At 43.3% G+C, this 144179-nt stretch overlaps 2 protein-coding genes across 4 annotated transcripts; one reads left to right on the forward strand and one right to left on the reverse strand.

Annotated features, from left to right (window-relative positions):
- Window positions 1-24281: 24281 nt before the first annotated feature.
- On the forward strand, window positions 24282-48638 carry ints6 (integrator complex subunit 6). Of its 3 annotated transcripts, none has more exons than XM_060937229.1 (18): window positions 24282-24754; window positions 24832-24909; window positions 31978-32127; window positions 32790-32879; window positions 33250-33433; window positions 35064-35183; window positions 36048-36196; window positions 39277-39429; window positions 39593-39725; window positions 39881-39975; window positions 40079-40189; window positions 40332-40538; window positions 40661-40787; window positions 40885-41027; window positions 45814-45982; window positions 46090-46449; window positions 47424-47517; window positions 47707-48638. In XM_060937229.1, exons 1-18 carry the CDS (start codon window positions 24644-24646, stop codon window positions 47798-47800), a joined length of 2568 nt encoding a protein of 855 aa, XP_060793212.1. In that variant the 5' UTR covers window positions 24282-24643; the 3' UTR covers window positions 47801-48638. The 3 variants fall into 3 exon arrangements, with proteins under 3 accessions (XP_060793212.1, XP_060793213.1, XP_060793214.1); XM_060937230.1 differs by having other exon boundaries at window positions 24670-24754; window positions 24837-24909; XM_060937231.1 differs by lacking the exon at window positions 24282-24754 and adding an exon at window positions 28921-29093 and having other exon boundaries at window positions 24833-24909; window positions 47707-48637.
- A 130-nt stretch (window positions 48639-48768) lies between these two features.
- Window positions 48769-102756, reverse strand: serpine3 (serpin peptidase inhibitor, clade E (nexin, plasminogen activator inhibitor type 1), member 3). Its single transcript, XM_060936716.1, has 9 exons — window positions 102711-102756; window positions 101738-102035; window positions 89090-89317; window positions 82710-82907; window positions 82398-82596; window positions 82211-82311; window positions 79023-79109; window positions 49828-49911; window positions 48769-48864 (listed from the first exon to the last, which is right to left on the reverse strand). The coding sequence occupies exons 2-9, from the start codon at window positions 101991-101993 to the stop codon at window positions 48818-48820; spliced, it is 1200 nt and encodes a 399-aa protein (XP_060792699.1). The 5' UTR covers window positions 101994-102035; window positions 102711-102756; the 3' UTR covers window positions 48769-48817.
- Between the last annotated feature and the right edge of the window lie 41423 nt (window positions 102757-144179).

The raw sequence follows: 144179 nt of genomic DNA on the forward strand, positions 1-144179 counted from the left end.
GAAGATGAGTACATTGTTTCAAATATGCTTATATGAACTTATTGGCTCCTAAGTGCCACCTACACTCTTTCTGTGTAGACAGAATAGCCATTATCCAGCAGTCCCTGCAAAAAAGGTGGCACGGTGGTGTAGTGGTTAGCATGGTCACCTCACAGCAAGAAGGTTCCGGGTTCGAACCCAGCGGCTGGCAAGGGCCTTTCTGTGTGGAGTTTGCATGTTCTCCCCATGTCTGTGTGGGTTTCCTCCAGGTGCTGTGGTTTCCCCCACAATCCAAAGACATGCAGTTAGGTTGATGTGGGGTGGCCTTGAGCAAGGTGCCCGACCCCTGACTGCTCCCCGGGCGCTTTGGTGTGTATGTTTTCACTGCTTCAGATGGGTTAAATGCAGAGGATGAATTTCACTGTGCTTGAAGTATGCATGTGACAAATAAAGGTTTCTTCCTAAAAGGTTAGCAGTTAGGTACTGGGCAGCACACTAGATCCAAGTAAAAGGGCACACATCATTTCTGGAACAGTACCTACCTGATTGTGTTTAAAGTCTGTGTACGAGGTGCTCTATCACTCAGGATTGTTTCTTGAACTGCTATATTACAGTCATTGAACTATTCACCACTCAGATGCCCTTAACTTACAGGCACAGATAGTCTGGGCAGGGATGCCACACCTCTCAGTTCATTTGTTATAATAAGTCCACCCAAGGAGGAAGTTACCATGGTGTCCAAACCAATAGTGACAGTAACCAGGGCCTCAGTGGCCATTTTAGGGCCACAAGTAGCACTCAATTGTTTGTTCAGAGATAGAGACAGGTACCCCATTCACACACACTGAAAAACATTTATTTATTTCTATCATTCTGCAATGGTATTGTGTGGGAATGTCAAAACGTTAATCTAATCCCCTGGCGACCTAGTAACATTAACAGTAATCTTTTGTCACAGCTCTGGTGGGAATCAGACCCACTGGATTAATGTGTTGTGACGGTCATGACGTTGCTAACGGTGGCCACATGTTTCCCACAGGTCTGAAATATACAGTGGTGCTTGAAAGTTTGTGAACCCTTTAGAATTTTCTATATTTCTGCATGAATATGATGAAAACATTATCAGATTTTCGCACAAGTCCTAAAAGTAGATAAAGAGAACCCAGTTAAACAAATGAGACAAAAATATTATGCTTGGTCATTTATTTATTGAGGAAAATGATCCAATATTACATATCTGTGAGTGGCAAAAGTATGTGAACCTTTGCTTTCAGTATCTGGTGTGACCCCCTTGTGCAGCAATAACTGAAACTAAACGTTTCTGGTAACTGTTGATCAGTCCTGCACACCGGCTTGGAGGAATTTTAGCCCGTTCCTCCATACAGAACAGCTTCAACTCTGGGATGTTGGTGGGTTTCCTCACATGAACTGCTCGCTTCAGGTCCTTCCACAAGATTTCAATTGGATTAAGGTCAGGACTTTGACGTGGCCATTCCAAAACATTAACTTTATTCTTCTTTAACCATTCTTTGGTAGAACGACTTGTGTGCTTAGAGTTGTTGTCTTGCTGCATGACCCACCTTCTCTTGAGATTCAGTTCATAGAGAGATGTCCTGACATTTTCCTTTAGGATTTGCTGGTATAATTCAGAATTCATTGTTCCATCAGTGATGGCAAGCCATCCTGGTCCAGATGCAGCAAAATACTTACTTACTTACCGTACTTACTTACTTACTTTTATTCATTCCTTTCATGAAAATGCACAATATACAGTATTGAATTAGAACATAATTCAAGATACATAGATCAAAGTGACTCCTTTCATGATTGGAAAGGAGCAGCAGGAAGAATATAATTCTTATTTTTGTCTGCCCCTTTGTATTACATAAAGAATCTTAGATGGTCTGTAAATTCCAATTACCTACACCGCATATCAGTTACCTACACCTTCAGCTACATATACCAACAACTTAAAGGAAAAAATAACCAATAAAAACAAAAATTTATAAGCTCAAAACAATAAAAATGATCATCTATATTCGATGCCAACAACATAAAACAAAAAAATAACCCATAAAAATAAAATTTTATGAGCTCATAACAAATAAAATGAACATCCAGTTAAATTTCATGTGCATATTGTCTCATTTGTATCTCTTTAGACATTTTTTTAAACTGAAAAATATCTGTACAACACTTTAAATCATTCTGTTGAGAATTCCAAGGTTTTACGCCAACAACAGAAATACACATTTGTTTTAAAGTGGTGTGAGCAACTTGATGCTTAAAATCAAATCTCCTTCTATGATTTTCATCTTCTGAGGTAAACACAAACAACTTCTGCATGTTCTCTTGCAATATTCTGTTTTTGGCTTTAAGCATTACTAATAACGTCTGCAGTTTGATTATCTCTTTAAATTTCAATAACCCTGACTTAATAAACAATATATTGGTATGTTCTCTAAACTCAACTTTGTGAATTATTCGAATTGCTCTTTTCTGCATTAAAACCAATGGCATTATATTGCTTATGTATGTGTTACCCCACACTTCTACACAATAACTAAAATAAGGCAATATAAGTGAAAAGTACAACATTCTCATTGTTTTACAATCCAAAACATACTTGACTTTGTTCAAAATAAAAAATGTTCTTTGACACCTTTTGTTTAACATATGATATATGAGATTTCCATGTCAATTTTTCATCCATTATAACTCCTAGAAACCTAAACTCAGATCCTTTCTCAGTGTTAACTCCATTAATAGATAATGAAACTTCATTACTTTCAGATAATGATTTTAAATTATCTCCAGAACAAAATAAATTTGTGTCATCTGCAAACAAGACAAACTTGAATAAATTTGAGACTTCACAAATGTCATTTATATATAAAATAAAGAGTTTAGTCCCCAAAACATAACCTTGTGGAACTCCACATTCAATTGTCAAACATTCTAAAGTATTAACAGCAAAATGCACATGTTGTCTGTTCCGTAAATAGCTGGTTAACCAGTTAAGGACAACTCCTCTCACACCATATGCATCTCTCATCTCATCTCATTATCTCTAGCCGCTTTATCCTTTTACAGGGTCGCAGGCAAGCTGGAGCCTATCCCAGCTGACTACGGGCGAAAGGCGGGGTACACCCTGGACAAGTCGCCAGGTCATCACAGGGCTGACACATAGACACAGACAACCATTCACACCTACGGTCAATTTAGACTCACCAGTTAACCTAACCTGCATGTCTTTGGACTGTGGGGGAAACCGGAGCACCCGGAGGAAACCCACGCGGACACGGGGAGAACATGCAAACTCCACACAGAAAGGCCCTCGCCGGCCCCGGGGCTCAAACCCAGGACCATCTTGCTGTGAGGCGACAGCGCTAACCACTACACCACCGTGCCGCCCCACCATATGCATTCAACTTTGAAATTAAAATAGAATGATCTATTGTATCGGATGCTTTCTTTAAATCAATGGATACCCCTATTGTATATTTCTTTTTGTCAATAGCTGTTGTGATTTCTTCTATTATATTCATTATTGCTAGAGCTGTAGACCGTTTTGTCCTAAAACCATATTGACTCTCACTCAATAAGTCATTATTTTTGATAAAACTATCTAATTTTTGAACAAACAATTTTTCTAGTACTTTTGAAAATTATGAAAGCAATGATACTGGTCTATAATTATTAAAGTGGTGTTTGTCTCCTGCTTTAAAAAGTGGTATGACCTTTGCCGTTTTCATCCTATCCGGAAAAACACCAGTTTTAAATGAAAGATTGTAAACATAACATAGTGGTTTAACTATACAATCAATGGTCATTTTTACTATTTTCATATCAATTCCATCACTATCAGTAGATGTCTTACTTTTTGATTTAGCTGCCACAGAAATGATTTGATTTTCATTCACTTCACCTAGAAACATTGATTGCATCACTTTATTTTCCCCTTTCCAGACACTTTTTGTTTGTCCACATTTTTTTTGTAATTTCATTTGCCAAACTAGGCCCAACATTCACAAAAAAAATAATTTAATTCATTAACCACTTCATTCATGTTTTTAATCACCTTATTGTCCTTTATAAAATGGTTTGGTAGATCTGTTGATCCCAATTTGTTCCTTATTACATTGTTCAGTATATTCCATGTAACCTTAATGTTGTTTTTATTTACTAGTAAAATTTTATTATAATATTCCTTTTTTGCTTGTCTCAATATGTTGGTTAACTTATTTTTGTACTTCTTGTATTGTTTTGCAGCAGTCTCTGTTCTAGATTTTATGAAGTCTCTATAAAGTTTGTTTTTCTTTTTACATGCATTTTGCAACCCTTTGGTTATCCAGCGCTTTTTATTATAACAATGTTTAGGCATATGTAAAATTTTTGGACAATGTTTATCATAGAGAGCTAAATAACAATTTAATAATGCCTCATATGCAGTATTCATCTCATCTGTATACACGCCATTCCACTCTTGCTTTAAGAGATCATTTCTGAAGGCATTAATTGCCTCATCAGTCCTTACCCTTATGTATCTGTGGCAATTATCTGGTTCCTTTCTCTGTAATGGATAATTAAATGTTACAAATACAGGTAAATGGTCAACTTATATCTCATTCATCTCATCTCATTATCTCTAGCCGCTTTATCCTGTTCTACAGGGTCGCAGGCAAGCGGGAGCCTATCTCAGCTGACTACGGGCGAAAGGCGGGGTACACCCTGGACAAGTTGCCAGGTCATCACAGGGCTGACACATAGACACAGACAACCATTCACACTCACATTCACACGTACGATCAATTTAGAGTCACCAGTTAACCTAACCTGCATGTCTTTGGACTGTGGGGGAAACCGGAGCGCCCGGAGGAAACCCACGTGGACACGGGGAGAACATGCAAAGTCCGCACAGAAAGGCCCTTGCCGGCCACGGGGCTCGAACCCGGACCTTCTTGCTGTGAGGCGACAGTGCTAACCACTACACCACCGTGCCGCCAGTCACTTATATCATTTACAACCCTGATTCCAAAAAAGTTGGGACAAAGTACAAATTGTAAATAAAAACGGAATGCAATGATGTGGAAGTTTCAAAATTCCATATTTTATTTAGAATAGAACATAGATGACATATCAAATGTTTAAACTGAGAAAATGTATCATTTAAAGAGAAAAATTAGGTGATTTTAAATTTCATGACAACAACACATCTCAAAAAAGTTGGGACAAGGCCATGTTTCCCACTGTGAGACATCCCCTTTTCTCTTTACAACAGTCTGTAAACGTCTGGGGACTGAGGAGACAAGTTGCTCAAGTTTAGGGATAGGAATGTTAACCCATTCTTGTCTAATGTAGGATTCTAGTTGCTCAACTGTCTTAGGTCTTTTTTGTCATATCTTCCGTTTTATGATGCGCCAAATGTTTTCTATGGGTGAAAGATCTGGACTGCAGGCTGGCCAGTTCAGTACCCGGACCCTTCTTCTACGCAGCCATGATGCTGTAATTGATGCAGTATGTGGTTTGGTATTGTCATGTTGGAAAATGCAAGGTCTTCCCTGAAAGAGACATCATCTGGATGGGAGCATATGTTGCTCTAGAACCTGGATATACCTTTCAGCATTGATGGTGTATTTCCAGATGTGTAAGCTGCCCATGGCACACGCACTAATGCAACTCCATACCATCAGAGATGCAGGCTTCTGAACTGAGCGCTGATAACAACTCGGGTTGTCCTTCTCCTCTTTAGTCCGAATGACACGGCGTCCCTGATTTCCATAAAGAACTTCAAATTTTGATTCGTCTGACCACAGAACAGTTTTCCACTTTGCCACAGTCCATTTTAAATGAGCCTTGGCCCAGAGAAGACGTCTGCGCTTCTGGATCATGTTTAGATATGGCTTCTTCTTTGAACTATAGAGTTTTAGCTGGCAACGGCGGATGGCACGGTGAATTGTGTTCACAGATAATGTTGTCTGGAAATATTCCTGAGCCCATTTTGTGATTTTCAATACAGAAGCATGCCTGTATGTGATGCAGTGCCGTCTAAGGGCCCGAAGATCACGGGCACCCAGTATGGTTTTCCGGCCTTGACCCTTACGCACAGAGATTCTTCCAGATTCTCTGAATCTTTTGATGATATTATGCACTGTAGATGATGATATGTTCAAACTCTTTGCAATTTTACACTGTCAAACTCCTTTCTGATATTGCTCCACTATTTGTCAGCGCAGGATTAGGGGGATTGGTTATCCTCTTCCCATCTTTACTTCTGAGAGCCACTGCCACTCCAAGATGCTCTTTTTATACCCAGTCATGTTAATGACCTATTGCCAATTGACCTAATGAGTTGCAATTTGGTCCTCCAGCTGTTCCTTTTTTGTACCTTTAACTTTTCCAGCCTCTTATTGCCCCTGTCCCAACTTTTTTGAGATGTGTTGCTGTCATGAAATTTCAAATGAGCCAATATTTGGCATGAAATTTCAAAATGTCTCATTTTTGACATTTGATATGTTGTCTATGTTCTATTGTGAATACAATATCAGTTTTTGAGATTTGTAAATTATTGCATTCTGTTTTTATTTACAATTTGTACTTTGTCCCAACTTTTTTAGAATCGGGGTTGTATTAGTAAACTGCTTCTAATTTTATTCTCTAAAACATTTGTAAAAATATTGTCAGTTAATGTTGCACTGCTTGTTGTTACTCTACTAGGCTTTGTAATCAGTGGGTACAACCCTCTACTATATAATATGCCCAAAAAATCAGAAGTTTGTTTATGCGTAGAGACCTTTAAGAGGTTGATGTTGAAATCACCACAGATTATAAGTGTTTTATTGTCATTTAAACCATTCATTAATTCTTCTAAACTATCCATAAGTTTCCACATTTCACCCTGGTTTCCTGTAAACACATGTAACAACAATATTTCTCATTCTTTCTAATTCAACCTCCACAGCAATACACTCCATTAAATCATCAATTACAGATGTCATGCATTGAACTGGTCGACATTTTAAGTCACTGGCCATATAAAGCCCCCCCCCCCCCCCCCCCCCCCCCCGTTAACTCTACTGGTAACATATAAATCATAGCCATTAATATGCAAATCAATATCTTTCTTTTCATTTGTCCAGGTCTCAGATAAAGCTATCAACTTAAATTTACTTTTAAATGTGTCCAAATATTCAGTAATTTTAGTAAAGTTTTTAGGTAAACTTCTACAGTTAAAATGTATCAACAAAAATGTCTTATCAAGTTCAACACTATCATTAATTTGCTCATCAGTATAATATGCACAAGAGTCATTGATGTGGTTAAAAACATAATTCTCTGAATCCACATCATTTTCAAAATCACAGACTCAATGTTCTGTATATTCAGATCTTGAAAAAAACCTGGCTCTTAAATGAATCAGCCATTAAATTTTATTTATTTATTTTTTGCAAAACAGTGTTTAACTCCATATCACAGTTTGTCTTAATTGTTTTCATTCTCACAACTCTCATCACCATATTCCCAGGAAAAAATCAAATATATTCTTTAACAACCCTTTTGTAAGGGAAAAAATAATTCAAAACATGAACTAAAAACAAAATATATTAACTGAGAATTTCACTGAGTCAATTCATTGTCACTTGTATTTATTCAAGTCTCTCACATTTCTTACCACAACCACCATAGCATGCTCTGGTGGTCCATTTAACCGTATATACACCTTTCCATTTCTTGTCCAAGTTGCCTGGATTTTGCTTTGTTTTCTGAGGATATGACAATTCCAAGCTATTTCTGCATTTTTCATCATCAAATGTTCATTTACATACACCCCAGTACCTTTCGGGTTTTTTTTTTTTTGCCTGTTTCAAACACTTCCACCTCAAACCATGATACTACCACCACCATGTTTCACAGATGGGATAAGGTTCTTATGCTGGAATGCAGTGTTTTCCTTTCTCCAAACATAACGCTTCTCATTTAAACCAAAATGTTTTATTTTGGTCTCATCCATCCACAAAACATTTTTCCAATAGCCTTCTGGCTTGTCCATGTGATCTTTAGCAAACTGCAGATGAGCAGCAATGTTCTTTTTGGAGAGCAATGGCTTTCTCCTTGCAACCCTGCCATGCACACCATTGTTGTTCAGTGTTCTCCTGATGGTGGACTCATGAACATTAACATTAGCCAATGAGAGAGAGATCTTCAGTTAGAAATTACCCTGGGGTTCTTTGTGACCTCGACGACTATTACACGCCTTCCTCTTGGAGTGATCTTTGTAGGTTAACCACTCCTGGGAAGGGTAACAAGGGTCTTGAATTTCTAACATTTGTACACAATCTGTCTGACTATGGATTGGTGGAGTCCAAACTCTTTAGAGATGGTTTTGTAACCTTCTCCAGCCTGATGAGCAGCAACAACGCTTTTTCTGAGGTCCTCAGAAATCTCCTTTGTTCGTGCCATGATATACTTCCACAAACATGTGTTGTGAAGATCAGACTTTGATAGATCCCTGTTCTTTAAATAAAACAGGGTGCCCACTCACACCTGATTGTCATCCCATTGATTAAAAACACCTGACTCTAATTTCACCTTCAAATTAACTGCTAATCCTAGAGGTTCACATACTTTTGCCACTCACAGATATGTAATATTGGATCATTGTCCTCAATAAATAAATGACCAAGTATAATATTTTTGTCTCATTTGTTTAACTTGGTTCTCTTTATCTACTTTTAGGACTTGTGTGAAAATCTGATGATGTTTTAGGTCATATTTATGCAGAAATATAGAAAATTCTAAAGGGTTCACAAACTTTCAAGCACCACTGTAGGCTTGAGACTTTTCTGCATGTTGACCAGGGCCCTGTACTACGAAGCGGGTTTTCTGGCTTACCAGGGTAACTTCGAGAGTAACTTGATCACGTGCAGCGTAACTTCCCGATTAACCCATACTACGAAAGTTGGCTATGTTCAAACTGAGGTATGCTGCCATGGCAATTTACGCTGCATCTCAAACCTGCTCGTCTCAGGTTATGTTCTTGGTTAACCCGAGGTTTCCGATTAACCACACCCTTTTTAAACACCACCTCTCCACCGACATTTCCTCTAGAGACAATGCCAGCGTACCTGGATGACCCGTGCGATATCGGAGCGCAGATTAGAGATGGGATTTATGGCTCTTTGATGGGATCCGCATCTTTGTGATCCGTTCTTTGAAAAGAGCCGTTCAAAAGACTGGCTCATTTGGCTCTTTTTAAATATTTATTCAGTTTTAAGAAGACAGCGTCTAAAGAAGCCAGATCCCTCTGCTTAGACAGTGACATCAGTATTTCTGGACATACCTTTTATATAAAGCAACCTAGACTTACATTATTGTAACCCCTAAACGCTCATAAATAACCATTAAAAAACAATGAGGGCTTCAATGAATGTCCATGCAGAACGGCTTTTCTGTAAAAAAAAAAAAAAAGAACCAACTGAAGAACATAGTTATCAAGAACGCAAGAATATTTTATAGAAAAACACTTGTTTTACAAAAATATTTAAGTCTGAGATATAAAATAGATACAACTACAATAAATATAACAAGAACATTTTAATAGAAAAAAACTTATATTAAAAATATTGAAATTGTAACAAAAATAGATACAACTAAACAGTCAGATAAATAGATAAAGTTATAACAAGAACACAAGATTATTTTAATAGGAAAAAACAATTAATGCAAAAAAATATATTAGAAAAATAGATACAACTAGACAAACAGATAAATAAATAAAATACACAAAAATAGAACAAACAAAATGACGATAGAATAAATTAAATGAACGTCCGTGCAAAGTAGTTTTCCCACAATAATTTCATTAATATCACACAACAACATTATAAACTATACACAAAACAATTTGAACTATTAGGCAAACAGATAAAACTTGAATAAATAAAAGGCAAATGCTGTTTAGCCTACTTCTTGTCCTTGGGCAAAAGCTTTTTCATCTGAAACACAGTACAGAAAAAGAACGACACACACCCCATTATGAATGATGTTTTTATATTTCATTTTCACCTGTTGCCAGGTGCGTTTGGCACTGCTGTTGCCTCTGAAATGTTCACAGGACCGACACCAACTTAGTCAAAGGGACTGAACAGCCAGTCATCCTAATTCATGTGACTCTGTGCACATATCAGCTTAAGTAGGCTACTCCATGAATTTACCATACCAAATTTTATTCAGGATTTTTCGGACATTAAACAAGCTATATATGACTGGGGCCACGTCGAAGGACCATTTTCTGTGACTTGTGATTGATCATGAAGCTTTCTCTCATCCAGAACAGAAGTATAGGATGAGAGAAAGCTTCATCCTCCTTATTGGCAGCCGCTGTGTTAGATTTTGCTCTTAATGTTGTTTTGAACTCCTCGTAGCTTTGCATTATGACAGCGCATTCTTCCCCCGTGAAGTACGGCGACCGTGCCATTGTGAACAGTGGGGATTTGCGCTGATAACCTCTCCTTTAACGTGAACGCGCATTAACCCTGATTAGGTTAAACCAGGTTCAACAAATCAACTTCATAACTGGCGTCGTAGTACCGTTTAACCCCAAACAAGATAACCAGGTTTTGTCAACCCCGGTTTAGCGGGGGAACCCTGGGTTACTTCTGGGTAGGTTAACCTCCGTTCGTAGTACAGGGCCCAGAACTATTCCCACATGTTTGCAATTTGCAGCCTAGTCAGGTCCAGCTTGATGAACTCTACATCACAGTCTTTGGTGCAGGGAGCCTCTGAACTGAAAACTATGTCTCACAGATGGTCAGTAATAAGACAGTAGGCACCACAAGATAATGGGACTGGGTGCATAAGCATAGATCCATGGTGGTTTGGGACAAATATAGCATAGTGGGAGAAGAAGGCAGAAGAAAACAAACAAACAAACAAACAAACAAACAAAAAAATGTCTATCACGGCTTTGGAGGAAGTTCTGTGAGAATAACATTTTTTTTTCCCAGTGCTTTCAACACCATCCAGCCCACACTTTTGGGGGACAAGCTGAAGCACGCAGGAGTAGACCACCACCTCACACCGTGGATTGTGGACTACCTCACTGACCATCCACAATATGTAAGGACACGGGACTGTGTGCCAGACATAGTTGTCTGCAGCACGGGGGCCCTGCAGGGAACGGTTCTGGCCCTGTTCATGTTCACCCTCTACACTGCAGACTTCTCCTATAATTCACCCACCTGTCACCTGCAGAAGTTCTCTGACGACTCTGCTATCATTGGCCTCGTCACATATGGGGACGACAGGGAGTACAGAGGACTGTTGCAGGACTTTGTGGACTGATGCCAGCGAATTCACCTCCAGCTCAACGCGGGGAAAACTAAGGAGCTGGTGGTGGATTTTCACAGGCGCTATCACTCCCCCCCAACACCAGTGAGCATCCAGGGGAAGGACATTGAGCTGGTGACATCTTATAAGTACCTGGGTGTTCACCTGAACAACAAACTGGACTGGACTGATAACACCACAGCACTGTACAGGAAAGGTCAAAGCAGGCTGCATCTGCTGCAGAGACTCAGGTCTTTTGGAGTGCAAGGGGCATCAGCCATCTTTCATGGCGTGGTTTGCTGGGAGAGCAGCATCTCCACAGCTGACAGGAAGAGACTGGACAAACTGATCGGGAGGGCCAGCTCTGTGCTGGGATGCCCCCTGGAGCCAGTGGAGATAGTGGGTGGGAGGAAGGATGATGGCTAAGCTGTCATCTATGATGGAGAATGACTCCCACCCCCTACAGGACTTACTCACTGGACTGCAGAGCTCCTTCAGTGGGAGGTTGCTCCATCCTAAGTGTGTGAAGGAGCATTACCGCAGATCATTCCTTCCTGCAGCTGTTAGACTGTACAACCAGCATTGCCCACAGTGGACTCACATATGTATGTCTGGCAATAGTTGTTGCATTGTTATTTTTCTGTTTTATCTTTTGCAATTACGACGACCACCTGATATGTGCAGTAAGTGTGTTTCATCTACTTCATATATATATATATATATATATATATATATATCCATCTCAGAAACTGGTCTCTCATTTGGGACATCTCATCTCATCTCATTATCTCAAGCTGCTTTATCCTTCTACAGGGTCGCAGGCAAGCTGGAGCCTATCCCAGCTGACTACGGGCGAAAGGCGGGGTACACCCTGGACAAGTCGCCAGGTCATCACAGGGCTGACACATAGACACAGACAACCATTCACACCTACGGTCAATTTAGAGTCACCAGTTAACCTAACCTGCATGTCTTTGGACTGTGGGGGAAACCGGAGCACCCGGAGGAAACCCACGCGGACACGGGGAGAACATGCAAACTCCGCACAGAAAGGCCCTCGCCGGCCCCGGGGCTCGAACCCAGGACCTTCTTGCTGTGAGGCGACAGCGCTAACCACTACACCACCGTGCCGCCCCATTTGGGACATTATAGTCAAAAAATATATTTTCTAATTTTACTATTTTTTTTTTGTATTTACCTGACACTCAATGTTTCTTTTGTCATGTTTAATAAGAATAAAGATAGTATCTTGCTTTATCTGGCCTCCACGGTGGAATTTTTTTTTTTGACATGTCTCATCTCATTATCTCTAGCCGCTTTATCCTTCTACAGGGTCGCAGGCAAGCTGGAGCCTATCCCAGCTGACTATGGGCGAAAGGCGGGGTACACCCTGGACAAGTCGCCAGGTCATCACAGGGCTGACACATAGACACAGACAACCATTCACACTCACGGTCAATTTAGAGTCACCAGTTAACCTAACCTGCATGTCTTTGGACTGTGGGGGAAACCGGAGCACCCGGAGGAAACCCACACGGACACGGGGAGAACGTGCAAACTCCGCACAGAAAGGCCCTCGCCGGCCCCGGGGCTCGAACCCAGGACCTTCTTGCTGTGAGGCGACAGCGCTAACCACTACACCACCGTGCCGCCCCATTTGGGACATTATAGTCAAAAAATATATTTTCTAATTTTACTATTTTTTTTTTGTATTTACCTGACACTCAATGTTTCTTTTGTCATGTTTAATAAGAATAAATATAGTATCTTGCTTTATCTGGCCTCCACGGTGGAATTTTTTTTTTTGACATGTATTTTTATTATTTCAAAAGATATATATGTCACCAGAGGTGGGACAAAGTCACTAATGTGCAAGTCACAAGTAAGTCTCAAGTCCTACCACTCAAGTCCGAGTCAAGTCACAAGTCAAGGCACTTTTGACCAAGTCAAGTCCAAGTCCTACCCAAGCCAAGTCGAGTCCAAGTCCAAGTCTCATTTTTTTCCAAGTCCCTAACAAGTCACCATTTATTCTACAGGCAATCAACACATTTTTGATCACAAATGTATTACCTCTCCACACTGCAGTGTATGTCCTCCTTTGCCAGTCACCTTGGATAAAAATGTCTGCTAAATGTAATGTAATGTCAATGATTCATAGAGTCAGCACAAGTAACTACAGTACACCCATTCTTTTCCATTTTAAAATGTTTTAGAGCTTGTGCCCCAAGACAATCAAAGAATCTCAGAGGAGACAATGATTAGTTAGTTAACGTTAGTAAAGCATCCTAAATTTTCAGTGAGTTTAGTTTGAGTGAGTCAGTGTACATCTGAGGCTAAGGGTGTGAGAATGAGTGAAAGTATGACCATTTCCTTAAATTTTTTATTGGAAAATTAGTGAGAAATTAAAACAAAATTCTAAACAAAACTAGTACTGGTACTGTATAACAAAAATCATTTTCTTTTCATTTCATTCATGTCATTTTTCACATAAAAATGCTTTTCATGTGCATTTTAAGACATGAAACTCAAAGTCCAAGCTAACAGATGATCTGTGTACTTTTAGAATCAAAGAATGGTTTTCCTTCTGAAGTTAGGCACTGTCCCAACATACAACATGACATGGCTTTAACACAATACAACGTGACTTGAGTACGTTTGTGTGTGTGAGAGAGACCAACTAACTGACAAAAAATTCCGGAAATATCTGTTCTCCACTACTGAGAGAGGGATGTTGCATCCAATGACCAAATCTGTTAGTATTGAATTTGTGATGGCTTTTTGTTGTGGGTGGGTAGCATTGTACTGTGTATCTTTTGCAGTAAGGAATCCAGAAATGGACGGCTGCTCTGTCTCACTTGGGATGATCTTGTTCTTCAGATATTCTGCAAATCTAAACAAGAAAAAAAAATGTAAAATTAGTAGGCCTACTTGTTTTCTGTTTTTAATCATGTAGACATTAACATGTTTTTATCATTTTCAATATCAAAGTCTGAGTTCATTTAATCTGAACATATTTGTTTATACACAGTACAATGTTTAATACAAGCCAGCCAGGATGTTCCCTTAAGCAGTTTAGCTAGATCACAATGCATTCACTAAACACTCACTAAAATACCGGTAGCCTCAGTAAACACAGAACGTTGTGACGATGTAGTCAGAATCAGAGTCCTCTAGGGCTCTGGCCAGAATGTGAGAATGAAGCCCTGGCAACATTCTAGAGAGCCGTATAATAAAGTAGAATAAACAGTTGTTGTGAATTTCAGAATGTTCAGCGGAATCCTCCAGATCCAAGTTGCGTGCTTTTGGCGAATTTGGTTTCTCGCCAGAGACTAATAAATGCACTGGTAAAGCCACGCTATGTAGAGGCATTGTGTGCCCTGTCGTTTGGGTAAGACTGTGGGATAATGCTTCGCGTCGGAGTAGGCTACACTCCAATCTGTCGGGATGTACTGCGCTATAAAACGTCAGCTGAGCTTACATTTTACATAGCCCAAATGGCCCATTATTCACATTGCCTACATGACACCAGAGAGAGGAAGAGAATAGAATTGAATGTCTCTGATGACACGTAATCCCAGCACTAATAACACACATCGCACAGCGTCCACGACTTGGTGCAGTACGTAGCAAACAGTTAAACGCCTGGTTTAACTTGCATTGCTAGTCATCTCGTCTCAGTGGTTTAAATGCCTTTCATGACAAGCACTGACTTTCCCATTGCAAAGAGCGAACTTCTGTTTTACATACTTAGTTTGCAGCCTGGGTAACTGTTTATTTGATTCACATTTTATCCTTTGCTGTCCGGTTCTTATCATAAGTCTGTGTCGTTCTGACCAGAGCCTTTATAACAATTTTGTAAACGTTCTCTGCTCTGACCAAATCACCACCTTCTGGCTATGCCTTCCCAATGTGTGTTAACTGGTAGCCTAGCCCACATAATCTAACACTAGACTGAACACAAAAGCAATCCAATAAAAAAATCTACTTCACTATTTTATATTCAGCAAAGCAAAACAAATCCTTGACAGCGTTAATATATTAACACATTCCACTTCTAGCCACCAACTAGCCTGTACAGATTCTTGCTAGCTGTAGCCTAGCTTTGTTACTTACTTTTCCTTATGCAGCCTCAGGTGACGAACGAAGTTTGATGTGGTTGACTGGCTGTCCGAAATTGTGGCTCCACATGTTCTGCACGTAGCAATGCGTTTGCCATCTGTATTGGAGTATTCTTTAAATCCAAAGGAAATTACGCAGGGAATCATGTTTTTATCCATCCGTTCATCATTCAGCGTCATCAATGTTCAGCGTCCTCGTTGCCCATCACCGTTTGGTTTTTCATTTGAACCAGTTGAAGTGCTTGAGTGACACCTAGTGCTAGTGGATTGAGCTGCCGTAGCCTAGGACAAGGAGCTACACCGCATTCAAATAATAACGAGTGTACTTGGATTCAAAATCGAGGGGGGGGGGGAAGAATATTTATACCTGATACGCCAAGTCATTGCAAGCTAAAACTGTCAAGTCCAAGTCAAGTCTCGAGTCAACAGCGTGCAAGTCCGAGTCGAGTTGCAAGTCATTCCTCATCTAGGGATTTCAAGTCTCAAGTCATCAAAATGGTGACTCGAGTCTGACTCGAGTCCAAGTCACATGACTCGAGTCCACATGTCTATATGTCACAGTACAGTATTATATTACACTCTCTCAAAGTCCTTATAACCCATATCCCACCCACAACATTCCTGCCGGGAAAGAAGGAAAACAAAACAAAACAAAACACGCAAACAACAAACAAAAATCACACAAGAGGGGAGGGGAGGGGCTCAGTTGAAAGTGTATAGTTTGCACTACACTACGGGATCAAGCTATGAGGAGGGCAATGTGGTAAGTTCATCAAAGTATGTCAGTAAAGGGTCCCAGGTTTTAGGAATTTTTTTTTATTACAATTCAAATGCTTTTGTAAAATTGCTTTACATATAAAATAACTGCGGGCGGCACGGTGGTGTAGTGGTTAGCGCTGTCGCCTCACAGCAAGAAGGTCCGGGTTCGAGCCCCGTGGCCGGCGAGGGCCTTTCTGTGCGGAGTTTGCATGTTCTCCCCGTGTCCGTGTGGGTTTCCTCCGGGTGCTCCGGTTTCCCCCACAGTCCAAAGACATGCAGGTTAGGTTAACTGGTGACTCTAAATTGAGCGTAGGTGTGAATGTGAGTGTGAATGGTTGTCTGTGTCTATGTGTCAGCCCTGTGATGACCTGGTGACTTGTCCAGGGTGTACCCCGCCTTTCGCCCGTAGTCAGCTGGGATAGGCTCCAGCTTGCCTGTGACCCTGTAGAACAGGATAAAGCGGCTACAGATAATGAGATGAGATAAAATAACTGCATCATAAAGAATTAAAACCTCTCCTTCACAGATGAGTGAAAATATTGAATAAATTTCCTCTTTTTGATTGCTTGGGTTAAAAATGCCAAGCTATGATGACTGAATTGATTATTCACTTAAATATGAATAATATAATACATTTTGGGTATTTGATATGGCAAAATAGGACAACATAATCAATGGATACAATGGAGAAATCAAGAACACACCGGAAAGGTGAGAATAACGGCGGTGTTAAAAGAACAGCTATTGTACCAGCTGAAGGTCGCGCGGGTCTCTGCTGCAGTGCGCGAGCAACGGGACATCGCTACCACACCGGATGGACGATTCTATCAAAGGTTCGATCTAAATTGACCATGGTTGCAAAATATTGCAAAATATTGGCCAAAAATACGCAAACAGTACGAAATATGAAAGTAAGATGAAAAAGAAACATTCTATTGCCTTATACTGCAAGACAAAAACAAAATAAAACTGTCAAAACTCACCTTTTCAGTGATAACATCCAACAGATCACTCATGTAACAGAAAGACCGCAAATGGAAGCACGATCAACTTCTAACTGTTGGAGTGGAAAATTCCATTCTACACATGCAAATTGTTAATGTGTGTCCTTCCCCGCACACAAATAACACGCTACGGTAAAAAATAGACCACAACTCATTTTATAGCTCAGAAATTCATACAAGACCAGCTACCATTGTAACATATTCTGTAAGAAACATATTCTATACCTAACTTTCAGCTTTTGTTTTAAAAAAACAAAATCGCAGATTTATAACTAAATTTTTATATGGCGTAATGATTTTAAGTCACTACTTTTGGTGAGGTAGTGACCTTGACCCTGAGGCTTTTCATTTAGATCAAAACACACGATTGTATTGGCTTTGGGTATGCGGAAAATGGAGTTATAACAGTGATCAAATATTTTGGATGATGTTTTATTATGGTTATGATTATTCTGTGAGCGCACCAATCCTTAGGTGTATAAAGTTACAAGTTAAAATGCAATTAGTGATAACTGTAGACTTTTCAGTGGACTACAACCTTTTTAAGGGAATGTGATGTAGTCAACCATTTATCATGTCCCAGATCAAGCCGCCATTTTTCCACAAATCTGCAGAATTTTTGCCAAATTCTGAATAGAGTATTCACATCAAAGATTTAGTTTTACCTGTATTATTTCTTTCATCATTTTATTTCAAAGTAAAACCAACATCACCATTCAAAACCGTATAGTTTATTGACTGTGAGTATATTTAGTGGGGTACCCCCACAGTACCCGGTTTCTGAGACAGACCCATATATACAGTGGTGCTTGAAAGTTTGTGAACCCTTCTTCTCCCACTATGCTATATTTGTCCCAAACCACCATGGATCTATGTTTATGCACCCAGTCCCATTATCTTGTGGTGCCTACTGTCTTATTACTGACCATCTGTGAGACATAGTTTTCAGTTCAGAGGCTCCCTGCACCAAAGACCGTGATTTAGAGTTCATCAAGCTGGACTTGACTAGGCTGCAAATTGCAAACACCTGGGAATAGTTCTGGTCAACATGCAGAAAAGTCTCAAGCCTACAGTGGTGCTTGAAAGTTTGTGAACCCTTTAGAATTTTCTATATTTCTGCATAAATATGACCTAAAACATCATCAGATTTTCACACAAGTCCTAAAAGTAGATAAAGAGAATCCAGTTAAACAAATGAGACAAAAATATTATACTTGGTCGTTTATTTATTGAGGACAATGATCCAATATTACATATCTGTGAGTGGCAAAAGTATGTGAACATCTCGGATTAGCAGTTAATTTGAAGGTAAAATTAGAGTCAGGTGTTTTTAATCAATGGGATGACAATCAGGTGTGAGTGGGCACCCTGTTTTATTTAAAGAACAGGGATCTATCAAAGTCTGAGCTTCACAACACATTTGTGGAAGTGTATCATGGCACGAACAAAGGAGATTTCTGACGACCTCAGAAAAAGTGTTGTTGATGCTCATCAGGCTGGAAAAGCTTACAAAACCATCTGTAAAGAATTTGGACTCCACGAATCCACAGTCAGGCAGATTGTGTACAAATGGAGGAAATTCAAGGCCATTGTTACCCTCCACAGGAGTGGTCGACCAACAAAGATCACTCCAAGAGCAAGGCATGTAATAGTCGGCGAGGTCACAAAGGACCCCAGGGTAACTTCTAAGCAACCAAAGGCCTCTCTCACATTGGATAATCTTAATTTTCATGAGTCCACTATCAGGAGAACACTGAACAACAATGGTGTGCATGGCAGGGTTGCAAGGAGAAAGCCACTGCTCTCCAAATAGAACATTGCTGCTCGTCTGCACTTTGCTAAAGATCACATGGACAAGCCAGAAGGCTATTGAAAAAATGTTTTGTGGATGGAGGAAACCAAAAGAGAACTTTTTGGTTTCAATGAAAAGTGTTATGTTTGGAGAAAGGAAAACACTGCATTCCAGCATAAGAACCGTATCGCATCTGTGAAATGTGGTGGTGGTAGTATCATGGTTTGGGCCTGTGTTGCTGTATCTGGGCCAGGACGGCTTGCCATCATTGATGGAACAATGAATTCTGAATTATACCAGAGAATTCTAAAGGAAAATGACAGGACATCTGTCCATTAACTGAATCTCAAGAGAAGGTGGGTCATGCAGCAAGACAACGACCCTAAGCACACAAGTTGTTCTACCAAAGAAAGGTTAAATAAGAATAAAGTTAATGTTTTGGAATGGCCAAGCCAAAGTCCTGACCTTAATCCAATCAAAATGTTGTGGAAGGACCTGAAGCGAGCAGTTCATGTGAGGAAACCCACCAACATCCCAGAGTTGAAGCTGTTCTGTATGGAGGAATGGTCTAAAATTCCTCCAAGCTGGTGTGCAGGACTGATCAACAGTTACCGGAAATGTTTAGTTGCAGTTATTGCTGCACAAGGGGTCACACCAGATACTGAAAGCAAAGGTACACATACTTTTGCCACTCACAGACATGCAATATTGGATCATTTTCCTCAATAAATAAATGACCAAGTATAATATTTTTGTCTCATTTGTTTAACTGGGTTCTCTTTATCTACTTTTAGGACTTGTGTGAAAATCTGATAATGTTTTAGGTCATATTTATGCAGAAATATAGAAAATTCTAAAGGGTTTACAAACTTTTATGCACCACTATATATATATATATATATATATATATATATATATATATATATATATATATATATATATATATCTATATATCTATATATATCTATATATATATATATATATATATATATATATATATAATTTTACTTGTGTGGCTTGATAAATCCTTTTCTGCTGCTATCCACTGTGCTGCTGCAAAAAGGAAATTTCCCCATTGTTAGATAATAAAGGTCTTCTTATCTTATCTTATCTTATCTTATCTTATCTTATCTTATCTTATCTTAAAACCTGCTCTAATAGTGGTCACAAACTGCACAGGATAACTCTGAACTCTGCACGTGTTCCCAGCAATGGGCTTCATCAAGTACAGGAACAGAAAAAAGTAACGGGGCATCAGATATTTATAGCACATTCTACATCAGTTATTTTGTGACTTTGTGGCAAGGTTTCACCATTGTGCACATGTGCACAAGAGCAAATCCAGGTGTTAAATGCCACCCTTTGCGGTTAGAAGGGGTGAAACAGAAACACTTATATCACATACTGACAAGACAAAGGGCTTCTTGTAAATTTTCCTCAGAATTCCTAGAGCAAATCGGCTGGTAGGTAATCATGACAGCCTGTATGGACAGCTGAAAATGCCAACATAGTGTACAGAATTATAATAATCCATCCTCTACCTGCTACACCGAACCCACTCGCATCTGGATAAGGGAAATGGCACAGTGAGGATCCTCTTCTTGGACTTCTCGAGTGCCTTCAACACCATCCAGCCCCTACTGCTTCAGAACAAACTGAACAGGATGCGAGTGGACCCCTGCCTGGTCACCTGGATCTCCAGCTACCTCACTGACAGGCTGCAGTATGTCAGGCTGAAGGACATCATGTCTGACACTGTAATTAGCAGCACTGGCGCACCCCAGGGCACGGTGCTGGCCCCTCTTCTCTTCACCCTGTACACCATGGACTTCTGCTACAACTCGGAGCTGTGTCACATTCAGAAGTTTGCCGATGACACAGCCATCATTGGGTGTATCAGTGACGACAGAGAGGAGGAGTATACAGTGGTGCTTGAAAGTTTGTGAACCCTTTAGAATTTTCTATATTTCTGCATAAATATGACCTAAAACAACATCAGATTTTCACACAAATCCTAAAAGTAGATAAAGAGAACCCAGTTAAACAAATGAGACAAAAATATTGTACTTGGTCATTTATTTATTGAGGAAAATTATCCAATATTACAGATCTGTGAGTGGCAAAAGTATGTGAACCTCTAGGATTAGCAGTTAATTTGAAGGTGAAATTAGAGTCAGGTGTTTTCAATCAGTGGGATGACAATCAGGTGTGAGTGGGCACCCTGTTTTATTTAAAGAACAGGGATCTATCAAAGTCTGAGCTTCACAACACATGTTTGTGGAAGTGTATCATGGCACGAACAAAGGAGATTTCTGAGGACCTCAGAAAAAGCGTTGTTGATGCTCATCAGGCTGGAAAAGGTTACAAAACCATCTCTAAAGAGTTTGAACTCCACCAATCCACAATCAGATAGATTGTATACAAATGGAGGAAATTCAAGACCATTGTTACCCTCCACAGGAGTGGTCGACCAACAAAGATCACTCCAAGAGCAAGGCATGTAATAGTCGGCAAGGTCACAAAGGACCCCAGGGTAACTTCTAAGCAACTGAAGGCCTCTCTCACATTGGCTAATGTTAATGTTCATGAGTCCACCATCAGGAGAACACTGAACAACAATAGTGTGCGTGGCAGGGTTGCAAGGAGAAAGCCACTGCTCTCCAAAAAGAACATTGCTGCTCGTCTGCAGTTTGCTAAAGATCACGTGGACAAGCCAGAAGGCTATTGGAAAAATGTCTTGTGTACGGATGAGACCAAAATTGAACTTTTTGGTTTAAATGAGAAGTGTTATGGTTGGAGAAAGGAAAACACTGCATTCCAGCATAAGAACCTTATCCCATCTGTGAAACATGGTGGTGGTAGTATCATGGTTTGGGCCTGTTTTGCTGCATCTGGGCCAGGACGGCTTGCCATCATTGATGGAACAATGAATTCTGAATTATACCAGCGAATTTGAAAGGAAAATGTCAGGACATCTATCCATGAACTGAATCTCAAGAGAAGGTGGGTCACGCAGCAAGACAACGACCCTAAGCACACAAGTTGTTCTACCAAAGAATGGTTAAAGAAGAATAAAGTTAATGTTTTGGAATGGCCAAGTCAAAGTCCTGACCTTAATCCAATCGAAATGTTGTGGAAGGACCTGAAGTGAGCAGTTCATGTGAGGAAACCCACCAACATCCCAGAGTTGAAGCTGTTCTATACAGAGGAATGGGCTAAAATTCCTCCAAGCTGGTGTGCAGGACTGATCAACAGTTACTGGAAACGTTTAGTTGCAGTTATTGCTGCACAAGGGGGTCACACCAGATACTGAAAGCAAAGGTTCATATACTTTTGCCACTCACAGATCTGTAATATTGGATCATTTTCCTCAATAAATAAATGACCAAGTATAATATTTTGTCTCATTTGTTTAACTGGGTTGTCTTTATCTACTTTTAGGACCTGTGTGAAAATCTGATGATGTTTTAGGTCATATTTATGCAGAAATATAGAAAATTCTAAAGGGTTCACAAACTTTTAAGCACCACTGTAGGAGCCTGGTGAGGGACTTTGCTGTGTGGTGCAACAGGAACCATCTGCAGCTCAACACCTCGAAGACCAAGGAGCTGGTCATTGACTTTGGGAGGCCCAGACCAAGGTCACGACCAGTTCTGATCGAGGGAGTCGAAGTGGAGGCTGTGGATTCCTACAAGTACCTCGGGCTGTGGCTGGACAGCAAGCTGGACTGGACTTGCAACACCAATCACTTATACAGGAAGGGACAGAGCAGGCTATACTTCCTTAGGAGGCTGCGGTCCTTTAACATCTGCAGGAAACTCCTGTGGATGTTCTATCAGTCTGTGGTCGCCAGTGTCCTGTTTTACACCATGGTGTGCTGGGGGGGCAGCACATCCAAGAAGGACACATCCAGGCTGGACAAACTGATCAGGCAGGTCGGCTCTGTGGTCGGCATGAAGCTGGACTCTCTGGTGACGGTGGCAGAGAAGAGGTCTATGGACAAACTATTGAACATCATGGATGATGCCAGTCACCCTCTGCACACTGTCATCAGCAACCAGAGGAGCCTGTTCAGTGACAGAATGCTCCTTCCCAAGTGCAGGACGAACAGACTCAAAAACTCCTTTGTCCCTCATGCCATCAGACTGTACAACTCCCTCCCCCTTCCTCTCTTCCTCATATCTTATTCTTTTTTATTTGTATATGCAAATACTTAATTTATTTTAATTTATCTAGAAGTTTTCACTATTTCTTCTCATCTCATCTCATCTCATTATCTCTAGCCGCTTTATCCTTCTACAGGGTCGCAGGCAAGCTGGAGCCTATCCCAGCTGACTACGGGCGAAAGGCGGGGTACACCCTGGACAAGTCGCCAGGTCATCACAGGGCTGACACATAGACACAGACAACCATTCACACTCACGTTCACACCTACGGTCAATTTAGAGTCACCAGTTAACCTAACCTGCATGTCTTTGGACTGTGGGGGAAACCGGAGCACCCGGAGGAAACCCACGCGGACACGGGGAGAACATGCAAACTCCGCACAGAAAGGCCCTCGCCAGCCCCAGGGCTCGAACCCAGGACCTTCTTGCTGTGAGGCGACAGCGCTAACCACTACACCTCCGTGCCGCCACTATTTCTTTTCTCTGTTTATCTTTAATGATGCTGCTGGAATCATAATTTCCCTGAGGGAATCCTCCCAAAGGGATCAATAAAGTTTTATCTAATCTAATCTAATCTAATCTAATCTAAAACTTTGCTTCTTTTGTTTTTACAGTCCATGGGATATATATATATATATATATATATTTTTTTTTTTGCCACTGTTGTGGCAGATTCACATACATCATACACACGTCACACGCATCTCCCATCAGCAGTGGAGCACTTCCTGTGTGTAGGAAGTAGCTGTGTTGTTCACCAATGAATCGGCTCTCAACGTTCACCTAAATGAGCCGACTCATTCACGAACGGCACACATGAGCCGTTTTTTGAGAGGTAAAATAAGATTTATGGGAAAAAATCAGCCATTAAAAGAATAATCACAGGTCAAAATATCATGAACTTTTTTTTAAAGAGCATTTTGGGAATCGGGAGTCATCATGAATGATGAGCTGTGCCAAATGATTTGACTCACACAAAAGAATCAGAATTCTCTTTTGCATGTAATAATAACGTCCCCCCTCCAGAAGGACCAATCAGCGAAGTCGTTTTTTGACATTCAGTGACGTTTAGGCGAAGGGGTGGAGCCTGGCACGAGTCCAGAGGTAAAAAAAAAAAAAAAAAGTGAGGCGGTGAAAGAGGTTTCCAGTCTTTAAGTTTCACCGAAATGAAAGTTAGGTTTATCTTTCCAACTTCCTGCCAAAAGACACCTTTATATATATATATGCACACCCTTGTGTATCACTAATCTTTCCCCACCCAAGGGTTTTTAAGAGCTTTACTCAAGTTTCCAACGCAGCGGGGCAGTTATTTACATTCAGTTAACTGTTTTGTACACTTTGAGGATGTGTAAAGCAGTTAGCATTAGCATGAGTGTTAGCTAGCGGCGTGTTGACAGAAGCGACAGGACGAGAACAAAAGATAGATTTTGGTTCATCTTTTTTCCTTCATTTGGCCGATGAGCAGTGACATGTAGAAGGTATCACTAAAGCAACACGATGCCTGTGATCCTGTTTCTCATAGACACGTCCGCCTCTATGAACCAGCGCTCCCATTTGGGCACTACCTATCTGGACATAGCTAAGGGTGCTGTTGAGACTTTCCTCAAGGTAACTAACATGGCGCAAACCTAAATAATTAGCTTTTTTGAATATTTTTTCCTGATTTATTTCATGTTTCCACGCAGCTCAGGAGTAGGGATCCGGCGAGCAGAGGAGACCGATACATGCTAGTTTCTTTTGAGGAAGCTCCTGCCGGAATAAAGGTAGTGTTTTAGTGTAATTTTCTTTTCACAGACTCAAAAACACAACTTTCTATTCCGTTTGAGTTGTTTACTTTTTGAAACGTCCAGCCACTGTGCCTGTTATGTGGGAAACATTCCGACAAGCAGTGATGTTTCTTTCAAAACATGGCCGACATTTTGTTCTAACGTGAGGAGCAAGGGGAGTACGGTGGGCCGTGAGGGTCAAAACTTTTCCCTGCGATGGAACTATACAGGTTCGAAGGGATGATAATTCGCATGAGGGATGATGAGATTCGCCGAATCCCATCGGTGTACCGATTTAAAAGTTCATGATGCGATTGCTCCGATTTAAAATGTGATACAAATTTGGATGAACTCGCAATGCATCAGTAAAATCCGATTTATTAATACATAATTATTATAGCGTCGGCTACAATTATCGACAGTCCGTAAGGCAGCTGGGCCATAGAAGGTTCACGCTGCATGCTGCACGCTACACGCTACACGTTCACGTGAAGAACCGGACCCTGGGCCATTAAACTTCATGCTTGGATGTTCACGTGTTGCGTCTGTTCTACTTTGACCGCAATATGGACTCTTCGGATGACGATGATTGCCTCATTCTGCTTTTACTGAGACAGAGGAAGAGAAAAAGGAACAGAATTTGGAGAATTCTCACTTCCTTCTGAGAGAAACCCGTGGTGAATTTCACCGAACATTCTATAATCTGCTTGACAATCCCGATGAAGAACTATTTTTCAATTATACCATTCAATTATATTTTTTCTGAAGTTTTCCCCTGAAAGCATAGAGTTATCTCCCTAGACCCGTTCTGATTGGCTGGCGCGGCGGTGACCACATGCATTGACTGGAATTTCCATCTTCACGCCTAGAAAAAAGTGTGCATGTTCATTTCACGCTTCACGCGTGAAGTGTGCAGCGTGCAACATGAACGCCGTTCTATGGCCCAGAGCAAGTCATGCTACGTTTGTCCACTTTTCTTTACACGCGTGTAGCGTGTAGTGTGCAGCGTGCAGCGTGCAGCGTGAACCTTCTATGGCCCAGCTGCCTAATAGCACGGTTCCGCTATCCCAACATTTTAGCTGTATTCAGCAGGTGGCGCTGTGATCAGTCTTCCACTTCCAGGTCGTTCCCAGCCAAAACAATACTCACTGTGACATTGGTTTGTATAACGTTTCGCTGAAATAAGATAGAATTAATACATTTTATTGATGTTTAACTGGACCGTGGCGGCACGGTGGTGTAGTGGTTAGCGCTGTCGCCTCACAGCAAGAAGGTCCGGGTTCAAGCCCTGTGGCCGGCGAGGGCCTTTCTGTGTGGAGTTTGCATGTTCTCCCCGTGTCCGCCTGGGTTTCCTCCGGGTGCCCCGGTTTCCCCCACAGTCCAAAGACATGCAGGTTAGGTTAACTGGTGACTCTAAATTGAGCGTAGGTGTGAATGTGAGTGTGAATGGTTGTCTGTGTCTATGTGTCAGCCCTGTGATGGCCTGGCGACTTGTCCAGGGTGTACCCCGCCTTTCGCCCGTAGTCAGCTGGGATAGGCTCCAGCTTGCTTGCGACCCTGTAGAACAGGATAAAGCGGCTAGAGATAATGAGAGATGAATGAGATCGCCCATACCACATCCATTATTGTGCTTAAGTTAGGGCCTGTGGTCTGGGTAACCGCGTCTACTTCACGCGGCCTGTAAGATATATTTGTGCTTATCATGCTTATTGATGGGCCAGTTATTGTGAAATCATAATGATGTTTGATTTTTTTTATATTAATCACATACTTGAATAATCAAACAAATATTTCCCCAAAAGAATGCATACAGAGCAAACGAATGCATACATTTAAATTTTGATGAGTGCTGATTCTATATTGGTGTATAGTTAATATATTTGGGGATAAGAATTCTGGTAACAGAAATTAACACACATGGCTAAATTGGCTGTTGAACTCATTAATATGACAATAATATGGTTTTTGTGGGCGTTATAGTTATTTGAGGCTCGGCTTGAATGATTTGAAGCCCAAGCGGTAGCGATAATTTATTTATGTTTTATTAGGTGTGATTTAATGTTTGTGTGTTTTAATATTAATCTTTTAATTAACATCCTAGCAGCTGGTAATAATTCTTAGCAATTGGGTTCATAGCCCAATTCCAAAAACCTACCCAATAATAATATCCCTCATATTCCTTGAAAACTTTCAATGTTTTGAGGATGTTTTGAGTTGGGAATGTAAATTATGAGCCTCTTCAGTAAGTATATGTTAAAGCACCAATGCGAACAGAAATGAAATTGGACGTGTCCATTTCCTGCAAATATCACTCTAATCAACTAATGTCAAGGAGTCCAGGGGTTACACTCACAGTGACAAGAATGATCAAATTGACAAATTTAAGATTTAACGGACTATTTTCATCACGAAAAACATTTACTTGATGGCTCCGTATCTTTAAAATTTACAAGATGTTATTAAACTTAAAACAAACCACAATAAACCCTGAATAAACACTTTACTTTTGCTGGTTTGGGCTGTGTGGCCCACCATTGTTGACATTGTTGAACGACCCAGTGACGCGCGCGCTACTTGTTGACTACTCCGCACATATCATAGCGGAACCGTGCCATTTCAGATTTACCAAAAAAAAAAAAAGTTATTTTACAAAGGTGAGTTTCAGTTACAACAGTTATTATTGGCTAATTAATCAACCCGAAGACACCCCCCGGCCCTTTGATCTTGTCATCTGATAACACAGCTCGTTACCTGAGATGGAATTTTTTTTCAGCACGATCAGCAATTTGACGAAAACCCAGACGTCATCGTCGCAGGTTAGCACGGTGGAAAGATCATGGACATGTTTTTACTTATCAAATTGACCGATATTTCATGATATCCTTGTCGGAACCCAGTTTGTTTCTTGCTCTTTCATTTGACAGTCGACATTTTGTATCGAAACGCACGTTTGAGAAGTCAAGTGATGTTTCAATAACAGTGATCACGTTCACCAGTGTCCACCATTATCAACACCCTGTGAAATTAAGTGCGATTTACAACTGTTATGTATCGATCTTTGCATAACATTGTTGAAGTAGATGAAGTACTTTATAAATCACAGCACTTTTATTTTTTAATATTTTTTTTTCTGATTCATAACAGAATGGAATGCTTATAGAGTATTTGGAATCCTACTGCAATAAATAGAATGAGACCGGGATTAAATTCCTAGCATATAAAAAATTACATGCTTGAAATATTCAGATTTTCCTATTCCATTCAGAATGTTTTTTTTTTTTTGCAGTTTGTTGTAAATATCTACCACATATTACAATATCAGTAGACATTTTATATTTTTAGATGTAAATTTAAAATATCAATTAAAAAAAATCGACCTTTGACCTGGATTTTCATGTGGTTACATTGTCAATTGACCGTTGACATTTATTGGTAAACGAAATTAATGCAAACAACAATGAATGATTAACAAAATGTGATCTACGAAAATACTTAGAAAGTGGAACAAAAAGATTTTCGGACACAGGTTAAACATTCAGTTCATCTGTGTACAAACATTAGAGTTATTTCCTCATTTACATAAGCACTGACATTAGTATATTTATATAAAAGATATTTTATACTAGATATAAGTCTATGTAAAACAAATTTTAAATAAAGACTATTTTGTTAACTTAATACCACACACCGATTTATTTTATAAATAATCATCTGGGTGTCGATAATAGTGGAACAGTGCCAATAACTGTGGACAAAGGTGTCAATACTTGTGGAACGGCGTCACGTCAACTCTTTTTTTTTTTTTGTGGAAGTTTGCGTAATTATTCATGCACAATTTACGTATTGAAAGTCTTTTCTACTGTTGCAATGGCCAAAAGTTTAAGGTGTCAATAATTGTAGCCGCCATTCTAGTAGAAGCTCTGTGCCTTTTATTATTTAGAAATGTGACCAATAATTTTATATTTAGATTTATTGATTGATTGATTCCTCCTCTCTAAACTGTTTAAGTGGCTCTCTCATCTCCACTGCTGTCTGTGGCCAAGTCTCGTGCAAGTTGGAGACGTGTCCAAGCGAGTCACAGATTATAACAGCGGAGGAAGAGCTACAAGTTTCACCAAATTGCTATAAATCAAATATTTGGTGACACTTTTGATTTTGCAGTTTGCTGACCTGAAGAGGTGGTATGTAATTGTCTCTTTGTACATTGCGTAAGTAATTGAAACTGAATCTCTGTAGGGAAATAGTGATTACCTTTTACACTTGAATGGACTTTAACAGCTCTAAAAAGTCACACCTTCTTTTATCTGGTTATTCAGTCACACTTCTGTCCATTTTATTTATTCTGTAAGGAATAAAACACTTAGGTGCATAATGTTTTAAGAAAGTAATCCTTGATGTGTGGTGTTATGCAGCCAGATGCTACTCTTATCATCCTGAAGTGGATTATTTTCCTAAAACTATGGGAAAGTCAAAATGTGTTTTATTCCTCTGATACCACAGCCACTGGCCAACATTCCCAGTGTTTGATGTATTAATGAACAAGGTAATACTTTTTAAGTGTTTATAAAATTTCTCAGTTTCAACATTTGATGTGTTGTTTTTGTATTATTTTCAATGAAATATAGGCAGAGATATCCACAAGTGCCAGTGACTGGTGGTTTTCTACGCCTACAGACGGTCTGCACTGGCTACTTGATCCCAGAAAAAAAAAAAAAAGCTTGCTTTTCAATGTTCAAGCGATGTATATCATCTCCGCTGCCCATAATTTGCTGCAAATCCAATTATTTCACCATGAAATTGCCTTATGGCCCTTTTCCACTACCCTTTTTCAGCTCACTTCAGCTCGCTTCAGCTCACTTCAGCCCGACACGGCTCGCGTTTCGACTACCAAAAACCAGCACGACTCAGCTCGCTTCAGCCCTGCTTAGCCCCTAAAACTCGCACCGTTTTGGAGTGGGGCTGAAGCGAGCCAAACCGTGCCGAGTGAGGCTGGGGGCGTGAGCGGACACTCCCCTGTGCACTGATTGGTGAGGAGGAGTGTCCTCACATGCCCACACACGCCCCGCGAGCGCGCTGGGATCTGTAAACACCGTAAACCCAGAAGAAGAAGAATTACGAATTACGAGAATTATTTCTGAAGCCTTATGCGCCTCGCCTCATCTATACGCTCTTGCCAGTATCTGTTGGCGTTGTCGGTGACAACAAGCCACAGCACCAAGACCAGCAACACTAACGACTCCATGTCCTCCATGTTTATTGTTTACTATTCGGGTCGTGAGACTACCGCTTAAAAGCTCACTGATGTCACTGTTTGCGCTGCTTAACGACATCACCTGACGTCCACCCACTTTCGCTAACTCCACCCAATGTGTCCACCCACTTCCAGCCAGCATGGTTCAGCGCGGTTATAGTCGAAATGCAACTCCAACAGCCCCGCTCAGCACGGCACGGCTCAGCCCGACTCAGCCGCGTTTGTAGTGGAAAAGCGGCATTAAATTCAGGTCATGACCAGAAGCAACGGCATATTTGTTGATTGATTCTCATGCTCTGATTGGCTGAGCCGGACCACGTTGTAGCATATGTAAATATGTTACACCATGTAGTTATGTTACAGAGCCAGGCAGCATACTACAGTGGGTAACTAATGCCGCTTTTCCACTACCAACGCGGCTGAGTTGGGCTGAGCCGTGCCGTGCTGAGTTGGGCTGAGTCGAGCTGAGCAGGGCTGTTGGAGTTGCATTTCGACTACAACCACGCTGAACCGTGCTGGCTGGAAGTGGGTGGACACATTGGGTGGAGTTAGCGAAAGTGGGTGGACATCACGTGATGTCGTTAGGCGGCGCAGACAGTGACATCAGTGAGCTTTTAAGCGGTAGTCTCACGACCCGAATAGTAAACAATAAACATGGAGGACATGGAGTCGTTAGTGTTGCTGGTCTTGGTGCTGTGGCTTGTTGTCACCGACAACGCCAACAGATACTGGCAAGAGCGTATAGATGAGGCGAGGCGCATAAGGCTTCAGAAATTCTCGTAATTCGTAATTCTTCTTCTTCCGGGTTTACGGTGTTTACAGATCCCAGCGTGCTTGTGGGGCGTGTGTGGGCATGTGAGGGCACTCCTCCTCACCAATCAGTGCACAGGGGAGTGTCTCCTCACGCCCCTAGCCCCACTCGGCTCGGTTGGGCTCACTTCAGCCCTACTCCAAAACCGTGCGAGTTTTGGGTGCTGAGTAGGGCTGAAGCGAGCTGAGTCGTGCTGCTCTGAGGTAGTCGAAACGCGAGCCGTGTCGGGCTGAAGCGAGCTGAAAAAGGGTAGTGGAAAAGGGCCATGAAAGCCAAGGACACGCATACATCTGGAGGGAAATTTCATACATATTTTGCATGTATTTTACAGGGAAATAGTTTGTAATGTATTAGTTTAGAATGCACCAGAAGGCATGTAAATTTCAACATTTTCTGGGGGTGGGTGGGAGGTGATGCCTCCAGAGCCCCCAGCATTAGCATTAACCACCTACTATCTCTTTTTAGCCAGCTACTTCAGATTTTTTTTGGAGAACCCTGCATAGGGTTTTCCATGATTTGCAACTTATTGCATTCTGTTTTTTATTTACAGTTTACACAGCATCCTAACTTTTTAGGAATTGAGGTTGTAGGATTGACTAGGGTTGGCATGGAGAAGAGTGGGTTTTGTTTCACTTTGGGAAAGTGTGTGTCGGAATCCCTTGTCAACGATTGATGGCAACTGGGAAAGAGCTGTTACTGTCTCTCAACTGGGGTCACTTGCAGAGTTTTTTTTTTTTTAATATAAAATTGCTGCTAGCAGCGATCTGCTCATGCACAGTTTTGTCCTTAATATGTTTCTATCGCCTGCACTGTTGGAAGATGCTGCAGGTCCTCCTCTTGATATTTTCAGGGTGCAGTCCACTTTGTTTTGAGTGGCATTATTAATCGTGAAATGTATCCAGATTGCCAGAACATCAGTATCAGATGAGGAAAACCCATTTGATTACTTTGGGAAGAGTTGGCTTTCTTACTCTCCTCCTCCTCCTCCTCTCTCTCTTCTCAGGCCGGATGGAAAGAGAGTCACGCCATCTTCATGACGGAGCTGAGGAACCTGCAAGCTGTTGGCTTAACGACGTTCGGCCAGTCTTTAAGGACAGCTTTCGATTTGCTCAACCTGAACAGATTAGTTTCGGGGATAGACAACTATGGGCAGGTACGGTATCTGACCAGGGGGATAAGTGGAGATGCTCATGACCACCTGCTTCTGTCTGTGAATTTACTAACCTTCCAGGAGCCTTGTGTAGTGATTTGAGAGACAGCTACTAGAACATGAAGTGTTAGCAATTGATTTCTTTTTTATTCAAGGCCATCTTTGTGCAACACATTTTGTAAATTGCATTAGTGAAGATCATAAAGTACACTTGTTGCTGATTTGATAGCAGTGGATGTCACTCTAAAGACAACATGAAACAGAAATTCAAAGATTTGGAAAACCAGAACTTTTGTCCATCATAATTTGACGGTCTTGTTGAAAAGTGGGCATTCCCAGACACGTATGGATTCAGATCTTGACGCAAACCTGCAGTGAATTGTTTTTCAACCTGCCTGCAGTTCTCTCAGTGACATAGTCCAAAGCTTAGAAGCAGGAAAAAGTTGCTGCACTTCAGCGGAAGATGGATGGACAAAATATTACAGGGAATATCTTTTGGAAGAGTGAAGTACAGCTCTGGAGACATATACAATCTATGCCTTTGGAGCTGTTTTACATCTTGTGCTGACCTATCACCATACCAACACGCTATGCGGGTTTTTTATTCCTTAAAATTGTCAGGGAAAACCAACTGTACCGTATAAGTTCTGCCTGTCTGTCTGCAGGGAAGAAACCCATTTTTCCTGGAGCCTGCCATCATAGTGGCGATTACAGACGGAAGCAAACTGACCAGCACTTCAGGAGTGCAGGATGAGGTATGATGTCATTTATTAGCTTTGATCAATCATACGACACATTTTTTTTTCCCCCCCCACTCACATTACCACCTCTCTCCATTTAGTTCAACATCCAGTCTGACTTGGAAAAATGAATCACCATGGTTTCCTCTTATCCTGTCATACATGCACTCTCATTCAGTGTGTTTACAGACTTTTCAGGAAGTAGCAGGGGTGGTTGGTGTCTCCGATGGACAGTCTGTATTTTAATGTGTGCTATAAAATAAGGCACACTGATATTGGGATATATGATGGAGCCCTTTAATTCTCTTTATAGGTAAACCAAAGTATTAGCACCAATCAGTTTGTTTTAAAAGCTTCTGTTCTTCTTGATGTCCCCTTCAACCAGCTGCATTTACCCTTGATGACCCCATTACCAGGCAGCGAACTGACAAAGGAGCCGTTTCGCTGGGACCAGCGCCTTTTTTCTCTGGTACTCCGCATTTCAGGCCATGCCCCTTTGGAGCCTGAGCCAGTGGGCGGTGTCCCGACTGACCCCTCCCCTGTCACACCCATGTGTGAGGTGACAGGAGGTGAGTCTTCTCTAACTGAGAATTCATATTTAAAGTAATGTTTAGGGTGAATTTATTTATTTATTTATTTATTTATAACAGCTCACGTTACATGCGTTGAATAACGTAACTCTTTGTTTTTATCTGGGTGGAACTTTTAATTTGTAATTAGCATGATTTATCTCTGAAAATAGCCTGTAAACATGTGTACTGGCAGATATTTCTACTGAAGTGTGGCCAAACAATCGCATCTTAAGTTTTGCAGCTGTGCATTTCAAAATGACCTCTGCACTTGAGTACGAGTTAACATTGGCCATGTTTTCATGTCATTATCAGCAGCAAGATTTAAAATGATGTTTTTAATAGGATGAATATTAAGTTTATTAAAGACTACTGTAGAATTATACCAGGTGGGTGGAACACAGAAGCACGGCAGGCCAGAACTGAGTTCTCAATAACTCTTTTTATTTTAGCTTTTCAGCTTTAATATTCACTCAGATATATATATATATATATATATATATATATATATATATATATATATACACACACACACACACACACACACACGTGTTCTGGTCGGGAGAGCTCCCTTCCTCTGCGCTCCCTTCCTCTGTGCTCCCTCTCCTCTTATAGGGCGCGGTCACTGGGGGAGACACACAAACACAGGTTAATTCCCGTCAGGTGCAGTGACTCTGCCACTTACCTTCCCTGACTCCGCCCTCCCTTCACAGACCGACGCTTGACCACACCCCCGCTGCCACAACTACATAGAGTATTTAGTGGTGTTTTCGAGACATTTCTTCAATTTTGTTTCGTTGACAAATCAAATAAAACTGTTGAGTTAATGTAGTTGATTGACCAACCGGCCGACACACACACACCTCTCTCTCTCTCTCTCTCTCTCTCTCTCTCTCTCTCTCTCTCTCTCTTTCTCTCTGAACAAAGAGAGACAGGTCAATTATCTATTGCAAGAAGGTACTGGAATGCTCCCTGTGTGTGTGTGAGAGAGAGAGAGAGAGAGAGAGAGAGCAAAAAGTTGAATGTGTGACTGGGTGAAACAACAGAAATGATTCACTTTTGTCCTTCAGTTTGTTATGTGTTCATATTAATACTAAAAATACAATTATTAATAACTTTTTAAAATGACTACAGTTCAGTTTGTTTTTGCTTTAGTGTTTCTAATGAAGAAGCAAATCTAAAATAGTTTCACAAAAATTATTATTAAAAAAAGTCAAAGTATCACTTCTGTTAAATCAGCGATTCCTCGTTATAATAAATCGTGTTATTAAACTGAATACAGTTAATATCATGCTGCTCTTCATATTTAACCCTTATTCAGGTCATGGCTCTAGTTCCATCAATATCAGCACAACGTGTGACCGATTTCAATGATTTTACATCTAGACTTCTTAAATTATTTTAATTGTAATGTTAAAATTTTTATTGAAATAATATTAGTGGCTACACATTTGAATGATTTCATTTTATTTTTCTTTAATATTAGGTGTTGGGCAATTTGTGTTACCTTCCTTAGAATTCAATATAATTTTTTAAATATTTTTAAGGTATTTTTGTGTAAATATACAAATTACAAATAATTGGTGTATAATTTTCTGTGATTAAAAATGTTGTGCGTGCATGCGTGTAGGCCGCTCGTACAGTGTGTTTTCTCAGCGCATGCTGAACCAGTGCCTGGAGTCTCTGGTGCAGAAAATCCAGAGTGGAGTTGTGATAAACTTTGAGAAGACAGGACCTGACCCTGCTGAAGGTAAAGAAGTGATCGTTAGTGTCTCGATATACACATTACAGCGTGATGAACTTCCTGTACAGTAGTAACAGCTCATTCACAACCACATCGTTGGTTATTTTTCTGCAATAACATGCCCGTGTTGATTTAAACCTTACTTGGCTATATAATTGTCATAATTTGTCATCCTACATAGTTGCATTGTTGCACTCCACAATATCGGTTTTATTTTAGGAGCTATTTAAACCCATTCTCTATTGTGATTGTGGTCGAGAAGAAAGGTTTAAATCGTGTGTGTGAGAGAGAGAGAAAGAGAGTGAGATATATAAAATACACACACAGACAATTCTATCCACATTCACTGGATATGAGCAATCACCCGCTCTAATTGGCTACTGTACTATCAAGCACATTAAGTCAGATATATCACTTTATTAAGTATTTAAAAGAAACAGAATGCACCTTTTAAGTTGGTTTGCCAACTGCCAAAAAAAACCTAATGAAGAAAATAGGAGACCGTGTTACTGAACCAACCTAGGACGAAATAAAAGCTCTACTCAAAAACAGAACTCCAAAAAAAGCAACAAAATATGGAATGAAAGTATTTTATGGCAAGATCATATCTTTTTTTTTTAAATTATTTTACATTCAAAGCAGAAATGATTTTGTTGGATGTTTTGTATAAAGTTTTTATTTATTGAATTTGCTAAAAATAAAAATCTCAATCCAGTGAATGTGGACAGAATAAACCGGTTATTCCACTCAATTTCATCGTACATGACTTGTAGCCAACTCGATGCTACGAGCCTCGTCAGCTATCAGCTCAAATATGACTCGATTTCATGGAATAACTGATATATACTTTTTCCCCATTCATTTCCTCAGATGGTCCATCAGAAGTCAAATCTGGCCCCCAGCCGTGGCACAGCTGCCATAGGCTCATTTACGTGCGACCCAATCCCAAAACGGGGGTTCCTGTTGGCCACTGGCCCATTCCTGAGTCCTTCTGGCCCGACCAGAACTCCCCCACTCTGGTGAGATATGCACACAGACAAAGCAAATATTTTAAGTTTACAAATCTAAAAGGAAATGGCTAGATAGCAAACATAACATTTTTGGATTAAAATAAAATACAAATACATAATGTATAAGTGGGTTTAATGAAGCGTCGCGATGTACGTTGTGGGAATGTCTGACCCAGGTCATGGTAGTCAGCGTTCTGTTAATTATGCATCTAATGCAATTGCACTACACCAGAGGTTCCAATCTGTGCAGAATATATAGAGAGCATGCTGACCAACACACAAGTTATATGGTTATGAGCAAGAACGAAAAACAGCTCTTCAGTAGATTTCAAATGGCACCAGTCCCATACATGTACAACCTACAGTACTCAAGAAAGAGGTCACAGAAACCAGCTATTTTAGTCCATTTTGGTGCTCTGTTTCTGGTTAAAATGACGCGACTACAGAGTTTTAATTGATCAGTATTCCCCCCCCCCCCCCCCCCCCCCCCCCCGAGTCATAGACATGGGGAGAATTTTTAAATCGCTCTGTAGCAATTTTTGATTTAGTTTTATACAGACAAAAATGCACCTTGTTTTGCATTGTATATGATTCACATATAAAAAAGGAATCTTTCCATCATTTTTTTCATTCATATATTCTGAGAATTGAATTGAACCGTGACACCCCTAGTAAAGTTATGTCTCACTCTGAGCCCGTTTTTATATATATATTAGAGTTGAGCCAGATACTCGGCTGAAACGAGCATCTGATACTGATAAAGCACTTTTGCCGAGTACGAGTATTATACGAGTCAATATCTGTGCTCGGACTGAATGAAAATCCCCACACAGCGTCACAGCGCCCCTCCCCTACACACACCGCTCTGCTCACTCACACATACCCCTTTTCCACCAAATCAGTTCCAGTGCTGGTTCGGGGCTGGTGCTGGTTCACAACTCGTTCAACTTGCGAGCCAGCTGAGAACCAGTTTGCTTTTCCATAGCTCGCGGTGCTAAGGGAAGCCATGTCAGTTACGTCGTTGTATACGTCAGTTATGTTGCTGTATACGTCAGTTACGTCGCTACGTTTGCATAATCCTTGGCGCGAATATTGAAGCAAAAACAACACGGAAGAAGCAGCAGCAGCAACAACAACAACAATAATAATAATGGATGACTTCGCATTTGTACAGCTGCTGCTTCTCGGCGCTTAAAAATAGCGATCTTTCGCGGTCTTGTTATTGGTTATTGTTGTTGGTCTTAATAACTCCCCCCCCCCCCCCTCCCCCCCCGCTGACGTAAGCGGTTCTTTCCTCTGGCCCAGCAGAGAGTTGGTGCTAGCCTGGAACCGGTTTTTCTGGCCCCAGAGCCAGTTCTTTGTCAGTGGAAACAGAAAACCCGGTTCCAAACTAAGCACTGGCCCCGAACCAGCCCTGGAACTGCTTTGGTGGAAAAGGGGCAACAGAGAACTTCTCTTTTTTAACCATCGGTTAAAAACATTTTTTTTTACTTCACGCATTGAGTGTCTGACACTTTCTTGCTGTAATTCATGTAAAAATAAAGGTAGTAGTGGTATAAGTATTACAAATTAAGCTACACTCACTCTCTCTGCCGGTCGTCGGAGGTTTTTTTTTTTTTTAACTGTCAGTTGGCTCTAACCAGTTTTATTTTACTTCATGCACTGAGTGTCTGACACTTTCTAGGTAGTAGTGGTATAAATAATATTACAAGTTAAGCTACACCCCCCCCCCATCTCTGTCTCTCTCTCTCACTCACTCACTCACTCACTCACACACGCACTGAGTGTCTGACACTTTCTAGGTAGTAGTGGTATAAATAATATTACAAGTTAAGCTACACACACTCCCCCCCCCCCCATCTCTGTCTCTCTCTCACTCACTCACTCACTCACTCACTGAGTGTCTGACACTTTCTAGGTAGTAGTGGTATAAATAATATTACAAGTTAAGCTACACACACACGCACACACACACACACCTGGTGTGGAAATTAAAAAAAAAAAAAAAACCCAAAAAATAAAAAAGTCACACTGATCATAAAAAAAAATTAAAAGTTAAAAAAAGAAAGTTATGTTGAGTATGAAAACTCTTGTTCATTACATTTCATTTCATAATTGCAACCGCATTGTTGCAAAACTTGTTCTGTAAATAGTTCGTTTGTTATCGTGATCAAAACCATAGATCTGAAGCTCAATGCTGATGCTGTCCTGTAAATAGTTTTCTAATCAGCAATAAATATAACAATTTCTGATCAACTCATATCAATTGCATGCTTAAAATAACATACTGGTTAAAGCCCCGCCTGTTTCAAGACAACCAGACCCACTTCCGGGTTAAATCCCACCCACTTCCGGGTTAGGCCCTGTACTCGCTCGTCCTTATATATAATTTTTTTTTAATAAACACAATTTCATGTTGCGTAAGGTATAGCACTTAAATTTCCTGCTCAATGGGCCTCAGTTTTCAATCTGAATACAAATCAGTTCCCAAGAGCGTTTACACAAGAACTGTGTTCTTCATGAACATCAGTGAGTTCAGAAAAAGGTTTGTCTTCTGTGAGGGCTCCTGAGGTTTATAGATCTTTTCATACGAGGAGACTCTCTGATGTGACTCTTGATCAATCTGCTTTAAATCTTATAATTGGTGATAACTGAGATTTTTATATCTGCTTTCCCTGTCAAGTTTAAATCTTTACTTCCATTAAACACACAAACTCAATGAAAGAAAGCAATCCAAAGAAATCTAAACAATCCATTAAATTAGGTATCAGGTAAAAACAACACAGGATGGATGATAAATTTTTGCTGTCTTCTGTAATGGGTGTGGTGTTTTCCCACCTAACTGTATTTAACGGGATGCTACGGAGCACCAACATAAATAAAACGCATTATTTCAGTTTGCATTAGCACTAAGCTATAGCTGTTTTGATGCCTGCTTCAGTTAGTGTTTTTTCTTCACTTCGTGTGCCATTAGAGTATTATATACTCAATCTTTAGACTGCCTTTTCAAGTGGAGTCTTCTCTGAACCTGTGTGTGTGTGTGTGTGTGTGTGTGTGTGTGTGTGTGTGTGTGTGTTTTGTATACACAGCCACCACGGATGGCACATCCACAGGTGCGGTTTTCCTGCTTGGAGGCGGAGCCTATGGTTGTAGACAAGGTCCCGTTTGATAAGTACGAGCTGGAGCCGTCTCCTTTAACACAGTATATTCTAGAGAGGAAGTCTCCACACACCTGCTGGCAGGTAACACACACACGTGCACATAAACGTACCCTCGTCCCTTTTCCCTTTGTTAGGGACTTTTCCAAATCCCTCATTATCTTCAATATTTAGGTCCCATAAACAGATTATGAACACACTGTGTTGCAAATATAGTGTGTTTTGTTAATTTAAATCTTATGTTCAGGTTTATGTGAACAACAGCGCTAAGTACAGCGAGCTCGGGCAGCCGTTCGGCTACTTGAAGGCGAGTACAGCGCTCAACTGTGTCAACCTCTTCATCATGCCCTACAACTACCCTGTGGTGCTGCCCCTCCTCGGTAAGTGCCTTCATGCACCATGTGCCCTACTTCTGCTCTTGTGCACCTTTTAAAGAATTAGTGTAATAATTAACATAAGGAAATGTCACCATGGCAACACACTTTTTGTACCGTGTGAGTGCTTTGAAGTCACCTCTCAGTTCATCCGCTTCTAGATGACTTGATTCGAGTGCACAAATTTAAGCCCACTCCAAAATGGCGTCAGGCTTTTGAGAGCTACCTGAAGACCATGCCACCATACTACATCACGGTAAGCATCTCTTTCTCTCACACACACACACACACACACACACACACACACACACACACACACACACACACCATGTGTGTAAACTTTGTTCGCCTGTTCTCAGCCCCTAAGGAAGGCTCTGAGGATGATGGGAGCACCAAACCTGCTGGCGGAAAGCATGGAGTACGGCCTGAGCTACAGCGTTGTGTCATACCTGAAGAAACTCAGCCAGCAGGTAATACCTCAATTTTTATTTCCCAGAAAGCCAGTTTAATCACCCTGAATTCAAATCGGTCATTTTAATGTTTTTGTTTCAATAAGACAAAGTGTGTGGTGTGTGTGCGCGCGCGCTATGTGGGGATGTGTTTGTGTTACAGGCAAAAGTGGAGGCAGACCGTGCGTGTGCATCGGTTGGGAAGAAGGCAGGGTCTGATATGGGGATCAAGCTCCGCCTCCGAGGCTCTGCTCTCTCGTTGGCTCACAGAAAGGACTTTGCACAGCTGCTGCAAGGCATCATGGGAGATGGGCCGCTTGATATCAACCACAAAGAGTTCTCAGGGTTCCAACTGGCTGTGCTCAACAAGGTCTCTTACTCACTCTCACACACACAAAATATATATTTAATTGATCAGTAGTTATTAAATACTTCTTCAGCTTGCTATAGTAGGTTGTAATAGTGTGTGTGTGTGTGTGTGTGTGTGTGTAGGCCCTGAAACCACAGGGTCTGCGGAACCCATATGACGTACCCAGGATTCAGCTGCTGGACCAGATGAGCCGCATGAGGAGAAATCTCCTGAACACTAGTGTGTGTGTACTGAAGGGCCAAGACCAAGGTGACACTGACTGAATGTTTCATGAAACGTTTTCCTCTATATTTTGAGCTAGTCCATCTTACCGTGTGTGTGTTTTTTTTTTTTTCCCCTCTTGTAGATCAGCTCCACAGCATTCCCATAGCACAGATGGGCAACTATCAGGACTTCCTGAAACATGGCCCCACCCCCTTGAGAGAGGTGGACCCAGACCAACCCAAGCGACTGCACACCTTTGGAAACCCCTTCAAACTGGACAAGAAGGTACAGTCTGTCGTTCTCTGATGATAGTTTATGGTGATTTAGTGTTGGGTTTTTCTTGTGTGTTGCGTGTAATAGCTTTTGTAGGCAGATGAAGTAGCTCACATTCATTAATCTTGTACCACACTGTAGAGTGTGGTGTGCTAGCTTTCAGCTTTGGTATTGGATAGAAATGTTCTGACCATTTATGACCTACTTTGCCTTAACAATGTTACATGTTGAGTTTCTGACACTTCGCCATCCCTATCATGTGGAAGGCGTGGCTCAGTTGCCTCCCATTCTATAGAGGATGTGCAGTCACGTGACCCGCACGTGTGTACTCCGCCCACTCCGGCATATTGGACGGCATCAGGATAGTTTACCTTTCGCGAGCGTAATGGATCCAGGGAGTAATCCCCAAGAAAATTCGGAAAATACCCCATCTACATCGCGCGATTACTTGTCTGTTTGTTCAGCATCTTGAAGGTGACGTGAGGCAGCGTTACATGGAAAAGTGTTCCAGGTTGGGGATTGCAGATCCGTACAACTTGCCGCAATCCTTGTTCAGGGAAATTTGGAGCTGCGGTGCCGGCGATTTGCCCGATCTGGCCTACCACGACCTTTACAATTTTCTCGTTAATCGTGAATCGTGTTACACTGGCAAAGCCCTCAAAGCTTACAAGAGCCTGGAAGCTTATAAATATTTTGTTGCGGGATGGATATCTCAACTATACCTCTGGAAGTTCCCGAAGAAGAATGTCTACTTGATAACCTCATGGGTAAGTGGCATTAAGACGTTTATCATAAAGAGACTATGCAGGACGTTTTATCGTAAGAATGTTCAAAATTTAAACTCAGTTCCAGATAATGACAGGGTTGTAAATATGTATGTTTTTGTCTGAAAAACAGGAAATCAGAAAGCTGCGCACGTTTGCGCAGCTTCCGCGAAAACGTGGGCAGCTTTCTAATTTACTGTTTTCTCATACTTCCTATTTTTAATGGACTGTAAGGCATTTGCTTATTTAGTAATTTTAATACAGAATTTACTCTGATGAAATTATTCAGACACTCCAACGCCCCCCCCAAAGAAAAAATCGGGTCTGCGCGATTCAGCTATGAAAAAGGCGCATCCGCCGTTTGCATCCCTGTTTAAACTCATAGGTTAACCGACTTTAACCGGCTAATGAGGCTCGGTGGTCGGTCAAGATTTTTTTTAGTTTTCGCCATCCCTACTATAGATTGGCCTTTCAAAGGCATATATGAGCCAAAAAGATAAAACATTGCATAGACTAGGCCAGGGTAGTAGGGCCTAGCCATTTTAAACGTTAGAGACTGTCTAGTTTCTAATGCCGCTTTTCCACTACAAACGCGGCTGAGTCGGGCTGAGCCGTGCCGTGCTGAGTCGGGCTGAGCGGGGCTGTTGGAGTTGCATTTCGACTACAACCGCGCTGAACCGTGCTGGCTGGAAGTGGGTGGACACATTGGGTGGAGTTAGCGAAAGTGGGTGGACGTCACGTGATGTCGTTAAGCAGCGCAAACAGTGACATCAGTGAGCTTTTAAGCGGTAGTCTCACGACCCGAATAGTAAACAATAAACATGGAGGACATGGAGTCGTTAGTGTTGCTGGTCTTGGTTCTGTGGCTTGTTGTCACCGACAACGCCAACAGATACTGGCAAGAGCGTATAGATGAGGCGAGGCGCATAAGGCTCCATAATTCTCGTAATTCTCCTTCTTCCGGGTTTACGGTGTTTACAGATCCCAGCGTGCTTGCGGGGCGTGTGTGGGCATGTGAGGACACTCCTCCTCACCAATCAGTACACAGGGGAGTGTCTGCTCACGCCCCCAGCCTCACTTGGCACGGTTTGGCTTGCTTCAGCCCCACTCCAAAACAGTGCAAGTTTTAGGGGCTAAGCAGGGCTGAAGCGAGCTGAGTCGTGCTGTTTTTTGGTAGTCGAAACGCGAGCCGTGTCGGGCTGAAGTGAGCTGAAGCGAGCTGAAGTGAGCTGAAAAAGGGTAGTGGAAAAGGGCCATATGTATGCAGTTATCATTCAATCCGAAAATCAACTTAACAGATGTACTAGGAGTATTGAATTAGAAGATTGCACCAAATGCTGAACAAGATATAACCATTCTCGAAAGATCTACTCCCACACACTTGATAATTAGAATGGGTTCGTCTAAGTTCTATGCGCGGCCTTGCCGTCCAAAATGGCGGATAATGAATATCACGTGACCTCGTGACGTCACGTGCATGCTCTCTATAGAAATGAAGCCAAAAGTCTTCCTCCTTGTTGTCAAATTTTGAGTCAGAATCTTCGCACAAGAGGCAAGAGTCAATCATGTATACCTACTCATTGGTATGCCCACTCATTGGGCCCGCCCCCAAGATCCAGCATGTTGTAGAACGTCTTCATTGTGGAAATCAATTTTACATGTATCCAGAAAGGTTAAATAGTTTCAGCTGGAGATATTGCATTAATACAGATGCGTCTAGGAAGGAAATTTATCACATGAACTGGAAATTTGTTCATTCCAGTGTGGAATGTTCGGGCAGCGCAGTGTGAGTTAATAACTCGTTATTTGGGACACATGGCTATTCTGAGCATACTGTAAACTAACTAGCCTACTTGTTATTGGTAATCCTAATGTTACTTTGTCTGTTTTCGCTGACAAACAAGTTGCTTTTGTGTACATTTCAATACCTGGCTGACTGGATGATGATAATACTGAGATAATAAAACAGCCATGGTAGCTAGCACAAACCATTTTCTTACTAAACCTCTCAATGCTTCACATGATTTTCACCGAAACGGATAAGTTTGTATTGGTGCATGTGTCAGAGATGCCAACATGCACGATTTGGGCATAGCAGCTACGGATTTGAAGCACAATTACGGTGCTACATGTAGACCTGGATATAATGCATTTTTTTCAACCGGTTTTGCCCATGTACTGATCAAATCAACATATTTTCAGCATTCTGACTGTTCCACGTGTCATTGTTTACACTGATTCGGATAATGCTGGGAATTTCCATATCCTTATGTTAGCTGTGCTGTGATTTGGCTGAGAGGTGACCTAATTCATGCTCTTGGCCAATCACAGCATGTGTTAAATGCAGTGCTCAGAAACGCACAGTAGTGATGCATAGTCGTCTTCGGCGGTCGTGTTCCAGAACTGAAACTTTCGATTTCTCTCACAAATTAGTGTCAGGTGTGAAGTGAAGACAGACCATGGATTGTGAACAATGGAGTCTCCGCCTAAAAAGAGGAGGCTATGTGAACAGCAATTTCTAGCTGAATACGCGGCCAAGTGGCCGTGTATTGTACAGTCGAAACTGGACAATCACCATGCCTACTGTGCTCTGTGTAGATGTAATTTCAGCGTGCGACATGGGGGGAGGAGCGATGTGTAAGGTAACGCTGTCAGTACTATGTATATTCCACTCCAGTGCAGAGTGCAAGCGAGTATTCAGTCTCGTAACCAAAAATAAGATGGAATTCAACCCAAACGTGAAGACCGAGACTGTGAGCAGCCTGGTCACACACAAGCAATTCATGCTTGCCAAAGGTTCAGTATGCTACCACTAGTCATAAAATAGAAGTACACTGAAAAAAGCAAAGTCACCTACATACAACAAATTATCAAAGTAACTTCAACATGTTACATTTAATTAAATGTCGGATGGATATCTTTCAGTATTGACTGACTTTATTAAGTCAAATATTAGACTGGTGCACAGTTCAGGAAGCAAGTACAGTAATTTTGTTGTTATTGAAAGACTTGTACGTAAATCTTTTGTCTTTTACTCTGGCTTTTGTTATTTTTCATGATGAAACTACTGAAACACTGTATTACAGTACAAGCTCGGTTATCTGAACCCCTTTTATCTGAACATCCTCTTAGTTAGCCAGACTTTTTCCCCAGACAGTCTGGATAATTGAGCTTATACTGTACAGTAAATCCTGCATTTATTTTCCTCAAAAAGTAGCTCAAAATGGCCTTGATTACATTTCTGAGCTTCCCTGAAGCAACTGAGCCTAATAGGAAGCCTTTCTTCACTCAGCTTCACCTCATTGTGCTTGGATATGCTACTCTTTTTCATTCGTCAATGTTGGCATCTCTGTGTCCAGAAAAGTTCAGATAAATAGGTGCAGTATATGGTGGAAAATTTTGTGGCGAGGTTAGCTTACTGCAGTCGGTCTCTTCAGGGAAACCTGTCAATCACTTCATTCCCTTATGTAGCCATGCCTTCTCATTTTATAGTAGAATAACATATATTTTAAAATTAACTAATGCGAGAAAATAAATGTGCAAATATGAGCATCGGGGAAAACTGTTTGAATTAGACATGATAGATGGAAAAAGATGTTTTGTCATTAAAACTCATGGGGATGGGTGGAGCTAAAAATTGTACTGCAACCAGCCAACAGGTATGCTAGACATGGTGAGGCTTCACTTTTTAGAGATGCACTGTCCATGTTTTCTACAGTTGATGCCATTACTTAAGCAACTTTAACTGTTAGCCATACACTGCAGCCTTCTCTCGCTCTTCCTGCCTGGTTGTCTGTGAACCTGTCTGTCTGGCCATTTCTCTCTGTCTCGCTGCCTTTCTGTCTCACTCTTCATGTCTGTCTGTGGAAACCCCACTGATGACGTGTATGTTTATAGGAACCCAACACTAACTGATGGATGTTGTGATGTTCAGGATTCACTGTAGTGTGTTCTAGTGATGCGGTCTGTGTCTGTGTTTGAGTTATAATATAAACATGATGATGAAGAATGAGATTTTGTTCCGTCACTGACAGGCAATGATGGTGGATGAAGCAGACGAGTTTGTGACTGGGACTCAGGGAAAAGGCAAGCGACCCATCGATACCAGCATGCCTACTGGAGCTCCAAAAAGGAGGAGGTGCATGTCACCATTATTGCGCCTGGGACGTGCATACACCCTGCCCCATAAGACGCCACCCAGAGGTGAGGGAACACACGCGCACACACACCTTGTTGTTGTGTTCAAAATAATTTGATTTCAGTAAAATTTGTATGATTTATTCTTAATGTTTTCGTCATCACTTTTTTAGCTCCGGATGCTAATCATGTGGACCACCTGGAATCGGAGCAAACACCAGTGCTCAACCACATGGGCCATCTCGATTTGGAACGGGTCCCTGATTCCAACCATGTAAGCCATGTCGAATCGGAACGTCTCCCAGACTCCAATCACGTGGACTGCCTCAATTTGGAACAGTCCCAGGAACTGCCACCCTTGCCCCCTAACCTCCACAGAAATCACCTGGAGGAGGAAGAGGAGGCTGAGCAGGAGAATGGAGGAGGCAGTCCAGAGGAAGAGGAGCTGAAGAAGGCAAGGAGGGAGGAAGGGCGCGAGAGGAACACAGAGCTCCGTGTCCTCATCACCAGGGAGATCAGGAAGCCAGGCCGACGTAAGTGCACTTACTGGAGTCATAGTCAACAAAATGTGGAACACAGAAAGTAAGATACAAGAAAATCTAATTATTAGATGTCCTGATAAAAGTCTTCCTAAAACAAAACAGATGAGTAAAGTATAGGTGTGTGATAAATGTTGACCTCACATTAACTGGTGAACAGTTGATCAGTTTGTGATGTGATGTTTATTTAGTTTCCTCAGTTGTTTCTCAGCTTAAAGGCTTTTCAACTAGTGAGGTCTTGTGTCTGATGTTGAAAATGAAATTATGGTGTAGTGTAATTATCTCTAAATGTCATACTTAATGAGTAACTATACGAAATGGACTCAAGGCAGGACACTACAGGTCAATGGGGCCATTTTTAAAATGATAGATGAGATGATTCGTCTTCACCGGTTAATTGCTCATCATACAGTGCTTTTCTGTATTGGAAAAAGTTTCAAAAATGTATGTTTATCCAAATGAGGCCTCATATTAATTATGAACATGCATAATAAAACCAAAAGAGCCAGTCTTTGGATGATGATAGAATGAAAATATTAATTTCACTGTGACTCGAGGAAAAAAAATTCCAGACCAGAGAAGAAAATACCATTAACTGGTAGATAAATATTTTATGCCAATAATCTTTAGATTAGCAGTATTTTGGGGAAAATTCTGGTGATTTGACCAGAATTGTCATTCCTTTTTTTTTTTTTTTTAGACAAACTAACTTATAAAATAAACCTTTATACATGAAGTATGCTTCATTATATCTGCTCATATTAGTATAAAAATTACCTGTTTAGAATACTTTCCATTTAAAATTTGGAAAGACCAGTCAGGTGGTATAACACTTCTCCATGAAGTACACTTAATTGAGTGTAACTGAGTGTAATTGAGTGTTCTGTGTAATATAACTTGTGTGTGAAGTATAAAGCATGTTATTCTCTCTCCTCTCTCTTCCCCACCTTTGTTCTTTCCTCATGCAGGTTATGAGAGAATCTTCTATCTTCTGAAACAGATCCAGGGCAGTCTGGAAACTAGACTCATTTTCCTGCAGAACATCATTAAGGAGGCAGCGAGGTACACGGCACATGAGGAAACATAGTCTATTAATCAATATTAATGTAGTCATCAAAAAAATGATGACTGAGTCGGTTTAACTGAGATCATTATTTCCTGTTTAATCCCTTTTTAGATCCAGCTGTTGCTCATTTGTACACTGTCCAGTTAGCATGCTAGCTGTGTCATGTCTCTCTCTTTTTTTAAAAGATTTAAAAAGCGAGTGCTGATAGAGCAGCTGGAGAACTTCCTGGAAGAGATCCATTTACGAGCAAACAGCATGAACCATCTGGACGGCTTCTAATCACTGACAATCACACAGGGAGCACATCTGCATAATCACACCTCAGGATAAAGGGTAGAATGCAACACCCCCACCCCTGATTTTCATCCTCCACCTTCCTCTTCCTGTGCTTTCTCCTCATCTCTGTCTCCTGTTTTATGCCAAAGAAGAATGGATTTGTCAAGTGCATTACCTATTTAAAAATTCCCCAGCCTTATTGCAGATAGGTTTGAATGGTCTCAGAATTTAATAAAATTGTCTGTTTTGTGAGGACAGTTTGTGCCATCATGAGAATTGGCTCTAAATTGGACATCTCACCTGGTCTCAAGGAGACACGGAGGTCAAGCAGAGTCTTCACAATTTAATAATTTTCATTAATCACCTTTTCTGTAAGGATTTATTCAAGAACATGAATAGAATTCCTTTAAAACAGTTTAGCAAAATAGCATGCGATAAGGTTTTCTCTTTCATTCCCTTAAAGAAAATGTCTTTTGTCCATGGCATGCTAGGAATGTCTCAATTCCACGATCAACGATTTTTCTCTTCGTTTTGGATCCGTCCTTCATCGTAACTCCTCGGTCTTACTTTCACATGATCTCTCAACTCCTCACAGGGACCAAGCACTCCAGCTCTGCTTATACACAATTTTGTGCAAGTTGTACAAATGTAAATACTAAAATTTAAAGTATTATTTAAAGAACGTTTCAAATGAAAGCCTACCTTTTTTTGGTATAGGGATGAAATAAAATTTCTATTTTATACTGTGAGTAACTATTTGAAATAAACTTTGTTTTTTGTTTGCTGTAAATGGCATTTTAGTTCGTGTAAGTGACCAAGAAAAGAGAATGCATGTTTCTAATAAATGTTTGACGACAAATATTCTGGTGCAAAAAAGTGTTTCACAATTATGTACAAGTCCCTCTTATTTGTCCCCAAATGACTTTTCATCCCAACCACCCATGAGGGAGGAGAGAGATCAGGCTTGTCTCTCACTGGAAGTCTGTGTGCATGTTGTAGACAGTGTGTGCAGTATTTATTCTACTCCTCTGCTGGATTCATCACTCTCCCTATAAACAACACCGAACCTGAAGGAAAGAAAAAAATATAAATTAGTGTTTATCTTATTCATTACAAATGTTAAAATGAACATCTTAAGGAAGTGTGGAGGCTAAATGGTCCTAGAGCTATGGTCCCCTCCAAAAGTATTGGAACAAACCCAGATTATTTTGTTTATGCTGAAAACATTTGGTTTTGAGGTCAAAAGAATAATATGAGACTTGAATTTCAGCTTTTGTTTCCTCATATTTGCCTCCAGATGTGTTAAACAATTTAAAACATGGCACCTTTGATGGCAGACCTAAAACTTTTGATGAGCAAAAGTATTAGAACATAGTTTTAAGTTAACTATTTGATAAGACTTCAAATTTAAGATCTATCCATGGAAACGGGTGTTGATGGGCTCAGTGGGTATTGCTAAGGGGTGGAGAATGAAAGCGCTTGGCCCCCTTAATCAATGCCTGGAGCTTTATTATTATTATTATTATTAATAATAATTCCCGTCCAACAAGACAGAGGGCTTGAGTGGCATAAATCAGAATTGCTCTGATGTTACACAAGACTATCCTGCATCACTGTGCCAAATTTCATAAAATGCATACAAAGCATTCTATGGGCTACCATAGACTTCCACTGTGAAAATGGAACCAAAATAATAAGGAAAAAACCATACAATTCCAACAATAATTACTTAATAATATTGCATCTTTTATACACTTAAAATGCTGTGAAGCAAAAAAAAAAAAAAACAGTAAGAAAAAGGTTAAAAAAAATACTGCAGTAGTGTGCTAGTAAACATAGGGCAAACAATAAACGGTAGTTCAATACTAAAGTGACCATACCTTTTCAGGTTTAAATATGGAATTTGGGGAAAGGAAAAAAAAAAAACCTGTTTAGTATTAGATAATCTTAAGACAACAGCGGGAACACAGTTTCTCAGGTATTCAGAGATGTATGGAGGTGCTAAAGCATTACAAGGGATTTGCCCTTACCTCCATTTACATGCCGTAGGATGAAGAGAAACGGGCGGTCTGCTTTGAAGACGGATGCTCTGGATCTTTTCAACAGCACCATGGCTACAAAGGACGACAGGATGATAAATTTCATAAAAACTAAAGACTTGCTTTATCTAACTCAACTGGCTTAATTTTTTTCCTCATCTAAAAAGCTTGACACAAAACAGCCGTGGGGATTCTGATATTTAATTCACGTCTGCTTTGGTGTGTGCATGCTCCATTTAATGATCATTCTCATAAAATAGAAAGAAAAAGCTGTTGGGGGATTAGCACAGTTAATAATAGGTGTTATGGGATGTGATACAGTGGTGCTTGAAAGTTTGTGAACCCTTTAGAATTTTCTATATTTCTGCATAAATATGACCTAAAACAACAACACATTTTCACACAAGTCCTAAAAGTAAATAAAGAGAACCCAGTTAAACAAATGAGACAAATATTATACTTGGTTATTTATTTATTGAGGAAAATGATCCAATATTGCATATCTGTGAGTGGCAAAAGTATGTGAACCTTTAGGATTAGCAGTTAATTTGAAGGTGAAATTAGAGTCCGGTGTTTTCAATCAATGGGATGACAATCAGGTGTGAGTGGGCACCCTGTTTTATTTAAAGAACAGGGATCTATCAAAGTCTGAGCTTCACAACACGTTTGTGGAAGTGTATCATGGCATGAACAAAGGAGATTTCTGAGGACCTCAGAAAAAGCGTTGATGCTCATCAGGCTGGAAAAGCTTACAAAACCATCTCTAAAGAGTTTGGACTTCACCAATCCACAGTCAGACAGATTGTGTACAAATGGAGGAAATTCAAGGCCATTTTTACCCTCCCCAGGAGTGGTCGACCAACAAAGATCATTCCAAGAGCAAGGCGTGTAATAGCGAGGTCACAAAGGGCCCCAGGGTAACTTCTAAGCAACTGAAGGCCTCTCTCACATTGGCTAATGTTCATGAGTCCACCGCCAAGAGAACACTGAACAACAAGGTGTGCATGGCAGGGTTGCAAGGAGAAAGCCACTGCTCTCCAAATAGAACATTGCTGCTCGTCTGCAGTTTGCTAAAGAGCACGGGGACAAGCCAGAAGGCTATTGGAAAAACGTTTTGTGGACGGATGAGACCAAAATAGAACTTTTTGTTTTAAATGAGAAGTGTTATGTTTGGAGAAAGGAAAATGCTGCATTCCAGCATAAGAACCTTATCCCATCTGTGAAACATGGTGGTGGTAGTAGTATCATGGTTTGGACTTGTTTTGCTGCATCTGGGCCAGGATGGCTTGCCATCATTGATGGAGCAATGAATTCTGAATTATACCAGCGAATTCTAAAGGAAAATGTCAGGACATCTGTCCATGGACTGAATCTCAAGAGAAGGTGGATCATGCAGCAAGACAACAACCCTAAGTACACAAGTCGTTCTACCAAAGAATGGTTAAAGAAGAATGAAGTTAATGTTTTGGAATGGCCAAGTCAAAGTCCTGACCTTACAGTGGGGCAAAAAAGTATTTAGTCAGTCACCAATTGTGCAAGTTCTCCCACTTAAAAAGATGAGAGAGGCCTGTAATTTTCATCATAGGTATCAACTATGAGAGACAAAATGAGGAAAAAAAATCCAGAAAATCACATTGTCTGATTTTTAAAGAATTTATTTGCAAGTTATGGTGGAAAATAAGTATTTGGTCAATAACAAAAGTTAATCTCAATACTTTGTTATATACCCTTTGTTGGCAATGACAGAGGTCAAACATTTTCTGCAAGTCTTCACAAGGTTTTCACACACTGTTGCTGGTATTTTGGCCCATTCCTCCATGCAGATCTCCTCTAGAGCAGTGATGTTTTGGGGCTGTCGCTGGGCAACATGGACTTTCAACTCCCTCCAAAGATTTTCTATGGGGTTGAGATCTGGAGACTGGCTAGGCCACTCCAGGACCTTGAAATGCTTCTTACGAAGCCACTCCTTCGTTGCCCGGGCAGTGTGTTTGGGATCATTGTCATGCTGAAAGACCCAGCCATGTTTCATCTTCAATGCCCTTGCTGATGGCAGGAGGTTTTCACTCAAAATCTCACGATACATGGCCCCATTCATTCTTTCCTTTACATGGATCAGTCGTCCTGGTCCCTTTGCAGAAACCAGCCCCAAAGCATGATGTTTCCACCCCCATGCTTCACAGTAGGTATGGTGTTCTTTGGATGCAACTCAGCATTCTTTCTCCTCCAAACACGACAAGTTGAGTTTTTACCAAAAAGTTCTATTTTGGTTTCATCTGACCATATGACATTCTCCCAATCCTCTTCTGGATCATCCAAATGCTCTCTAGCAAACTTCAGATGGGCTTGGAGATGTACTGGCTTAAACAGGGGGACACATCTGGCACTGCAGGATTTGAGTCCCTGGCGGCTTAGTGTGTTACTGATGGTAGCCTTTGTTACTTTGGTCCCAGCTCTCTGCAGGTCATTCACTAGGTCCCCCCGTGTGGTTCTGGGATTTTTGCTCACCGTTCTTGTGATCATTTTGACCCCACGGGGTGAGATCTTGCATGGAGCCCCAGATCGAGGGAGATTATCAGTGGTCTTGTATGTCCTCCAGTTTCTAATAATTGCTCCCACGGTTGATTCCTTCACACCAAGCTACTTACCTATTGTAGATTCAGTCTTCCCAGCCTGGTGCAGGTCTACAATTTTGTTTCTGGTGTCCTTTGACAGCTCTTTGGTCTTGGCCATAGTGGAGTTTGGAGTGTGACTGTTTGAGGTTGTGGACAGGTGTCTTTAATACTGATAACGAGTTCAAACAGGTACCATTAATACAGGTAATGAGTGGAGGACAGAGGAGCCTCTTAAAGAAGTTGTTACAGGTCTGTGAGAGCCAGAAATCTTGCTTGTTTGTAGGTGACCAAATACTTATTTTACCAAGGAATTTACCAATTAATTCATTAAAAATCCTACAATGTGATTTCCTGGATTCTTTCCCCCCATTCTGTCTCTCATAGTTGAAGTGTACCTATGATGAAAATTACAGGCCTCTCTCATCTTTTTAAGTGGGAGAACTTGCACAATTGGCGAGTGACTAAATACTTTTTTGCCCCACTGTAATCCAATCGAAATGTTGTGGAAGGGCCTGAAGCAAGCAGTTCATGTGAGGAAACCCACCAACATCCCAGAGTTGAAGCTGTTCTGTATGGAGGAATGGGCTAAAATTCCTCCAAACTGGTGTGCAGGACTGATCAACAGTTACCAGAAACATTTAGTTGCAGTTATTGCTGTACAAGGGGGTCAGGCCAGATACTCAAAGCAAAGGTTCACATACTTTTGCCACTCACAGATATGTAATATTGGATCATTTTCCTCAATAGATAAATGACCAAGTATAATATTTTTGTCTCATTTGTTTAACTGGGTTATTTTTATCTACTTTAAGACTTGTGTGAAAATCTGATGATGTTTTAGGTCATATTTATGCAGAAATATAGAAAATTCTAAAGGGTTCACAAACTGTCAAGCACCACTGTAAGTCCAAAAATTATTGAAAATATACTACAATTCAAATACAAGTCTACATCTTTCTTCAACAACTATATCAGGACCAAAGCCTGCAAAATAAACCACCTGACAGTAATTCCCCAATCAAAGAGTGATTCAAAGGCAATCAGCCAAAAGATTCATCAGACGCTGCAATCTTGGCTGCATTAAAATAAGAAGAGAGGCTAATTATTGGTAAAGCTGGCAGTAAGAGAAGCAGTAGAAGGCTTTGTGTAGAATGAAAAACGGTCACTGAAAACCATAGTGGAAACAGCTGATGAGCTAATTGCCAAGCTAGGTCAAGACATTGCCTACCAGGCTGATGTTAGCAAAACATTACAAGCCCAAGTGGATGCCGTGCATGCTGACATGAGTTGTCAAGCAAGATCTGAACAAGTAACACTCAGACATCTCTGATCTCAGTGAGAAGCTAAATGAAACAGAGGACAGATCACACAGGTACAACTTGCATCTGACTGTCTGAGGATGAGAACACGAGCCAATTTCTCCAAACACATCTGCCGATATGGATACTTGTCTCTCAAGGGCCAGATGATTGAGTTCCAGAGGGACCACAGAATCCACTGTTATGAGAACATGTGAACTCCACACAGAAAGGCCTCTTGCTGTGAGACAACAGTGCACTACTAACCACTGAGCGTGTGCATGTGCAAACACACACACAAACACAAACACTCTTTTTCTGTGGCAAAGAGAGGTCTGGCTTGGCATCTCTGCTTGAAATGCTGCCCCCACCACCCAGAACCGAATAAGCAGCAGAAAATGGATGGAGAATGATTGTACAAAATGAATCTTCAATAGAAAAAAAAAATTGGTGTACAAGTTTTAAGTTATTTTGGGTTTTCTGAAATCAGTGCAGGATCAAAAATTTACATACACCCACTTAGATTGTACTTCTACTAACATATGTAGCCACAAAAAATAAGTTTACCTGGTCAATTCCGTTATTTATTATTTACAGGCCCTGGGGCCATATTCTGAATTTCTTTCTGAATTTGCAGATTTCATCTCAGACCTGATTATTTCCTTAGACAAAGCTTTAGTTGTTGGAGATTTTAATATTCACTTTGATAACCCAGAAGACCCTCTGAAAACAGCGTTCTTGTCCATTCTAGATTCAATAGGGGTTAATCAGAACATCATAGGACCTACTCATAATGGTTGGTCACACTCTTGATCTAATACTACTATTTGGGTTAAATATAGAAAAAATAATCACACTTCCATAGTCTGAAGCTACCTCAGATCATTATCTCATCTTATTCAAAATATGTCTGAGCAACAACATATGCACCTTGCCACACTACTGTGTCAAACGTACATTCATGTCAACTACTTCACAATGTTTTATAAATATTCTCCCCTAGTTATCAACTTTGATTGGATTACTGTCAGGCCCCACAGAACTTGATCAGGCAACTGAATGCTTTGAGTCAACATTCCATTATACTTTAGATAATGTAGCTCCACTTAAAAAAAATGATTAGAGAGAAAAAAATAGCACCCTGGTATAGATAGATAGATAGATAGATAGATAGATAGATAGATAGATAGATAGATAGATAGATAGACCTTTATTGTCATTGTAATGCACAAGTACAGTAGTACAACAAAATTGGTTCGCTATCCTTTGCCAGTGCAAATAACAGAAAAGATAAAAGATCAATACTAAGACATACATATTTAAAAAATACACATGTTCAAAAGATATTGCACATTTTAATACAGGTGGCACAGTGGTTAGCACTGTCGCCTCACAGCAAGAAGGTTCTAGATTTGAGCCCAGTGGCCAATGGGGGCCTTTCTGTGTGGAGTGTGCATGTTCTCCCCGTGTCTGTGTGGGTTTCCTTCAGGTGCTCCAGTTTCCCCCACATTCCAAAGACATGCAGTTTAGGCTAATTGGAGGCTCTAAATTGACCGTAGGTGTGAGTGTGAATGGTTGTTTGTCTCCATGTGTCAGCCCTGTGATGATCTGGCGATTTGTCCAGGGTGTACCCTGCCTTTCACCTATAGTCAGCTGGGATTGCCTCCAGCTTGCCCATGATCCTGCACAGGATAAGCGGTTATGGATAATGGATGGATGGACATTGTAATACACACATTCAACAGATATTGCACATTTCAGGTATTCATGCTATTTGAGTGTCCATATTCAATGCCGTTAAGGCTTTGGCATAAAAACTGTTTTTCAGTGTGTTTGTTCATGTTTTTATTGCCCTGAAATGCCTTTCAGAAGGCAACAGTTCGAGTAGGTGGTGTCCAGGATGTAATGGGTCCTTGAGGATGCTGTAAGCCTTTCTGAGGCAGCGTGTTATATAAATTTCCTCCAGGGAGGGTAGAAAGCAGTCAATAATGTTTTTTTCAACTGTGGAGACAACCCTCTGGAGTGCTTTCTTCTGTGCTGCTGAGCAACTGGCGAACCAAGCAAAGATGCAGTAACTCAGTGCACTTTCAACAGAACATTGGTTGAAGGACACCAGCAGTTTGTCAGTCAGGTTGTTTTGTCTGAGTATTCTCAGGAAATGGAGACACTGCTGTGCCTTCTTTGCCAGTACTGTGTTGTTATTCCAGGAAAGGTCATCATCCACATGTATGTCCAGGAACCTGAAGTCCAAAACCCTCTCCATGCGGCCTGCATTGATGTACAGAAGATGTGGATCAGACTTTTTCCTTCTGTAGTCAATGAACAGCTCTTTGGATTTGGAGGTGTTCAGGACCAAGTTGTTCTGTGTGCACCACACTGACAGCCTCTGGACCTCATCTCTGTATGCCGCCTCATTTTCTCCAGAGATGAGCCCCACCACAGTTGTATCATCCGCAAATTTAATAAGGGCATTACTTGGATGTGTGGGGGTGCAGTTGTGTGTGTAGAAAGTATAGAGCAGGGGGCTCAGCACACAACCCTGTGGAGAGCCAGTGCTGAAACTGAGTGCTGTGGAGAGATGGGGTCCTACTCTGAGAGCGATCCATCAGGAAGTCTCTGATCCAGCAGCAGATAGTGTGTGACAGTCCTATGTCCAGTAATTTGTCGACCAGTCTGCTTGTGATGATCGTGTTGAAGGCAGAGCTAAAGTCTATGAAGAGCAGCCTTGCAGCCCTAATGTTCCAGATGGGTCAATACTGTGTGGAGAGCTGTGACAATGGCATCGTCTGTAGATCTGTTAGCTCTGCATGCAAACTGGTATGAGTCCAATGTGGGTGGGAGGCTGGAAATGATATGATGTCTGACCAGTTTCTCAAAACACTTCATGACCACTGGCATTACTGCCACCAGATGGTAGTCATTAAGGCTGCTGATGGTGGTTTTTTTTGGCAACTGGCTTATTGTAGTGGCTTTCAGGCAGAGTGAGATCATGGAGTGAGACAGGCACAGATTGAAGATTTTTGTGAAGACACCAGTGAGTTGGTCTGCACATTCCTTCAGCACCCTCCTTGACACCCCATCAGGTCCAGTAGCTTTCCTTGGGTTGACTGCCCTCAGTATACCTCAGGTTCCTGCACTGAGGATATGGCTACTGTGGGCTGGTGGGTGGAATGTAGCTGCCTCTGGTGCCTTCACCTCAAAGAGGGCAAAGAAATAGTTCAGTACCTCAGCCAGCACAGCATCTCCATCAGCAGCTGTGAGATTACTGGACTTGTAGTTGGTGATGTGTTGAACTCCCTGCCACATGTTATGACTGTCAAAGTGGTCCTCAATCTTCCTTTTATGAGCTGCCTTGGCTGCTTTGATGCCTCCTCTCAAGTTGGCTCTGGCAGCACTATACTGTGCCCCATCACCAGACCTGAAAGCAGTGTTCCTATCCCTCAGCAGGATCTGGACTTCTTTTGTCATCCACGGTTTGTGGTTAAGATACACCCAAACACACTTTTCAACAGAGACAGTATCAGCACAGTTCTTAATGTAGCTGAGCACTCTTCCAGGTCATGATGATCAAAAATGTCCCACTTTGTTCTTTCGAAGCAATCCTGCAAGTGATGTGAGGCACCTTCAGACCATGTTTTAACAGTCCTTATCATGGGTTGAGTTTTCTTCCTGAGGGTGGTGTACGCTGGCATTAACAACAATGGCGTGATCAAAACGTCCCAGGTGTGATAAAGGTGCTGCCCTATAGCTATTTTTGATGTTAGAGTAGGTTTTATCCAATGTTTTACCTCCTCCAGTAGCACATTTATTGTGCTGCTGAAATTTGGGGAGCACTAGCTTTAAATCAGCATGGTTGAAGTCACCCACAATAACATGTACTGCCTCAGGATATGTATTCTGCTGGCTGCTTATTACCTTGTGTAAGTGGCCAAGAGCTGAGTTAGCATTAGCATCAGGTGGAATGTACACAGAGGTGACCAATGCCACAGTAAATTCATGAGGGAGGTAGATGGGTCTGCGTTTAACAATCAAATACTCCAGGTCTGGGGAACAATGGTTGTCGATGGTCTTGGTGTTAGTGCACCAATTGTGATCAACATAGATGCATAACTCTCCTCCTTTCCTCTTACCAGAGTCTCTGTTTCTGTCATGGTGGTGTGCTGTGCAGCCTGCTAGGTCTATAGCTGTATCTGGTATGCATGCCTGAAGTCAAGTCTCCGTGATTAACAGAATGCAACAGTCCTGGATGTGTTTCTATGTTGCAATCTCTAACCCCAGTTCGTCCATTTTGTTCCTGATGGATCTGGTGTTGGATAGAAAAATGCTGGGAAGCAGTAATCTGTATGGGTGCCTCTTTAGCCTTGTAAGTGCGCTGGCTCGGTAGCCCCGATTCTGCCTCCTGATTCTCCACCACCTCCATCACCTGTTTGTATGGATGATAATCCACGGAGAGCCAGCGTCCTGGCTATTTCCTCCAGTATGTCATGGAAGCAGAGAAATTCAGATTTAACAGCTTGTTTACTCCTCAGTCCTATCATCAGGAGATCCTGTTGACTGTAGGTAGCATCAACAAAAATGCATACATGCACAACAAAAACACACACATAACCACAAACAAAAAGCAACAAAAAGGAGAGCTGTAAACTGCTGTGTCTGTGTGCGCCACTGTCTTGCCCGATTACAAATCTTGCCGATAACAATTACACTCGCACTTTAAAACAGAGCACCCAAAAATTAGAACGTAAATGGTATCAAACAAAATTGGTAGTATTCAAAGTAACATGGAAAGAACGCCTCCTGAAGTATAGAAAAGCTCATAGTGCTGCTAGAGCAACGTCTCTCTCCACCAAAATAATACCAACAAAAATCTTAGACTCCTATTTAATATTGTGCCAAAATTAACTAAGAAAAAGACCACTATACACACACGCACACCTGCAATATGTAGTAGCAACGACTTCATGAATTTTTTCAGTGACAAAATTGAAAATATCTGACAAAAAAATTCAAACTAGTAATTTAAGGCCAGTTCAATTTCTCCCCTTAGAGAAATCAAACTAATTTCATTAATTTCCACATCAAAATCTTCAACTTGTGTACTAGATCCCTTACCTACACAAATCTTCAAACAGATAATACCAGAAGCAATTGGACCTCTTCTAAAAATAATCAGTTCTTCCCTTAGAATTGGCTATGTATCCAAATCCTTAAACTAACAGTTATCAAACCCCTGATTAAAAAACCTGACCTTGACCCCTGTCACCTTTCCAATTATAGGCCAATATCAAACCTCCCCTTTATCTTCAAGATCCTAGACAATGCTGTAACACAGCAGTTATGCTCATATCTAGTCTGGCTAACGCAACTTCAAAGCTCTGTGAGCATTGGTCTGGCAAAGATATTAAGCTCAACCGTTTCCCAAAGCGTGTGGTTGACCCACCTCCCTGAAATGCCTCAGTTTGCTACTGGTCGAAGCCAGAAAAGGCTGTGACGAAGCTTAAACCAATCACATCACTCTTTCCTCTGATGTATGTGACGCGACAGAAACTGCTTGAGTAACAGGAAGAAGATAAATACCTCCAGGGCTGCTCTTTGCTCCGTTTTCAATGAGAACTTCCCGTTGAATGCTTTCAATACAGCATCTACCGCTGTGTCAAAGGCTTGCCGCTGCTCCATGTTCGTAATGTTTCTAGTGAATGAAGCGCTTACGGCATAAATTCTGTAAACAATCTATGGCTTCTGGTCGCAGTTCTACTACGTCACTGCCTTGAACACGCCTCTACCCAGGGCCGTTGGAGATGCTCAAAGTTGATTGGCTCCCGATTTTTCGGGAGCTTGGAAGAGCTGGAGATAGCTTGCCTTGCCAGACTAAGCTCACAACAGGCCCCCGTGTTGTGTCACACTTAGGATGGGCGGGCCCAGGCTAGCTCATATCTACATAGAAATAGCATCCATGAAATGTATCAGTCAGGATTTAGACCTCATCATAGCACAGAGACAGCACTGGTTAATGTAGTAAATGACCTACTGTTGTCATCTAATCAGGGCTGTCTCCCTGCATGTATTGCTTGACCTTAGTGCAGCCTTTGACACCATTGATCATTCCATTCTCCTGAATAGACTAGAAAATGTTGTGGGAGTTATGGGAACAGCCCTCTCCTGGCTCAGGTCTTATTTAACTAATTGCTATCAGTTTGTTGATGTAAATGTTGATTTTTCTATACATATTGAGGTAAAGTTTGGTGTTCCACAAGGTTCTGTCTGAGGCCCACTGCTTTTTTTCTTTATATATTACCTCTGGGTGATATTATTTGTAAGCATGGTATTACATAGCTTCCACTGTTATGCTGATGACACACAATTGTATGTTTCTGCAAAGCCAGATGAGAGACACCAGCTTAATAAAATTGAGGAATGTGTAAAGGAGATTAGACACTGGATGCTTATTAACTTCCTTCTGCTTAACACTGACAAGACAGAAGTACTTGTACAAGGACCACATGCAGCTAGAAGTAGGTTTCCTGATTACATAGTAACTCTGGATGGCATTTCTGTTTTTTCATGTGCAGCAGTAAAAGACCTCAGGGAGATCATTGATTCCAGTTTTTTGTTTGAAACTCATATCGAGAACATTACCTGGATAGCTTTTTTAATCTCAGAAATATTGCTCATCTCATCTCATTATCTCGAGCCGCTTTATCCTTCTACAGGGTCGCAGGCAAGCTGGAGCCTATCCCAGCTGACTACGGGCGAAAGGCGGGGTACACCCTGGACAAGTCACCAGGCCATCACAGGGCTGACACATAGACACAGACAACCATTCACACTCACATTCACACCTACGCTCAATTTAGAGTCACCAGTTAACCTAACCTGCATGTCTTTGGACTGTGGGGGAAACCGGAGCACCCGGAGGAAACCCACGCGGACACGGGGAGAACATGCAAACTCCACACAGAAAGGCCCTCGCCGGCCACGGGGCTCGAACCCGGACCTTCTTGCTGTGAGGCGACAGCTCTAACCACTACACCACCGTGCCGCCCAGAAATATTGCTAAGAGAAGAAATATAATGTCACTACATGATGCAAAAAAAATAATTCATGCTTTTGTTACCTCTAAGTTGGATTATTGTAATGCCTTACTATCTGGGTGTTCTAATAAGTGCATTGTTGGTGCTATTGGTCTTACGTTATCAGTCTCATTAAAATCAGTCTCATTGGATCAGTCTCATTGGATCAGTCTCATTAATAATGCCATTAATTTTGGTGTTTAATAATAAATTACCAAACAGCTAGATTATGGTATATTCTAAATTATTATGACCACTACTGATGCAGCAATAATGTATTACTTAGCGTAGTACATAAACACTACAGCCAATAGCACACTGAAGGCAATTTGGAGTTCTTTGAGATTGTGTGACTTCCAGTATATAGTAGCAACACAGACACAGTTTAACAAATTAATTGAATTTATTATAACAATGATGTACATTCAATAATGTCAGCAGATATATATATATATATCATCTCATTATCTCTAGCCGCTTTATCCTTCTACAGGGTCGCAGGCAAGCTGGAGCCTATCCCAGCTGACTACGGGCAAAAGGCGGGGTACACCCTGGACAAGTCGCCAGGTCATCACAGGGCTGACACATAGACACAGACAACCATTCACACCTACGGTCAATTTAGAGTCACCAGTTAACCTAACCTGCATGTCTTTGGACTGTGGGGGAAACCGGAGCACCCGGAGGAAACCCACGCGGACACGGGGAGAACATGCAAACTCCGCACAGAAAGGCCCTTGCCGGCCCCGAGGCTCGAACCCAGGACCTTCTTGCTGTGAGGCGACAGCGCTAACCACTACACCACCGTGCCGCCCATATATATATATATATATATATATATAAAAGCAAGCATAAACGGTGTGTGTGTTATATGTGTGTGTGTGTGTGTGAGAGAGTGATGTGTGAGAGTGATTGGAATCTTATCTGAGGTATGTGTGTGTGTGTGTGTGTGTGAGGGGAGAGAGAGAGAGAGGGAGGGGTGCGAGGCAGAGAGGGGAGGAGAGATTTTCTCCTTACTACTACGCAAGCAACTGAGCTCTTAGGGTGTGTCCCGTGCGCGACTGCGCCGTATGAGAAGGAGGAGACAAAGAGAGTTTGAAGGTGCGCGGTAACTAACTCAGATTTGGAATGTTATCTCAAGTGGGGGAGGGTAGGATCACCTCGTGGTCTAAGGACAAAGGGGATCACCTCGTGGTTTAAGGAGAGAAAGGGATATGTCATGATAACCCACTAGCTTATAACATTACTAAATCCACTGAAATCTTGATGAGGTCAAAATATGTGTAATAATGAAATTAAAGGTGTTAGAAAAGATAGAGAAAGAGCATGCAACACTTATCTTTTAAACAACTGAGAGAACAAAAATAGAACAACAATGATCAACTTAACAGTCTGAGTGTCTACAGTGTGCACAATTAAACCGTTCCTGAGTTTAAATTCACACTACTTCATAAAGCTAATTCCTAAGACTAATTTGCCCAAAATGCCAGTCTTACTTCCAGTATTTTGCCTCTATGTAGGATATGCAGAGGTGTCCTGAAGAGGCTGGAGTTCACAGAAACTCGTGGGTTGCTTCCGTGAAAAGCGCAGAGAATTTTTTGGTCTGAACTTCGTCGTTCGTGAGGAAAAGTCTCTGATCAAACAATGTGCACAGCAATTAAGTCAGAAGGAATCCGGTCGCTTCTAACTTTTAATTAACTGCTCGGGCGGCAGTTGTAACATTATTTATAATGAACAAATAAAAAAAACGGTTGTAACTCAAAATGAGTGAAACGGCGCAACTTTATTCTTTTACCGTGGCCAGAGGTAAATATGAAAGCGCGCTGACTTTCTTTTTCTTGCAAGAAAGACGTCTTTATCTTGGGTGTTCTGATGAGCAGGGTGTCTCTTTGTGTCTGTGCGACACGAATGTCCACCGACGAGAGAGAGATAACAGAAGTGTGGTTGAGCCACTTATGGCTTCAGGGAGGATGTGACGTAGGTAATCCCACCCAGGCGTGACGTAGGTCATTGCCGAAGTTGGTTGATGGGATTTGTAGTTCTAGAAGGGACTGTGACTGTCCCTACATTCCCCCTTTTGGTCTCAGGGGTATGACGGAGTCGTAGCACTGAGAGCACAGTATGGTACAGTCCACATGCCCATAGTCCTTGAGGTAGCTTTTCTCTGTACAGTCCATGGTGTCCTGTGAAAACTGTGTAAACTCATGAGTCCTAGTAAGACAGTTGGAGGCAGAGGCATTTGGGCATATAATCAGGCTGTAAGCATTTGGGCATATAATCACTATCTAACTATGTCAAAATCACATCTATAAAAAAAAAATTAAACATTAAACACTACATAGGTACTTCATTTCCTATGCATAAAACAAGAAAAGAAAAGGGATGAAGGAAAGAAAAGAAGTATTAGTGCTTGGGTTAGTAAGCCTAATCTTCTGGAAAGGTAATAGCAGCGGGTGGTCTGGCCAGAAAGCGTGCGCTACTGCGGCTAAAGCTGTCAGGGATGCAGACCATCTTATCCAGCTTGGCGTGTAGTGTTTTTATGTATTTGTGTAGCATGTATGCGATGCCAGCGGTTAAGACCCAGCCACTGAGGAGAAGTCCCAAAACAATCAGACTTATAGTAGATCCCAGATCAGATGACTCTCTGACCTAGTATCAAGACACCATAGTCGAAATTCCAGTCTGGCCTAAACTAAATTTCACCGTTTTGGTCCCTTCAATCAGTAGTTGCTGTTGGAGGGTGTTATTGATCTCAAGATCATAACCTTGAAATGCGTCTATCATTTCAATCTCAGAATCATACCTGTCAGTACTAAGATGGTGTAGGGTGATATCACCTAAGTGAATGGTGGCTCCCTGTGGTACACTAAGGAACACCGTTTGGTTTGGGATTTTCATTCTGGTGGCTGTGTCATGCTGATCATATGACATCAAGACTTCAGTTTTTGGAGTGTTAACAATGTTAGGGTTTTGCTGGGATTCGAACCTGGTTCGTTGGTGTGATAATCCAGCAAACCCCCACTAGGCCACCAGGGGGATGACTCAAATGCAGAGGCGTGAGGCGGAAGTAGAAAAAGAATCAAAAGGTTTATTTAAACTATATACACTATATACAGGGCAAAACAAAAGACAAAAAAAAAACCAAAGAGTATAATCCAAAAGAAAAGCAAAGTGCAAAAGTCAAAAGCTAAGAAGATCAAAAAACACAGTACAAAGGAAACTGGAGATAAACATAACAGCACAAAGACTCCGTGACAAGAGGACTGAACTCAGGGGTATAAATAGACAAACTAATTAAGGACACAGGTGAAGATAATTAGGCAATTAACACAAACACAAAACACAGGAACAGTGGCGGCCTCTAGAGGCCAAAATAAACACGACATGAAAAGGAAATAACAGCGGCCTCTAGAGGCCAAAACAGTCCTAGTCCTAACAGGACCCCCCCCTCTAGGAGCGTCTCCTGACGTTCCCAGGGCGATCCGGATGGGCCGAATGGAAGTCCCGACATAGTTCTTTATCAAGGACATCCCGAGCAGGAACCCAGCAGCGCTCCTCAGGACCATAGCCCTCCCAGTCCACCAGATATTGCAACCTGCCGCGGACCCGGCGGGAGTCAAGCAGGCGATTCACAGTGAACACAGTCTGCCCCTGGAAGATGCGGGGGGGTGGGGGGTTCCTAGGGGCAGGGGCATACGTAGATGTCAGTACGGGCCGTAACAGGGAAACATGGAAAGTGGGGTTGATCCTCAGAGTCCGGGGCAACTGGAGCCGGTAGGAGACAGGGTTCACCCTGCGCACCACCTTGAAGGGGCCAATGTAGCGAGGAGCAAGCTTGCGGTTCTCCACCCGCAGTGGAAGGTCCTTAGTGGACAGCCAAACACGCTGCCCAGGGCGGAAAGCGTGTGCAGGTCTTCTATGGCGGTTGGCCTGAGTCTGGTTGGTTCTGGAGGTCTGTATGAGGGTCTTCCTGACCTTGCTCCAGGTCTTGCGACACCGTCTCACATATTGGTTGACCGAGGGCACCCCCGCGTCCTCCTCCTGGTCCGGGAACAGAGGTGGCTGGAACCCGAATTGGCACTGGAATGGCGACAGCTTGGTGGCCGATGACTGCAGGGTGTTGTGGGCGTACTCCGCCCATGGCAGCCAGGTGCTCCACGATGTCGGGTTATCCATAGCCAGGCCTCGCAGGGTGGTTTCCAGGTCCTGGTTGAGCCTCTCCGTCTGACCATTGGACTGTGGGTGAAACCCAGAGGAGAGGCTGGCAGTGGCTCCGATGACCTTGCAGAACCCGTGCCACACTCGGGAGGAGAACTGGGGCCCTCGGTCTGAGACGATGTCCTGTGGAAGACCAAAGACTCGGAAGACATGATTAAACAAAAGTTTCGCAGTTTCAAGAGCAGAGGGGAGTTTGCACAGTGGTATGAAGCGGCAGGCCTTGGAGAATCTGTCAACTAAGACCAAAATGACCGTGTTACCTTGTGACTCAGGGAGACCCGTGATAAAGTCGACTGCCACGTGGGACCAGGGACGCCGGGGAATGGTCAGAGGATGCAGGAGACCCTGGGGACGCTGTCGTGGGTTCTTGGTTCTGGTGCAAACCTCACAGGACAGGACAAATGACCTTACTTCCTTCTCCATGTTAGGCCACCAGAAGCGTCTTTTCAGGAAGTCCAGGGTCCTCCGAGCTCCCGGGTGGGCGGTGAGAGGGGAAGAGTGACCCCACTGGAGAACCTTGGCCCGGGCTTGATGTGGGACGTACAAGAGGTGCAGTCGGAACATTGATAGTTTGGGCGAAGTGAATATCCATAAAGTTCCCAGCCGCCCCTGAGTCTAACAAAGCTTGACAAGAGTGGACAGACTCACCCCAGGAGATGGAGACCGGGATGTAGATTCCTTGGCCAGGGAGTCCGGGAGAGAGAGTAGGCCCCGTCACAACCCTCCCTCGGCTGGACGGGGCGGTCCTTTTCCCAAGAGTTCGGGACATGATGCTCGGAAGTGACCAGGCTTGCCACAGTAGATGCAGCACTTGTCTCTCCTTCTGCGCTCCCTCTCAGATGCGGAGAGGCGAGTACGACCCACTTGCATGGGTTCTGGACAGTCACTGAAGGAGGTAGACGGTCTCCAGGTAGAGGTAGGGAGGCTGGGGGGGCTCAAGGCTTGGTGGCATTCTCTCATCCTGTTGTCCAGACGAATAGCATGTGAGATGAGGGTTTCGAGGTCACTTGGGCATCCAATAGAGGCCAGACCGTCCTTGATGGGGTCAGACAGACCATGGTGGAAGGCTGACACCAGGGCAGTCTCGTTCCATCCACTTACTGCTGCGAGTGTTCGGAACGAGATGGCGTAATCTGCGACGCTTCCTCCTTGCCGGATGGACATGAGCTTTCGGGCTGCGTCGGTACTGATGTCTGCCTGATCGAAGACCCGAAGCATCTCTTCAGAAAACAGCTGGAAATCAAAGCACTCAGGTCCCTGTCTTTGCCAGATAGCAGTAGCCCAGGCTCGCGCCTTACCAGCTAATAAGGTGATCACAAAGGCAATCTTGCGGCGATCCGTAGTGTAGGTGGTAGGCTGAAGCTCAAAGGTGAGTTGACACTGGGTAAGGAACTCTCGGCACTCACTGTGCTTGCCGTCATACCTCTGTGGTGCAGGAAGGCTGGGTTCGCGAGGTGAAGAAGGCAGCATTGCAGGAGGCACTGGAGCAGGAATGGGAGCTGGATCAGGAGCAGGAGATGCAGGCAGAGATGTCAGCTGTGCCAGGGTTTTCCCAATTTGCTGAAGCAGTTCCTCGTGGCGAGCGAGGGCCTCACGTTGGCTGGTGAGCGTACGTCCATGAGCGTCCATGGTCGCTCCGAAGCGTGTCAAAGCTGCCATAATTCCCTGAAGGTTGGCCGGGTAGACAGTTGAAGCAGCCTCTGCTGAGTCGGTCATGACGGAGTCTTTCTGTTAGGGTTTTGCTGGGATTCGAACCTGGTTCGTTGGTGTGATAATCCAGCAAACCCCCACTAGGCCACCAGGGGGATGACTCAAATGCAGAGGCGTGAGGCGGAAGTAGAAAAAGAATCAAAAGGTTTATTTAAACTATATACACTATATACAGGGCAAAACAAAAGACAAAAAAAAAACCAAAGAGTATAATCCAAAAGAAAAGCAAAGTGCAAAAGTCAAAAGCTAAGAAGATCAAAAAACACAGTACAAAGGAAACTGGAGATAAACATAACAGCACAAAGACTCCGTGACAAGAGGACTGAACTCAGGGGTATAAATAGACAAACTAATTAAGGACACAGGTGAAGATAATTAGGCAATTAACACAAACACAAAACACAGGAACAGTGGCGGCCTCTAGAGGCCAAAATAAACACGACATGAAAAGGAAATAACAGCGGCCTCTAGAGGCCAAAACAGTCCTAGTCCTAACAAACAACCCACCGATTACCAGCTCTCTCTACTCTAGTTTCCATATCCTCGTCCTTTGCGGACATTTGACCTACACACTTTTGTTCAGGCGCTTTTGCCCTCAAACCACACAGGCGATCTGTAGTGTCTCTAATGAATGGGTTGCTTGGGCAGACCCAGTGGATGTCTTTAGTGGAGGTGCACATCTCTAGGTTGAGAATAAAGTAGACAGAGGGGTTATCATCATGGAATGCTACCATGGGTGGTGTCTGTATGCGTATACGGACATTGTTTTTCCAGAAACCCACGTTGAGGACAGACTTGAGTCTATATATGTTGTTTTTCTCAATAATGGGTAGGTTCAGCATGAATCCTATCTCTAAGTCTTGTGGATTCACAAAAATGAGAATAGCACTGCCAAGACTATAGGCCAGGTGTATTTGCGATGAATACACATTAGTAGTAGTAGCGGATTTTAGTATTTTATCTACCATGCTAAGGGGTATCAGATACGGTGGGATTTTACCACTACTCAGGGTACTGATTGAGCTGCTAACTTCTCTAAGCAGGTCTTGCATCAAATCCCTTACTACCCGGACGTATTTGATCTCGCTCTTGATTATTTCGGCCAACTTGTCTACGGCATGCACAGTGTTATCGTGGTAAATGTGACTGGGAATGTTAATGTATGCTTATGGGTGAGTGAGGCATACAAGCTAGGTGGACAGGATGGGCCTAACTGTCGTCCACCCCCTTTTGGAGTGAGGACTGTTCAAAAGGCTTGATGTGATTGCTAGGGTGTTTGATTAGGCCTGGGTGTCCTAATGCGATACGCGACGGGGGACAGTTTTCCCACGATCGAAAGGTCCTGACCAGTGTGGTAGGAACTTCTTTGAGATTCGGTCGTAGTAGGCCTTTTGTCCTTTTTCGCTCGTTTCGAGATTCTTTTGGGCCCATGCAAAGGTTGACTGTAGGTGGCGTTGTAGGTCGGCAACATATTGATGTGCGGTGTATGCAGTTGTGACGCTCATGTCCTCTGGTCTGTACAGGAGATGCAGTGGGAGAACCATCTCCCGCCCAGTCATCATCTCAAAGGGTGTGACTCCAGTGGTGCGATGAGGGGTGGACCTACTGGCCATTAGCACCAAGGGAAGTTTCACATCCCAATCTTTACCATGGTGGGTGACATACTTCCGCAGCACGCTCACAGTGGTTTGATTGGCTTGTTCAACCTGACCAGAGGATTGAGGGTGGTACGTGATATGGAATTTCGCCTCAACGCCTAACATGTTCCACAGCGCAGCCATTACACCAGCAGTGAAATGGGTGCCTTTGTCTGAGTCGATGGATAGAGGGAGGCTTTCCTGCATGAATACGGGGCAGGAATGGCTTTGACACAGCGTGTCAAACAAAGTCTGGCTGATGGCTGATTTCTCAGACCAAAGCGTCATAGCTGCATTGAGGACTGTGGTCCCATTGACTCGCACTTCACCTGATAGAATAGGGCAGTACATAGCTGAGGTTGAGTTGCTCAAGGAACAAAGGAAAGAGACGTGGTTTTCTAAAGAATTGTGGCCACTAGGGGGAATCGTGATGTCGGGTGTTTCGACACCAGACTCGGTGTACAAAGACATGAACTGAAGTTCATCAGAAATTTGGTCTCCCGTGGCGCTTGGTTGGTCGGTGTCTGCACTAATCTCATCGCAATGAGCTTGTGCATGTTTTGTGGGATCCAACGACGGCGGGGTCATGATTTGGGCCCACAATTGACTGTGACGACAATCAATGAGTGGCACCAACCTGTCGAGTAGGTCTTGGCCAATCAGTAGTTCTTCCGTACCCACAGAGCAGATGTAAGTGGGATGTATGATTGACATGCCTTGGAATGTGAGTTCCAACCATGCCATTTGTGTTACTGGGGCTTTGTTTTGCGTGAAGCTGACCAAGTTTATGTTGCAGGGCTTGGTTGGGATTGGGTCACCTTGTGAGAGCCGTGTCTGAGAGGTGGTGGTGAAGACTTTCGTGCACATGAGAGGTGCGTTTTATGTGTTTGCCTTCACCACCAGGGGGGCCCTACATCCTGACCATCACCTGCTGTTTCACAGGGATCTCCTCCCCCTTTCATGAAATATACTTGTGGTTCCTGGCCTAGTCATGCCAGTGGGTAGCCTTTGCCATCTTTCTTGGGCTCTTTTGTTTTATCTGTTGAGGGGTCTGACCTCTCCTGTAACAGTCCTTTAATCTCAGCCAACTGGGCTTTCAAAGAATCCAGCTCTGAGTGGAACTCACCAGGTTGGTCTGAGTCACTGTGTCGGTCACCTCTACCCCTACATGTAGAGCTACGGTCAGAGCGCTCCTGCCATCTCTGGCCAGAGTGGGGATGACGATCTCGCTGCCAACCGCCTTGTTCCTTATGACCATTTTCATATGATGAGCGGTTGCCATGGTCACTGTGGCCTTGCCATCGGTCCCTCCTGGCCTTACCTTGCCGATTCTTCCACTCACCCTGGTGATGGCTCGGCAAGGGGCGGTTCAGACCGGGATTTTTCCAGGTGGGTCCTCCTTTTGGAGCTTCACCTCCTTCTAAGGCTAGCGGGGGCCTGTCCTCACCCTGGAGACTAAGGACCCTAGGTTCATCATCGTTTCTGTCTGTGGTTTTGACAATGGTCTCCCAGGTCATTTGGGCTAGCTGCCTAATTTCCCTCATCGAGTAGAACCCTTGTCAACATGTCAGTGTGACTTGAGTCCGCACGCTTGGGTGGAGGTTATGTAAGAAGAGGGATTTGAAGCCTCTATCTTCTTCCAAGCCTGGTGCATTACTACCCTGGAAATAGGCAGTACATAGCCATCTATAATATTCACGAGGCGCCTCAGACCGTTTCTGTTTAATCTATATTGCACATAATGTCACGGAGGTTTCATCCGTGTACGGCGCATATTCTTCCCTCATGTAATTGCGAAGTTTCGAATAGCTATCATGAACATCTGGGGGTAGCGTCTCTAAAAAGGCATGAACGCTGCTACTGGAGGTCTTCCAGATCAGTTTAAGTTTTTCTCGCATTGTGGCTTTCGGCAGGTCCATCAGGCATCGGTCAATTTCTCGCAAATAATCATTTACATTTGTTCTTTTATTGTCAGGATCGAATCACTCAACATCTTTGGCAAGTAGGTCAATTTGCCGTATGCGGAGGGCTTGGTGCACATCCTTGTGCGGCTTCCTTTGCTCTCCTGAGTACTCACTATCTGAGCTACTCTGGTATTGCTCCTGTTTCGCACTAGATGCGTAGTCTGATTCATCCGAAGATGGATCAGGGATACTGTAGCGCACTGACCTGGGTGTGCTATGGTTCTGGGCTCGGGATGAGTGCAGTATGGCTCCACCCTGGCTAAACAATGAAGGAGTCGTGTAGCGAGTTGATGGAGTTTGGCGGGATGCCTGGTCCTCAACCAGGTAATCCACAGTGTCCGGTTCGGACGCCTCTTCCCGCTCTGAGCTTCGGTGCATTGCTGGGGGTCTTTCACGCCCCTCGCGCCCTTCTTGGAGGTTCTGCTCCTTGGCAGCCCTCTTGGCAACCTTTTCGGCTTTCTCTGGCCTTTTGGCGCAATCATCAAGGGAGTTCTTCAAAAGCCCACGCTCCCTATATAAATCATTGACATCGGCTGCCAGCTCGGCGTTGCTGGTGGTCAGCCTTTTAACCTCTCCATGGAGGTATCTGATTCCTAGATCAGTATCTTGGAAGTGTAACAGGAATAGCCTACCTAGTGCCTCTTGGACACTAATAGTTATTCTCTTTGGATCTCTCATATGTTTTATTGAGTTATCTGTTATTTTGGCATTCACCCTTACTCATGCTCCTAATGTTTGCTTTTTCGGAGGCAGAGCAGTGAATGAGGTCTGAGATGACATCGAAGAGAGACACGTCTTGAGCGTTGTCTTCAACTTCTAAGACACAAGGGGATGCCATTTTGCTTAGGTTGGATATTAGGCAATTAATTAATCAGTGAGTTAATTTATTAATTAATTATTATTAATTAATATTAACTATGTAGTTAATTAATTAATACAGTTTGTTTTGGTTTGGAAATGCTATCTCTTATCCTAAGTTATCAATAGGTTATTAGTATTTTGTGATATGGTTATCACTCTACTGTTAACCGTTTAACACACCTGGGGATATACCTTGGCAGTTGCTTAATCAAACTGATAATTTATCTGTTGTTGCAACAATATTCAAGAAGTCAACAAACCAATCTCCTCACACGGGGAACCAATAAATATGTTGGTGCTATTGGTCTTACGTGATCAGTCTCATTAAAATCAGTCTCATTAAATCAGTCTCATTGAATCAGTCTCATTAATAATACCATTAATTTTGGTGTTTAATAATAAATTACCAAACAGCTAGATTATGGTATATTCCAAATTATTATGACCACTACTGATGCAGCAATAATGTATTACTTAGCATAGTACATAAACACTACAGCCAATAGCACACTGAAGGCAATTTGGAGTTATTTGAGATTGTGTGACTTCCAGTATATAGTAGCAACACAGACACAGTTTAACAAATTAATTGAATTTATTATAACAATGATGTACATTCAATAAAGTCAGCATATATATATATATATAAAAGCAAGCATAAACGTTGTGTGTGTTATATGTGTGTGTGTGTTATATGTGTGTGTGTGAGAGTGATGTGTGAGAGTGATTGGAATCTTATCTGAGGTATGTGTGTGTGTGTGTGTGTGTGTGTGTGTGAGGGGAGAGAGAGAGAGAGAGAGAGAGAGGGAGGGGTGCAAGGCAGAGAGGGGAGGAGAGATTTTCTCCTTACTACTACGCAAGCAACTGAGCTCTTAGGGTGTGTCCCGTGCGCGACTGCGCCGTATGAGAAGGAGGAGACAAAGAGAGTTTGAAGGTGCGCAGTAACTAACTCAGATTTGGAATGTTATCTCAAGTGGGGGAGGGTAGGATCACCTCGTGGTCTAAGGACAAAGGGGATCACCTCGTGGTTTAAGGAGAGAAAGGGATATGTCATGATAATAGCTAACCCACTAGCTTATAACATTACTAAATCCACTGAAATCTTGATGAGGTCAAAATATGTGTAATAATGAAATTAAAGGTGTTAGAAAAGATAGAGAAAGAGCATGCAACACTTATCTTTTAAACAACTGAGAGAACAAAAATAGAACAACAATGATCAACTTAACACTCTGAGTGTCTACAGTGTGCAGAATTAAACCGTTCCTGAGTTTAAATTCACACTACTTCATAAAGCTAATTCCTAAGACTAATTTGCCCAAAATGCCAGTCTTACTTCCAGTATTTTGCCTCTATGTAGGATATACAGAGGTGTCCTGAAAAGGCTGGAGTTCACAGAAACTCGTGGGTCGCTTCCGTGAAAAGCACAGAGAATTTCTTGGTGTGAACTTCGTCGTTTGTGAGGAAAAGTCTCTGATCAAACAATGTGCAGAGCAATTAAGTCAGAAGGAATCTGGTCGCTTCTAACTTTTAATTAACTGCTCGGGCGGCAGTCGTAATGTTACTTATAATGAACAAATTAAAAAAAACAGTTGTAACTCAAAATGAGTGAAACGGCGCAACTTAAGTATTCTTTTACCGTGGCCAGAGGTAAATATGAAAGCACGCTGACTTTCTTTTTCTTGCAAGAAAGATGTCTTTATCTTGGGTGTTCTGATGAGCAGGGTGTCTCTTTGTGTCTGTGCGACACGAATGTCCACCGACGAGAGAGAGATAACGGAAGTGTGGTTGAGCCACTTATGGTTTCAGGGAGGATGTGACGTAGGTAATCCCACCCAGGCGTGACGTAGGTCATCGCCGAAATTGGTTGATGGGATTTGTAGTTCTAGAAGGGACTGTGACCGTCCCTACAGCATAAATAAGCTCCAGATATTTCAAAATGCAGCAGCAAGAGTCCTTACTAGAACTAGAAGATATGACCACATCACCCCTATCTTTTCCACATTGCACTGACTCCCAATCAAATTTTGCACTGATTATACAATAGTACTATTGACCTTTAAAGCACTGAATGGTCTTGCGCCACAGGACCTGAGCAAACTTCTGGTCCTTAATGACCCGCCACACCTACTTAGATCAAAAGGTGCAGGCTGTCTGCTGGTACCTAATATAGTGAAGGCTACATCAGGGGCAGAGCCTTTCCTTACAAATCCCACAGATATGGAACAGACTTGCAAGTAGTGTTTGGGACTCAGACACAGTCTCAGTGTTTAAGTCTAGACTGAAAACATATCTTTTTAGTCAAGCTTTTTGTTAATAGTTTTTTTATTAGGTAAAGGAGTAGATCTGGAGGCTCCTCAGGCATAGCGTGTTTTGGTAAACTGGGATGTATGGATGCTGTCACCCCCCCACTGTCTCATGCATTCACTCGGGTTTGTTGATGGTGGAATGGCTGGCTGATTTATGTCCCAAGGCTCCCTCATGTCTATGTTACCTTCTGGCTCTCCCTTTTAGTTATGCTGTCATAGTTAGTCTTGCCAGAGTCCCTGCTTGCACTCAGTGAAAAATGTATACTGTTCTTACTCATTAGGTAACATTGGGCATACCTAACAACCTGTGTTCCCCCCCCCCCATCTCTTCCCTCTATCTGTCGAGTTACGTGTTGAACTTGAGACACCAGTGATGCTGAACTCTTCTGCTCCTTGGACCCACCTGATCCATCCTGATGTGCTACATCTGGCTAGAGTCTCATCACATTGGTCCTGTTAGGGTGACCATTTCCATAACACCAAAAAGGAGGACATTATTTGGACAGGGGGTCTGGGGGCCCTCCCCCAGAAAATTTTGTATTTCTTAGATGCAATTTCCTGCATTCTAATCAATTTTAGGGTGAATAATGGCAAATCCCATCTGATTCATAGCCCTCAAATTTTTATGTAAACCACAGTGGCAAGATTGAGAATGGATTATTTTTATGCAAGTCACTCAAGTTTGGTGAAATCAACATCACAATTTTGTAGGGTTAAAGATTATGATTGTGGGGAAAAAAGAGTAAGGTCAAAGCATTCATAGTATTTATTATAATTCATGTATTAGCTCTTAATTGGCTAGAACACACAGTATTTATATTTATTAAAAACGTTGTGGAGTTAACAAACCACTGAAATTAAACTTAAGGTGCTGAGTACCAAAAAGCACAACATTTGTAGATTCTCAAAGAACAAATAGGCAACATAACCAGCAACATTATAAAACGTTTTAAAGCATTCATAGTATTTATTATAATTCATGTATTAGCTCTTAATTGGCTAGAACACCATATTTGTATTTATTAAAAACATTGTGGAGTAACAAACCACTGAAATTAAACTTAAGGTAGATATAGTAGATGTGCATTTGCACTGTCATCCATATCCTAACAAGTTAAGTTGTGAGCAGCTGGTCTACCGGACAGACTCGTGTTTCCAAGTCCCAGCCAGGGCCAGGGGGGCAGGGCACTAGGCACGCGCCAGGAAGATCATCAAAGGATAGAGCGCAACGCGTTCTAGAACGCAACGCCTCGCGGTGCGGAGTTCGCACTGCATGCCAAAAAACATCAAGCCATAGACTCTTTATTGTAGATTACTAGTGTGCAGCACAGATCTGCAGTTTCCCTACAAAACGTTATTCTAGAACTCTGCTCTTCCAGTCTGGCAAGTCGATATTATATAATTCCGCTCATCGTCTCTAAAAGGAGGACAAATGTGCGTCCGGCTTGATGCTGTGCCGGACGCCGGACAAGACATTGAAAAGACGGATGGTCCGGCCTAAAACCGGACGTCTGGCCACCCTAGGTCCTGTGGAGGATGACCCCATATGGCCAGTTGAAAGTCACACTTGGAAGATGGCTCTGGACACTTATGCTGTGTTCACACTTATACTGGTACGAAAGTGGTATAACTGTATCGATACAAAGTATACTGGTACAGTTTAGTGCATCTGTCCACACTAGCGAGAAATGTTTGCGGTTTTCTTTCATGGTAGTTGAAATGCACGTGTGCGAAATGTTTCCGTGGTTACCGAGTAACTTCCTTCCGAGAATATATGGCATCCGTTATTTCGAGATCTTGAGAAAACAAAACAATTATTCCGTTATCTCGAGAAAACAAAACAATTATTTCATGATCTCAGCTGGATCACTGTATCTCTGTCGGTAGAGACGAAGCCGGGCCAGTCTTCTGCGGAGGTGCCGCGGACTAATTTTGAAATTATCCCTTATTAAAAGACTTAATGCAATCTCTCCCTGTGTCAACCCCTGATCAAAATATTGCCTTATTAGGTGATCGATTATTCCAGACATTCTAATGACCAAAGTTGCATCTATACAGAATGAGAAATAGCCCCAAAGTCAGCATATCACAAGCCTCTTGGCGTTCCTGAATGAACCATTTCTCAGCTGTTTACTCGAGATCATGAAATAATTGTTTTGTTTTCTCGAGATCACAGAATAATTGTTTTGTTTTCTCGAGATCTCGAAATAACGGTTTTGTTTTCTTGAGATCTCGAATTTATGGAGCCCCTAAAGGGACATGGAATAACTTAAATTTTTTTTTATTCCATGTCCCTTTTTTACTTAAATTTTTTTATTATTCCATGTCCCTTTAGGGGCTCCGTACAAATTAGTTGTGTTGTTTTCTCGAGATCCTGAATTAATTATGTCTTATGAATTAATTATGAATTACGCATGCACTTTATATTTGTATCAATACAGAGCTGCTTCATCTGTCCACACTACAGCGAAGCGCTACAGTACCGATACTGTACCGGTACAAAACCCACGCATTTGTGGGTTTCATTCCGATACAGTTATACCGCTACAGTACCGGTATAGTTGCTAGTGTGGACAGGTGTTGCGGTACGAAAGTAGTTTCGTATCGGTACAAAATCCCTAGTGTGGACAGGGTATTACAGTTTTGTTATTATGGCTGAGGACTATGGTACAATTGACATGATAACTTTAGGACTGCAGTTGTCATGAACAGCTTTGCACTCAAGTTTTCATCAATGAACAGTTGATAGCTTCAACAAAACAAACTTCATGATAAAACTGTAATGAATTTCCTGGTTACACAGTTGTACTTTGTGACTATACAGGACACAGTTATAGAAGCAAGTTATTTATAATCATGCTATCTGTTATCACCCAAATGAGGATGAGTTCCCTTTTGAGTCTGGATCCTCTCAAAGTTTCTTCCTCATATCGTCTGAGGGAGTTTCCTTGCCACTGTCGCCACAGATTTGCTCATCAGGGATAAATAATTAGGGATAAAATTAGCTCATGTTTAAAACCTTTAATTTTCTATAAAGCTGCTTTGCAACAATGTTGTTTAAAGCACTTTACAAATAAACTTGACTTAGATTATTAACTCAGTGGAGCTCAAAGTTCTAAAATATCTTAACTCTCCAAGGCCTCTTAACTTCCTGTTAGTGATGATGGTTGACTGCAGCTGGTAGCTTCTCTGTGCACAAAATAAAAAGGGTTTCATTAAGGGATTAACCAGCACATAGTACAATGGGAAAGTCCAAGGAGCTCTGTGCAGATATGAGAAAGAGGATCATAGATTTATATTCTCAGGAATGTCTCTTGGAACCATTTCTAAACAACTTCAGATTCCAAGATCACCGGTTCAAATAGCATTGCCACAGACTAAGAGGCTGCTGTCCAAGAAAGAAGCCCCTGCTCCAAAATCCACAATTTCAAGCTTGACTAAAGTTTTCAGCTGACTACATGGACAAAAAAAAAGCCTTCTGGAAGAAAGTTTTATGGTCAGATGAGCAAAAATTGAGCTGTTTGGCCACAATGAACAGAAGCACAGAGGAGCAGTGTCCCAACTGTGGCACTCATTGCTACAGTGGGGAGAACACAGACACACAACCCAGGTCTCAGTGGAACGAATACATGACAATTTAATGAAAATATCAGGTTGGGGAAGTGCAAAGTGAGTGAAAAGTGCAGTTGGTGCAAGTGCCAGAGGGCCCAAGCTGGCCAGAGGCGAGGTCGCAGGTGGAGGCTGGCTGCATCTGGGTCTTTCAGTGATCTTCCAGAGGCACTGAAGGCAGCCACATTCAACAGCGAAAAGTGAGTGGCTCTCAGTTGTCTTCTGCGTCATCCTCGGCATTGGTGAAATGCCCTTGGTGGAGAAGGGCCATAAGAGTCAGTCAACATGCACGGAGTGAGCTTCACTAAGCTCGGTTTGTCACTGTGTCTCTTTATACTCCCCTGGCTGCTTGAGGAAGGTGAATTGAGATGCTGATTATGCCGCTCCAGCTGTGTGTGATCAGTGGGCCCCAGCCTGTGGCCACACTGCTTTTGGTGATCCAGAACAGTGGTGCTGAAGTGCCGCTGTCTTTTCAGCACCATGGGCGTGGTTGTGTCAGGATCAATCCATTGCTTAGGTGGTGGTTTCCTTGGGCCGCTGTCACACAACTGTTAATTCTTTGTACGTTGCACATGGAGTTGGAATAATTAAGAAGAAGGACTACCTCAGAATTCTTCAGCATAACCTCAAACCATCAGAAACTTGGACACAGTTGTGTGTCCCAATAGGACAATGACCCCAAACACACATCAGAGCTGGTTGTAGAGGATAAAGCAGGAGAACCTCAACACTATCAAAAATATGTAGACTGTGCTTAAAAGTCAGGTCTTTTCCAGGTAACACTCAAACTTTTTTGTAGTTTGGTGTTCTGGAAGGTCTCTCTTAGGCCTGCTGCTTTTTCTTTATATACCGTATGCTGCCTCTGGGTAATATTATTCGTAAGCATGATATTAGCTTCCACTGTTACACTGTTGACACAGTTGTATGTTTCAGCAAAGCCAGATGAGACACCAGATTTTATTTCAGTCTTTCATTTGAAGCTCATGTAGATAATATTACTAGAATAGCCTTCTTTCTTCTCAGAAATATTGCTAATATTGCTACAGCTGGAACTCCTTTTAGAGTAGCTGTTATAGAAATTAATCAACCCTTTCTGACAAATCAGATTTAAAAATTCAACAGTGCTGTGATATAAAAATTGATAAAGCTGAACCCACAATCTCAAGGACCCCTCTATACAAATGTTTACAAGATTAAGCAAAGTATTTATACTAAAGTGCAATAAAGGAAACGTGCAGTAAAGACTGGAAAACTAGTCGATATTTTCCCAAGTTCACATGGGAACTAAATTTATTCAAATGTGGAAACCACCTACGGTAGAAGATGTCTGGAAACCTTATTCAAAGTGCTCATCCAAAAGCTCTAGTGGACAGATGAATGATGAACCCTGGTAGATCCCAAGGCTGTTGACCACACATGCCAATTTCTTGTAGAGTGTAGTATTTTAAATAGATATGCAAATCACACTTTATAATGCACTGTTCTTGTGATTAATATAATAAGAATGATTAATAAGCCTGATTAACGTTTGCATAATACATAGGTATTGCCAATACTCAAAGCCTCAAGACTTTTTTTTAAATTAGTTTAGTGAGACAGTTATATTGTGTCCAGCAGCTTATCATCGATTCTGCAATGTAATACAAGAGTATCTTAATACAAGAAGATCTTAACTTTCATTGGTTGAGCTGTTAGTGATGCTCAGGATCGTGTCATCTGCACAAATTGCTCGTAATTGGTTATACTGTTTCAGGATATTAAACTTGGTGATTAATTCTATGCATTTAAATCTACCCAGATATCATCTTCCCACAATGTATTTGCTCCAGCAAGCGTACAGTCTTTACACAGAATGCACTTTTTTGTTGTTGAATTTATTTGTAACACTCTGCACTTACCTGTGGCTGCTGCTGCTGCAGTTCCATCCTCCTTCACGTCTATCATGGCTTTATGGATGGCCTCAGAAACATAGAAGCCTTCTGTATCTTCAAGAGATAAAAAATTTCAGCACATGTATTTTGTGTATTTGTTCATGTAACGTTTGTTTACTCACAATGGAAATGATAGTGAAGGTAGTTTGAAGTATGACAATATTGTGATTAGAGACGCATCGATACCATACATTTTTTTCATACTTGTCAGAACCGATACTGATACCAAGATGAGTAACCTGTTTACATTCTGTTTTCATGTGGAAGATGTTATGACTTTTCATTGGTATCTTTTATAATGCGCATGAGGCTGGCTGACTTGAGTGTGCAGAGGAGTATGATGATTAAAATGAGTACAAGCGCCTGTGACTCAGTGCTCGCTGAACTGAATTGTTCTTACATGCAAGAGTTTCTCTGCTCACCCACTTCACTGATCCAAGCTCCTTTAAAACCTTTGTGCATGTGCAATTCACAGCACCTTGGGCTCATTTTTAATGATCACACTTGCTGATACAACTCTCTATGCTCTGGGCAGCCACCCTTGGCCTCACTGTTAAACATTTTATTTAAAGACCATAAAGATGTTTTATCAGATTACTTGTATTGTAGGAAGATGCTCTAGTTTTGCTGTCATTTCATGTTGTCTGTTCATTAGCTTGTACGCTATATTAAGTTGAATACATCACATGGTATCAGATGTTGGTATCAGAGCATTTTTATGAGTAAATGAGTATTTGATCAACCTGATATCACTTAACTGTGGTATATTGGTTTGCCAGTTGGCACATACCCAAGAGTCCCATGTGTTTTCCTCAAAGATATTTAATTTGCATATATTATGCAATATAGTGGTCCACTTTATTTGCTATGACAATAAATTGTGTAAAGAAATGTGTACTAGTAGCACTAGTCTTAAACAAGAAAGAGCACATTTGGCATTTTTACGCCTATACAGTCAGATCTATTAACATTTGATCATTGACAAAGTTATTGTTATTTTAGCTGTCTAGCATACTGACAGATATCTGTTTGATATGCTTGAAACTGATACAGGCTGGTCTGATTGCTTCTTGTTTTGGCTACTTCTAGTTAAATCCTTGGAATTTATCTTCACTCAGACATCTGCTCTCTAAGGTTATCTTGACCAGTAATGTCCCTCTTTACTTTCATAAGGTTATCCTGACCAGTGATGTAATGCTTAGTCATCCATTGAGGTTACCTTATCAAACATACATAACTTAGCTTCGTTAATGACATCATCCAATCACATAGCTGCAACACACTCTTGAATGTGAATATATACTCATGTTTGTCCTACAATAAACTGAGAAACATCTCTGAGCAGCTGTGTCTGTGTCAGTGACTGTTTGCTCCTGGATCAAACCGTGAGGCAGAATCTCTTAGGTGGCAGAGTTCTATAAATGACTGTCTGAAGTCTGGAACCTAGAAACATCACCAGATGCTGTTTTTCCCCCCTGGTGATGCCTTGCTAGGCCTTCTCTACAGCTGTCTTCAGTTCCTGCTTGTTTTTGTGGTGTTTTACCTTTAGGAAAGAAAATGCAGAACATTCCACTGGGGGGGTCTTGGGTTGCTTTCAAAATATGCTTCAGGTCATCGTCCATCTGCAGTGTTAAGCACTTTCTAATGGGCTTTGAAGCATTTGGCTGAATGTGAAGAGATAATATAACCCTATACACTTCAGAATTCATCCTGCTGCTTTTTTTAACAATCAGGCCTGAGTTTCCCAAAAGCATTGTAGCACAAAGATCATTGTTAAATGGTAGAGCAAGAAGCACAATGAATGCTCTCTCTCCTAGTTAAGATTCTCTTAGTATTAAGAGGCTTTTGGGAAACCCGCCCCAGATCAATAAATACAAGAGACAGGATTCCACTGGCAGCCATATAATGTTCATGCCATAAGATGAGGCAGTAGGCTTCAGATCATGAACAGTTCCTTCCCTTCTCCATACTCTTCTCTTCCCATAATTCTGGTACAACATGATCTTTGTCTCATCTGTCTGTAGGAGGTTGTTCTCAGACTGTATTGTTGTTGTTTGATGTTTTTGGAAAACTGTACTCTGGTCTGTTTTTGAGGCTTTCTAATGGTGTAGATCTTGTGGAAAACCTCTAAATTTACTCAGGTCAAGTCTAGACTTGATTGTTGACACAGATTTGCCTAACTCCTGAAGCGTGTTTGTCATCTGGCCAACTGTTGTGAAAGGTTTTTTTCTTCACCAGGGAAAGAATTCTTTCAGGCCTTATGGTGTTCCTGACATCACCATTTTGCAATTGTCGTTGCTAATATTTTTGTTCTCTCTCTGATGGGTTTGTTTTGATTTTTCAACCTAACAATAGCTTTGCTTCACTGGCAGTGACAGCTCTTTGGACTTCAACTTTGGAATGTTAACAGCAACAGATTTAAAATACAAACACCGCATTGAAATCAACTCTAGACCTGCTGTCTGTCCATCCATTATCTGTAGCCACTTATCCTGTCCTACAGGGTCACAGGCAAGCTGGAGCCTATCCCAGCTGACTATGGGCAAGAGGCAGGGTACACCCTGGACAAGTCACCACAGAGCTGACACATAGACACAGACAACCATTCACACTCAATTTAGAGCCACCAATTAACCTAACCTGCATGCCTTTGGACTGCACAGGAAACCCATGCAGACATGGGGAGAGCATGCAAACTCCACACAGAAAGGCTCTTGTCAGCCACTGGGCTCGAACCCAAGACCTTCTTGCTGTGAGGCGACAGTGTTAACCACTATGCCGCCCCTGCTGTCTGCTTACTTGTAAATGAAATAATGAGGGAATAACACACACCTGGCCCTGGAACAACTGCATCCAATTGTTGATCCCTTAAAAAGGGGGACTACTTATAATACAGTATATTGCATCCTTTCACCTGATTTGGATGTAAATGCCCTTAAAGTAAAGAAGAAAGTCGGCAGCTTTAAGTCTGCAGTTTAAGCTCATATTTGTGATTTAAGTTTTACTCCAATATACTGTGGTAGACAGCTAAAATAACATTGTCAATGTCCAAATATTTATGGACCTGAATATATATGGGTGGCAGACTGAATTTTAATGAAAACTAACTAATGCAAGGAGGTATACCACCTTATCCAAGGTTTCAGAATATCTACCTGATATACCTCTGAAGTCAGCAGTGAGGGGATTGAAAGCATCTGAAATGCCAAGGGACTTGAGAACGGGCTTCAGGTTGAGACGAGAGTGCAACTTATACCTGAAACACAGCCATGATAAGTCTGGTAGATACAATGATTTCACAATTTGTTTTAGGTTGTTGCTGTTCCTGCAGTCCTATGCCACCTGGGGAGGAAGATGTCCATTTTGGTATGACGCAGTCCTGTATCCCAGAATGCTACAGTGCGGCCGGTGAGTTGTGACTGAAAGAATGAGAGTGGAGTCTTCCTTTCACTTGGCATCACCATCAAAAGGCTTAGGGATTGGCCAAAGTAGGGTAGTTCAAGGACGGAGTAGCGCTGATCTGATGGCAAATTAAACTGGCCTGGAAGAAAAGCAGGTGGTATAGGAAGTACAAATGAATTTAGTGTTGTGGCAGATGACTCCTTTCTATAATATAACAAATGAAAAACAGCATAAAAACACAGGCTTACTCACCAAACTTTACTTCGGTCGACTGGTACATCATGGGCACTTTGATGGTACTGCCATTAGCCAAAGAGAAAGGCAGACTTTGTGTCCCTCTGAACAGGAACTGTTTCTGCCAGGTGCCATGGAATTCCACTGAGCTCAGTAATGCCATATGAGGCACAGTGGCCAACCACGAGGCCTCCATTTCTTCTTTTTTTGCCTCATCTGCTTGGAACAAGCCATCTCAATTTAAAAATAATAAATAAATAAATAAATTTACAGCTTCTCAATGAATTCTAATTAGCATTTTCAACCTGTTTTTTGTTGTCAGTTCATCCTCCTAGCTATATACACTATGGCATTTTGCAACAAAAATAATACAAAGGCTATGTTTCCACTATAGGAAAATAATCAACAGTGGGGCGGTGTGATGAAGTGGAGTTTCAGTTACCAATGTGAAGTTGATTAATTTCCTTGAACAGCATGCCACATATTCCAATTGTACCATAGCAATTTGTTAAGGCTAACCATTATTTATTAATAATAACATAATAATTGACATCTCCTTATTGTTATGTTTAATGTTGTGGCATATCCAAGAACTAAGTTAATTCCTGCTGTCATTTACATTATAGCAGCTATTACAGATTGTGGCAGCGGGGGCGTGGTCAAGCATCGGTCTGTGACAGGAGGGCGGAGTCAGGGAAGGTAAGTGGCAGAATCACTACACCTGTCATTAATTAATGTGTTTGTGTGTCTTCCCAGTGACCGTGCCCTATTTAAGGAGAGAAAGCGAGAGCAGAGGGAGCTCTCTCCTCAACCAGATGACTGATGTGTGTGCGTGTGTCTAGGTGTGTGTGAGAGAGTGCATAGGCTGAAAAGCTGAATAAAGCCAGTTTTGTGAACTCAGTTCTGTTCTGCCGTCCTTCTGTGCTCCACCCACCTACACAAACTGTCACAGTGGTGCTGAAACCCGGGAGCCGAGCACAGAAGAGAACAGCCCCATGGAGTCCTCCACCTTCACCAACCTGATCCACGCCCTCACCACGGCCCAACAGAGCCAGCACCAGGCGCTGCTCGCCCTCCTAAAGGAGCAAGAACAACGGTTCGAGGCCCTGGTGCTGGCGCAACAGGAAGATCGTCGGGCGTTCCGGCACCTCCTCGTGTCGGCGGGGTCCACCATCTCCACCGCTGGGGGCCCTTCCCCCCTCACCCTCATGAAGATGGGCCCGCAGGACGACCCCGAGGCATTCATCACGCTCTTTGAGCAGGTAGCGGAGACCTCGGGGTGGCCAGTGGAACAGCGCGCGGTGCGCCTCCTCCCCCTGCTAACGGGAGAGGCACAGCTGGCCGCGCTACAGCTCCCCACCGACCGCCGGCTGGCCTACACGGACCTTCGCAGGGCCGTCCTCCAGCGTGTGGGCTGCACCCCTGAGCAACAACGTCAGCGCTTCCGTGCGTTGTGCTTGGAGGAAGTCGGCCGGCCGTTCGCATTTGGCCAGCAACTCCTGGACGCCTGCTGGTAGTGGTTGAGGGCCGACAACCACGACGCCAAGGGACTCATCGACCAGGTGGTACTGGAGCAGTTCGTCGCGCGCTTACCAGCGGGAACCACAGAGTGGGTCCAGTGCCACCGCCCGGTGTTGCTGGATCAGGCAATCGAGCTGGCGGAGGACCATTTGGCGGCTGTCCCGATGGCAGGACAGCAGACGACTTCTTCTCTCCTCTCTCTCTCTCCTCCTCATGTGTCTCCTCCTCGCCCCATTCCCCCACCGTGGAGGCGGGGGCCAGCGCCACCTCAGCCGGCCCGCCACACCTGCGGTGCCCTCCCGTGTCTTCCCTCTGTGTCTGTCTCTCCCCCCCCTCAGGTGAGTGAGCCCCAGAGCACTAGTGCAGAGAGGAAGCCCGGGCTGGTTTGCTGGCGCTGCGGGGAGCCGGGCCACCTCCAGCAGCAGTGCTCGGTAATGGAGGTGGGCGCGGTGGTTCAGATCCCCGACGCGCCAGGAGCCGCCCTCGATCGGGCCAGAGCGTATCGCATACCGGTGAGTATCCAAGGGGATACATATCAGGCGTTGGTGGATTCTGGCTGTAATCAGACCTCAATCCACCAAAGCCTGGTGCAAGACGAGGCATTGGGGGGTGCACAGGGGGTGAAGGTGTTGTGTGTGCACGGGGATGTTCACAGCTACCCTTTGGTGTCGGTCCACATTTTTTTCAGAGGAGAAAAATTTAGAGTAAAGGCGGCGGTTAATCCTCGCCTCACCCACTTGATAATTTTGGGGACTGATTGGCCGGGATTTTGGGATTTAATGACACATTTAGTGAAGAGTGGGTCCTGCCATTTAACAGGGGGAGGTCCCGGTGTCGCGTTGGCGGGAGCAGCTGTCACAGAGCCATCTACGTCAGCTCCGCGTCAGAGTGAGGAGCCGCCGGCTCCTCCTCTCTCTGTTGGAGAATCCCTCACGGATTTTCCATTAGAGCAGTCGCGAGACGAGACTCTGTGGCATGCGTTTGACCAAGTGAGAGTAATCGATGGTCAAATGCTCCAGCCGAACGCCACCCCGTCCTTCCCTTACTTCGCGATTATGAAGGATAGATTATACCGAGTGACGCAGGACACTCAGACTAAAGAGCAAGTCACACAGCTTTTAATTCCAAAGAGCCGCCGGGAATTGGTATTCCAGGCGGCTCACTTTAATCCCATGACTGGACACTTAGGGCAGGATAAAACACTAGCCTGAATAATGGCCCAGTTCTATTGGCCAGGGATTCGCGGTGATGTCCGTAGGTGGTGTACGGCGTCCCGCGAAAGCCAGTTAGTAAATCCAGCGGCCATTCCAAAAGCGCCTTTGTGCCCTCTACCGTTAATCGAGACCCCGTTCGAAAGAATTGGGATGGATCTTTTCGGGCCATTAGATCGGTCAACACGAGGGTACCGCTTTATATTAGTTCTGGTGGACTATGCAACGCGATACCCGGAAGCAGTGCCTCTTCGCAATATCTCAGCATGCAGTATTGCGGAGGCACTCTTCCGCGTTATCTCCCGAGTTGGAATCCCAAAAGAGATTCTGACTGACCAAGGCACCTCGTTTATGTCACGTACACTGAACGAACTGTATGGGTTGTTGGGTATTAAGCCGATCCGCACCAGTGTGTATCACCCACAAATGGACGGTTTAGTTGAACGGTTCAATTGCACCCTCAAAAACATAATTAAAAAATTTGTAAGTGAGGACGCACGTAATTGGGATAAATGGCTCGAACCCTTGCTCTTTGCAGTGCGAGAGGTCCCCCAAGCCTCCACGGGGTTCTCCCCATTTGAATTGTTATACGGGCGTAAGCCACGTGGCATTCTAGATGTGCTGCGGGAAAATTGGGAGGAGGGACCTTCACCAAGTAAAAACGAAATCCAATACATTATTGACCTGCGTGCAAAACTCCACACACTCACGCACCTTACTCAGGAGAATTTGTGACAGGCCCCAGAACGACAGACCCACCTGTACGACAAGGGTACGCACCTTAGGGAGTTCGCACCGGGAGATAAAGTTCTCGTACTGTTGCCCACATCGAGCTCCAAGTTGGTTGCCAAGTGGCAAGGACCCTTTGAGGTCACACGGCGAGTCGGGGACGTTGACTATGAGGTGAGGCGAACGGATAGGGGTGGGGTGCTACAGATTTACCACCTCAACCTGCTCAAACTCTGGAATGAGGAGGTCCCCGTGGCGTTGGTGTCGGTGGTTCCGGAGAAGGCGGAGCTGGGGCCGGAGGTTCAAAAGGGAACATTGGCATCGCGTACCTCTCCGGTCCCCTGTGGAGACCACCTCTCCCCAACTCAACTCGCGGAGGTTGCCCAGTTGCAGACCGAGTTTTCGGACGTGTTCTCGCCCCTGCCCGGCCGCACCAACCTCATAGAGCACCACATTGAGACGCCCCCAGGGGTGGTAGTGCATAACTGCCCTTACAGATTACCCGAGCACAAGAAAAAGGTGGTTCAGGAAGAACTCGAAGCCATGCTCGAAATGGGCATCGTCGAGGAGTCCCACAGTGACTGGAGCAGCCCGGTGGTCTTGGTACCCAAGGCCAACGGGTCGGTCCGGTTCTGTGTGGATTATAGAAAAGTCAACGCGGTATCTAAATTCAACACATACCCAATGCCTCGTATTGATGAGTTGCTCGATTGGCTAGGCACGGCTCGTTTTTACTCGACACTGGATTTAACAGGGTTATTGGCAGATCCCCTTGACTCCATTATCCCTGGAAAAAAAGGCCTTTTCCACACCGTTCGGCTTACACCAATTCGTCACACTTCCTTTTGGGCTGTTTGGGGCGCCCGCTACGTTTCAGCGGCTGATGGACAGGGTCCTCCGCCCCCACGCCACCTATGCATCCGCATACCTCGATGACATTATTATTTATAGCAATGACTGGCCGAGGCACCTCGAACATCTGAGGGCCGTCCTTAGGTCGCTGAGGCGAGCGGGTCTCACAGCCAACCCAAAGAAGTGTGCGATTGGGTGGGTGGAAGTAAGGTATCTGGGCTTCCACTTGGGCAACGGGCAGGTGCGTCCCCAAATTAACAAGACAGCAGCAATTGCGGCCTGCCCGAGGCCCAAGACCAAAAAGGGGGTGAGACAGTTCCTGGGGCTGGCTGGCTATTATCATAGGTTTATACCTAATTATTAGGACGTCACCAGCCCGCTGACTGATCTGACTAAAAAGGGGGCACCAGATCTGGTCCAGTGGACGGAGCAATGCCAGCGGGCTTTTTCTAAGGTAAAGGCTGCACTGTGTGGGAGGCCACTTTTACACTCCCCTGACTTTTCTCTCCCCTTTATGTTGCAGACGGATGTGTCGGACAGAGGGCTGGGGGCCATTTTGTCCCAGCAGGTGGAGGGGGAGGATCGCCCAGTCTTATACATTAGTTGCAAGCTGTCAGTGCGTGAGGGGCGCTACAGCACCAAGAGTGCCTGGCGATCAAGTGGGCGGTCCTCGCCCTCCGGTACTACCTGCTGGGATGCCCTTTCACCCTCTGTTCGGACCACGTGCCCCTCCAGTGGCTCCACCGCATGAAGGATGCCAACGCGCGGATCACCCGTTGGCATCTGGCACTCCAACCCTTTAACTTCAAGGTGATTTCTGGCCGGGGGCGCAGATGGTCATGGCGGACTTCCTCTCCCGTCGGGGGGGGGAGTCGGCTGCAGGCCGGACGGCTGCCCGGCCTGAGTCGGGCGGTGGGGGTATGTGGCAGCGGGGGCGTGGTCAAGCATCGGTCTGTGACAGGAGGGCGGAGTCAGGGAAGGTAAGTGGCAGAATCACTACACCTGTCATTAATTAATGTGTTTGTGTGTCTTCCCAGTGACCGCGCCCTATTTAAGGAGAGAGAGCGAGAGCAGAGGGAGCTCTCTCCTCAACCAGATGACTGATGTGTGTGTGTGTGTCTGGGTGTGTGTGAGAGAGTGCATAGGCTGAAAAGCTGAATAAAGCCAGTTTTGTGAACTCAGTTCTGTCCTGCCGTCCTTCTGTGCTCCACCCACCTACACAAACTGTCACACAGATGTTTAAAAATCCATTTATTTGCCAAGTCCTTGTGTATAGCAACAATAATGTAATGTAATTAGAATGAGTGCATTATGATTTGCAGGTGCTGTTGGAGCTGCTATTCTACACCTCAAATTCTCAATCAGAATTGAGAATTTAACAGCACGATAGTATAAAGTAGAAATAGTGTTGCAAGAGTGTCAACCAGTGTTAGCAAGACTAATGACAATCAAATGCTAATTCTGCCAGTCAGAATACTACATTATCACCATCTTTTATTCTTTAACATTAACAAATTTGTATCACCTAGATCACACATGGCCACTCACAGCACAAAGCTAAAAGTGGAGGGGTAACCTGAGGATTTTCCTTGGAGATATGAACAGTCATCAGTTAGCAACCTAAAGTAAAAGAGTTATATTAACTTCCCTGTACTGAGGTATAGTTATCTACATAAAGCCCAATTCAAACACAAGAAATCAAAATACAACTGAATCAGACAAATTCAGCCAAGTTAAAAATGTGAAAAGGTTGATGAGGCCATGTTAAAAACAAGAAAGAAGTGTGTCTGACTTTTTCTGGAGTTCCAGGAAGCTTCTGCTTTGTGCTAGATACTTTTTTTTTAATTAATAAAAAGAGGCTCTCGCTACAATAACCAGATTCTAAATGAATGATAATTGAACGGAAGTTGTTGAATAATAGGGAGGAGACCGGGAGGGTGGGTGAGGAACCTTCAGAGAAATCAGAAAAAGGGACAGAGAAAAGGGATGGATAGATAGAAGTTGGAGCTTCTGATGTGGTCTTTCTCCCCAGCTTAAATTCATTCCTAACTCCATTATGACTGATATAGGGATGGTTCAGCTCACCTCTGATTGTCGGTGCTTGCTGGAATCGAACTTGTGTGTGATTGGGAAGGCTGAGGTTCACACTAATTAGGCTGCTATTGCACCATTGCATAGCATTCTGGGTAAATTCTGGCTGAAGCTGGATGCCACTCTGGATGAGTAGAGTGTTACTAAACTGGAGCCAAGCACCCTGGCTAGAATTGTACAGGTTACATCTGGTTTGTGATACAGCCTCCTGGATACTAGGTTCTATGGGCAGAATAGAAAATTATATTATCAAAACTTTATGCTATAGCATTCACTATCTACCTAGTTCTAGGTCCATTTGCTCAAACTATCTGGAAACATGTGCCTCTCCTTTATACTAACCCACAAGTTCCAGACCCTGGCCCTGGAGTACCCCTGTCCTGCTAATTTTAGTGTTTTCACTGACTTCAACACACCCACTTCAACCCAGGAAGCACTGTTAATTAGCTAATTAGTTAAATCCTCTGAATTTCTACTCCACCAATTCTGGTTTGCTGGTAGTGCCCAAGACCAGACCGACATTCATGGGGGGGAAGTTCCTATAGTGCCATACTATGGAATGCCACCCTCAAGGACTTTTATGACTACATTTACTTATCCCATTTTTAAAGCCAATTTAAATTTTCTCCCAAAACCATTACCTTTTTTCTTCTCAATATTCTTTGTTTCCTACTTTTTTAATATACTGAATGTATCTACAGTGACCTCGATTGTAAGAAAGGCACAATATAAATGGAAGGCGATATTATTTATTTTGTTTGAATCAGGTGTGTTAGAACAGGGAAGACACGAAAATGTACAGGGCTGGGTACCTACAGTGTCTTGCAAAAGTATTCATCCCCCTTGTTGTCCTGTTTTGTCACATTACAAGCTGGAATTAAAATGGATTTTTGGGGGGTTAGCACCATTTGATTTACACAACATGCCTACCACTTTAAAGGTGAAAATTGTTGTTTTATTGTGTCACAAACAATAATTAAGATGAAAAGACAGAAATCTGGAGTGTGCATAGGTATTCACCCCCCAAAATCAATACTTTGTAGAGCCCCTTTTGCTACAATTACAGCTGCAGTTCTCTTGGGGTATGTCTCTATTAGCTTTGCACATTGAGCCACTGGGATTTTTGCCCATTCCTCAAGGCAAAACTGCTCCAAATCCTTCAAGTTAGATAGGCTGCATTAGTGTGCAGCAATCTTCAAGGATTCAAGGCTTTATTGTCATACCAGCTCACATTCACATGTTTATGGTACGAAATTAGGACTCAGGTCCCGGGAGCAGTAAATGAACTATAAAATATAAAAATATAAAGTATGAAGTAAAACTAACAGAAAATAAAATAAAAGAATATAAAACTAAACATTTAAATAAGCTAAACAAACTTAAATAAGAAGCCAGTTTTAACATATAGCAGCCTAAGTATGCATGTGCAAGTATGAGGTAATCCAAAAAGTAGTCCTTAGTATTACACTTGTGAGTCCTTAATATTGCAATTGCACTTATAGGATAAAGTGTTTGTAGTGCACGGGAGTGGGGGGTGGGGAGGGGGGGGGGGTCAAGGGTGTGTGTGTGTGTGTGTGTGTATATGGATATAGGGGGTGGGGGGGGGGACTACAGGGCATGGCTGGAGTTCAGCAGTCTGACAGCTTCGGGGAAGAAGCTGTTCCTGAGCCTGGTGGTCTTGCTCCGGATGCTCCTCAGCCGCCTGCCTGAGGGGAGGGGTTGGAAGAGTCCATGTGCTGGATGGGTGGAGTCCTTCATGATGCAGAGGGCCCTCCCCCTGCATTGTGCTGTGTAGAGGTCTGAGATGGTGGGGAGGCAGCCCCCCATGGTTCTCTGTGCAGCCTTTACCACCCTCTGCAGAACCTTCCTCTCAGCAGCGGTGCAGCAATCTTCAAGTTATGCCACAGATTCTCAATTGGATTGAGGTCTGGGCTTTGACTACACTATTCCAAGATATTAAAATGCAGTTAGGTTGACGTGGGGTGGCCTTGGGCTGAGGTGCCCTTGAGCAAGGTACCTAACCCCTGACTGCTCCCCGGGCACTGTGTGTAGCTGCCCACTGCTCTGTGTGTGTGCGCGTGTGTTCACTGCTTCAGATGGGTTAAATGCAGAGGATGAATTTCACTGTGCTTGAAGTGTGCATGTGACAAATAAAGGTTTCTTCTCTTTCTTAAATGTTTCCCTTTAAACCACTCCAGTGTAGCTTTAGCAGTACATTTAGGGTCATTGCCCTGCTGGAATGTGAACCTTCATCCCACACCTCTGGCTGATGCAAACATTTTTTCCTCTAGAATTGTGCTGTAATTTAGTGCCATCCATCTTTCCTTCAATCCTGACCAACTTTCATGTCCCTACAGATGAGAAACTTCCCCATAGCATGATACTGCCACCACTATGCTTCACTGTAGGAATGGTGTTCTCAGGGTGATGGGAAGTGCTGGATTTGCGCCACACATGCCATTTCCCATGATAGCCAAAAAGTTCAATTTTAGTCTCATATGACCAGAGAATCTTCTTCCATGTGCTTGGGGAGTCTGCCATGTGCTTTTGGGCAAACTCCAAATGTGTTTTCTTATTTTGTTCTTTAAGCAGTGGCTTCTCTTGCAATGGCCACTCTTCCATAATGTCATGCTCCGCTCCGGACTTCCACTCCGGAGATTTATTATCTCCCAGTTCAGTGCTAATCCGGATCCGGGACAGGACTTCCATCTTGCCGGCATTCACGTCCTGGTTTACTCTGCTATGTATAAAAAGGCCGTTATCAGAAGGGGACTTTGCCAGAATGTCTCGTTGGTTTTTCATGTCGTCTCTGTGCCATTATTGCTTCGTGGATTTTGCTCTCTGTTTTACCTGTTTCTTGTCACAGTTTTTTTGCACTACATTTTTGTCTTTTTTCATGTTTGTTGTGCTGTTTTTGTCTCAAGTTTTTTGTCTGGACTATTTTTTATGCTAGCATTTTTTTGTTCCTTTTTTTTGTGCCTGCCTCGTTTTTTGTCCCTAGCTTTTTCTGGATTATTTTTGGTTTATTTTTTACTCCTATTAAATCTTTTTTATTGTTGGATTTACTGGTCTGTGTTCTGCTCTTGGATCCTACTGACCACATCTCCCCACCCATAACAGTATGTTCTGGCCAACATGGATCCAGTGGAACTGAACCATCTGAGAATGGCTATGCAGCAGCAAGGAGCCCTCCTTGGGACCCACCAACAGGAACTCAAGCAGATCACCCAGAACCTGGCCACCCTGTCCAACTTACTCAATCTTCTAGCCACACAACTCCAGCACTCCCAATCCGTGCCTACCCCTGCCTAGCCGCCTCCTTCACCTCCCGCCTCTGCCGCTTGCCATGAACCAAGACTTCCTTCGCCTCAGCCCTACAGCGGGGAACCAGGTACCTGCAGATTTTTTTCTGTCTCAGTGTTTATTGATCTTGGAGCTACAACCCATGGCTTTCCCCATGGAATGCTCCCAGGTAACTTATGTCATCACACTCCTCACCAGCAAGGTCAGGGAATGGGGAACCGCGGTCTGGCACGCCGACGCATCCTTTTGTTCCAGCTTCAAGGACTTCTCTGAGGAAATGAGGCGAACATTCGACCACTCTATGTCCAGTTGGGAAGTGGCTAGGGAGCTCATGGAGCTGTGGTAGGGGCCCCGATCTACCTCGGACTATGCCATTGAGTTCTGGACGCTGGCAACATCATGCTACTGGAACGAGAGTGCCCAGGTTGACGCGTTCCTATATGGCTTGTCCTACATCAAGGACGAAATGGTATCTCGAGAACTGCCATCAGACCTCGCCACTCTCATGGACCATGCCTATCATATTGATGCTCGGGTCCTACAATGTAGGTGAGCGAAGAGCCGCCTCCGCTGCAACTTCTCCCCACTTCCCGCCTCGTCCGTCGAACCTGTGCAGGTAGATCGGGTACAGGTGTCAGCAGAGGAACGACTGTGCTGGCGGAACATGGGGGCCTGCTTTTACTGCAGTCAGCAAGGATACATCTGCCAAGTCTGCCTGTTAAAAAGTACGAGCCCACCAGTTAATCAAGGGGCCCTGGTGGGCTATGCTTGGAACCAGTCCCCTGCTGACCAACCATTGCTCCCCATTATCATCACGCACAACAACTGGCATCACTATCTTCAGGCACTCATCGACTTGGGGGCGGACAGGAATCTGATCTGCTCTGCCACCGCCAAGGATCTTGGAATCCTGTTACTCGCCCTCAAGGTCCCCTCTCACTGTCCTGACACTCACTGGCACTGGCTTGACCACCATCACTCACCTCACCACCCCACTCACCCTAAGGACTTCAGGCAATCACTCCAAAATGATACAACTTCATGTCATGAACAACCCTGATGTTCCCGATATTCTTGGACTACCCTGGTTGATGCAGCACAACCCTCACTTAAACTGGACTGATCACACCATCTTAGGCTGGAGTCCTTCCTGCCTGGCCTCCTGCCTGAGCTCCGCTCTGCCTCCCACCAAACCATCACAGCCCTCAGCCAGTGAGTTTCCCGACCTCTTTCACGTGCCTCTGGAATATCTGGACCTCAAGCCAGTTTTTAGTAAAACCCGAGCAGTGTCCCTCTCTCCTCACAGGCCTTACAATTGCGGGATCGACCTCCTGCCTGGGATGGTGCCACCCAAGGGACGTCTCTCACCTGCCGAACGACAGGCCATGGAGAAGTACATCACGGAGTCACTGGCAGCTGGGATCATCCGCCCTTCCTCCTCTCCAACAGGGATGGGGTTCTTCATCAAAAAGGACAAGTCACTCCGTCCCTGCATTGACTATCGAAGTCTCAACACCATCACGGTCAAGAACTGCTACCCACTACTGCTCATGACCACAGCCTTCAAACTACTCCAGGGAGCTAAGGTGTTCACTAAACTGGACTTGTGCAACGCCTATCACCTAGTTAGGATCAGGGAAGGGGACAAGTGGAAGACGGCCTTCAACACCACCACAGGCCACTATGAATACCTCGTAGTCCCTTTCGGCCTGACCAACACGCCTGCGGTATTCCAGGCACTAGTTAATGATGTCTTAAGGGACCTCATTAACACCTTTGTCTTCATATACCTGGATGACATCTTGATTTTCTCTTGCTCCCTGGAGGAACATCAGGGTCACGTCCAGCAGGTCCTCCAATGCCTGCTAGAAAATAAACTTTGTTAAGGCGGAGAAAAGCGAGTTCCACCAAAGCTCCGTCTCATTCCTGGGGTTCATCATCGCTCAGGCGAAGATTCAAATGGACCCCCTCAAGCTGGAGGCAGTTGCTGACTGGCCCAGCCCATCTTCGAGATGAGAGGTTTAGCGCTTCTTAGGATTTGTCTACTTCTACAGGTGCTTCATTCGCAACTTCAGCATGGTGGCTGGACCTCTTTCAGCCCTGACCTTGACCAAGACCCAATTCAAGTGTGTGGGGGGGGAAGCAGAGAAAGCCTTTTCCACACTCAAGCACAGGTTTACCACAGCACCCATTCTCACCATACCTGATCCAACCAAGCAGTTTATTGTCAAGGTCGGTGCTTCCAAGTCAGGGGTCAGAGCTATACTATCCCAGAGGGCCAGTGACAACAAGGTCCACCCATGCTCCTTCTTTTCTCACCGGCTAACCCCAGCCAAACAGAATTATGACATCGGCGACCAAGAACTACTGGCTGTTAAACTAGCCTTGAAGAAGTGGAGGCACTGGCTCGAGGGTTCGGAGCTTCCCTTCCTAGTCTGGACTAACCATAAGAATCTGGAGTACCTCAAGTCCGCCAAACGCCTGAATTACCGTCAAGCCCGTTGGTCTCTCTTCTGGTTCAACTTCATGCTCTCCTACCACCCAGGCTCCATGAATGGCAAACCCGATGCCCTGTCCAGGATGTTCTCTTCCCACCAAGAGGAGTCCAAGCTGCCTGAGACCATCCTTCCTCCACGCTGCCTGGTGGGAGCCGCCATTCTAGAGGTTGAGATGCTTGTGCAGAAGGCCCTGGAGCAGGACCCTGGTAAAGGTAACCCCGACAACAATCCTCTTAACCATCTGTTTGTTCCCTGTCCTGTGCAAACCCAGGTGCTGCAGTGGGGTCATGGCTCCAAGCTGGCCTGTCATCCGGGAGCTGCCCGAACCCTGGCACTCATCCAGCAGCACTTTTGGTGGCCATCCATCAAGGAGGATGTCCAGGAGTTTGTGGCAGCCTGCAACACATGCTCCCAGAACAAGACAGCCAATCGACCCCCTGCCGGCTTGCTAAGACCCCTCCTGACTCCGCATCGACCTTGGTCTCACATCACCCTGGACTTCATCACAGGACTCCCCAACTCAGGTAGCAACACATGTATCCTCACTGTTATTGATTGTTTTTCTAAAACCATCCATTTTATTCCTCTGCCCAAGCTCCCCTCAGCCAAAGAGACCACAGAACTACTTGTCCACCACATTTTCCACCTACATGGTCTGCCTACCAACATTGTTTCTGACCGGGGTCCTCAGTTCACTGCACAGTTCTGGAGAGCCTTCTGCAAACTCATCGGGGCCACCTGTAGTCTCTCCTCAGACTTCCACCCACAGACCAACAGCCAGGCAGAATGGGCGAACCAGGCTTTGGAGGTTGCACTCAGGTGCATGGTGTCCAGGGATGCCAGTTCTTGGAGCAGGTACCTACCCTGGATCGAATATGCACATAACACTCTCCCTTCCTCTGCCACAGGTCTCTCTCTGTTCCAGTGCTCACTAGGTTACCAACCACCACTGTTCCCCAGCCAAGAGGAGGAGGTTGCCATACCCTCAGCCCAGCTCTTTATATGCCTCTGCAGGAGGACATGGGCATTGGCCTAGAGAAGACTCATTCGCTCTGCACCCACATCCAAGAGGCAAGCCGACAAACGTCTCTCCAAGGCACCCACCTACCGAGTAGGTCAACGAGTTATGCTCTCCATGTGCCACCTGCCACTTAGGACCGTCTCTCGCAAGCTAGCACCCAGGTTCCTTGGACCCTTCCTCATCAAGAAGGTAATCAACCCATATTCTGTTAGACTCGCGTTACCACTCACCATGCGACATGTTCACCCTACCTTTCATGTATCTCAGCTTAAACCTCTGGTCTCCAGTCCTTTTTATCTTAATTATTGTTTGTGTCATAATAAAAAAGCACTCTGCACCTTTAAAATGGTAGGCATGTTGTGTAAATCAAATCGTGCTAATCCCCCCCCCCCCATTCATTTTAATTCCAGCTTGTAATGTGACAAAACAGGACAAACACCAAGGGGGATGAATACTTTTGCAAGACACTGTTGGTACCCAGCCCTATACATTTGCATGTCTTCCCTGTTCTAACACACCTGATTCAAACTGTATGTACCAAATTTGCTTTCTTCTCTCCTCCTGCCCTAATTTTCCTTCTCCATATTCCACCCCAAATCAGAAAAGGTTGGGATGGTATGTTGAAATTAAAACTGAAAACAATTTGTAACTAATCTTTGACCTGTATTACACTCGGAACAATGCAACACATTATTTGATGTTTGATTATTTTGAAAAAACAAACACTTCAATTTTGCACCACATTAAAAAAATGTTGGGACAGTAAAGCATTTCCCACTTCATAATATTTCCATTCCTTCTCACAACACTTAAAACACTTCTGTTTCTGATTGAAAGTACACTGTGCGTATTTTGCCTACTGCTTCTCACCAGATCATTTTATTTTTCTTTTTTACCCCTTTGTTTTTCTTTTTGTGATTGTATGATTTGATGTTTGCTCTTTGTTTGAATGATCTTTTGTTTGGGTGTTTTTCTGCTGGTTGTGGTGTAGCTCCAGACCCAGTTTTGGGCATTGGTTTCCTTCAGGCCTTGGTCCGCTATGGGTGATGCTTGTGCTCCTCGCTATGGACTGCAGTGAGCTTGTTGCTCTTTTTAACATCGGGGTTGTCCAGCACTCTGTGGCGGTGCTTTTGTGCTTGACGTGGTGTTCCAAGTGATGTTGCCCGGTGGCATCGTGGTGGCTGTGCAGGCAGTTTGGGACATAACAGCACTTTGTGTGGCAGTGTTTCTGTGCTCACTTTGTGGATCCATGGTGCAATGTTCTGGGTGATGTTGCCTGGTGGTGTTGCGGTGGCTGTGCAGGTGGTGTGAGACATACCTTTGTGCATCCTTTGGTGGGACTGTGGGCAGCTACACCACTGGAATTACACCCTGACCCTCTTTTGGTGGACTTTTTTTTTTTCCCTCTCTAATTGTAAAGCGATCTTGGATGTAAGAAAGGCGCTATATAAATTGAACTTTATATAAAATTATTATTAATAATAAAAAAATAATAGCTTTGGGGCGACACGGTGGTGTAGTGGTTAGCGCTGTCACCTCACAGCAAGAAGGTCTGGGTTCGAGCCCCGTGGCCAGCGAGGGCCTTTCTGTGCGGAGTTTGCATGTTCTCCCCGTGTCCGCGTGGGTTTCCTCCGGGTGCTCCGGTTTCCCCCACAGTCCAAAGACATGCAGGTTAGGTTAACTGGTGACTCTAAATTGACTGAGTGTGAATGGTTGTCTGTGTCAGCCCTGTGATGACCTGGCGACTTGTTCAGGGTGTGCCCCGCCTTTCACCCATAGTCAGCTGGGATAGGCTCCAGCTTGCCTGTGACCCTGTAGAACAGGATAAAGCGGCTAAAGAGAATGAGAATAGTTTAGGAACTGAAAACACCAAGTGATTAAGTGTTTCATGTGTTATTTTGTCCCATTCTTCCTGTAAACCAAGGGCGCAGATAGCACGGGGGACGGGGGGGACATGTCCCCCCCCAGATTTATAGTGACCCCCATCTGTGCCCCCCACCCACCGTCCCTATGTAAGGCGCCACACATAGGTAGAAAAAGTGAGGATTAATGTTCCGTTAGTTAGACTAACTTACATTGCAGCACAAAGTTGAAATGGCAGTAGCCTTGTCAGTGATCAATCCACATTTTCCCCTTCTTAAAGATTTTTTTTTTGGGCTTTTTTCCACCTTTATTATTGGATAGGACAGTGTAGAGACAGGAAATGAGCAGGAGAGAGAGACAGGGAGGGATCAGGAAATGACCTCGGGCCGGAATCAAACCCGGGTCGCCCGGATTTATGGTATGGCACCTTATCCACCTGAGCCACAACTGCAGTTTTTTTACCTTGCACAATACCAGAAAAATTCAGTTGAAATCAAGCCATTTGAGGCGAATTGGTCCGCCTCTGAAAAAACTTTGCATTTTAATTTCCCGGAAAACATTGATTTTCGTGATGTCATCTGCGGTACGCCTCCCTTTGAATCCTACGTCAGTGCTGGTTTGTTTATGAGAAAATGACCTGGTGGTTTTCTGCAAGTTTCTTCAACGTTATCACGTAATTATTAAAATGGTTAACAGATGTATCGTAGGAGGGTGTAGCAACACCAATCTTGATGGGATTAGTACTCATCGTTTTCCAAAAGACCGGACAATGAGAGAAATTGGAGCACTTCATCTACACAGGCTGTGCACTGAAACTGCGCAAGCTCGCGTAGCCTGCTGACACTTCCGCAGATAACATCACGAATCTGGCTCCAGACTCCCTTGAGATTTTTCCAGACCTGTTTATTATTTTTTTTTTCTGCTATAGACAGATGGCCTTGTGCAAAATTACCCTTCTGGATGAGTATGTAAAGGGACATATTTTCATATAAAAAAAACGAAATTGGTCCAGAATATGCCCTTTAAGGTGTGCAACAGTACAGGGTTGTCATTGACATAGTTTTCATTTCTAAATTCTCCACACATTCTCTATTGGGGACAGAGGGGACAGGCACCCTCTTCTACAGCCACGCCTTTATAATGTGTACAGAATGTGGTTTTGCATTGTCTTGTTGAAATATCCCTGGAAAAGATGTCATTTTGAAGGCAGCATATGTTGCTCCAAAGTCTCAGTGTACTTTTCTGCATTAATGCTCCCTCACAGAAGTGTAAGGTACCTTTGTCAAGGGCACTGACACAACCCCATACCATGACACACCCTGGCTTTTGGACTTGTTCCTGGTAACAGTCTGGATGGTCCTTTTCATCTTTGGTCCAGAGCAGACAACATCCATTTCTTACAAAAAAAGACCTGGAATACTGATTCGTCAGATCACAATACACTTTCCACTGTGTGATGGTCCATCCCAGATGCCTCCAAGCCCAGAGAAGTTGACAGCACTTCTGGACACAATTAAAGCTAGACAGCCTTTCGATTTTATAAAATTGGTGAAATTTAGTTCCCTCTGAAATTTGGTCAATGTGATATGTTTATTTCTGTAATATCTCTCAAAATATCAGGCCATTCTGTGGCAGGGAAGTTATTTAATTTGAAGGGACTCCCTGGCAAGTAATGTGCATGAAAACACTTGCTTAGCACAGTCAAGCAGACAGAGGAAGTCTGTGTGCACATGTGCATGTTTACCTTCTTCTTCTTTTGGGTTTTACAGCAGCTGGCATCCAGTGTTTCATTACTGCCATCTACAGGCTTACCTTGACCATGTACTGACAGTTACAACATTCTGTTTAACAAACAGCTGATCACACTGAGGTGCTTGCTGACTGCCAATATTTATTAGTTTGGTCCTACATTTCCTTTCCTTCGCAGCATAACATCTTTTCTTCTTGCTTTCCATTACTGTAGTCGGTCTTTCACGTTTCATTCACACACTCATGTTGTTGAAAATGCCCTAACAAAGACATCAGTACCCTAGAGGGATAATTTTGAGCAGTATTCAGGGAAGGATGGCTACAAGAAGCAGAAGCAGGGAGAGAAGATTGAGCACTGCACAGTACACATTCACAAAATTTGGAAACCACTAGCAGAAGAATATTCAGAAATGGAAAGGAGATTAAAGATTGCAAACAAACTTCTACTGTTTCCTTCATCCTTGATTGGATGCCTGTGGTGGCTGTAATTCGGTATTAAAGAACTTTACAAGTTCAAACCTTTTGGAATACACATCCTCCATTTTTCTCTCCTGTTTCAAATTTGTATCCCACGATGCCTTGTGCGAACAGGGAAAGCCCCCACCATGTGATGCATGATGTAGTATCTTGAATTGGGTCATGTTGAAGCAGGAAAAAATAGCAGAGAATTTAGGGCCACATGGCCCTAAATTCATTAATTGTTATATTAAAAAAAAAACTAAAAATTGGAAGTCTGTGATTCAAATTTGAATAATTGTGTGTCAGGGAAAATTATTTTATGACCTACACTTAAAAAATCTGAAAGGCAATCTACAACATAAGACTTACTTTTTGCACATTAAAGTTTTAACTGGCATTTGTGGATATAGCTCTGTGTTGTAGAGATTGACAAAGGTTTTCCAAAGTAATCCCAAGCCCATGTGATTCTATCAACTATAGATGAATGATGGTTCTTGATTCAGTGCTGTCTGAGGGATCAGAAATCACAAGTGGTCAGCTTTGGCTTGTGCCCTTGCCCTTTACATACCAAAATTCCTTCAATTGTTTAATGATATTATGCACCGTAGAGGGTGAAATATCCAAATCCCTTCCTATCTTTCATTGAGGAACATTGTTTTAAAACATTTGAATACTTTTCTCATGCATTTGTTGACAAACTGAAGATCCTCAGCCCATCTTTACTCCTCAAATTCTAAGCCTTTCCTGGATACAGATGTTATACCAAATCATGATTACAGTCACCTTTTGACATCACCTGCTTCAAATCACATGATTGTTTAATCTTTTTACCAGCCCTAAATTACCCCATCCTAACTTTTTTGGGAATGTATTACAGGCCTGAAACACAGGAATGGATGTATATTAACAAATGAAATTAAGTTAGTATAATGTAAATGTAAAATGCGCTATAAGTAATAAACATCCATCCATTATCTGTAGCTGCTTATCCTGTACAGCAGGGGTGTCCAAACTGATCCATAAAGGGCCGTGTGGCTGCAGGTTTTCATTCCAGCCATGCAGCAGCACACCTGACTTGGCTCATTCAATCAACTGAACTGTCTTCACACAGTCAAATACTTGCAGCCACACCCACGCTTGATTAAAGGGTGGGTGTGTCAGTTGATTGAATAAGCCAAATCAGGTGTGCTGCTGCATGGCTGGAATGAAAACCTGCAGCCACATGGCCCTTTATGGATCAGTTTGGACACCCCTGCTGTACAGGGTCACAAGCAAGCTGGAGCCTATCCCAGCTGACTATAAGCGAGAGGCAGGGTACACCCTGGACAAGTTGCCAGGTCATCGCAGGGCTTATTATTATTATTATTATTATTTACAAAAAAACATTAAATATCATGGGTTCATTCTATCTGCAATGAAATACAAGTCAGTCAATTTAGAAATCACTGCTTTCTTTTTTATATGCATTTTCCATACCGCCCCAACCTTTTCTGATTTGGGGTTGTGCTTAAAGAATGGATGACAATGGATCTAAAACTCATTTTCTTGTCAGAATAGATGTGCTAAATAAAGTCTAAAGAACTAATGGCTTGACTTCTCTGAAACTGGTCATGACTCCATATTAGAACTCATACAAATACCAAAACTGAAGTGATCATATCCTCTCATGAAATCTCAAAAGGCAATGATTTAATGACAAAATCCCTTTAACCCGACAAAAACATGAGGTGCTATAGATTCTTGGCTCACCATTGGTGTCATATCCTGTGGTTCTTTCAAGCTGTGCCAGTGTGTTGCCCCTTGCACCAAGCTGCAACAGTCTCAGGCTCAGAAAGATGCTTGCTGGGGACACAACCAAGTTGGAGCTGTTATCTTTCTCAGTGAGTGCTTGGTAGAGGCTGATGCTGAACTCAGCATCAAAATTAGTAACTGAATTGCCATTGCATGTTTTCAGCTCCACCATCAATAGACAGAAAAAGAAGGTGGTCATGGACAGGCGACACATGGCCACAGTGAACACCTGAAACACTTGACAAGTCAGTGGGCTCTGGAAAAAATAAACAGATATATTTAGCTTAAGATCTTGCCTCCTCTTACAAAGACCTTGAAATATCAAGAGCAACAAATAACTGGAAATAAGCTAAACTACCTTTTCCCCACAAGTTACATCCTGTTGTGACATTGTAACTTTGTTTCCATAGTTACCAGGCACCATTCAGTACAAAGACTATGACTTCAGTTAAAGTTGCTGACTGCAAAGTTATCTGAAATTTTCAAAATTTTTTTTTATTGTGCATGGCATTTTCCGATGTCTCGCAAGAGCAATATCATGTAGATGAGATGTGATCATTTTGATGTGCTGAGGGTCAATTTTCTCCATTTTGGGACCATTTTCCTACCTCTTGAGGTAAACAGTGTGGTCCTATGGAAACAGGCATAACTATGGAACATTGACTCTGCATCGACCTCGGAGAGTTTTGAGTCGCAGGAATGTAATTTGTGGTTGACATTCGTGAATAGATCCATGAAACAAAAGATGAATATATATTTTTCTGTTACTGCTTTTGTGTTATCGTCTCTTTCTCTGTAAGATCAAAACATTAGGTGTATAACTCCATACTCGCTACCGTGGAGTCGAGCCGATGCATTCTAAGGCTAAAATAGCTAAGCACAAGCTAGAATGATTTAGTTATCTGTCCAGAACAATGACATGTCATCTAACCTTGCTCTATCTTGCAGTTGCACTCACTAGGCAGGCTTTCTTTTTCACTGGTTTTCGCTGATGGGAGAGCAGAGTCTGCCATGTTTGCTCATGCCGACTTGTTTTGGTTAAAAGTTGATCAAACACACCCCACGGTGGTCACATGATATTGTTTGCTCACTTGCTTCGGCAATCTCCAGAATCATAAAATACAGGACACGTTTTATCTCAGCAAAACATTTACACATAGGATACATGGTGTGTGCAGCATCGCACCATCTTGAAACTCCAACAGCTATATAAATAGAACATTTTGCCCAGAATTCAACTTTGTAGTCGGAACCTTGAAGGGCCCAGGAAGTTGCAAAGAAATACAGCGGCTGTGAATTACTAACATCTAGCTTCCATATATATGACACAATTGTTTCACCGGGAAATACGCCACTCATATTTTTCAACCAAGCTACATCCGGGACATGGAGAACCAGAATTGTGACCTAAATCTCTATATGTCACTGGTGAGGAAATGAATGAACTGTTTTGGTAAATTTGGGTACTTTTTTTTATTTGTGAATGTCTATATAATAAAAAAGAAAATCACATGTTGGCTTGAAGATATGAAGTTTATCTTCTTGTGTTGAAAACTGACATTTTTCATATGAAATACATCGGGGATCTGAGTGACATGTTTCTCGATATTTCACTCTGATGATGTTGCTCCCAGTGTTTTCCCACTGACTAGATGTATGTTATCAAAATGGCGAACCTGTTCAAAATGAAAATTCTTTTGATTAACTTGCTTTTTTGTGGATATGTCCATATAATATAAAGAACATTACATGGTGGCATGAAGATATGAAGTTTATCTTCTCATGTTGAAAAAATATGATACTGTATATATGAGAGAGAGAGAGCTAGATGTTTATATGGTGTGCAGAAAAGTGCTGCCAAATTGATGATTGGGGAAGCCATAGCCTTAAATTTAGAGAAGCAGCTTTGGGACCAAAAGGCCACTGGTTTGATTCCCTGGACCAGCAGAAATGGCTGAAGTGCCCTTGAGCAAGACACCTAACCCCCAACTGCTCCCCAGGCTGCTCTGAGTATGTTGTATATCACTCTGGATAAGACTGTCTGCTAAATGCCATTAATGTAACGTTGCCTTTTTTTTTTTTTTTAACAGTTCTGGGATTTTTTTTTTTTAGCTTCCTTTATTGACTTTATTTTTTTTTTTAAAAAGGACCTTGTGACATTTATAGCAACTTTTTGAGCAGATGGTCTTGCACTTGATATGGCTCTCCAGCTCACATCATAGCTGCTGGTTAGAAAGATAAGAAAGCGGTGTACAAAGCCTGACTGAGTTGTACTTGGGTGAGCCTGATCAATCTCTGACCACCACTGTTTTCAATGAATCACTGATCACCATTGTGCTCATCGACAAATCAACACTATTTGACCAATTGCTGAACATCATTGTTCTTAACAACTAATTACTGATGAGAGAAAAGTAAGTTATTCCATCTGTTCTCATGTGTATGTTACGCAGGTATTCACTGCCACTGCTTCATTTTATCTGTGTTCTTTAAAGAAAGTATAGAATTTTTAACATGCATAAGTAGGTTTGTGGCACCATGACCAAAATATTTCTTTCTATAAGAAATGTTACAATTTAGGGGGGAAAAAACTATTCTATTCTATTTCCATATTCAGAAAATTTTCCTTCTTCATGTAACATGCTTGCTGGTATACAAATGATCATAATGATTCTGGGAAATTGCAAATTAGTCTATGACATCATATGACCATGTCTGATGACTGTTTTGATTAGCTAAGCAACTGGGTAAAGCATGATGCCACTTTTACACAATTATCTAATGGATAATATATTGAGTTATTCAAGCCTATTATATACTATTTTTTTTTTTTTTTTGCAATTAAATGCCATGATTTGGATATCCACAGACTCAGATACAAGCATCTTACCTGGCTATAGATTTGCGATATTCACAGCACTCATACCAGTAATGATTCCAAAACTGTTTTGTTTCTTCTGAAGTGAACGTAACAACTAACTGAGGAGGGAGGTTCTTGGTCATGAGACCCCATTTAAAGAGTGAGCCGACGACGTCTGTACCACTCAGTCATAATTTCCAGGACTAGTAGGAGACAGGCAGCGGGAGGCATGAACCACTGAGCAGCAAATCCGTGCTCGAGCTGGGGAAAAATGCATACACACATGCTTCTTGGCTCCAGATCTAAAAATGAAGGGAAATTACTTAATTACACAAATGGGATTTTCTGGGCCATTTCAAACTCTGCTGCTTTGCTGTGTCAGCATTTCTGTTCCATGTTTGTTAATTCCATATTTAATCTGGAAATCACACACACACACACACACACACTCTCTCTCTCTCTCTCTCTCTCTCTCTCTCTCTCTCTCTCTCTCTCTCTCCAAATGCTCACGACCAAAGGAATTTCTTCTTTTGGAAAATCACAGAAACCCATTGAACAGTATTTAACATTTTATATTGAGCTCATTCATGTTTTAGCTGAAAGTCATTTACCCACCCTGAAAACCAGAACACCGAATTATGGCTTATTTTTTATGACCAGTGAGCTTTAAAGGAAGCAAAAACACTATTTTCCCATGATGCTTTTTAATAATACTTAATGATTATTTTTTCCCCCTATGGTATATTGTGAACCAGAAGTTTGGAATTTTTTTCTGAATCCATTACCAGGTTATGCTAATTAGTAAAGCTGATTGGGCTTCCATCAATAGGCATTCCAGCCAAGAACATTTTGAATTTTAAGGACTTGATGGAGGAGCATCACAGTGATTTGAGCATGAATAAGCTTCTAAATTACAGTTCAAATAAACAAACAAGCAATAAAAGGCTGGTTACTAAGCATAAAATCATTCTTTGGTTGAATCGATCCATTTTGGCCAGGTTTAGTTCAAGTTAAAATGTAACCTTTACTTGTGGGTGGTAAAAGAGAGCAACTGGACTTGCTTGAAGATTCTTGAAGACATTTCACCTCTCATCTGAAAGGCTTCTTCAGTTCTGTCCGACTGGTAGGGAGCATCAGGTATTTATCCTCTTATGGATGAAAAGCTCATCTAAGGTGTCATTGACTACGTTTACATGCACATCCAAATCAAGCTGCTGTCGGTAATCGAGCTGAAGGTCCCAGCAGGGTGCCAGAGAAATACAATCCTACATGCACACAATGAAATCGGGCTATTGTGTGAGGTGCATTGTGCACCCAAGCCACAGGTGGCGCAACACGCCCCATCGTGTTGGTACACTTCCGGTTGTCGTCATGAAGAAGAGCTATTCAAGAGTGTAAACAAAGTTATCATTTCCGTGTTCTCCATTGCGCGTTTTTCTCCCGTCCATGAATTTTAATATATTCAACTCCTTAAGCTGAATGAGCATGAACTCTGTCTCCTCATTGCTCCAGAAGTGCACGTTTCTGCTTGCCTGTGGCAGTGGGGGCATGGTCAAGCGCCGGTCTGTGACAGGAGGGCGGAGCCAGGGAAGGTGAGTGGCAGAATCACTTCACCTGACGGTAATTAACCTGTGTTTGTGTGTCTTCCCAGTAACCTTGCCCTATTTAAGGAGGCAGAGGGAGAGCAGAGGGGACAGCTCATCCCGGGACTAGAACACAGCGTGCGCGTGTGTGTGTGTGTTTTTCTCTCAAGAATAAAAGTAGGCTGTTAAACTGAAAAGTCTGACAATAAAAAGCCTATTAGTACCAGAAGCTTTGTCCTGCCGTCCTCTGTGCTCCACCCACACTTCAGAGAGCTCTACATCGCCATTTTCTCTTCTTCGTTTGTTCCTCCTGACCTCTCCTGCTGCTCGCTACTACTGTTGTCATGCCAACCGAGGCTGTTGTGTTTCCCGCTTGTGGTCTCGTCACTCGTCACTTCCGGAAGTAGCTCGACAACTAGCTCGATAGGGTATGCATGCACAAAGTAGCTTGGCAGAAATCGCATAAACTAGGTCGTGTAGCTCGATTCCGAGAAATCAAGTTCGGTTCAATTTCAGCCAAATTAAGGTGTATACATGGCATTTCGAACTTCGATTTCAGTCGAGCACCAGCAGAAATTCGATTCTCTCTATGTGCATGTAAACGTAGTGATTGAGTCATCCTGTTGCTGGGGGCTGGTTGTGAATGGCCTCGAGAGTCGTTAGGATGATCAATGGATTGCCCGTTAGGGTGATCAATGGAATGCTGATTCTCTCTGTCCTCCTGTGAATCATTGAAAACAGCTGGGTTTTGGTGTGCATTCAGTTGTCTGGGAAGTGTGCCAAGGACTGCATTGTAGGTGGCTGATAAATGATGTCTTAGACCCCCACCTCTGTTCAGTGATGGCCATTCCAGTGCAGTGAGAAATGCACGGATTCGTATATTGGGAAGACAAAACAACCGCTTCACAGGCACATGGCTCAACACAGGAGAGCCAGTTCCTCAGGCCAGGACTCTGCTGTCTACCTTCATCTTAACAACAAAGGACACTCATTTCAGGATTGCAATGTACGCATTTTAGCCAGAGAGGATCGTTGGTATGAGCGAGGAGTTAAAGAAGCCATTTTTGTCAACCTGGAACGGCCATCACTGAACAGAGGTGGGGTCTAAGACATCATTTATCAGCCACCTACAATGCAGTCCTTGGTACACTTCCCAGACAACTGAATGCACACCAAAACCCAGCTGTTTTCAGTGACTCACAGGAGGACAGAGAGAATCAGCATTCCATTGATCACCCTAACGGGCAATCCATTGATCATCCTAATGACTCTCGAGGTCGTTCACAACCAGCCCCCAGTGACCCACACCAACAGGATGATTCAATGACACCTTAGGTGGTGTTTACATTAGACCGTATCCGTCTCGTTTTCATCGTGGATGCACTGTCCGTGCACATTAAAACGCCGGGAAACGACTCCACAGGCGGAACAACTTGAATCTGCCAGGGCCCACGTATTCAACCCAGTTCGTATCTGATCCGGTGCTGTGCAAACATTGAGGAACGAGGAAACGCAGTGCTGAGCTCTAGCTGACGTCGTCATTGGACAACGTCACTGTGACATCCACCTTCCTGATTCGCTGGCGTTGGGATCACACACACAGCGGCTCAGTTCCGAATCACTGCTCGTGCGCTTCACTCGCGCGCTCTGTGAGCTGCGCAGGGCCGGAGTGCGCACCCTCCAGAGGGCACTCGCTGTTCAGGGCGGAGTGATTTGGAGCGCAGGAGGAAGCGCTGAGCCGCACTGAGGTTTATTTACACATTTCAACTTATTTACCTCCTTCAGGCACTTAAACTCAGTGATAACATGAACATCACAGCCAGGTGTGTTTATCTGCTGGAGAAGGTGTTCGCTTGCCATCCTTCCACTTGCAAGTGGTGAGTGACTTGCGCATGCCCGATATGCACCGGGATCATGTGACGTGCCGTCTAATTAGTCATGTGATTAGCGTATCTGTGTATTGGCGTTGCTGTGTGCACGCGAATCATTTTAAAAACGTTAATCTGATGATCCGCTGATACGGTCTAATGTAAACACCACCTTAGATGAGCTTTTCATCCATGAGAGGATAAATACCTGATGCTCCCTACCAGTCAGACAGAACTGAAGAAGCCTTTCGGATGAGAGGTGAAACGTCTTCAAGAATCTTCAAGCAAGTCCAGTTGCTCTCTTTTACCACCCACAGTTTACCATGACCTGGATGACTGAGAATCTTCAGTCAAAGTAAAAAAAAAAAAACTTTAACGGTATCTTACATTGTTAAAAGGGGAAAAGACATTCTATAATCAAGTTAGATGTGTTTTTTTCCCCCTAATTGTAAAGCGACCTTGAGTGTGAGAAAGGCACTATTATAAATTGAACTGATGATTATTATTATTATTATATAGATTTAGGCACTGCCTAAAAGCGGAGCTCCCATCTGTTTCTGGGTTGTAGAATTTTCTTATATCCTAGCCAGTCTCTATTGTTTTTATTTCTTTACTGGCTAGCACTGGCCACTAGGCGATGTGTCATCTCATCTCATTATCTCTAGCCGCTTTATCCTTCTACAGGGTCGCAGGCAAGCTGGAGCCTATCCCAGCTGACCACGGGCGAAAGGGGGGGTACACCCCGGACAAGTCGCCAGGTCATCACAGGGCTGACACATAGACACAGACAACCATTCACACTCACACCTATGGTCAATTTAGAGTCACCAGTTAACCTAACCTGTATGTCTTTGGACTGTGGGGGAAACCGGAGCACCCGGAGGAAACCCACACGGAGAACATGCAAACTCCGCACAGAAAGGTCCTCGCCGGCCACAGGGCTTGAACCCGGACCTTCTTGCTGTGAGGCGACAGCGCTAACCACTACACTACCGTGCCGCCCTAGGCGATGTGTATGACTGGTAATTACTAACACTGGCCACTAGGCGGTGTGTATGACTGGTAATTACTAACACTGGCCACTAGGCGGTGTGTATGACTGGTAATTACTAACACTGGCCACTAGGCGGTGTGTATGACTGGTAATTACTAACACTGGCCACTAGGCGGTGTGTATGACTGGTAATTACTAACACTGGCCACTAGGCGGTGTGTATGACTGGTAATTACTAACACTGGCCACTAGGCGGTGTGTATGACTGGTAATTACTAACACTGGCCACTAGGCGGTGTGTATGACTGGTGGTACACCTACACGGACAAACCACAAAAAATTGACTTAATGGATTTACCATTTTTTCTTAGGTATGGTGCTCTGCTCAAGAGCTCCGCTATTATTAAACTGTTTTCCTAACAAATAAAATGTTAATTTTGTGGATAAAACCTGCAATAACCTAGTAACACCACATTAAATCTTATGTTCAGATCTTATACAAGTATTCTGGTGAAATTTAAGCTAAATATAAATTTAATCTATATTCAGATGTATGTCTACAAATCTGTACATAATCAGTAAACAATTAAAGAAGGTGGTACCTGAACAGAATCTCTAAATATACAAAAATAACAAAATAATTTCTTATAACATGAGGGGGGCGGCACGGTGGTGTAGTGGTTAGCGCTGTCGCCTCACAGCAAGAAGGTCCGGATTTGAGCCCCGTGGCCGGCGAGGGCCTTTCTGTGTGGAGTTTGCATGTTCTGTCCGTGTGGGTTTCCTCCAGGTGCTCCGGTTTCCCCACAGTCCAAAGACATGCAGGTTAGGTTAACTGGTGACTCTAAATTGACCGTAGGTGTGAATGTGAGTGTGAATGGTTGTCTGTGTCTATGTGTCAGCCCTGTGATGACCTGGCAACTTGTCCTGGGTGTATCCTGCCTTTTGCCCGTAGTCAGCTGGGATAGGCTCCAGCTTGCCTGTGACCCTGTAGAAGGATAAAGCAGCTAGAGATAATGAGATGAGATATAACATCATGAATTACATAGGCTGGAAGAATTATGAAATTCTGTCAGTAAGAAATAAAACACTTCAGGGTGTGACAAAGTAGAGTTCATCTCATCTCATCTCATTTTCTCTAGCCGCTTTATCCTGTTCTACAGGGTCACAGGCAAGCTGGAGCCTATCCCAGCTGACTACGGGCGAAAGGTGGGGTACACCCTGGACAAGTCACCAGGTCATCACAGGGCTGACACATAGACACAGACAACCATTCACACCTACGGTCAATTTAGAGTCACCAGTTAACCTAACCTGCATGTCTTTGGACTGTGGGGGAAACCGGAGCACCCAGAGGAAACCCACACGGACACAGGGAGAACATGCAAACTCCGCACAGAAAGGCTCTCGCCAGCCACGGGCTCAAACCCGGACCTTCTTGCTGTGAGGCGACAGCACTAACCACTACACCACCGTGCCGCCCATAAAGTATAGTTAATGTTGATTATTTTTCTATAATAGTACATCCAGAAGTGTTTTATTCCTCTTACATCACAATGATTGTTATCCCTGAAAGAACAACACATCATACTTTTTATTAATTTGTGGTCAGTATGATATCAAGCAGTAACACTCTCCCGTCATACATCCTTATTTCTGGATCAGTGGAACTGGAGGCCAGCGGAGTCAGAGCCGGTGTCACTGTTGTGATGTGCCAGGTACGCTTATGGGATTAGGAGCAACTGAAACAAAGGCAAAATGTGAGAAGATACACCTGTTCTCTCTCTCTCTTTCTGTGTGTGTAAGTTACAATATGGTTTACATACCATTCATATAATGTGTAAACTCAGATCCTAATCCACCCCAAGGCTTCTTGATTAAACAAACTTCTTATCCCCATAACACTGGTTTGATGTGTTAGTTCTGTTTAGACCTAAGCAACACTGTTATTAACAATTAATAAACAACAGTATAAAAAGTCCTGTTTTACCATTTAATAAACTTCAGAAAAATAGCATGCTGAACAGTAAGACATGAACTTTAATGAACCAAATTCTTTGCCTTTCGCAAAGAACATACACCGATCAGCCATAACATTAAAGCCACTGACAGGTAAAGTCAATTACAGTGATTATGTTATTACAATGGCACGTGTCAAGGGGTGGGATATATTAGGCAACAAGAGAACAGTCAGTTCTTGAAGCTGATGTATTAGAAGCAGAAAAAATAGCCAAGCGTAAGGATCTGAGCAATTTTGACAAGGGCCAAATTGTGATGTCTAGATGGCTGGGTCTGAACATCTCCAAAATGGCACATCTTGTGGGGTGTTCCCAGTATGCAGTGGTTAGTACTGACCAAAAGTGGTCCAAGGAAGGACAACCAGTGAATTGGCAACAGGGTCATGGGTGTTGAAGGCTCACTGATTTGCATGGGGCATGAGGGCTAGCCCATATGGTCCAATCCCACAGAAGAGCTACTGTAACACAAACTGCTGAAAAAGTTAATGCTGATTAAAACAGAAAGGTGTCAGATGTGTTTTTGTTTACTGTTTGAGCATGGTTGCCATATTGTAAACTAACGCGCATATAATACGTGCAATACCCAGGGGGTTCTTTGGATCTTTGTGAATGATTTACCTGCAGAGAAGAGCAGGGAGGATTGAGAATTGAGCAGCTGTGGTCTTTTTACACCCAATACTAAAACTTGTAGCGTCCTAGCAACCACTGCAAAGACGCAAACAAAAAGCGCAGAAATGCCTACTTACCCAGGCATAAACAATACAGGATCTACAGGACTGTGCAAAAGTCTTAGGCACATGTAAAGACATGCTACAGTCAAAAAATGGCTTAAAAAGTCATGAAATAAAATGTTTCACCATTTAAAAAATACTATAAACAGCAGTAAGCCGTAATAAATAAAGTCAATATTTGGTGTCAGATGACCCTTTGCTTTAAAAAAAAGTCTCAGGTACAATTAGTGCAATTTTATAAGGAACTGAGCTGTAGATTTATTCAGTATCTTGCAGAACCACCCACGGTTCTTCTGGATGTTTATCACACTTACTTAATAATTTTGCAGCAAAACCCAGTAGCCTTCATTATGTTTTCTTTTTTAATCTGAAAAGTGGTCTCTTATGTAATATGCTGCTCAGAAACAAACTTTTTTTCCTGTAACATTTAATTTTGTGCTGGAAAGCAAATGTTTGGAACTCTAAAATGTTTTTGCACTGATGCGATAATGTAGAAGTCATAAAATAGAAATCTATACAATAACAAAGTTTGTATGAAAAATTGGAGACCTAAGACTTTTGCACAGTACTGTATCTTGTAGTGTCTTGATCCCCAGATCTTTAACCCAGCCACATATAAAAAATTGTATGCCTTTATGCTCTTCCACGTTTTCATCTGTTTGTCCATGTAGAACGATGTCTGCAGCAACAGGTAGTTTGAGATGTCGGGGAACTCAATGGATGGATAATTTTCCAATTCATAGGAAAAATCCTTCTTTGTTAACATGTAAGGATCTATCCCATTGAGTGGTTTCTATATCCACTTCTTTTGAGTGTACTTTCTGTTTTTTATAATTTGCTTGTTTACTGTACACAAACATGGCAATAAGTTCGTGTTAATCAACCAGATTCCAGTTTTGGATCAGTAATCTCTTTTGACTGAGAATGCCCTGCATGGATGTCTTTATGTTGGCTTCTGGCACATCCATACAGTTTTACATAGAATACTTACAATTAAAAACAGTTTGTTTTTATTGCATTTATTCAATTCCTGGGCTCCCATCTGTAACAGGGAGTGATGCTGCATTCCATTAATGCACACTTTACAATAGATTATTAGATTCTGATAGATGATCCAAAATAATTGGGGATCTTTTTGAATGGGCTCAAAAACTCGTCAAGTCAAGTTTATTTGTATAGCACTTGCAACAACAGACATTGTCGCAAAGCAGCTTTAGAGAAAATTAAATACTTTAAACATGAGCTAATTTGATCCCAAATTCATCCCCAATGAGCAAGTCTGTAGTGATGGTGACAAGGAAAATCTCCCTCAGATGACACGAGGAAGAAACCTTGAGAGGAACCAGACTCAAAAGGGAACCCTTCCTCATTTGCATGACAACAGGTATGGATGCGACAGCATCCATACATCCCAGGTTACCAAAACACTCTATGCCTGAGGACCCTCCAGATCTACTCATCTCGTCTCGTCTCGTCTCGTCTCATCTCATTATCTCTAGCCGCTTTATCCTTCTACAGGGTCACAGGCAAGCTGGAGCCTATCCCAGGTGACTATGGGCGAAAGGTGGGGTACACCCTGGACAAGTTGCCAGGTCATCACAGGGCTCCAGATCTACTCCTTTACCTAATAAAAAAAATATTTACAAAAGGCTTGAGATATGTTTTCAGTCTAGACTTAAACAGTGAGACTGTGTCTGAGTCCCAAACACGACTTGGAAGGCTATTCCATCACTGTGGGGCTTTGCAAGAAAAGGCTCTGCCCCCTGATATAGCCTTCACTATATGAGGTACCAGCAGATAGCCTGCACACCTTTTGATCTAAGTAGGCATAGTCATAAAGGACCAGAAGTTCGCTCAGGTACTGTGGTGCAAAACCATTTGTTGCTTTAAAAGTCAATAGTAGTATTTTATAATCAATATGAAATTTGATTGGGAGCCAATGCACACGGGCGCAGATAGAGGGTGGGATTCGTCCCACCCAGATTTAAATTCACCTTGTTCGGTCCCCCCCACTTATAGGGAGGAAAAAACGTCTATGCTGTCTTTCTTTGCATAAGGCAAACCTCACGGAAAAATCAAAAGACTAATTACCATTCGGTTTATTGAGGTGCACAGCAGTACATACATAGTTGCAACAACTCACATAAAACAAAACAAAGACTGATATTCGGTTGGTTGAGCTGCGCAGACTGCACAGGTTGCGAGCTCGAGCTTGGTTGCTATGGTTACCAACAACAAGTTTGACAGGCATATCGGGGACAGCTCCTAGTTCAGGACCCCAACACGGCATGATGAAGGGTGCCAAACCGAAAAGGCAGAAAACGATTGCATCGTTTTTTCAAAAAACAACGACTGTAAGTAAACTGTGCCTTACTTTATCATATCACCTTGCAATTTTTTGATAGTCTGTTCAAAGTAATGTTGTAGTGAAAGTAAAATCGTATGGAGTAGAGATGCCTTTCTGGTAGCCTCCTTCTTTCGGTGGTAGCCTGTAGATACAGTGCTCAGAAGGCGGTTTTAATGTTTAATCTGGCATTCCCTGCCATAATTTCAGCGAGCATATTGTTTCATAAGGAAACTTTGCGAAGAGTTGTTGACTGACTGCCGCTCACGCAACACACAGGCATAGTTAGAAAGTCAGGATGCACTGGTTTACACTTTACACACACACACATAGGCTACGTGGGGGTGGGGTTGGGGTTGGTTTGCTGGCAGCTTTGTCCCCCCCAGTTCAAAAAACGTATCTGTGCCCCTGCCAACGCAATGTGGATAAGCTGGGGTGATGTGGTCATATCTTCTAGTTCTAGGAAGGAATCTTGCTGATACATTTTGAACTAACTTGTTTATTTACTTATTGGAACATCCAGACAGTAAGGCATTACATTAATCCAACCTAGAGGTAACAAAAGCATGAACTAGTTTTTCTGCATCATGTGATATTGTAACCTCCTGGGAACCAAGAAAAAATGTGTCTCTCAATTTCTCTTTTGTTGTGATTTCCTTACTAGGAACCCTCCTAGTCACATGATACATCATTGGAAAGCCCAGGATGTACTTTTTACAAGACACCAGGATTCAAGCAAATAGCTTGAAAGAGTAAGAGGGTGTGCACGTAAAACAAATGTAAACTACAGAAGACACAAGTCGATGGGTTGGTTCTCAGGAGGATATTCCTTATCTTAGCAATATTTCTGAGATGAGGGGAGGAAGATGACACCTTCACAAGGTCCTCCCTGTCAGTACCAATGCAGTTCGGAAGCTAACATCATCAAGGATTGTGAGCTGACAACTGCATAAGAGGAATCACCATTTCAATGTCTACCTTTCTTCAACCAAGAAGCTGTGTCCATCACCCTCGGGCACCGCCATCTTCCCAGGAGTTTACTTTTGCCACCTGGAATGTACGAGGCTTGACCTCAACAATAAAGAGACAGACACTACAGACTGTGAGCACTATAACATTGACATTGCTTGCATCCAAGAGACAAAGATAACCACTCAATCTGAGGAGCTCCTGCAAACAGGCCATAAACTGATTTTTATGGAGCAGAGGGAAACCACCCACCATAGGCTGGGTTTTGTAATAGGACCAAGGCTACTGAACCATGTTCTCAACTATAGACACATCAGTGACCGGATTGCCACCATGGACCTATCTCTCCCACTGAGAAATGGTCACACCACAAAGTGCCGGATTGTCAATGTTTACGGCCCAACAACAGAAAAAGTTCAAGAAAATCCAACCCTAGTAGAGTCACTTTACAATGAACTGACTAACACCATCAAAGTTCCATCAAGATGGCTATTATTTGTATGTGGTGATTTTAATGCCAAACTTGGGAAGCTCAGCAAAACAGACTATGATGCAGGACTAAACATGTGCATGGGCTCATATGGAACGGGTAAAAGAAACAACAATGGTGAAGCCCTGGCATCCTTTATGTGTGCAAATGGCCTATTTGCCACCAACACTGCCTTTAAACACCTCCTTGTCACCGTACAACCTGGGTTGGACACATTGCTGACCCCAAGGCTAGAGGACATTCTAAAGTCACTATCACCATCTTCAACCAGATAGACTTTGTACTATGTAAGTCAAACAGCAAACCACTGCTCAAAAACTCATGCTTGTATGGAGGTACAGATCTCAACTCGGACCACAAACTAGTGGTCACTCAAGCAAGAATGGAAACCATGTGCCTGGTTCATTAGAAACAAAAGAGATGGAAAGGCCAGGTCAGATACGACCTTGCAAGGCTCACCAATGACCCTACCACTCAGGCACAATACAAGGAAAGCCTGCAACACCAGTTAAACAATATACAGTAGACTGACAGCAACCCAAACAAAGCCTTGGCCACTGTCATTAAATGTATGGAAACATCAGCCACCAGTACCCTAGGAGTACTTAAAAGCAACAAAGGCAAACAGCACACAGAAGATCCACTAGTCATGAGACTATCAGAGAAACAAAAAGCCTTATGAATGTGCATCTACCAAAGTGGCCGAAGTCAAGACAGAAGCAATTTGCAAAACAAGATCCTGAGTAACATAAGCAAATGCTTGAGAGAACTTGCAATAAAAAAGCAGACACTCTTGCCAATGAGATTGCCTCCACAGACGACAGCCGTAAGATGTTTAAGGCAGCCCGTGCCCTCAAAGTTGGAGGCTCCACACCAACGCTCTCAGTATAAAATGCTGCTGGTCACTTCATAGCAACTGATAAGGGAAAGGCAGATGCAATTAGGGAATGGTTTAAAACACAGTTTACTGATCCAGAAAGGGAATGACTAGACCCATTCCAAGGTGACCCCCGGCCTCTTGAAGACCCAATTAAAGATGATGAAGTCAAGAAGGCCATAAAAACCTTGAAAAATGGACGCTCAGCAGGCCTTGATGGAATCAACAATGAACTCTTTAAAAATGGGAAAGATGCTATATTGGCAATTATTACATGCATTGTAAATGATGCCTTTAAACACCACCACCAAATCAAAGCTGTCTGCCAAGGAACCCTCATTGTTCTGCCCAAACCAAAAAAAACACCTGGTCCATCCGCAAACCTGCGCCCCATTGTCCTCCAGAACAGCATCAGGAAGATCCTATCGACCATAGTTTTATACCACATTAGAGACAAAATAGACATTTTCACAGGTCCGTATCAGAGTGGTTTCAAGAGGAAATACAACTGTGCAGACATTGTATGGCTCAACACATGCTTGTCTCTGTAGTCTTGTCCAAACACTGGGACTTCTATAAAATGGGAATAGACATGTCCCAAGCATTCAACACCATCAAAAAGTCAAAAATCCTAGAAGTGCTAGATCAGGTGGGATGCAATAAAGATGAACTGCGACTAGTGAGACTGCTACTGGCTGGAACCAAACTGAAGGTCAGAGTCAAATCAACTTACTCAGCTGCCTTCAAAATGACCATCGACTCCACACAAGGAAACAGCCTCTCCCCAGTGCTGTTCACGTTACCTCACCTCTGCATTGTCATCCATATGGAGGTATTCCACAAGACCCAACCCTCTAATTTCTCTACTAGGCATACCACTAGAAATGGAATATACAGATGACATGGACTTTATTGATGAAGAAAAAGACACACTCGAAAAACTCCTCCCAACAGCTACCAAAAATCTTAAAGACTCAAACTTATTCATGAATGAAGGGAAAACAATTCACCCATGTATTTCTTGCTGACACACTGGAAAAAGATGAGAATGACAAACCTCTCTGGGGTGAAGAGGACTGGAAAAAAAGCAAGATTCTTGTATCCCTCCTCCACAGCTCCTCCGACATAGCAGCACGTTGCATCATGAGCAACATTGCCTTCTGATCCTTCTTGAAAATATGGATCTGGGGAGAGAAAATTCCTCTGACAAAGAAACTGCAGCTATACAATGCCACCTGCATATCAATTATGCAATACAACTGCAATAGCTGGGCAGCCCCAAAGGCAATCATGGACAAACTAGATACTTGCCATCAAAAACACCTCCACAAAATCACAGGACACCCTTGGCCAAACAGTACAATATCAAACAAAAACTTATATAAAATGTGCAATACAACGTACCTCTCTACAAAACTGACCCAACTCAGGTGGTCTATGCTTGGCCATGTGCTAAGAATGCCAGAAGACACACCTGCACAAAAAGGACTAGAATATGCAGTTGTTGGATCCAATAAGTACAAAGGCAGACACTGCACAAACATGTTAAGTTTACTGACAGCAGACCTCAAAGAGAGAGTCCTAAGCACACTAAGAACTGCAAAGAAACTCAGGGAGCTAAGGATACTCACCAGGGACAGGAAACAGTGGAACAACTTGAAGAAAGACTGATTGCAAGTTGTAGGATATTTCAATTACTACAAACACAGAGCCCAGTGTAGGAGGATGATTTCTGAGATGACGAAAGCTATCCGGGTAATGTTAATGTTATCAATATGAGTTTCAAATGAAAGACTGGAATCAATGATCACCCTGAGGTTTTTTACTTCTGCACACAAAGAAACAGAAATGCCATCCATCCAGAATTACTATATAATCAGAAAACCTACTTCTAGCTGCATGTGGTCCTCATACAAGTATTTCTGCCTTGTCAGAGTTAAGCAGAAGGAAGTTAATAAGCATCCAGTGTCTAATCTCCTTTACACATTCCGCAATTTTAGTAAGTTGGTGTCTCTCATCTGGCTTTGCAGAAACATACAACTGTGTGTCATCAGCATAACAGTGGAAGCTAATACCATGCTTACAAATATCACCCAGAGGTAGCATATATAAAGAAAAAAGCTGTTACCTAAGACAGAACCTTGTGGAACACCAAACTTTACCTCAGTGTACAGTGGTGCTTGAAAGTTTGTGAACCCTTTAGAATTTTATATATTTCTGCATAAATATGACCTAAAACATCATCACATTTTCACAAAAGTCCTCATCTCATCATCTCTAGCCGCTTTATACTTCTACAGGGTCGCAGGCAAGCTGGAGCCTATCCCAGCTGACTACGGGCAAAAGGCAGGGTACACCCTGGACAAGTCGCCAGGTCATCACAGGGCTGACACATAGACACAGACAACCATTCACACTCACTTTAGAGTCACCAGTTAACCTAACCTGCATGTCTTTGGACTGTGGGGGAAACCAGAGCACCCAGAGAAAACCCACGCGGACAACATGCAAACTCCACACAGAAAGGCCCTTGCCAGCCCCAGGGCTCGAACCCAGGACCTTCTTGCTGTGAGGCGACAGCGCTAACCACTACACCACCGTGCCACCCGCAAAAGTCCTAAAAGTAAATAAAGAGAACCCAGTTAAACAAATGAGACAAAAATATTATACTTGATCATTTATTTATTGAGGAAAATGATCCAATATTACATATCTGTGAGTGGCAAAAGTATGTGAACCTCTAGGATTAGCAGTAAATTTGAAGTTGAAATTAAAGTCAGGTGTTTTCAATCAATGGGATGACAATCAGGTGTGAGTGGGCACCCTGTTTTATTTAAAGAACAGGGATCTATCATAGTCTGATCTTCACAGCATATGTTTGTGGAAGTGTATCATGGTATGAACAAAGGAGATTTCTGAGGACCTCAGAAAAAGTGTTGTTGATGCTCATCAGGCTGGAAAAGGTTGCAAAACCATCTCTAAAGAGTTTGGACTCCACCAATTCACAGTCAGACAGATTGTGTACAAATGGAGGAATTTCGAGACCATTTTTACCCTTCCCAGGAGTGGTCGACCAACAAAGATCACTCCAAGAGCAAGGCGTGTAATAGTCTGCGAGGTCACAAAGGACCCCAGGGTAACTTCTAAGCAACTGAAGGCCTCTCTCACATTGGCTAATGTTAATGTTCATGAGTCCACCATCAGGAGAACACTGAACAACAATGGTGTGCATGGCAGGGTTGCAAGGAGAAAGCCACTGCTCTCCAAAAATAACATTGCTGCTCATCTGCAGTTTGCTAAAGATCATGTGGACAAGTCAGAAGGCTATTGGAAAAATGTTTTGTTGATGGATGAGACCAAAATAGAACTTTTTGGTTTAAATGAGAAGTGTTATGTTTGGAGAAAGAAAAACACTGCATTCCAGCATAAGAACCTTATCCCATCTGTGAAACATGGTGGTGGTACTGTAGTATCATGGTTTGGGCCTGTTTTGCTGCATCTGGGCCAGAATGGCTTGCTATCATTGATGGAACAATGAATTCTGAATTATACCAGCGAATTCTAAAGGAAAATGTCAGGACATCTGTCCATGAACTGAATCTCAAGAGAAGGTGGATCATGCAGCAAGACAACGACCCTAAGCACACAAGTCGTTCAACCAAAGAATGGTTAAAGAATAAAAAAGTTAATGTTTTGGAATGACCAAGTCAACGTCCTGACCTTAATCCAATCAAAATGTTGTAGAAGGACCTGAAGCGAGCAGTTCATATGAGGAAACCCACCAACATCCCAGAGTTGAAGCTGTTCTGTATAGAGGAATGGACTAAAATTCCTCCAAGCCATTGTGCAGGACTGATCAACAGTTACCGGAAATGTTTAATTGCAGTTATTGCTGCACAAGGGGGTCAGACCAGATACTGAAAGCAAAGGTTCACATACTTTTGCCACTCACAGATATGTAATATTGGATCATTTTCCTTAATAAATAAATGACCAAGTATAATATTTTTGTCTCATTTGTTTAACTAGGTTCTCTTTATCTACTTTTAGGACTTGTGTGAAAATCTGATGATGTTTTAGGTCATATTTATGCCGAAATATAGAAAATTCTAAAGGGTTCACAAACTTTCAATCACTACTGTGTATCGAAAAATCACCAGGAAAGGGCCATTCCCTTAACACCCACATTTTCTAGTCTATCCAGAAAAATGGAATGATCAGTGCCCTGGTGAAAAAGAAATGTGCTAAGTGTACTAAAATTTAGCATACTTTTGTGTACTTGAAGCCACACTAATCATCAATATACTTCAAGTGTGTTTATGATTAGTTAACTTGAGGCATGCTATTTTGGAGCAATTAATTTTGTACTAAATATATTTTAATTGTAATTAAATTGTAGAAAAGTGCAACTTGAAGTGTATTTAGTGTATTTTTATGTGCTAAATTACACATAACTTTCACTTTAAGTATATTTTAGTATAATATATTTCTATAAAGTGTAATATGGTATAATTATTTTAAGGTGTGTTAAAAGTGTTAGCGTGAAAGTGTGATGTTAGTATACTTTTTATATATTTACAAAATATGTGTAAGTACATTTTCAATATCCTATTGAAAATATGAATGTACTTTAAATACAATAAAGTACATTTATTTTTCACCAGGGTGGTGTCAAAGCCTGCACTATGGTCAAGCAATACAAGCAGGGAGACACAGCCCTGATTAGATGCCAACAGTAGGTCATTTACTACTTTAACCAGTGCTGTCTCTGTGCTATGATGAGGCCTAAATCCTGACTGATACATTTCATGGATGTTATTCCTATGTAGATATGAGCATAACTGCTATGCCACAGCTTTTTCTAGGATCTTGAAGATAAAGGGGAGGTTTGATATTGGCTTATAATTGGACAGGTGACAGGGGTCTCGGTCAGGTTTTTTAATCAGATGTTTGATAACTGCTAGTTTAAAGGATTTGGATACATAGCCAATTCTAAAGGAAGAAGTGATTATTTTTAAAAGAGGTCCAATTGCTTCTGGTATTATGTGTTTTGAAGATTCATGTAGGTAAGTGATCTAGTACACAAGTTGAAGATTTTGATGTGAAAATTAATGAAATTGGTTCAGTTTCTCTAAGGGGAGTAAAACATTCCAATTGTTGATCTGATACAATTATATTGGTACAGTAACTACAGGGTTACAGTACTTAAATTGTCTGGCCTTAAATTAGTAGTTTGAATTTTTTTTTAGATATTTTCAATTTTGTAATTGAAAAGATTCTTGAAGCCATTGCTACTACATATTGCAGGTGTGCATGTGTTTATAGTGGTCTTTTTCCTTGTTAATTTTGGTACAGTATTAAATAGGAATTTAGGATTATTTTTGTTATCTTCTATTAGGGTGGAGAGATACGTTGATCTAGCAGCACTAAGAGCTTTTCTGTACTTCAGGAGGCTCTCCTTCCATGCTAATTGGAATACTACATATTTTGTTTAATGTCATTCATCAATGTTTTAAATTGCAAGTGTAATCATTATACCAGGGAACTAATTTTTTTCTCTCTTATTATTTTTCTTTTAAGTGGCACTACATTATCTAAAGTATAGTGGAACGTTGACTCTAAGCATTCAGTTGCCTGATCAAGTTCTGTAGGGGCTGATGGTGAGCCACTCAAAGCTGATAACTCTTGAAGTCTATTTATAAACTTTGTGAAATAAGTTCATGTGAATCTACAGTTAGGTCCATAAATATTTGGACAGAGGCAACAGTTTTCTAATTTTGGTTTTGTACATTACCACAATGAATTGTGAACAAAACAATTCAGATGCAGTTGAAGTTCAGACTTTCAGCTTTAATTCAGTGGGTTGAACAAAATGATTGCATAAAAATGTGAGGAACTAAAGCATTTTTTAAACACAATCTCTTCATTTCAGGGGCTCAAAAGTAATTGGACAAATTAAATAATTGTAAATAAAATGTTCATTTCTAATACTTGGTTGAAAACCCTTTGTTGGTAATGATTGCCTGAAGTCTTGAACATCACCAGATGCTGTGTTTCCTCCTTTTTAATGCTCTGCCAGGCCTTTACTGCAGCGGTTTTCAGTTGCTGTTTGTTTGTGGGCCTTTCTGTCTGAAGTTTAGTCTTTAACAAGTGAAATGCATGCTCAGTTGGGTTGAGATCAGGTGACTGACTTGGCCATTCAAGAATATTCCACTTCTTTGCCTTAATAAACTCCTGGGTTGCTTTGGCTTTATGTTTTGGGTCATTGTCCATCTGTACTATGAAACGCCGACCAATCAGTTTGGCTGGATTTGAGCACACAGTATGTCTCTGAATACCTCAGAATTCATCCGGCTGCTTCTGTCCTGTGTCACATCATCAATAAACACTAGTGACCCAGTGCCACTGGCAGCCATGCATGCCCAAGCCATCACACTGCCTCTGCCGTGTTTTACAGATGATGTGGTATGCTTTGGATCATGAGCTGTACCACGCCTTCACCATACTTTTTTCTTTCCATCATTCTGGTAGAGGTTGATCTTGGTTTCATCTGTCCAAAGAATGTTCTTCCAGAACTGTGCTGGCTTTTTTAGATGTTTTTTAGCAAAGTCCAATCTAGCCTTTTTATTCTTGAGGCTTATGAGTGGCTTGCACCATGCAGTGAACCCTCTGTATTTACTTTCATGCAGTCTTCTCTTTATGGTAGATTTGGATATTGATACGCCTACCTCCTGGAGAGTGTTGTTCACTTGGTTGGCTGTTGTGAAGGGGTTTCTCTTCACCATGGAAATTATTCTGCGATTATCCACTACTGTTGTCTTCTGTGAGTGTCCAGGTCTTTTTGCATTGATGAGTTCACCAGTGCTTTCTTTCTTTCTCAGGATGTACCAAACTGTAGATTTTGCCACTCCTAATATTGTAGCAATTTCTCAGATGGTTTTTTTCTGTTTTCGCAGCTTAAGGATGGCTTGTTTCACCTGCATGGAGAGCTCCTTTGATCGCATATTTTCTTCACAGCAAAATCTTCTAAATGCAAGCACCACACCTCAAATCAACTCCAGGCCTTTTATCTGCTTAATTGAGAATGACATAACGAAGGAATTTCCCACACCTGCCCATGAAATAGCCTTTGAGTCAATTGTCCAATTACTTTTGGTCCCTTTAAAAACAGAGTGGCACATGTTAAGGAGCTGAAACTCCTAAACCCTTCATCCAATTTTAATGTGGATACCCTCAAGTGAAAGCTGAAAGTCTGGACTTTATGTCCATATCCATTATATAACTATAACTTGAATATGTTTCAGTAAACAGGTAAAAAAACAAAATTTGTGTCAGTGTCCAAATATATATGGACCTAACTATATGTTTAACATAGTAGTGTGACATATTTTGAATAAGATGAGATAATGATCTAAGGGAGTGTCAGACTGTGGAAGTGTGACTATGTTTTCTATATTTAATTCAAATGTTAGTATTAGATCAAGAGTGTGACCACCATTATGGGTAGGTCCTAGCACATTCTGATTAACCCCTACTGAATATAGAATGGACACAAATGCTGTTTTCAGAGGGTCTTCTGGGTTATCAAAGTGAATATTAAAATATCCAACAAGTAAAGCTTTGTCTAAGGAAATAACAAGGTCTGAGATGAAAGCTACAAATTCAGAAGGAAACTCAGAATATGGCCCTGGGGGCCTGTAAATAATAAGCAATGGAATTGACTAGGTAGACTTATTTTTCAAGGCTACATAAGTTATATTATTATGAAGAGCTTCATCAAGCATATTGAATTTATAACCATGTTTTTGTGTTACACCTAGATAATCATTATAAATATTTGTGATGCCTCTTCCTCTACCAGTTAGGTGAGGCTGGTGTATATAACTGTAACCAGGAGGACTAGCATCATTTAATGATGTATATTAATTTGGCTTAAACCATGTGTAGCAGTTCGTAGGAAGGGGAGGAGCACAGAAAGACGGCAGGCCAGAATAACGTTCCATAACTCTATTTATTTGTTCTTTTCAGAGACAAATATCCTATCAGTCACAAAGAACACACAAGTTGCTGGTTCCGGAGAGAGCTGCTTTCCTCTGCTCTCTCTCTCTTTATATAGGGCGCAGTCACTGGGAAGACACACAAACACAGGTTAATTGACATCAGGTGTAGTGATTCTGCCACTTACCCTCCCTGACTCCGCCCTCCTGTCACAGACCGGCTCTTGACCATGCCCCCGCTGCCACATACCCCCACCACCCGACTCAGGCCGGGCAGCTGTCCGGCCTGCAGCCGACTCCCCCCCCCCCTTGACGGGAGAGAAAGTCCGCCACAACCATCTGCGCCCCCGGCCTGTGGATCACCTTGAAATTAAAGGGTTGGAGTGCCAGATACCAACGGGTGATCCGCGCATTGGCATCCTTCATGCGGTGGAGCCACTGGAGGGGTGCGTGGTCCGAACAGAGGGTGAAAGGGTGTCCCAGCAGGTAGTAGCGGAGGGTGAGGACCGCCCACTTGATCGCAAGGCACTCCTTTTCTATTGTGCTGTAGCGCCCCTCGCGTACCGACAGCTTTCTGCTGATGTACAGCATGGGACGATCCTCCCCCTCCATCTCCTGGGACAACACGGCCCCCAGCCCTCTGTCCGATGCATCTGTAACATAAAAGGGAGAGAAAAGTCAGGGGAGTGTAATAGTGGCCCCCCGCACAGTGCAGCCTTTATCTCAGAGAAAGCCCGCTGGCATTGCTCCGTCCACTGGACCGGATCTGGTGCCCCCTTTTTAGTGAGATCAGTCAGCGGGCTGGTGATGTCCGAATAATTAGGTATAAACCTACAATAGTAGCCAGCCAGCCCCAGGAACTGTCTCACCCCCTTTTTGGTCTTGGGCCTCGGGCAGGCCGCAATTGCTGCTGTCTTGTTAATTTGGGGACGCACCTGCCCGTTGCCCAAGTGGAAGCCCAGATACCCACCCGCCCAATCGCACACTTCTTTGGGTTGGCTGTGAGACCCGCTCACCTCAGCGACTTAAGGACGGCCCTCAGGTGTTGTAAGTGCCGCTGCCAGTCATTACTATAAATAATGATATCATCGAGGTATGCGGCCGCATAGGTGGCATGGGGGCGGAGGACCCTGTCCATCAGCCGCTGAAACATAGTGGGCGCCACAAACAGCCCAAAAGGAAGTGTGACAAACTGGTGTAAGCCGAACGGTGTGGAAAAGGACGTTTTTTCTCGGGATAATGGAGTCAAGGGGATCTGCCAATAACCCTTTGTCAAATCCAGTGTCGAGTAAAAGTGAGCCATGCCTAGCCAATTGAGCAACTCATCAATACGAGGCATTGGGTACGCGTCAAATTTAGACACCGTGTTGACTTTTCTGTAGTCCACACAGAACCAGACCGACCCATCGGCCTTGGGAACCAAGACCACTGGGCTGCTCCAGTCACTGTGGGACTCCTCGATGATGCCCATCTCGAGCATGGCCTCGAGTTCTTCCCGAACCACTTTTTTCTTGTGTTCGGGCAGCCTGTAAGGGCGGCTACACACTACCACCCCCGGGGGTGTCTCAATGTGGTGCTCTATGAGGTTGGTGCGGCCGGGCAGGGGCGAGAACACGTCCGAAAACTCGGTCTGCAACTGGGCGACCTCCGCGAGTTGGGTCGGGGAGAGGTGGTCTCCACAGGGGACCGGAGAGGTATGCGATGCCAATGCGCCCTTTTGAACCTCCGGCCCCAGCTCCGCCTTCTCCGGAACCACCGACACCAATGCTACGGGGACCTCCTCGTTCCAGAGTTTGAGTAGATTGAGGTGGTAAATCTGTAGCGCCCCACCCCTGTCCATTCGCCTCACCTCATAGTCGACATCCCCGACTTGCCGTGTGATCTCAAAGGGTCCTTGCCACTTGGCGATCAATTTGGAGCTCGATGTGGGCAACAGTACGAGTACTTTATCTCCCGGTGCGAACTCCCTAAGGCGCGTACCCCTGTCGTACAGGTGGGTTTGCCGTTCTTGGGCCTGCCGCAAATTCTCCTGGGTTAGGTGTGTGAGCGTGTGGAGTTTTGCACGCAGGTCAATAATGTATTGAATTTCATTTTTACTTGGTGAAGGTCCCTCCTCCCAATTTTCTCGTAGCACATCTAAAATGTTGCGTGGCTTACGCCCGTATAACAATTCAAACGGGGAGAACCCCGTGGAGGCTTGGGGGACCTCTCGCACTGCAAATAACAAGGGTTTGAGCCATTTATCCCAGTTATGTGCGTCCTCACTTACGAATTTTTAAATTATATTCTTGAGTGTGCGATTGAACCGTTCAACTAAACCGTCCGTTTGTGGGTGATAAACGCTGGTGCGGATCGGCTTAATACTTAATAGCCCATACAGTTTGCTCAGTGTTCGTGACATAAACGAGGTGCCTTGGTCAGTCAGAATCTCTTTCGGGATTCCAACTCGGGAGATGACACGGAAGAGTGCCTCCGCAATACTGCGTGCTGAGATATTGTTAAGAGGCACCGCTTCCGGGTATCGCGTTGCATAGTCCACCAGAACTAATATAAAGCAGTACCCTCGTGTTGACCGATCTAATGGCCCGACGAGATCCATCCCAATTCTTTCGAACGGGGTCTCGATTAATGGTAGGGGGCGCAAAGGCGCTTTTGGAATGGCCGCTGGATTTACAAACTGGCATTTGCGGCACGCTGTACACCACCTACGGACATCGCCGCGAATCCCTGGCCAATAGAATCGGGCCATTATTCGGGCTAGTGTCTTATCCTGCCCCAAGTGTCCAGCCATGGGATTAAAGTGAGCCGCCTGGAATACCAATTCCTGGCGGCTTTTTGGAATCAAAAGCTGGGTGATTTGCTCTTTCGTCTGAGTGTCCTGCGTCACTCAGTATAATTTATCTTTCATAATAGAAAAATAGGGGAAGGCGTTCGGCGGGAGCGTTTGAACATCGATTACTCTCACTTGGTCAAACGCATGCCGCAGAGTCTCGTCTCGCGACTGCTCTAACGGGAAATCCGCAAGGGATTCCCTGAGAGAGGGAAGAGGAGCCTGTGGCTCCTCACTCTGACGTGGAGATGACGTAGACGGCTCTGCGACAGCTGCTCCCGCCAAAGCGGCACCGGGACCTCCCCCTGCTGACGTATGGCAGGACCCACTCTTCACTAGATGACTCATCAACTCCCCGAATCCCGGCCAATCAGTCCCCAAAATTATCGAGTGAGTGAGGCGAGGATTAACTGCCACCTTTCCTCTAAATTTTTCCCCTCGGAACAAAATGTGGACCGACACCAACGGGTAGCTGTGAACATCCCCATGCACACACAACACCTTCACCCCCTGTGCTCCCCCCAATGCCTCATCTTGCACCAGGCTTTGGTGAATTGAGGTCTGATTACAACCAGAATCCACCAACGCCTGATATGTATCCCCTTGGATACTCACCGGTATGCGATACGCTCCGGCCCGATCGAGGGCAGCTCCTGGCGCGTCGGGGATCCGAACCACTGCACCCACTTCCATTGCCGAACATTGCTGCTGGAGGTGGCCCAGCTCCCCGCAGCACCAGCAAACCAGCCCAGGCTTCCTCTCTGCACCGGCGCCCTGGGGCTCACTCACCTGAGGGGGGGAAGAGACAGACACAGAAGGGAAAAACGGGAGGACACCGTGGGTGCGATGGGCCGGTGGGTGCGATGGGCCGGCTGGGGTGGGGCCGGCCCCCGCCTCCGCGGTGGGGGAACGGGGCGGGGACAAGACACAGGAGGAGAGGGGGGAAAGAGAGAGAGGAGAGAAGAGAAGAGGATGTCCGCTGTCCTGCCATCGGAACAGCTGCCAAATGGTCCTCCGCCAACTCGATGGCCTGATCCAGCAATGCTGGGCGGTGGCACTGGACCCACTCCACGGTTCCCTCTGGCAGGCGGCTGATGAACTGCTCCAGCACCACCTGATCGAGGATTCCCTTGGCATCACGGTTGTTGGCCCTCAGCCACCACCAGCAGGCGTCCTGGAGCTGCTGGCCAAATGCGAATGGCCAGCCGACTTCCTCCAGCCGCAGAGCGCGGAAGCGCTGTGGCTGTTGTTCGGGGGTGCGCCCCACCCGCTGGAGGACAGCCCGGCGAAGGTCCGCGTAGGCCAGCCGGCGGTCAGCAGGGAGCTGTAGCATGGCCAGCTGCGCCTCTCCCATTAGCAGGGGGAGGAGTGCCGCGCGCTGCTCCATCGGCCACCCCGAGGTTTCCACGACTTGCTCAAAGAGCGTGATGAATGCCTCGGGGTCGTCCTGTGGGTCCATCTTGGTTAGGGTGAGGGGGGACAGGCCCGTGGTGGGAGTGCTGGTGGACCCTGCCGATGCGAGGAGGTGCCGGAACGCCTGACGATCTTCCTGCTGCGCCAGCACCAGGGCCTCGAACCGGCGCTCTTGCTCCTTCCGGAGGGTGATTAGTGCCTGGTGCTGGCTCTGCTGGGCCGTGGCGAGGGTGTGGACCAGGTCCGCGAAGGTGGAGGACTCCATGGGGTTGTTCTTTTCCTGTGCTCCGTCCCGGGTTTCGGCACCACTGTAGCAGTTCGTAGGAAGGGGAGGAGCACAGAAAGACGGCAGGCCAGAATAACGTTCCATAACTCTATTTATTTGTTCTTTTCAGAGACAAATATCCTATCAGTCACACAGAACACACAAGTTGCTGGTTCCGGAGAGAGCTGCTTTCCTCTGCTCTCTCTCTCTTTATATAGGGCGCGGTCACTGGGAAGACACACAAACACAGGTTAATTGACATCAGGTGTAGTGATTCTGCCACTTACCTTCCCTGACTCCGCCCTCTTGTCACAGACCGGCACTTGACCACGCCCCCGCTGCCACACTATGTTTCTGTTAAACACATTACTGATCAGGGGTTTAATGTACTAAGTTCATTAACAATTTGTGCTTTTGAAGTGAGAGATCTAATATTTAATAGTCATACCTTTAGATCAAAGGTGCTGGCAGAGGCTATACAGTCAGTATGATCTAATTTTATATTAATTAAATTAATAGAACAAACTCTGAGTGTTTCTACTTTTTTGTATAGCTCGGGGAACAGACACAGTCTCAATATAATGGAACCTGAGTGACGACTCTTAGTAACCTCAGACTGACAAAGGCATATATCATTAGCTCCTACAGTTGTGGTAAGAAGTTTACATACAGTGACATGAATGTCATCTTGGATATGAATGTCATGTGTCAGTAATGTGATAGAGAGCGCCACTTCCAGTCAGACTACAAACATGGCCGATCTGAACTACAACACCCAAGAACCACAGTGCCATCTATTGCCTGTCTATTAATTACATCTCTCACTCATTTCCTGGTTAATGAATGAATGAATAAACCCTTTATTATCACTGTTGCCAGTGAAATTGACCATCAACCTGTCCTTACAGAGGGGAAACAGGACAGGAAGACAGGGATAAAAGAAAAGGAAACACAATAATAACATGAGGAGAGATGAGGAAAAAAGAACACCCCCCACTATGCTCCTGTCAGGAGTACAGTGTGGGAACATTTAAAACCTCTGCACATAAGCACACAATAACACAAGTACACTTTAAAACATGGGACTTGAGGGGGGGAAAGGGGGGAAAGGAGGGGGCAATCAGGGGTGGGGGCAATCAGGAGTGGGGATAAGGGGGAAGGGGGTGGGGGGAGGGGAGGAGGTAGAGGTAACCCAGCACAAGCAAGCAGCCGTCCGCTCCTGCAGCCATGAAGGTGCTGGTCATGCACCTGCTTGTCACAGTGGGGGTGAAAATGGTGACCGTGGAAAGTTGGAGAAGGAATGCGAGGAATGCAAGAGCGTCTCCCAGCAGTGACCTTCAGGGGGAAATGTTGTCTCAGCAACAGCCTTAACTGAGGCCGGTGCTGACTCAGGGAGCCAAATGTTGATAAGATATAAATTGTTTGGTCTTTCCAGACGCAGTCTTTGCACGTCCACACCGCTCGCCCATATCTGTCCATTCCATCCATTCTGTTCAAATTGGTCTCAGAAATACTTATTCCTTGCAAAGCCAAAAGCTTCTCCAAGATAACAACCATATCATGGTTAAAGTTCTGAATATCCACAGAGTGGTGACAGCTTTGCCCACCGCTCCAATCATATCGGGCAGCTTTGTGGGGCTTTGAACAGATGTCACCATTGTCTGATTTCGTCGATATACCAGGGCAATGCCTAATCCAATCAGCAAAAATCCTGTAATCATGGTTCTGAATAGGTAGATATCTTCAATGTCCTCCACAGAAAGAATCACCAGGCACACAACTCGCCACCGCTCCCATGCCTCCATCGCGTAACCAGTCGCAAATGTTCCGGTAGGACAGGCGGGTTCCCCTGAACCCAGGCTTCTCGTCGAGAAAACTGTGTCAATTTTGTTAGGAGACCAGTTTATCAATTCCATGCTTTTTTTAGTTTAGAAAGTACAGTGGGGCAAAAAAGTATTTAGTCAGTCACCAATTGTGCAAGTTTTCCCACTTAAAAAGATGAGAGAGGCCTGTAATTTTCATCATAGGTATACCTCAACTATGAGAGACAAAATGAGAAAAAAAAATCCAGAAAATCACATTGTCTGATTTTTAAATAATTTATTTGCAAATTATGGTGGAAAATAAGTATTTGGTCAATAACAAAAGTTCATCTCAATACTTTGTTATATACCCTTTGTTGGCAATGACAGACGTCAAATGTTTTCTGTAAGTCTTCACAAGGTTTTCACACACTGTTGGTGGTATTTTGGCCCATTCCTCCATGTAGATCTCCTCTAGAGCAGTGATGTTTTGGGGCTGTCGCTGGGCAACACGGACTTTCAACTCCCTCCAAAGATTTTCTATGGGGTTGAGATCTGGAGACTGGCTAGGCCACTCCAGGACCTTGAAATGCTTCTTACAAAGCCACTCCTTTGTTGCCCAGGCGGTGTGTTTGGGATCATTGTCATGCTGAAAGACCCAGCCATGTTTCATCTTCAATGCCCTTGCTGATGGAAGGAGGTTTTCACTCAAAATCTCACGATACATGGCCCCATTCATTCTTTCCTTTACATGGATCAGTTGTCCTGGTCCCTCTGCAGAAAAACAGCCCCAAAGCATGATGTTTCCACCCCCATGCTTCACAGTAGGTATGGTGTTCTTTGGATGCAACTCAGCATTCTTTCTCCTCCAAACACGACAAGTTGAGTTTTTACCAAAAAGTTCTCTTTTGGTTTCATCTGACCATATGACATTCTCCCAATCCTCTTCTGGATCATCCAAATGCTCTCTAGCAAACTTCAGATGGGCCTGTTACAGATTCAGTCTTCCCAGCCTGGTGCAGGTTTACAATTTTGTTTCTGGTGTCCTTTGACAGCTCTTTGGTCTTGGCCATAGTGGAGTTTGGAGTGTGACTGTTTGAGGTTGTGGACAGGTGTCTTTTATACTGATAACGAGTTCAAACAGGTGCCATTAATACAGGTAACGAGTCGAGGACAGAGGAGCCTCTGAAAGAAGAAGTTACAGGTCTGTGAGAGCCAGAAATCTTGCTTGTTTGTCAGTGACCAAATACTTATTTTACCGAGGAATTTAACAATTAATTCATTAAAAATCCTACAATGTGATTTCCTGGATTCTTTCCCCCCATTCTGTCTCTCATAGTTGAAGTGTACCTATGATAAAAATTACAGGCCTCTCTCATCTTTTTAAGTGGGAGAGCTTGCACAATTGGTGGCTGAATAAATACTTTTTTGCAGACGAGACAAGGCAAAGAAGCACAAGCAGGGAAAAAAAGGAGGGAGAGGGAGAGCAGAGAGAATGCAACTGCCTTCCGTGGAAGCATGGAGAGAAAAAAAATCAGCCTGTGCTATATAAACACCTCTCCCACACTCTCTTGATGTGAAGTATCTTTCAGTGTCTTACTTGTCATACCAAGCCTTGTTATTCTGCCTGCCTTATCGTGTTCTCGACCCTTGTTATTATCTTGTTCTTGTTACTCTTTAGTCTAGCCCTTATTACTGTGTCTGCCGATCGACCCATGCCTGTTCCTTGACTTCGATTTCGTCTAGCGTTTTGGATTTGTTTGCCAGTCTGCATTCCCTGCTCTCCCCTGCACATACATCCGTAAGTGCCTACATCCTGACATCGTGGCAATATTTGGGTTTTCAGTAATTTCTTTGAATGGTTCTTTTTCTCTGGCAAAATGTACAGCATACGTCTTGAATAAAAAAAACAACAACTAGAATTTGGTGCACAAGTTTTAATTTTCTTTGGGCTTTCTGAAATCAACACCGGGTCAAAAATATACATACAGCACACCTAATATTTGGGTAAAATGTCTCTTCGTAAGATTCACCCTGACCAAACATTTTTGTTTACCATGAACAAGCTTCTGTCAGAACTCTGGTTGGATATTTCACAACTCTTCATAGTAGAATTGGTAGAGTTCAATTAATTTTTTTTCTTGGCATGGACTTAACTTATAAGCATGGTCCATCCCATCTCATCTCATCTCATCTCATCTCATCTCATCTCATCTCATTATCTGTAGCCGCTTTATCCTGTTCTACAGGGTCGCAGGCAAGCTGGAGCCTATCCCAGCTGACTACGGGCAAAAGGTGGGGTACACCCTGGACAAGTCACCAGGTCATCACAGGGCCGACACGTACAACCATTCACACCTACGGTCAATTTAGAGTCACCAGTTAACCTAACCTGCATGTCTTTGGACTGTGGGGGAAACCGGAGCACCCGGAGGAAACCCACATGGACAGAACATGCAAACTCTGCACAGAAAGGCCCTCGCCAGCCAAGGGGCTTAAACCCAGACCTTCTTGCTGTGAGGCGACAGCGGTAACCACTACACCACCGAGCACGGTCCATATATTTTCAAAAGGGTTTAAGTCAATTCCTTATTAAACCCAAACCCCTATTAAGTTTTAAGCTTGACGTTAGCCTGCTTTATCCTCCACAACCAGCTCTGATGCATGTTTGGGTTCATGGTCCTGTTGTAAGTCCCAAGTCATGTTCAAGTTTCTGGTGGTTTATGCTGAAGAATTCTGAGATACAGTAGTCCTCCTTCTTCATTATTCCATCTACTTTGTGCAATGAACCAGTTCCACTGGCAGCAAAACAGCCCCAGAGCATGATGATCCTACCACCACCAGTTGGTACAGTGTCCCTCTGTACATGCTGGTCATTGTGGCCAAACAACTAAATCTTTGTCTCATCTGACCATACAGCTATCCTCCAGAAGGCTTTTTTTCTTTGTCCATGTGGTCAGCTTCAAACATTAGTTAAGCTTGAAGGTGCCAATTTTGGAGCAAGGGGTTATTTCTTGGATAGCATCCTCTTAGTCCATGGTGATTTGAACCATAGACAGTGATTCATTAGCTTCCAGTTCATGGCAGGGCTGTGCCATGGTGGTTCCCAGATTTTTCCTGACCATCAAAACCCATTTCCTTTCAGCTAAGGGTGACAGTTTGGGGTTTCTTGAAGCAAAGTGGCTTGGTAAAGTGACTACACCTCACAATAACTTGCATACAATTGTTTTAACTGATCTTGGAATTTGCAGTTGTTTAGAAATGGCTCCAAGAGACATTCCAGAGTTGTGTACATCTGCGATCCTCTTTGTCAGATCTGCACTGAGGTCCTTGGACTATCCCATTTTACTGTGTGTTGGTCAATCCAATGAGTGCTGTAAACAAACCCTTTTTATGAAGGCACAGAGGAGATACCAGCTGTAGTCAATCATGATCGCTAACAGGAAGTTAAGAGACCTCAGCCTTGGCAAGATAAAAGTCATTTTGGAAGTTTCAGCACCTCTGAATTAATAATCTAAGTGAGCCTATGTAAATTTTTGACCCTGTATGTATAATTTTGACCCCATGTTGATTTCAGAAAACCCAAAGAAAATTAAAACTAGTGCATCAAATTCTAGTGTTTTTTTAATTAAAGATGTATACTGTACAGTCATTCTGCCATAGAAAAAGAACAGTTCAAAGAAATTACTGAAAGCCCAAACGTTGTCATGACATTCATATCCAAGATGACATTCATGCCACTGTATGTAAACTTCTGACCACAACTGTACATGGATAACTATCTTTGAAAACCTGTGCTTTCCTAGGACCCTAAAATTACCTGCTATGTCTGGTGTCCTGACTGCCAGTATACACCTGAATAAAGCTGCCAGTGCCCTTAAAGCAGATACGCAGAACCATGGCCTCACTTTTTGCTTATAAATGCCTTGAGACCTTAAGAATGGCATAGGAATAGTTTTAAGCATTAACAATAAATCTAATATAGTAATTTTTATGATTTATAAATGATTCATATAGGTAGCAGTCTGAGTGAATGACCTTGACATCTGTGACGTCTCTGCAGGAAGGCTATCGGTCTCATCGCCATTTCCACTATACTAAAACACAGAGCTGACCGCAACTTCAAGCTTCCATTTTGAGCTAATTTATCGCCATGCCACGTAGATGTGTTGCTGGTGGGTGCAGCAACACAACAGAAGATGGATTTACGTTGCATTCATGGCCCAAGAATGTTCAAACTGCAAAGATTTTGATGCATTTTGCGAGAAGTTCACGGGCACATTGGGTGCCTACGAAGTGATCTCTCCTCTGCTCTGTACATTTTACTGAAGACTCATATGAAACCTCTGATCTGTTGAGGGGCATTGGCTATAAGCCCATATTGAAAGAGGGTGCAGTACCAACAATTAAAGGAAAAGAAAACTACAAGAAAAGGAAAGTATTTATTTTTCATACCTACTTATTCGGACGTCACCAGCCCACTGACTGATCTCACTGAAAAAGGAGCACCAGATCCGGTCCAGTGGATGGAGCAGTGCCAACAGGCCTTCACTAAGGTAAAAGCTGCACTGTGTGTGGGGGGGCCACTTTTACATTCCTTTGATTTCTCTCTCCCTTTTATTTTACAGACAGACCCTTGGGCATAGGGCTGGGGGCTGTTCTGCCCCAGAAGGTGGAGGGGGAGGAACAGCCGGTGCTGTACATCAGTCACAAGCTCTCAATGCATGAAAGTAAGTACAGCACCATCGAGAAGGAGTGCCTGGCTATCAAGTGGGTGGTCCTCACCCTCTGATACTACCTACTGGGGTGCCCTTTCATCTTCTGTTCAGACCACGTGCCCCTCCAGTGGCTCCACCACATGAAGGATGCCAATGCATGGATCACCCATTGGTATCTCACTCTCCAGTCCTTTAAATTCAAGGTGGTTCACAGGCTAGGGACACAGATAGTGGTGGCAGACTTCCTATCCCATTGGGGGTGGGGGAAGTCTGCTGCAGGCTGGATGGTTCCCTGGCCTCAGTTGGGTGGTGGGAGTATGTGGCAGTGAGGGCATGGCCAAGCATCAGCTTGCAAATGAAGGGTGGGGTCAGGAAAGCTGAGTGGCAAAGTCAGTACACCTGTTGTCAATTAACATTGTGTCTGTGTTTTGCAGTGAGGATGGAAGGTAGAAAAGGAGGGAGAGAGCAACAAGAGAGGCTCTCTCTTGACCAGAACATGTGTGTGTGTGCCTAAGCTTAGTGAAGCTGAAAAGCAGCAAAATCCAAAAAATAAAGTTGTGTGTGTGTGAACATCATCTCCCATCTGCCGCACTTCAGTATTCCACCCACATCAGGGACTTACTACAATGTCATCCGGTATTTTGGCTACCTGGTCTGTTTTCATGCTGATCAAGGGCCAAACTTCAAGGCAGCTGTGGGGAAGCAGCTCTGCGATCTATATGGCTGCAAAAAGTCATATTACACCCTGTGATGACCTGGCGACTTGTCCAGGGTGTACCCTGCCTTTCACCCGTAGTCAGCTGGGATAGGCTCCAGCTTGCCTGCGACCCTGTAGAACAAGATAAAGTGGCTAGAGATAATGAGATGAGAAGTCATACTACCCCTTTCCATCCTGAGGGTAATGGCCTCACAGAATGATTCAGTTGTACTCTTCTGGGCATGCTGGGTACTCTAGTGGACAAAAAGAACAGGTGGGTAGACTATGTACTGGATATGCTCCATGCTTATAAGAAAACTGTGCATAATTCCACAGGTTATACACCTTCATAACTCATGTTCAGAAAGCATGCTCCAGTGGATGTCATGTTGGGTGGCCCATTAGAAGAACAGAACACTGTGGAGGAGTGGGTGAAGAAACATTATGAGTGCCTGTACTATGACTACAAGGGAGCGGGTGAGTTGATTGCAGGGGTAGGGCAGCAACAAAAGAGGCAACACGATGGCCAGGTTCTTTCTGGACCTTTAATGATGGGGGAAAGGGTATTGGTGCATAATGTGGGTCCTAAGGGACAATGTAAACTTTTGGCATGATATACCATATGTAGTGGTTAAACAACCTAATCCTGATATTCCTGTATATGTGATTAAGCCTGAAAAGGGGGAAAGAAAGAAAGAAAGAAAGAAAGAAAGAAAGAAAGGGTGTTGCATAGGAAGTTGCTTTGGCCTTTGCAGGCACCTGTGCAGGAACAGCAGGCTGCAGCAGAGTCTGTGAAACCCAGACCATCAACCCCTTGGATGTTCCTGCCAACCCGGTGGTTGCCCCCTTGGTAAACTGCAACTCCATCCAGGACGCTACCTAGTGAAGAATCTGTGGCTGCATCTGGGGAACTGCAGTGATCTCAGCGCAGCTCCAAGGGCATTCCACCACAGCACTGTGGCAATGTTTGAGCCCAGCTCAAGGATGTGCTGAAGAAAAGTGGAGGGGGTGTAACAAGGTGGACTGATATGGGAATATGGGTGTAATGATGGGACCAGTGCGATTAAGCAGGAAGTGTAGTGGCTATGAGGGGAGAAGAAGAATGCCCTATATAAAGTGTGCCAGTAGAGGCACCAGTAGAGTTTTTGGTCTTGGTCTCCTTTGTGTCTGCAGTGGGTAAGGTGGATGGCATGTAGTTTTTTTTTTTTGTGTGTGTTTTCTTCTGTTGTGTCACATGTGATGTGTTTTGTCTTGTTTGAGGCTACAGTGATTGTGTCAATTGCTGTATTCACAGTTTATCCTTAGTCCTCATCTCATTATCTCTAGCCACTTTATCCTTCTACAGGGTCGCAGGCAAGCTGGAGCCTATCCCAGCTGACTACGGGCGAAAGGTGGGGTACACCCTGGACAAGTCGCCAGGTCATCACAGGGCTGACACATAGACACAGACAACCATTCACACTCACACCTACGGTCAATTTAGAGTCACCAGTTAACCTAACCTGCATGTCTTTGGACTGTGGGGGAAACCGGAGCACCCGGAGGAAACCCACGCGGACACGGGGAGAACATACAAACTCCTCACAGAAAGGCCCTCGCCAGCCATGGGGCTCAAGCCTGGACCTTCTTGCTGTGAGGCGACAGCGCTAACCACTACACCACCGTGCCGCCCATCCTTAGTCCTAATTAATTACAATCAGTAGTCTTGAGTTAACAATTGTTCAGTTTATGTTGTTTACCTGTATTTTGTAGCAGTCAGCCCACAGTTGAAGCCAATTTTTTTTATTTGAGTTTTGTGACTGTTGTGATATTGTTGGTGTGTTTATATTTTGAGTTCTATTTTGTCCCAGTCAGGGTAGCCAACCTGTGCTGAGACTGCATGCCGTCTACTTCCCCCAGGTGGCTCAGTCAGTGGTCAAGGATAAATGTACAGTATTAGCCCTCTGCAATAGTACTGATTTTACCCTGACTTTTCCTAACATCATAGCTTTTTATCAAACAAAGATGTAACAATGCTTTAGCTTGTGGGGCAACAGAAGAACTAGAAGCAGGCTTCAGAACAGGTGAGTGCTCTTTATTTCTACACATTTCAGTAACTTATAGTTATACAGATGCATGATGCACACACACGCATGCACGCACGCACACGCAATGGGATGACACAGCTCTCTCTTGTTCCTGGCTGTGTGAAAGACATACAGTCACACATGTTAATAGATAGCCAGTGATTTGACACAGGTGCACCTCATCACATGTTACCTGCTGGTTCAACTTGCCTCCTCGCCATTCACAGCCAACGCTCGACCACGCCCCCACTGCCACATACCCCCACCACCCGACTCAGGCCAGGGAGCAGTCTGGCCTGCAGCTGACTCCCTTCCCTGGTAGGAGAGGTAATCCGCCACCACCATCTGTGCCCCTGGCCTGTGGACCACCTTGAAGTTAAAGGGCTGAAGGGACAGGTACCATCAAGTGATCCACATGTTGGCATCCTTCATACGGTGGAGCCACTGGAGCAGGGCATGGTTGGAACAGAGGGTGAATGGGCATCCTAGCAGGTAGTACCAGAGAGTGAGAACCACCCACTTGATGGCCAGACACCCTTTTATATTGTGCTGTACTTTGACTCTTGCATGGAGAGCTTGCAGCTGATGTACAGCACTGGATGGTCTTCCCCCTCCACCACCTGGGACAAAACGGTCCCCAGCCCTCTGTCCGACTCGTCAGTCTGTAAAACAAAAGGGAGAGAAAAGTCAGGAGAATGCAACAGTGGGCACCACACAAAACCACCTTGAGCAAAAGCCTGTTCACATGGATCTGTCCACTGGACTGGATCTGGCATCCCTTTTTTAGTGATGTCAGTCAGCAGGCTGGTGACATCCAAAACTTTAGGCATGAACTGTCTAAAAGAACCAGCCCCAGGAACCATCTCACCCCCTTTTTGATCTTAGGTCACGGGCAGGCCACAATTGCTGCAGTCTTATCAATTTTGGGACGCACCTGCCCATGACCCAAGTGGAAGCCTAGATACCGTACTTTCACCCATCCAATTGCACACTTCTTCAGGTTTGCTGTGAGCCCAGCGTGCCTCAGCAACCTCAGAACAGCTCTAAGATGCTGTAAATGCTGCTCCCAATCATTACTATAAATGATTGTCACCACCACATATGCATTGTGTTGACGGAGAATGTGGTCCATGAGATGCTGAAACATTGCTGGAGCCCCAAACAACCTGAAAGGAAGGGTGACAAATTGGTGTAAGTGAAACAGACTGGAAAAGGTCATTTTCTCATGGGATAATGGAGTCAAGGGGATCTGCAATATCCCTTTGTTAAATCTTGTGTTGAGTAAAAGCGAGCCGTGCCTAACCGATTGAGCAGTTCATCAATGCGAGACATTGGATATGCATCAAATTTAGACACCATGTTGACTTTTCTACAGTTATTGATATTGCCTGCCATTTTGGATTGTTTGCCTGTGTGTGTATTTGCTCACTGTAAATAGACTGATACTTCTGCACATACATCCACCTACCTCGTGCACCTGACAGAGGGGTATTCACTCTTCTCATTGAATGGAATGGAATTTTTTTTCGTCTTCTCATTGAATATTCATTGGGTGGCACGGTGGTGTAGTGGTTAACACAGTTGCCTCACAGCAAGAAGGTTCTGGGTTTGAGCCCAGTGGCCGACGGGGGCCTTTCTGTGTGGAGTTTGCATGTTCTCCCCGTGTCTGCATGGGTTTCCTCCGGGTGCTTTGGTTTCCCCCACAGTTAACATAGGATGGCCTTGGGCTGAAGTGCCCAAGAGTGGCAGCATGTACGTATGCAGCGGCTTTGCTCTCCTGTGATGAACTAAATTTCATTGTACATTTGTGCAGTGACAATAAAGGCATTCTATTCTAATACCCCTCCCACTGCCAACCCAAAATAATAAGACAATTTTTTGATGGCCAGTTAATTGTCCAAATCAATGGAGCAGATTTAAGTTTTTGTGCTTGATACATTCCTAAGACTGAATAGAATCACCTCAAGTGATCAAAACTGTTTGCCACAATGGGTAAGGGAATGTTTTTTTTTTCACACATTCCAACACAGTTCTAAAACTGCTTTTTACAACAGCTTAATTTATCTGGTATTTGACTTTATTTTGGTATTTGACTCTTTTCAGTGTCTTGAAATTAACTCTTGTACTATTTTACTTCGTTCAGAGCCACAAACAACTCTGTTACTCTGTTATACAATTACTCTCTAATTTTGCTCCCACTCCAACTTTTACTCTCAACTCAACATGGAGCAAAATTAACTATTTTTAAGACTTTTAACTCTGGAAAAAGTGCTCAGTCCTTTCCTGTGTATACACAACAGCACATGCATATCAACCAATATGCTCATAAGAGATACTTACACTTACTCAAGTTGATCTTCAGTTGGATCGAGTCGAAGTTTAAAAAAAAAAGGCACCACTTATCAGTGTCGCAGTTCTCAAGAGTGAATTGAATCACTGTCCTGAATCATGAACTGAATCATGAATTGATTTGCTGTCCTGAAATTGAATCACTGTCCTGAACTGTGAATTGAATCGCTGTCCTGAATCATTCGAAATGCATAAAATCTGTGTGCCATCTCACAAGTTTTACCTTATAATAGCCTAAACTATGGCTGACAGATTTGATCCTGCTTGTGGTGGGTGTTCCCACCATGAAAGAGAAACCAACTGAAACTGAAGGAGTGAAAATGATTATCATGCCGTTAACATGTGAATAGTCTTTTATGAATGTGTAAGTGGGTATTCAGTGCTCTGTGGTGTGACTGAGTAAGGTGACAAGTTTTATGTTTCATATAATTTAGGTAATTTTAAAAATATATTATTTGGCAGTGGGCACATAGGAAAGTGTAAAGTATCGAGTTTCTGTCTTTGTTTATCATGCTTGTATGATAAAAATTTGCAAAGATATTTATCTAAATACATGACCTACTCATTCTAAACCTGCCAAAATTCGCCGGAGAAACTCTCGACCACAGAGGGTTAAAACCTTAATGAAAAAGATAGTAGTGGGTGGGTCCTGCAGTAGCACATCACGGGGGAATCCCACCGCGGTCCCAGGGTTGTCCATATCAGCGCCACGTCATGATGACACGGAGAGTGGAGAGAGCTCTCCTCCCTGTCTCCTCCCTGTCCCTAAGGGATTTCCCATTGAAGCAGGCATGTGGCAAGTCTCTAAGACATGCTTTTGACCAAGTGGAAGTAACTGATGGCCAAATCCTCCAACATGTTGTGCTTTTCTTCCTGTACTTTTGTATTATAAAAAGTAAAAGACATGCTATATCGAATGAAACAGGACACTCAAACTAAGGAAGAGATAACATAGTTGTTGGTCCCGAAGAACCCTAGGTAACTTTTATTCCATGTAGCTCATCAGAATCCTATGGCTGGGCACTTGGGGCAGGATAAAACACTAAAACCTCTCATGACCCAATTCTATTGGCCAGTGATTTGCATTGATGTCTGCCAGTGGTGTGCAGCTTGTTGTGAATGCCTGCTGGTAAATCTAGTGGCCACACCAAAAGTGCCATTGTGCCCATTACCCTTAATTCAGATCCCCTTCGAAAGAATTGGCATGGATCTTGTCAGGCCATTAGATCGATCTGCATGCAGGTATTGTTTTGTGTTAGTCATAATGGATTATGCAATGCGATATCCGGAACCAATGCCTCTCCACAATATTTCAGCATGCAGTGTTGCAGAGGTACTGTTCGGCATTATCTCCTGAGTAGAGAATCCAAAAGAAATACTGACTCATCAAGGCACTACTTTTATGTCATGCACACTGTGTGAACTGTATGAATTATTGGGGATTAAATAAATTCATACTAGTGTTTATCATCTGCAGACAGATGGGCTGGTTGAATGACTTAAACACTTAAAAATATGATTCATAAGTTCATTTGTGGGGATGCTAACTGGGATAGGTATCTAGACCCAGGGACAGATCCAGACCGCTGCACATGCATTGGTCAGAAACATATGTGCACCACTTGGCATTGGTCACGGGGCATTTGTTTACCACTAGCCAGCTACATGGGCTATAGCCACACTCAACCAACAGACCAATGGTTCAGCATTGGACCACCTGTGGTAAGCAGTGATGCTTACCTGACCTAATTACCTGTATTATTATTATGATGCTTTGCATAGCACGACCTAAGACAAAGAATCTAGGTCAAACCAATAAAATGTTCAAAAAAGAGGTTGAAATTCAGAATTTGCCATGAATAACAGGCTGAGCTGCAGTCATAGCAGGCTGTACCTGGGCTGTTTTGAAAGGTCTCGGGGAGAGGGAGGTGCCTGTAATGTTTGGCAGGACTAGGAATTTCAGTCACCAAGTTATGAATTTTTAAATCATGGTGTACATGCGTGGCTGGAGCCAGGGCTCATATTAAAGTTTTTGACAAGCCACACTTGTACGAGGGTTTGAGGTGAATAGCGGGCCAAGCTGTGATGGTAGCAGGCCATGACTGCCCTCTTTGGAAAGGGCTTGGCATGCTCTACGCCCCTGTGAAAATCCATAGCAATCTGGTGAAATTAGTGAAAAAATTTCTGCAAATGTACATCTGTCATATTCTTGGTCTGGATCCATCCCTGAGACCCTCTGTTGTTTCCAGTGTGTGAGGTCCCACAAGCTTCCACCGGGTTTTTCCCATTTGAATTTCTGTATGGACGCAAGCCCTGTGGTGTCTTAGACATCATTAGAGAAAATTGGGAGGAGAGGCCTTCTAAAACAAAAATGAAATTCAATATGTTCTTAACCTGAGAGCAAAACTCCATGCACTGAGTCACATAACCCCGCAGAACTTGTTACAGGCCCAAGAACATCAAGCTTGCCTGTACAACAGAAGGACATGGCTAAGGGAATTTTCACCAGGAGATAAAGCCTTCGTTTTACTGCCCACTTTAAGCTCAAAATTACACAAGTGGCAAGGGCCCTATGAGGTCATGTGGCGAATTGGGGAGGTCATCCATGAGGTCAAATGTCAAGATACAGGTGACACGTCAAATTTACCACCTCAATCTCTCGAAACCATGGAGAGAGGAGGTTCCTGTGGCTCTGCCAATGGTAGTTCCAGAGAGGGCAGAGCTGGAACTGGAGGTAAGTCTAAAAAATGCGGCCCAATACCCTGTGGAGACCACCTCTCACTATCCCAGAGAGCACAGGCTATTAGGTTGCAGGAGGAATTATGTGATGTGTTCGCACCCCTCCCTGGTTGCACTGACCACATTGAGACTCCCCCAGACATGGTGGTGCATAGACTCCCATAGCAGGTGTTCCTCAAGTGTTACGCCCCGAGTGTTACATTTGGCTTAGGGGAAACCTGAGTGTAGCATAAAAAATGACTTCCCTTTTCCCCACTCTCAAGGATGACCAGTGCCACAGCTGATTGCAGTCCAAAACACAACTGGTTTATTTCAACACAGGTAAATTAGCATCAGGGTGAGAATAGCCCAAAATAACAAACAAAACAATCTATTTTAAATGTCCATTAACTTACCTGGACAATAAAAGAAAACAAAAGAAAATACAGGAATCTTCCCTAATATAAACAGGATAAAAACAGGGTGCCACAAAAAGGGCTTCTCACTCCTACAGTTACCTGGACTGCTTTTCAGAATGTATTTACACTGATTACAACTCAAGTACTTTAATCAGTTGACAACACAAGGCACAATCCTGTTGGGAATCAGGAGAAAGTGAAGCACATCCATCTTCTCCAGCAACCATTTTAAAACAGGTGCAATTAACCATGGTCCAGTCAGCTGCTTTTCCTTAAAGAAAAATCACAGGAACAAATGAAAGGCACCCCCCCTCAGACAAGGAGGGAGAACAGCAACAACAAAAAGAAATCAATAATACACATTATGACCCAGGCTCATAACTTCCCCCCACCTA

This window comes from Neoarius graeffei, chromosome 13 (genome assembly GCF_027579695.1).
Source record: "Neoarius graeffei isolate fNeoGra1 chromosome 13, fNeoGra1.pri, whole genome shotgun sequence".
NCBI lineage: Eukaryota > Metazoa > Chordata > Actinopteri > Siluriformes > Ariidae > Neoarius > Neoarius graeffei.

Bases quoted from the DNA above. Each gene is read 5' to 3' on its own strand.
- serpine3 (XM_060936716.1), bottom strand. From the start codon at position 101,993: ATGTGTCGCCTGTCCATGACCACCTTCTTTTTCTGTCTATTGATGGTG. The intron at 82,908-89,089 runs GTGAGCTGAACC...TGTTCCAAGCAG, and splicing joins GCAAGCACCGACAATCAGAG to ATGAGGCAAAAAAAGAAGAA. The intron at 82,312-82,397 runs GTGGCATAGGAC...GCTGTGTTTCAG, and splicing joins ATGGACATCTTCCTCCCCAG to GTATAAGTTGCACTCTCGTC.
- ints6 (XM_060937229.1), top strand. From the start codon at position 24,644: ATGCCTGTGATCCTGTTTCTCATAGACACGTCCGCCTCTATGAACCAG. The intron at 24,910-31,977 runs GTAGTGTTTTAG...CTCTCTTCTCAG, and splicing joins AAGCTCCTGCCGGAATAAAG to GCCGGATGGAAAGAGAGTCA. The intron at 39,976-40,078 runs GTAAGCATCTCT...GCCTGTTCTCAG, and splicing joins TGCCACCATACTACATCACG to CCCCTAAGGAAGGCTCTGAG.